This window comes from Gorilla gorilla, chromosome 19 (genome assembly GCF_029281585.2).
Source record: "Gorilla gorilla gorilla isolate KB3781 chromosome 19, NHGRI_mGorGor1-v2.1_pri, whole genome shotgun sequence".
In the NCBI taxonomy this organism is placed as follows: Eukaryota; Metazoa; Chordata; class Mammalia; order Primates; family Hominidae; genus Gorilla; species Gorilla gorilla.
This window is the reverse complement of record NC_073243.2, coordinates 21,692,856-21,819,852: the sequence shown is the minus strand read 5'-3', so window position 1 is coordinate 21,819,852 and position 126,997 is coordinate 21,692,856. Positions and strand designations below refer to the sequence as shown.

At 45.8% G+C, this 126,997-nt stretch overlaps 7 protein-coding genes and 1 non-coding gene across 16 annotated transcripts in view; 4 read left to right on the top strand and 4 right to left on the bottom strand.

Annotated features, from left to right (window-relative positions):
• Positions 1-16,287: 16,287 nt before the first annotated feature.
• LOC101135170 (polyunsaturated fatty acid lipoxygenase ALOX15) lies at positions 16,288-24,368 on the bottom strand. The gene is made up of 6 exons (XM_063700565.1): positions 24,228-24,368; positions 23,849-23,930; positions 23,648-23,770; positions 22,721-22,881; positions 21,572-21,715; positions 16,288-20,384 (listed from the first exon to the last, which is right to left on the bottom strand). Exons 3-6 carry the CDS (start codon positions 23,736-23,738, stop codon positions 20,301-20,303), a joined length of 480 nt encoding a protein of 159 aa, XP_063556635.1. The 5' UTR covers positions 23,739-23,770; positions 23,849-23,930; positions 24,228-24,368; the 3' UTR covers positions 16,288-20,300.
• A 1,742-nt stretch (positions 24,369-26,110) lies between these two features.
• On the bottom strand, positions 26,111-26,221 carry MIR4520B (microRNA mir-4520b). Its single transcript, NR_106459.1, has one exon. It is a non-coding gene; the product is annotated as a microRNA mir-4520b (primary transcript).
• A 2,133-nt stretch (positions 26,222-28,354) lies between these two features.
• Positions 28,355-29,747, bottom strand: C19H17orf100 (chromosome 19 C17orf100 homolog). The gene has a single exon (XM_063700566.1). It carries the CDS (start codon positions 29,745-29,747, stop codon positions 29,391-29,393), a length of 357 nt encoding a protein of 118 aa, XP_063556636.1. The 3' UTR covers positions 28,355-29,390.
• A 130-nt stretch (positions 29,748-29,877) lies between these two features.
• MED31 (mediator complex subunit 31) lies at positions 29,878-37,348 on the top strand. The gene is made up of 4 exons (XM_004058424.5): positions 29,878-30,160; positions 30,975-31,052; positions 31,332-31,428; positions 36,977-37,348. The coding sequence occupies exons 1-4, from the start codon at positions 29,878-29,880 to the stop codon at positions 37,167-37,169; spliced, it is 651 nt and encodes a 216-aa protein (XP_004058472.5). The 3' UTR covers positions 37,170-37,348.
• Positions 37,349-38,515: 1,167 nt separating this feature from the next.
• On the bottom strand, positions 38,516-40,640 carry TXNDC17 (thioredoxin domain containing 17). Its single transcript, XM_004058423.5, has 4 exons — positions 40,408-40,640; positions 39,801-39,882; positions 39,318-39,393; positions 38,516-38,691 (listed from the first exon to the last, which is right to left on the bottom strand). Exons 1-4 carry the CDS (start codon positions 40,550-40,552, stop codon positions 38,623-38,625), a joined length of 372 nt encoding a protein of 123 aa, XP_004058471.2. The 5' UTR covers positions 40,553-40,640; the 3' UTR covers positions 38,516-38,622.
• A 226-nt stretch (positions 40,641-40,866) lies between these two features.
• KIAA0753 (KIAA0753 ortholog) lies at positions 40,867-113,430 on the top strand. 8 transcript variants are annotated; one of them, XM_063700560.1, is made up of 19 exons: positions 40,867-40,998; positions 46,472-46,632; positions 52,925-53,549; positions 56,801-56,907; positions 58,093-58,155; positions 58,564-58,779; positions 60,665-60,875; positions 69,447-69,679; positions 71,432-71,598; positions 73,125-73,241; positions 74,319-74,408; positions 74,629-74,718; positions 81,154-81,232; positions 82,294-82,377; positions 85,267-85,452; positions 86,559-86,640; positions 91,062-91,182; positions 91,689-91,913; positions 112,856-113,430. In XM_063700560.1, exons 2-19 carry the CDS (start codon positions 46,540-46,542, stop codon positions 113,076-113,078), a joined length of 3,012 nt encoding a protein of 1,003 aa, XP_063556630.1. In that variant the 5' UTR covers positions 40,867-40,998; positions 46,472-46,539; the 3' UTR covers positions 113,079-113,430. The 8 variants fall into 8 exon arrangements, with proteins under 8 accessions (XP_063556630.1, XP_055223276.2, XP_030859064.3 ...); XM_055367301.2 differs by lacking the exon at positions 112,856-113,430 and adding an exon at positions 103,410-103,544; XM_031003204.3 differs by lacking the exon at positions 112,856-113,430 and adding an exon at positions 101,826-103,366.
• Positions 41,319-44,858, top strand: LOC129528011 (collagen alpha-2(I) chain). The gene has a single exon (XM_055367296.2). The coding sequence runs from the start codon at positions 41,319-41,321 to the stop codon at positions 44,856-44,858; it is 3,540 nt and encodes a 1,179-aa protein (XP_055223271.2).
• An 11,334-nt stretch (positions 113,431-124,764) lies between the features above and the next one.
• The window catches only part of PITPNM3 (PITPNM family member 3), a 105,961-nt gene continuing 103,728 nt past the window's right edge, over positions 124,765-126,997 (top strand). For both annotated transcript variants that reach the window (XM_055367294.2, XM_055367293.2), the window contains exon 1: positions 124,765-124,954. In XM_055367294.2, coding sequence (XP_055223269.1) covers positions 124,933-124,954 — 22 coding nt within the window. In that variant the 5' untranslated portion in view covers positions 124,765-124,932. The remainder of the gene's footprint in view (positions 124,955-126,997) is intronic.

Here is a 126,997-nt window from a genome sequence, read left to right as displayed (position 1 = left end):
CAGCCTGGCCAAGATGATGAAACCCCGTCTCTACTAAAAATACAAAAATATTAGCCGGGCACGGGGGTGGGTGCCTGTAATCCCAGCTACTCAGGAGGCTGAGGCAGAGAATTGCTTGAACCTGGGAGGCAGAGGTTGCAGTGAGCCGAGATCACACCACTGCACCCCAGCCTGGGTGACAGAGTGAGACTCTGTCTGAAAACAAACAAACTACAGCTGGCTGTCCTATTCTTAGCCCACAATCCCTTCCTCCAGGTACTTTCTCCCCCTAGTCACACAGCCTCTGAAAAGGGTTTGTGTCTCAACTTACCAGAAACCTTTTTAAAAAATCTATTCACACACACACACACACACACACACACACACAAGTTTTATCAAGATAAATCCTCCATACCACGGGATGGGCTTTTACATTTCTCAACCGGAAGTTTGCCATTTCAGGCTGAATCTCTGCAATCAAGATTCCGTTTATCTCACTTGGCTTCCTGAGCCAGGACTCAGGTGTACTCTCTTCCCTACCCCAGGAGCATCTTCCAGCAGCTTCCCTGACCTGCTTGTACAAATGCCCCCTTCCAGCTGCAGAGCCACAGGCCACCCATGGCCGGCAGTGGTGTCCCTGCTTCCTGCTATCAAGGGCAGAGAAATATTAAAGTTCAATCTCAGAACACCCTGTTATCTGGTCAAGAAATTTTTAAACTACTTTTTATAGTAAAAAATTAATATGAACACAGTAAAAGAAATTCCAGTGGCACAAAAGGTATTGAGATGTTTGCCTCTCACTTCAGACCTTTAGTCCCCAAACCATCCCCACCAAAAGGGAACCGCTGTCAACAGTTTCTTACACATCCTTCTAGAAATATTATATAATCTAGAAAGATTATGTAATAGATATCCATTAACTGTATTACATATGGGAGCATACTATACACATTTTCTGTGCTTGATTCTACCTCCCCCTCCACCAATTAAGAATTTATTTGGAGATCATTCTATTTCAGGACATACTAAGTTGGCTAATTGTTTTTATTCAATAGTTAATGTTAGTTTTAAACGGAGGTGAGATTAGGCCAAGCACGGTGGCTCATGCCTGTAATCCCAGCACTTTGGGAGGCCAAGGCAGGCAGATCACGAGGTCAGGAGATTGAGACCATCTTGGCCAACATGGTGAAACCCCGACTCTACTAAAATACAAAAAATTAGCCGGGCATTGTGGCGGGGGCCTGTAGTCCCAGCTACTCGGGAGGCTGCGGCAGGAGAATAGCGTGAACCCTGGAGGTGGAGCTTGCAGTGAGCCGAGATTGCGCCACTGCACAGACTCCATTTCTCAATAAATAGAGGTGAGATTAAATTTAGAAAACTGCACAGATCTTAAGTGTTCCACCAATGATTTTGACAAATGCTTACATCTTGTAAACCACATCCAAATTCCACAAGCCTCCTGCCCAGAGTTCTCCCTGCCCTTTCAAGTAACACTTCCTGCGGCAACTACGTTCCGATTTCTGTCACCATGGATGAGTTGTGTCCGTTGAACTTCATAGAAATGGAATCATACAGGAGTACGCTTGGGTCTGATTTATTTTGTTTAATGAAATACTTCTGAAATTCATTCCTGTTGTTATATATCTGTTCATTTTATTGTTGTTGCTAAATAGTGTTCCTTTGTACGAATATACCACAGTTTGTGTAGTCTCCCATCGGACACGTGGGCTGTTCCAATTTGGGGCTATTATAAATAAAGCCATTATAAACATCTCTGTACAAGTTTCTTTTGTGACCATATGTTTTCACTTCTCCTGAGGCATACCTAAGAGTGAGCCCCAGTCTTTTTAAAAGCTGCAAGGTTTTCTTTTTTGAGATGGAGTCTCGCTCTGTCACCCATGCTGGAGTGCAGTGGCGCGATCTCGGCTCACTGCAAGCTCTGCCTCCCGGATTCACGCCATTCTCCTGCCTCAGCCTCCCAAGTAGCTGGGACTACAGGCGCCCGCCACCATGCGCAGCTAATTTTTTTGTATTTTTTAGTAGAGACGGGGTTTCACCGTGTTAGCCAGGATGGTCTCGATCTCTTGACCTCGTGATCCGCCCACCTCGGCCTCCCAAAGTGCTGGGATTACAGGTGTGAAAAGCTGCAAAGTTTTCTATTGTAAGTATGCGTCACAGAATAATCAAATTCCCTATTGATGGGCATTGGGTTGTTTCCAGTGGATTGCTAATGCTGTAATAAGCATATCTGTACATACATCTTTGTGCACCTATGTAAGAATAGTTTCTGGCCAGATGCGGTGCCTCACGCTCTGTCGCCCAGGCTACAGTGCAGTGGTGCAATCTCGGCTCACTGCAACCTCCACCTCCCTGGTTTAAGCGAGGTTTACGCGCTGGGTTTAAGTGCTGGGATTACAGGCATGAGCCACTGTGCCCAGCCCCAAGAGTTCTTTTTTTATTAATTTGTAAGAATTCTTTATGTATTTAAGAAATTAGTCATTCAGCTGTCATAGGGATTTTTATAATATATGTGAAGATCTGCTGAGGCTACTTTGTTTATTCTTCTTTTTCATTATTTTTGCCTCGATATTTTCACATATTTTTCCATAAGAATTTCTAAGTCAGCTTCTTCAGTTCCAAAAAAAAAAAAAAAAAATGGGTTGGCATTTATCTCCCTGGCTATCTCTCCTATTCCTCTTCCCCTCACTCACTCCAGGATTTCCTGACTTCAGCAATATTGACATTTTGGACCGAATACTTCTTTGTTGTAAGAGGCTGTTGTGTGCACTGTGGGATACCGAGCAGAATCTTAGCTTCTATTAATATTTAGTAGAGGCCAATAGCAACCCTCTCCCCTTGCAGGTGTGACAATGAAAAATGTCTGTAGACATTGCCAAATGTCCCCTGGAAGGCAAAATTGCCTGTAGTTGAGAGCCACTGACTCACTCTGACCTAGAACCCTGGCCCCTGCTGTCTGGAGCATGCGGGGTCTCCTCCTGCTCCCTCGCTGCTCCAATCTTTGCTCAGTGGTCCCTTCTCAGCCTAGTTCAGATGACAACTCCCTCATCTGCTCCACACTCTCTCTCTACAGCCTCCTTGACTTTTCTCTATTGTACTTTTCATCTTCTGACATACTATGCAATTTACTTTTTATTTGGTCTGTCTCTCCCACCTCTGTAAGAATGTAAGCCCTATGAGGACAGGGATTTTTGTCTGTTTTGTTCACTCCTGTTGCCAACCCCAGAGGGTCAGGCTCTGGGAAGGGGCTCCTTGGAACAGCTCTAGGCTCTTTCCTTTAAGAAGAGGGCTGATGCTCGTCTTTGAGTTCTCCCGTGGGGGCTGGCGACACACAGGCTGAGGTGACCTTACCTTACCTGGCCAGCTCCCCAGCCTAACGGGAAGGGCCATACCAGATGGCCCCTCACTCTGCGATGTTTTCCCTACATGGTCCAGTGGAGGATGTTGGAGGAGAGACCGTTCCTTGGCAGGCTCTGAGAGGACAGAGGGGGAAAAGGGTCTCCTTCCCTTCCTCTGTTTCCTGACTCTTCCACATGGGCCACCCCCGTCCACAGTGCAGGAGTGTCTGGGAGACCGGGAGGCACAGCTGAGCTCCGGGCTCTCCTCACTGGGTGTAGTTCCTTGCCTGTGAAATGGGCACAATGACCCTTCTGAGCTTCTAGGGGCTCATTTCAGCCATTGCGGCTCCTCCCCAGGCTGTCCTTTTCTGCAGTGCTTCTGAGGATGCCCACCAGGACCACATGAGTCCCAGGTCCACCCCAAGGCACCCTCCAGATGAGGCTGTAGCTGTGACCTGGTGCCACCCAGGGAAGGAGTAAGACTTTTAGAAGCACCAAGCACCAAAATGATTATGTGGCCCCCTCCCTCTTCTTGCATAAGTCAACAGAAAACAAGACTATGCTTGTGAGGAGACCAGCGCCATTAACTGTGGAGAAAATGCTATGTAGGGTCCTGCCTGCCCCTCTCCCTGCACTGTCTCGGGCACCCTCTCCATGCGGCCCCATGGGAGAATACCGGGTGGGGTGTAGAAAACAGCTCTGCTGAAAGCCCAGAGACCTCGTGGACAGGGCAGGTCTGAGGCTTGGTGGGCTGGCCCTGCAGGGAGGCTGGGAGCAGGCTCCCGCCCGCTGCTGGGTTGCGGCAGTGTCCCGCGGTTCGCCACTTCACATTTATAGCTACAGCGCCTCTCAGCTTACTGTCCCTGCGGTGGGAGGCCTGGCTCTCTGGAAACCACAGCTGTGGTTTGCTGGGTGCCTGCCTGAGTGCTGAGCTGTGAGGGAGGCTCAGAATTTTCCCAGGATGGTGGGGCCCAGCCCGCAGCTTCAGGCTTGCCCTGGTCTCTTCCTGGAACCTGACTGATGCTGGAGGGAGCTGCCAGCATATTGAGGGGCCCCTGGCACCCCTGCTCTAATCTGGTGTTCCAGCAGAAGCAGAACCTTGCCAGAGAGCAGGATGCTTCTCAGGCCATAGTGGGACTCCTGAAGGCAAGGGAATGGACGGAGGAGGTGAGGGAGTCCTGAGGCTGGAGAAAGAGCAGGAGCCAGGTGACAAAGTCCTCTTGGCCCCTGTGGTGCCATAGCCAGTGCTATTTTCAGAGCCACCAGCTCCTCCCCTGCTGCCAAGAGCCCGGGTGGGCCTATCTGGCTGCTTAGAGAACCAGGGCTGGGCTACCTGGAGCTTGAGGTTTAATGTGTGCACAGGAAGCCTCCAGATGATTTCTAAGCTGCCAAAGCTGCTGCTCTCAAACTCGAATTTCTTTCCCTGCTGGGTTCCACAAACAGTTCCTCTGCTGGAGTGGCTGGTCCTGTGCCATCCCTGCCCCACAGTGTGACGTGGTGGGCCCTCTCTGCAGGTGATGCCCCCTTTGGCTGCTGAGGACTCTGAGGCTTGCAGGGGTTTGTCTAAATGGAGGAGCAGGACCAGGACTGGAACCCTGATTCCAAAGCCTCTGCTCTTTGCATTGCGCCATGGGGCACCCGTGCATGATCCGAGCTAAGGAGTGGGACCCTGCTGGCTTGACAGAGGCCTGGGAGAAGCAGGGCTTAGCTCCTTCTGTGCACCAGCCATCCATCTTCTGTGCTTTGGATCAGGTAAGGGACAGATCCTGCGACAGACTGACTCCCTGTCTGCCCCCTCTCCTCTCACAGAGCCCCGGCTCTGGCCTCCTTCTCACTAACTCCAGCATCAGGGAGGGAGGGAAGGGGCCAGTCTGAGACAGGCCCCTGTGATGTCTGGAAGCTCAAACCCTGCAATCGAGGGAAACCCCAGAGAGCAAACAGGGGAGAGGAGGTGGGGCAGGTAGGGCTGTGATTACCGGGTGGGGTGTAGAAGGAACTGGTGCAAGGACAGGACCCACCTTGGGGAGGTGAGATGGGAGGGCTGTTACCTAAAAACAGACCTGATTTTCATATAAATAGAACACCTATTCACTGTGTTTCTTTTTTTAAAGTTAGGATTTCAGTGTTTTCTTCCTTAGCAAACATCCCTGGCATGCCAGCCTGGGGTGGTTTCAGCCCAATAACATGGGCATTTGGCTGGTTCAGGTCATGGTGCCCTTAATCTGGGGCTGAAGCAGTCTGTGGTGTGTGTGTGCATGCACGTGTATGTGTGTGTTTGCAACTGCAAAGAGCAATTCAGTTCTACATTTACTGACCCTTGGTAGATGCTTCTTCTGTGTTGAGAGATGGAGTCACAGAGAAGAATCAGGCTCTGTCCCTGTCCTCGAGGATACAGCCTAGTAAATGGGGTTAGCTTGGTCTGTGTGAATCAGCAAAGTCTTCATTGGATCTATTCTAGGCAGAGTTTTAAAGACAAATGGGAGTTTTCTAGATTCTTCTTTTCTTGCACAAACAGTTACTGAGCACCTACTACACGCTATGCATAAAACTAGCAACAAAGGGACAGGACACAGGTCCTCCCTTGAGAAGTCTAGCCGGAGACAGTGATAAGAATAGTAACAGTACAATGTCTTGAGGGTTAAAACAGAAGCATGTGTAAGATGCACCATTGGCTGGAAGAGGGAACCATCCACGTGGGGACGTGAGAACAAGGGCCTGTGCAGGGAGTGGGCTTGTCCTCTGGTGTGGCTGAGGCAAGGGAGCAGTGCAGTGTGCACCAGGAGAAGAGGGGGGCTGGGAGACAGGCACTGGGCCTAAGCTTCCTTAGGCCTAAGGGCTCAGGAAGTTGCCCAAGGACATGGGACCACCAAGGCATTGCTGAGGCACAGCCAGGAGCAGGCCTGGCGGTCTCGGGCCAGTTGCCTGTGGATGCGCTGTGTGGTCCAGGGATGTTAGGACAACTCAGTCCCAGCTCTGACCTCCTCACTTATGACCTGAGTGGCCTCGGTCATGCCACCTCTCTGAGCTCCATCTGTTCATGTCTCAACTGGAAATTGTGATAACACTAACCACACCCCCTTGGCAGAGTGACGGGAGGAGTAAATGAGATGGTGCATGAAGGGCCTGGATAGAGCAGGTCCTGCAGCGCCTGGATGAAAGGATGCTGTTCTGCCTCCCCCGCAAGGCTATGGGGAGGCGGGACTGGGCCTGGGAGGGCCATGTGGAGAAAGGGTAGTTGGCCCTCCTGACTCCTGCTGGTAACCCAGGTCCACGAGCAGGGAGCCAGTCCCACTCTGGCTCTGTCTAGGGTGCCATTGTGGGGCTGAGGGGTGGTGCTCACACTGGAAGAAAACCTCAGTTGGCCTAGGCCTGGTTAGCCAGGCTGTCCATGGAAGCCTGGCCCCTTCACACTCCTTGGATGTTTTTCTTCTTCTCTGAATTTAGGCCCCTTTGGGCAATAGCAGCCTGTCTGTGACAAGTGTGCCAGACAACCAGGGCTTGGCCCATCTGACCCTGGGACCCTGGTCAGGGCCAGAGGAGAGCAGCATTTGGGAATCTTCGAGGGTGCAGATGCTCTGGGATAGACCTGCCCAAGGTCTGGTCCGAGGACGGTGCTCACCTCTGCTTCCAGGCCCCTGGCTCAGCCCCGAGGCCCAGGGTTCAGGTCGGGCAAAGCGGTAGCATCTCAACTGCTCCCACGCCATCCGTGGTCTTCCCGAAACCCTGGTGCTGACTTGGCCTTCATGGAGGCTGCCCTGGGAGGGGCTCCAACAAGACGGGCCTTGAGAAAGGCCCGTTACCTGCCAGTGCTCGGCCTCCAAAATAGAATTTGAAGGGAGCAAAGCCTTTAATTCCATGTGTCCCAACAGCAGGTCGGTGTGGGGATAACTATGATCTGACTGGTCTTGAGCTATAATTACGGAGTCAGAATGAAAAATTACAGGCATTGTGTGGGCTTGTTTTAAATATAACGTAATCCATACCGTCCTCTCTCTTATTTGCTAGATTTGAGGTGGAGGCTTTGGCAGTTGGTGCAGGTTTTGCCTGACGTGTAGCAGATAAAAATGGCCTTTGCTCAGTGAAGAGGGCATGGTGGGGGGCCTCTGAGACCCTTAGCATTCCCAACTGCCCACTTCCCACAACCACAGGCACGTGTGCTTCCGTGCGAGCCCTGTTTGTCAATCGCATTATCTGTATGTTGCGTTTCCCAGCTGGCCTCCCTATTTCCTGTCTACCTCAAGCCAGTCCACCAGAAACATCTCTGTAAAACCCAGCTTTGATGCTTAAGGACCCATCGAGGGCCTCTCTCTGTCTATAGGGTAAATCGAAACTCCAAGTTTCTTTATGACTTGGCTCCGATCCACATTCCAGCATCATAGCCGGGAACAGGAGCTGTGGCATGGAGGTGACATGAAGTACAAGGGCCTTGGGGCCCAACGGCACAGGCTCCAACTCGGGCTCCAACTTTTAGTAACTGAATGGGAGTCCAGGCAGGTTCCTTTTTTTTTTCTTTTTGAGACAGAGTTTCGCTCTTCTTGCCCAGGCTGGAGTGCAATGGCGCAATCTCATCTCACTGCAACCTCCACCTCCTGGGTTCAAGCAATTCTCCTGCAATTCTCCTGCCTCAGCCTCCTGAGTAGCTAGAATTACAGGTGCACACCACCATGCCTGGCTAATTTTTCTATTTTTAGTACAGACGGGGTTTCGCCATGTTGGCCAGGCTGGTCTCGAACTCCTGACCTCAGGTGATCCACCTGCCTCGGCCTCCCAAATTGCTGGGATTACAGGCGCGAGCCACCATGCCCGGCCAGGCAAGTTCCTTAACCTTAATCTGCGTGCTTTAGCTCCTCCACTTCTTGCTATTTATATGGGGTTGCTGTGAAGACAGAGTGAAATAACACACTCCTAGAACCACCCTTGTCATGTCCCTTTTCCTCTCCAAGCCTTAGCTGACCGATCACTGAAAGGAGGCAACAGAAATACTGTCTTTCGAGTTAGTCGATGTTTCTTCGAATGATATTTCTTGGTGTCGTTGATGGTGTGTGGCGAGATGGGCACGTGTTAGTTCAACCTTTCTCAAAAGTAAAATAAAAATACACATGCGAAATCTTAAAACATGCCTATACCCTATGAGTAGGAATCTAAGCTAAGGGAAAAATCAAACTGTGGACAAAAATTTATGCATAAAGATGCTTACTTTAGTATTTTTTGTTTTGTTTTTGAGACAGAGTCTCACTCTGTCTCCCAGGCTGGAGTGCAGTGGCGCGATCTTGGCTCACTGCAACCTCTGCCTCCTGGGCTCAAGTGATCCTCCCATCTCAGCCTCCCCCACTCCAGTCCCCAAGTAGCTGGGACTACAGGCGTGAGCCACCACACCCAGTATTTTTTTTTTTTTTGAGATGGAGTCTCACTCTGTCCCCCAGGCTGTGGTGTGCAGTGGTGTGATCTCAGCCCACTGCAACCCCTCCACCCCTCCCAGTTCAAGCAATTCTCCTGCCTCAGCCTCCTGAGTTGCTGGGATTACAGGCACCTGCCACCATGCCCAGCTAATTTTTGTATTTTTAGTAGAGACGGGGTTTCACCATGTTGGCCAGGCTGATCTGAAACTCCTGACCTCAAGTGATCTGCCCACCTTGGCCTCCCAAAATGCTGGGATTACAGGCATAAGCCATGACGCCTGTCCCAAGATGTTTACTTTGGTATATTTTTATATCCTTGAAAAACTGAAAACATACATGCCTGACATTTAGGTAATATTAGTTAAGGTGTGTCAGCTCAAAAGACTATTATGCAGTCATTAACAGTGTTTTTAAAGAATATTTCGTTATATTGAAAATGCATATAATCTGAGGTAAATAAATCACGTATAATGTATGATCTTAGTGATAATAAAAGTATACGAGCACAGAAAAGGTTGATATTGAAATAGAATAGCAGTTATCTTTGATGAACTGATAGAAGGATTAATATTTTCTCCTTTATAGTTTTCTGTATTTTCCAAATATCCTACAAACAGACATTCATTACTTATATAATTTTTTAAAAGCTTAACTTTTAACATTTTAATTTTTTAAAATGTTAAATAAAATGAGAGGGTAGGGCTGGGCGTGGTGGCTCACGCCTGTAATTGCAGCACTTTGGGAGGCTGAGGCAGGTGGATCACGAGGTCAGGAGTTCGAGATCAGCCTGGCCAATATGGTGAAACCCCCTCTCTGTTAAAACATACAAAAATTAGCCGGGCATGGTGGTGCACGCCTGTAGTCCCAGCTACTCGGGCAGCTGAGGCAGGAGAATCGCTGGAACCCCGGAGGTGGAGGTTGCAGTGAGCCGAGATCATGCCACTGCACTCTAGCCTGGGCGACACAGAGAGACTCCGTCTCAAAAAAAAAAAAAAAAAAAGAGAGAGAGAGAACTTGATGTCAGAGTTCCCTTCTGGCTGGTATCAATCTACGATTCTAATGGGCTGGGACCACCCACAGGGCCTGAGAGATGACCGTAGACAGCCCTCAAGACCTGCCTGCCTCAAAGACAAGCAGCCACAGGGCAGGTCCAGAGCCTGAAGTCAGCAACTCACTGGCCATGAGAATTCACCAAGTACATCCACACAGACTTCCCTTGAAGCCAGCTGCCTCTCTAAAGTCTTCCTGAAACTTTCCTAAGTGTTGAAGACTCTTCCATGCCATCGAAAGTGGGCAGGGTGACAGCCCCACTCTGACCCTGCTAAACCATGGGGCCTCGGTGGCCCCCCGTCCACCTGGTGCCAAGTGGGGTTTGGCCTGAGAGGTGAGCTCTTTCTGCCACTTCAGGTAAGGGGCTCGTTGGAGAAGGTAGGCAGGCGGCGCCATTGTCACCTCTGTGGACCTGTCTACTGTCCACACATCTGGACTTTGGGGACACCACTTTCTGGCTCTTTCAGATCACACACCCCCAACGGCCAGGACACACAACACTGTCTGGTGAGTTGTCCTGAGGGTGGGGCATCTGGAACACTTCCTAAGAGGGAGTCACTGAGGGACAGCCTGCTCACTCCCAGCTACTTCTGGGATCTCAGAATCACTGGATCCAATGGAGCAGGTCAGCCCAGCTGAGGCTACCTGGAGAAATGAAAGGGGCCTTTGGTGAGGCCCTGGTGGAAGGAAGGGCACCATGTGAGTTCACAAAGGGAGCTCTCCAGGGAGGGAGCCCTTGGAGGCGGGAGCCTGGAGCCCTGTGCCCAGAACCCTGCGCCCCGCCTCTAGACTGCAGCTTGTCAGGGCTTGGCTAGGACCTCCATGAACCAGCTCTACACCTGGCCAGTTAGAAACCAGAGAAACTCAGAGGAATCAGTGGCTAAGACACTGAGACAGACAGGCTTAGAGGGACAGTAAGAACAACAGTCGGCAGGAGGCAGGCAGAGGTGTGGGGAGACACAGGCTGAGAAACAGACAGTGCCTGAGACAGGGCGGAGAGGCCCCCACTAGGCAGACTGTGCACATCAGCACCTCCAAACAGGCTCACCCTCACGATCACCAGGGAACACAAATTAAAGTCCCCCTGATGTGCCATTCATTTCACACCTACGAAATTAGCAAACATTAACAAAATTATAATGTCTCATGCTGTTGAAGCTGTGCTGAAACCAGCTTACACACACTGCCAGTGGCAGTGTAAATTAACACCACCTTTTTAGGGGAGAAATTGGGCAATACGCTTCCAGAGCTATGAAAATGTTCATACCTTTAATGTGGTAATTCTGCTCCTGGGAATGTGTTGTAAGGAAGTCACTCAACAGAACCATGAAAGATGTGTATCTAAAGACCATGAGGGCAGTGCTCTCCGCTATATCCCGTGGGCTCCAGTATGGCCGCCATGAATATTTTTTAAAATAGGGAATATTAAGACTATAGGCTGGGCGCGGTGGCTTGAGCCTGTAATCCCAGCTACTCAGGAGGCTGAGGCAGGAGAATTGCTTGAACCCAGGAGGTGGAGATTGCAGTGAGCTGAGATTGCATCACTGCACTCCAGCCTGGGTGACAGAGAAAGACTCTGTCTCAAAAAAAAAAAGACTATATAGTGGAACATTTAAGGGTTCTTAGAATATGTGAAAATGAGCAGAAAATAAAACCATCTGTACATTAAAATTAATAATTCCATAAAACAGCTGCCTGAAAGCTCAGGGCAGCCCCACCCTTGCTGGTGGAGGGTGAACGGTTCTTGATTCCTGGCTGGCCATACAGACACTCCTGTCTTCCCACTGAGGGGCCTGCCCTGCCGCTCCCTGTCTGGAAGCCTAATCCGCAGACCTCAGACCGGTGGGGAGACAGGCTCAGCAAAGCCTGCCCACCTGGCCAGCTCATGGGAGTGGCCCTGGGGAGTCTGAATGGTGCTCACTGAGTCACATCCGCTGAGGTGTGTCTCTGATGTCACACCTACAGAGGCCAAACCAGAAAGGAAAAGAAAGAGATGGTGGGGTTGGCTCTTGGTTTAAGAAAGGGATGCAGTGATTCTGCAAGTTCTGCAGTGTCTTGCTTGTTGCAAGCACAGCGGTCTGTTTAAGCTGACGTCTGGACGCCCAGCTGGTGCATCACCAGCTGAAGACAACTTAGAATAGATTGAAGGCAAAGGAAGAAGGGATCCTGGGGTCACCCCTCCTGGACTGCCCCGACAGTAGGCACGATCTCATTCTAAACTTGATCATCCAGTTCTGCATGTTTCCCACCGCTATTACCCATCACAGAAGCTGGCACTGAACGGGAACTCAGTGAATAGTGGGTGGATGAAAAGGTGAGAATTTGACATATTCTAAGACCACGTAGTATAATGACCATGTAGTATGAATGAGCACGTGTCACCAGACAATTCCAGCTCTATCCAAAGCCTCTCTAGCTTTTCAAAGGTGCCCTTCATCATGTTCTGGGGATGCTATGCCCCTTGTGCCTGCCCTGCTAACTGCCAAGGGGATGCCCTTCCTTACAGAGGCCAAGAACATTCAGTGACCGTGCCCAGGTCCAGACAAGCCCAACCTTGTTCATTCGCTCCACGCATAGCTACAGAACACAAAGAGGCTTTGTGACAGGCCTGCCCTTGATGTGCTTTCAATCTCACGGGAGAGACAGGAGGAAACAACAAAGAATCATTCACCGAGTGACCACATGGATGCTGTAAAAACAGACAGCAGCGGTGGGGAGTGAGAACACCCAGGAAGTGGGCTCAGAGTCAAGGACTAGGCAAGTCTCCTTGGGGAGGTGGAAATGGAGCAGGAATTTGAGGACAAACAGGAGTTTATCTGACAGAAGGAGCAACCGAGGTCAGGGGCACGTGTGAGTTCACCTCAGCCTTCCCCAGCTTCTCATCAGTGAACCACGGGCAAGAAATTCATCCCGACCATTCCTTCATTCCTTCATTTGTTCCTTCCACCAACACTTACTGCATGCTGGCTCTGTGCCAGACGCTGTTCTAGGTTTGGGGATATAGGAGTAAACAAGTCAAAGTCCTTGCCCTCCCGTGGGGAACATAGATCATAAACAATTAAGCAATGAATAAATAATATCAAGTCCCATTTTAGTAGGCGCTATAGAGAAATAGAAAAGGTTGACTGGGCGTGGTGGCTCATACCTGTAATCCCAGCACTTTGGGAGGCCGAGGTGGGTGGATCACGAGGTCAGAAGTTCGAGACCAGTGTGGCCAATATGGTGAAACCCTGTCTCTACTAAAAATACAAAAAATTAGCCTGATATGGTGGTGTGCACCTGTAATCCCAGCTACTCAGGAGGCTGAGGCAGGAGAATCGCGTGAACCCGGGAGGCGGAGGTTGCAGCGAGCGAGATCACGCCATTGCACTCCAGCCCAAGCAACCGTGCGATACTCCATCTCAAAACAACAACAACAACAACAAAAATGAAACTAATTAATCCACAACAAGATTCCCAGCCTGTGAGAGGTTGGTGCTCAGGACGGAGGCCTGGGCGAGAGAGACATCCGCAGTCAGGCAGCGGTTGCCATGTGAGCGCCAGGGCAGTGTGCAAAGTGAGAAGCTAAGGCGGAGGAAAGAATTCTGGGGACCACTGACATTTGCCGGGTGTGGGGGAGGGGGAGAGAGAGTTCAGGCTTATGGAGAACAACAGAGAAAAAAGTTTTGATGAGGAGGGAATTGTCCCCAGAGCCAAATGCTACGGAAGTTCAGAGAAATTGGGGGTCGAGAAGAAGCCATTGGATTGGGAAGGGGAAACAGCATGAAGTTACATTGGGAAGGACAGATTTGGTGAGGTTGCAGTGCAAGGGCAGGGAAAAACGATCAGGACGGGGACGTGTGAGCAGCGAGGGCAGAGAGCTCTTTGAAGAGCCTGGGAAATAAAACGAACTATGGCTTAGGGTGTGCAGGGGTGGGCAAGAGGCAGAGAAATGGGAGTCCAGTTAGGGCAGGGGGAGATGAGACATTTTTGTTGACCCAGGCAAGGGACCAGGAGGAGAGGGAAAAGCTAAAGACTCCAAGGAGGAAGATGTAACCCAGGGACTTCCCACTGCTTCCTTCCCACCCCCTCAAACTCAGGCTACCTGGGACCCCCCCAGGCTTCCTGTCCAAAGCCAAGCTAAATGCCCTCTCTGGCACCTGCCCCACAGTGGTTGCCCAGCGTTTGTCTGCTCTTGCTTAAGAAGACAGAGTGCTCACCGCCACAGGGCTGGCTCAACTGTGAGAAATGTTTTCCCTGGAGATCTGACACAGACGTGGCACAGTGTTGGGGTTTCAATGGGGCTTCCTATGTTTGTCTGCAGAATAAAGTTTTTTGTTTTTTTTTTAAACAAAGTCTCACTCTGTTGCCCAGGCTGGAGTGCAGTGGTGCCATCTCGGCTCGCTACAACCTCCATCCCCTGGGTTCAAGCGATTCTCCTGCCTCAGCCTCCCGAGCAGCTGGGATTACAGGCGGCTGCCACTGTACCCGGCTAATTTTTGTATTTTTAGTAGACACGGGGTGTCACCATCTTGTCCAGGCTGGTCTTGAACTCCTGACCTCGTGATTCACCCGCCTCGGCCTCCGAAAGTGCTGGGATTACAGGTGTGAGCCACCATGCCCGGCCAGATTTTTAAAGTCTTTTTTTTTCTGAGCCCAAATCCTCCTAGCTTTTCACCGTTTGATTCTAGTTCTGCTCTTGAGGCTGCCTCTGACAAAGACAGCCCTTCAGATAGCAGAATGAAGTGGTGTCTACCCATTCTTCCCGTCTTAGGCTTGAATATCCCCTGCTCTTCTGATAGCCTCCAGGGTTTCTCCTAACCACATCACACCCTCAGTATCCTTAGGAGTAGATACAGAAGGTAGAAGACTAGGCATTTATTCCTCTTGTACCAACAGCAGCTGGTGGTTAAGAGCATAAGCTCCGGAGCCAGCTAGCCTGGGTTTGGATCCTGGCTCTGCTTCTTCCTAGACAGGAAAGCTGGGTAAGTCACCTAACCTTCTCAATCCCCAGTGTCCTGACCTACCTCATCTAGGTGTGAGGAGTGCATGAGTTAGTACATGTAGAGTGCTGCAAACAGTGCCTGGGGGAGACTGAGAGCTCAGTGTGTGTTCTCTGCTCTACGATATTAAAGTGCCAGGCCAGGTGCAGTGACTCACATCTGTAATCCCTTTGCACTTTGGGAGGCTGAGGCAGGAGAATCACCTGAGGTCAGGAGTTGGAGACAACATGGCGAAACCCTGTCTCTACTAAAAATACAAAAATTAGCCCGGCGTGGTGGCTCGCACCTGTAGTCCCAGCTTCTCGAGGAGGCTGAGGCAGGAGAATCGCTTGAATCTGGGAGGTGGAAGTTTCAGTGAGCTGAGATCGCACCATTGCACTCCAGCCTGGGTGACAGAACAAAGATGGTTTACAGGACCTTGGTTTAAAAGTAACTAGACACCTGGAAGTACTCCCAGGAAGGTGAAAAATATCCAAAGACAAGGATCCAGCCTGTGGATGGAGACTGGAAAGTGGCTGCAGTTATATCACACAGAGAGTGCTGCGATGCCTAGGAGGACCAGGTACTTGTGCCCTGTCTCTTTCAGAAGCTTCAGGCCTGGCTTCAGGCTTCTGTCCTGCTTGGCATTCGCCTGTGGTTTCCAACTCCTCCGAAGTCCAGCCTTTGCTGCTGTGAGGGGATTGTCTGCCCTCTACTGTCCATCGTCTGTCATGGCACACGCTTAACAGATGGCCAGGAACTCAAGAGGCGGCGCTAATTGGGAGAGACCTTAGAGACGCACTTTTCTCCAACTCTTTTGACCATGACTCCCAGAAATATATTTTACACTGTGATTCCAAACAAAAAAGTTTCACGAAATAATGTTTACCAGCCAGGCACCGTGGCTCACGCCTGTAATCCCAACACTTTGGGGCCAGGGGCGGTGGCTTATGCCTGTAATCCCGGCACTTTGGGAGGCAGAGGCAGGCGGATCACCCGAGGTGAGGAGTTTGAGACCAGCCTGGCCAACACTATGAAAACCCGTTTCTACTAAAAATACCAAAACAAAAAGAAAAATTAGCTGGGTGTAATGGTGCGTGCCTGTAATCCCAGCTACTCAGGAGGCTGAGGCAAGAGAATCTCTTGAACCCAGGAGGAGGAGGTTGCAGTGAGCCGAGATGGTGCCATTGCACTCCAGCCTGGGCGACAAAGCAAGACTCCATCTCAAAAAAAATAAAATTAAAAGAAAGAAATGTATTGTCTCAGGCCACTCCGGGCCAAATACTGTGCTGAATCTATCAGTCTTAGGACTTTTAGAGAGAAGGCTCCACACTATCATCTCCTTGGAGCCTGGATATCAGTGTATAGACACCTTGACAGAGCCATTTTGAGACCTTCCTAGATCATACACATTCTTATTTTTGGAGATCCTGACCCATATCATACGATACATACTAAAATTTATGCACATTGGGACTTACTGTTTTAGTCCATTTTGCATTGCTATAAAGGAACATACAAGGCTGGGTTATTTGTAAAGAAAACAGATTTATTTGGTTCGCAATTCTACAGGCTATACAAGAAGCATGGTACCAGCCTCTGCTTCTGGCGAGGGCTTCAGGGGACTTCTACTCATGATGGAAGGTGAAGGAGAGCAGGCATCACAGGGAGAGAGCAAAGGAGCAAGAGAGAGGGGAGCTGCCCGACTGTTTTTAGCAGCGATATCCCCCGCTGGAACCAGGAGTGAGAACTCAATTCTGCGGGAATGGCACTAAGCCATTCATGAGGGATCCGCCCCCATGGTCCAAATACCTCCCACTAGGTCCCATCCTGAACACCAGGGATCAAATTTCAACAGGAGATTGAAGGAACAAGTATCCAAACTATATCACTTATTAATTTCAATTTTGTTTTCTTTTTGTATTTTGAAGGCAATGAGTTTTTTGGGCCTCAGCCATTTTTGTAGGCCCTTGAACAATTCACAGGCCTTAGGACTATACCCTATCATGACTAATGGGTGAAGTAGCCTTGGTAAAAAAAATCTGATCAATGAATATACACTAAGGAGAAATTTAATTACTTAGCCCTTATCTCCTGGTCTTTTCTTTTTTTTTTTTTTTTTTTTTTGAGATGGAGTCTTGCTCTGTCACCAGGCTGGAGTGCAGTGGTGCGATCTTGGCCTACTGCAACCTCTGCCTCCCGGGTTCAAGTGATTCTCCTGCCTCAGCCTCCCAAGTAGCTGGGACTACAGGCATGTGCCACCATGCCCAGCTAATTTTTGTATTTTTAGTAGAGACGGGGCTTCACCATGTTGGCCAGGATGGTCTCGATCTCTTGACCTTGTGATCCACCTGCCTCGGCCTCCCAAAGTGCTGGGATTACAGGCATAAGCCACCATGTCCAGCCTCTCCTGGTCTTTTTAAAGGGAAATGTGGACAGGCCATTAACACTAAATACATGAGTTCCTACTGGTGAAATCTTTGCTACTCTGGTAGACTGGTGGGGGCAGTACCACTGCAGGTGGGCCAAATGCCATGCGACTGGCAAGGTGTTCTCACTCCGAGCCTCAGTTTCCTCAGAGTAAAACAATGGGATTAGATTAGCTTGATGATGTTCAAAGATTTTGTTTTAGCATTGGGACCCTTTTGAAAATGAAATCTTATATGGCAAAAAGCAGACGTGGGATGGATAGACTTCTGAGTTTAACAGCTATGCAGGATGTCTGTGAAGACATCCAGGAGAACCTCCCCTAGGTGCCTGCAGAGATAGAGAGGTTTCCTACAGGCAAGGACAGGTTTAGGGACCCCAGGAATTCCTGAGGCCTTGATTGGATCTCAGCTCTTAAGAACAGCAGTGTTTTTCAAACCTCATTGACAGTGACACACAGTCAAAAATAAAGTTTGCTTCAAGATATGGTACATATGTAGTGAAATACAAGTTTTCATAAAATATGTACACTGTAAAATAAAAGATTGTCCCACACGCTGGCTGGGACAAGGATGTTTTGGGAATATAAGCCACAAAACTCTTCTTGGAAATCAATTGTATGCCTGATTAAATGCTTAAGCCGTTTTCTGATGAATTTTAATGAGATTATGACCTCTTGTTAGAAACCAGTTACCTATGCACTCAGCTAATATCAACCCTGGAGGGAAGGAATCCAAGGGCCTTTAACTGTCTTTTAATAAATCTAATAATCCTTAACTAGAACTTTTCTTTCTTTTCTTGTATCCAGTCTAACAATGATTATCTGGTCATTCTCTTTTCCTGTAAAGTGTCCTTACCTATAGATACTTGTTGAATTGACTTAGCAAAAGCCTCATTTCTTGCCGCAACGTTGTAATAAAAACTTTGACAGTGGGTCATAACTAAATTGTCCAAACCTGGCCAGGCGCGGTGGCTCATGCCTGCAATCCTAGCACTTTGGGAGGCCGTGGAGGGCGGATCACCTGAGGTCGGGAGTTCAAGACCAGCCTGGTCAACGTGGTGAAACCCTGTCTCTACTAAAAATATAAAAATTAGCCGGGCGTGTTGGGCACCTGTAATCCCAGCTACTCAGGAGGCTGAGGCAAGAGAATCGCTTGAACCCGGGAGGCAGACGCTGGGCACCGCACTCCAGCCTGGGTGATAGACCGAGTCTTTGTCTCAAAAATAAATAAATAAAAAATAAAATAAATTGTCCAACCCACCTCCTTTCTTACCCTTTCCTCTTTCCTTCCTTCCTTCCTTCCTATTAAACAGTGTGATGTATTCTGATATTGCTCTACTGATATGTTTTATTCTACTCTATTTCATTTTTTAAAATGCTGACTGGGACCCCCTAAATTGATTTCACCAGTCTTTAATGTTTTGACTGCAGTTTAAAAACCACTGGGATAGCAATCCTGGTGGACCACTTTATTAAGACAGAAACACATTGTTGCCATTATAAAATAAAATCAGAGATGGAAACCAGGAAAGATAAAGGCACATGGTGAAAGCTGAGAAACTGTCTTCTGAAATTTAAAAAAAAATTAAAGGATGGGGGCAAGCCAAAAACTTTGAGAATATGTTTGCAATGCAAATAAGTGAGAATTTGTCTTCAGAATATTTAAAGGACTCAAGTAAGAAAAAGACATGAAAGAAGCAAAACGAGCAAAGATATGAATAGAGAAATCACAGAAAAAGAAACCCACAGGGGTAATAAGCATATGAAATGATGCTCTACCCTACTAGTAGACAGGAAAGAACAGAACCTGGAATTATTAAAACTTCAGAAACTTGGAGGAAGGACCCTGGAGATCTGAAACTCAGACTTTTGATAAGGGGTGCCAGTTGGCTGGTGCTGGTATTCTGAACAGGGATGCAATAAAGCTGCTTCTTCAAACATTAGAAAGTTGCAACGTGGATTCAGCTGCCACTAAGGGAAGGAACATCTGCTACCAGGGTGAATTAGTTACTGGTATGAGCTCGACATGGAGCCAGGTAAGAAGGCAGGAATATGGTTTGCAGAGACCTAGCCTTGGACAGGAAGCTGACTTTAGAAGGTAGAGGGTTGGAGCCAAGGGCGAAGCCTAACTCCCACAGTCAGTTCTATTGGTTAATCAGCATTTATATTTAAACTTCCATACTAAAAAGAAAAAATGGGCCAGGCGTGGTGGCTCACACCTGTAATCCCAGCACTTTGGGAGGCTGAGGCAGGCAGATTACCTGAGGTCAGGAGTTCAAGACATGGTGGCACACGCCTGTAATCCCAGCTACTTGGGAGGCTGAGGCAGGACAATTGCTTGAGCCTGGGAGACAGAGGTTGCAGTGAGCCAAGGTTGTGCCACTGCACTCCAGCCTGGCTGACAGAGTGAGACTGTCTCAAAAATAAAATAAAATAAATAAAATAAAATAAAATAAAATAAAATATTCTTTTCTATCTAACACAGTGCAACTATTCTTCATAGAAATAAAGATGCTATTAGTCTCTCCTTGAGAAAAGAGACACACAAAGTCCCAAAAGTCACTGCATCCATCTCTGGGAGAGAGTAATAATATTCATCTCTGAGCTATGATAATTACTCCATGAATGGAGTCGCAGCCCTGTCTGAATATTCTGTTATCTAAAAACTAAATTGTAAAGTTAATCTTCCACAAAACGTATATAAAACAATGAGGAGGAGACCTCCAGCTGGAGTGAAGTAAGGAACTGGATTTACCCTCTTGCCTGAAATAACTGAAGAAACAGACAAAAGTGGGCCCCACAATTGCCCCAGCTTACTGCCTGGAGAAAGCTTTCCAGCTGCAGAGTAGGGAGGAGCAACCCTGGCAGAGTCCTATCATCTTCCTGAGTTAAGGGGACAGACAGAGCTGGCAGTACTGGGAGGCCAATGCAGCCAGAATTCACAGGGCAGCATGCTGAAATTGAGGGTGTTGTACAGAAAGAGAACTCTAGAGAAACAAAGGTCCCCATCAAGTATTCAGCTGAATACAGGAGAGAAGGGGATAAGGTGTTACCTTGAAGATAGGATGTATCGACAGCAGGCACCTCATGGTGGCCACAACAATGACCTCAGCCATCAAGTGTCCCCTCAGAAGATGAGACTGCAGCTCATGGAGCTGGAAGTCAGAGCTGCGCACCCAGCATTGGGCCAGAAGCCAGACCACTGGGGAATCTGTGGGCAAGAAAAGGGGAGGTAGTGGGGATCCTGTGCTGGGCAGCTGGAGCTGGAGCAGGGACAAGTGTGGGGAGAGAAGGCATGAGTGCCGGGCACTCAGCGATTCCCGCCCCCCTTGCACGTTAACCTCGTCCTCCAAACCTGTTCTGCTTTCCCCATCCCACTCCTGCCTCTCCCTACAGCTCCCACTTCCTCCCCTCCCCTTCCTGCCCGCTCAGTGCATTAGCACCCTGCAAGCTGCTTTGCCTCCAGCATTCTGCAGAAACTGCTCTTCTGGTGCCTCCTCCAGCCTCCACTTCCTCTTTCAGTCCCCGCATTGTGGACAAGATTCAAACCGCCTGCTTCCTTCATCCCACACTGTTTTTCAAAATCTCATCTTTTGGCCCCACCTCTACACAAATGACTGAATCTCTTGTTCTCAGCTGCCTGCTGGACAATTTAAATGTCTTCCCGTTACCTCAACATTGGCCAGACAAAAGTCTACCTGGGCACCCTGTTCTCTTTATGGGTGCTATTTCTGCAGGCACCTGGCCTGGCTCCCCTTTTCCCTCTCCTTGATCTCCCTCTGCACTCGCATCCACCTGTCCTCTCCATCCTGATGGTCACTACCCACATCCGAGCTCCCCTCCTCCTGGGGTCAGTGCTGGGGCATGTTGCCCCAGTCCCTGTTTCTAGCATCTCCCCTCTCCAACCCACCCTAAACACCACTGCCCACACCACGTGCCTACAGCACGTTTCATCACAGCCTTCTCCAGCTTCCCACTTCATGCTCCTTAGCCTGGCTTAGTCTGGCCCCGGTCCAACTGTCCCCTAGTAATCTCCTGACTCCTCTACCTCAGCCTCTGCCCAGTCTGTCTTGCCCCTGAGGACCGGTCCTTCCTCTCCCTCCTGCTTGTCTGAGACCTGGCCCTCCTCCAAGGCTTGTGACACCCCACCTCTCCAATCCCTCCTGGGCTGTCTCTGTCCTCAGGGACTTCCTCAGTTCTGGAGCTTCTGCAGACTGGCCCTGTGTGTCTCTCCAGCTACATTGCAAGGCCTTCGAATAGAGACTTGGCGCATTTCCTCCTTTCGCGTCTCGCCGGTGCCTTAGCCCAGCGCCTTTGAAGATGGTGCTTAGTGCATTTTGATAAGGGGCTGAGCTGAGAAGGCTGGAGACTGGGAGCAGAAATCCTGAGTCCTCTCACCTGGATGACCATGGGCAAGAGTTTCCCATCAGGCTGCAGTTTCAACATGATCAGAGGGGCAGCCAGGTGCTGCTGGCTACAGAGACTGACGTTGGCCTTGATCCCATCCAGCAGGGAGAAGTCAGCTTCGAACAATGTGCCTCCCTGGGTGCAGGAAGAGGTCAAAGGCTGCTATCAACATAAAGCATCTTCTTCCCACTCGGATTCCTCCAAGGGGGAAGAGAGAGAGAGAGAGAGAGAGAGAGAGAGAGAGAGAGAGAGAGAGAAAGCTAACTTGTCTCCATCACCTACTTTGTACCAGGTAATGGATCATGTGCTTATTGCCTCATATCATTGTTTATTTTTTGAGCCGGGGTATTACTCTGTTGCCCAGGCTGGAGTGCCATGGCGGGACTACCATGGCTCACTGCAGCCTTGACTTCCTTGGGCCCAGGTGATCCTCCCACCTCAGCCTCCCAAATAGCTGGGACTACAGGTGCATGCCACTACACCAAAAATTACAGGTGCTAATTTTTGTATTTTTGTAGAGACAGGGTTTCACCACGTTGCCTAGGCTGGTCTCCAACTATTGGGCTCAGGTGATCCTCCTGCCTCGACCTCCCAAAGTGCTGGAATTACAGGTGCAAGCCACTGTGCCCAGACTTATAATTTTTATACCTAGTTGAACGAGCCTCAATTGCACAGAAGAGGAAACAGATAATCAGAGAGGTTGGGTATTTTGCCTGAGGTCACACAGCTTACAAATAGCAGAACCAGGATTCACATCCAAGCCTATCTGCCCTTAATCCCATGAATTTTCCTTTCTGTTGTTCCATATCGCCTCCTGATGAACAGCCACAGCACTCTGATCCTGACTTTCCTACTCTGCACACTCCCCGAATCCCTAGCACCATGGGCCAGTTACATTTCTTCATTTGACCCTGTTTCTATCAACCATTCCATCTTGCACGCCCTCCCTCCACAGCTACTGTCGTGTGGGAAGGAGGCCGAGCAGCTGAGCTTCTCCAGGGTCCCTCAGGACCTCTCCTGCAGAATCCGTCCTTGCTGGCTGGCAGCAAGCCAGGCCCACAGTGGGTCCTGCAGCAGCATCATTGGCACTAGGCCACCCCACTTCACTGCTGAGCTTCCTCAGGGCTCTGATGTCCATACCTCCAGCTCCTTCTCCAGCTGGGCCTGCAGTTCCTCCATGCCTGGAGGGAACACTAGGCGAGCAGGAAGGTGAACCGAGCGCCTCAGCACCACGGGGTTGGCGCCATTAAGAAACTGGTACCCAAATAAGGCATATTCCTTCCAGGAGTCCCGCACGCGCTCTGGGGAAGGCAGTTGTTGAGCAAGTTGTGGGATCTGAGGTTTTGGTCCTTCCAACCCCACCAACCATGCCCCCTTGACTCCAGCCCACCAGAGGGACCCAAGTCTCTGGTCTCCCACCCTGCTTCTTTCAATTCCCCTGGGTTGGGTGGGATCTGGGGGTAAGCGTCCTGGGAGACATATTGGGGTGGGGGGACTGACCAGCCAGCTTGCTCTGGCCACAGCAGAAAATCCGGTTGAAGTCATTCAGATCATTCCAGCCAAGTCGGAACATTATTTTATTTTTGAGGTGGAGTCTCACTCCAGTCACCAGGCTGGAGTGCAGTGGCGCAATCTTGGCTCATTGCAACCTCCACCTCCTGGGTTCAAGCAATTCTTGTGCCTTAGCCACCCGAGTAACTGGGACTACAGGCGCGTGCCACCACGCCCAGCTAATTTTTGTATTTTTAGTAGAGACAGGGTTTCACAATATTGGCCAGGATGGTCTCGATCTCTTGACCTCGTGATCTGCCCACCTCAGTCTCCCAAAGTGCTGGGATTATAGGTGTGAGCCACCATGCCCAGCGTCAGAACATTTAGTTTTTGATAGTAAGGTCGGCCAGCCTTCAGGACAGAATGGGGCAAAGGGTTTGAGCATCATTCTGAGACTCCAACATGACAACCACAGGCACCGACCTTGGGCCGGTCCAGTGCAGTGCAGCCCATAAGCCCCTTGGCTTCCACTAGACCAGGACACCTCCCTCTCACCCAGCCTCCCCTTGCTCTCACCCTTTGGCCAGCGAAACCTTAAAATCAACACTCTTGTCTTCCAGAAATTGCTCATCCACAGGGAGGTCACATAGTTTTGCCCCAGCCACATTCAGAATTAACCCATCCTTCCAGTTTCCCCACCTGTGGGGCAGGAAGGAAATCAGGCGTGGGTGCTGGAAGCATCAGCAGCTCACGTGGGGTCAGGGGAGGAGGGCTCACCGGTACAGCTTCCTTCTCTCTTCCAGCTCCTCTTCCTGGTGTTTCTGGAACAGGCCTCGAGGGTCGTCGCCCACAGTACGGCCTAGAAGGCCAGAGGAGGGCTTGGCCAGTGACTTTTGGTGAGCGCCTCTTTTCGCCCCTGCCAGGAGAGCCTCATCACTCCGTCCTTCTGTGTGGCCCCTGCCTCTTCAGCATCACGCCCCTCCCCCAGGCTCCAGCCACTTTGTGCCAGCTGCAGCCACCGCCCCTTCGACACTCCCAAAGAGCCCTGCGCTCCAGGTTCCAGCACCCCCATCCTGCTCCCTCTTCTCCACACGCGCATCCCCCCAGCTTCTCTCGCACCCCAGAGGCCTCCTGACACCCCCAGCCCCGCGCTTACCGGTGCCTTCAGGCAGGCTCAGGACGCCGTCGCCCTCCACCCAGCGGTAACAAGGGAACCTGACCTCGTCCCCGGCTCCGGGGCCCTACACGGAGATCCAGCTGCAGAGCCTGAAGGAAGTGACGTTTGCGCAGTTTCACAAACAGCAGCGGCCCCAGGTACTCCGCTACTTCCACCTTGAGTTCTGTCTCCTGCGGGCGACAGAAGAGGCTCAGCCCCAGTGCGGCCTGGCGGGAGGGGCACCCGGCTGAGCCCTGCTCCCTCCAGCCCATGCCCTTCCTCCGAGCCTCTGAGAGGAGGAGACGTATCGGGGGTGGGGGGACTGAGCCAGAGAGAGAGGGACCGCGCCGAGCAGGTGGCCCCAGGACTCGGTTCTGAGGGGACGGGGACGGCAGGTGGGAAGGTGCGCTCCTGCTTTCACTTTCTCCTCGCTGTGGTCATTGACTATGCCAAGCGCTGGGCTGAGCGCTGCCGCGCCCTGGACGAGCGCGCTGTGGAGCCCGGACGCGCTGGTGGGAATTCCCGCTGTGCGACCCCCCAACCCCACCCCGCCCGAGGCTGAGGACCTGCAGGGGCCCCACCGGCCTGGGGACAACCTTCCCGGAGACCTGGAGGCGGAGAGGGCTCAGCCAGGGAGAGTGACAGAAAGGGAAGGCAGGGGAAAGGCGCGCCGGGCAGAGAGAGCGGCGGGGAAGGGAGGGCGAGCAGCATCTTGGAGCTGGAACTCAGAGCCCAGGTGTGGGGGGTCAGCAGGTCCGGAGGCTCTCGAAGGTGGCGCCAGGGGCTTTGGATTTGGTCCCGAGAACAAGCGGGAGCCGTTCGAATGTGTTAAGCAGGGGGAGTGAATTAGGGAGAAATCATTCCGGCTTCAGAAGGGCTTGGAAGGTCTGCAGCAGAGGTGGCGAGGCCGCTGGAGGTTTGAAATGGCTTTTAAAATAGAGAAAGCGGGAGGACCGACGACCGCTCCGGCGACAGCAGTTTCCAGACACCAGAGCTGTTTGGAATGAGGGGCGCTCAGGAGCATCCTCTTAATTCCAAGGAGATCGAGTAGCGGAAACATTTATTGAGCGTTTACTGTGTGTCACCAACTGCCCACCACAGGGAGGAAAAAAGGGAGGAGTGAGCGCGCCTTTCCACCTTCCGTGCCCCGTCCCCTCACCATGGAGTAGCGGGGCCACCTGCTCCGTGCGCATTTTCTCTCTTTCTGGCTCCCTTTGCCCCGCTTTCTCGGAAGCTCGGAGCAAGGGCGTGGGGTGCGGGGAGCAGGGCTCCGCAGGTTCAAGAGGACGCGGGCGGTCGGGGGCGGGACGGATATTGGGCAGGGACGCGGGAGATGCTCAGGGTCTAGAACTGACTGCGCCGGATTCTTGTTTAGAGGGAGGTGAAGAGAGGAAGGAGGCGCGGGTGACACCGGGGGAGGCAGGAGGAGAGGGCTGGGAGGTGGGGAGAGGAGAGGACCTCATCCGGGCATGTTCCTTTGACGTTCCCTGAGACAGACATCCGGATTTGGGGATCTGGGAGAGAGCTAGAGCAGTGATGGGAATTTGGGCTTTCGCGGAAGAAAAAAAGTAACAGGACCGGGTAGAACACCCGGTAGATATGACATGAGATATGACGGGAGGTGGGTCGGGAAATCGAGAGCGTTCTCCTGTCTTGACTCCCCATCCCTTCCCTCTCACCACCCACTCAACCCCAGGTGATAAAGCCTGAAAGGTCAGAGATCCAACAGCGCTAGCGGTTGAAACGTTTTTTAAAATAGAGAAAGCGAGAGGACCGACGGCGGCTCCGGTGACTGCTGAGTTTCCAGACAAGGGAGCTCTGTGCAATGAGGGGCGCACAGGAGCATGCCCTCAATTCCAAGATCAGGTAGCCGGAAAATTTATTAAGCGCTTACTGTGTGCCACCTGCGTGTTTTCTGTCCAAATCAGAAAAGGATTTGGACAGAAAACACGCAGGAAGAAGGAATCAACCCCTGGTACAGCAGGCAGGCGACGTAGGGGTAGGAGTTACGCACGTGTATGCAAGCCTGGATGGCTGGGAAGCCAACCTCCATCTAAAGGCAAGCGCGGACATGCACATACACACACACGCCTCACAAGTTGGATTGCAAGAGAGGGTGAAGTGGGCGAGGAGACCCAGTCAGCCGTGGCATTTGAGGAAGGTACATTTAGGCCACTGAATTCATTCCACCAACTTTGCACACTTGTCTTCCTTGTGCCAGGCTCTGGGACTCATTCCTTTTGAGAGTAAAAGTCTGCCTCCCTGGACTCCTGCCCCTCAGGCGCTCCCACAGCCCGGCACCGCCCCCTCGCCATTCCGGAGCCAGCGCGGGCTAAGCGGGCCTGGCCGGGGATGAGCGGAGCCACCGTCCCCATATTCCTCGGTGCCCCGGGACCGCAAGAGGGAGCCGTGGTTTCCGGAACTCCTCCCGCCCCTCCGGGCTTTTCCTCTGTTAGGCAGGTGGCGATTCGGTGTCTTTGCTTGTTATGGCCGCTGCCGTCGCCCTGGAGACAGGTGAGTAGCGCTCTGAGCCTGGAGTCTTCGCAGATAGAACTCTCCTTGGCCCAGACCTCTTCTCCCGCCTCCCCGGGGCCTCCTTCCAGGCCTCACTCCCGGCAGGATTAGTATTTGGACAGGGAGGAGAGAAGGCTCTTGCAGCGTCTAGAAAGGCTAAGGTACTCTGCAGTTTTCCTAATTTGGTTTGTTCGCACATCTTTGCTATTCAAACACGACCCCACCAGCTTCCCAGCGTGGGCGAGACTAAGGGAGAGGACTTGTGTCTTAAAGCGTGTCCTCCTTGTGTCTTAAAGCGTGTCCTTGATTGGTTTTCTGCTTCTCACATGAGCTTGCATACTTCTCACATGAGCTTGCTTGTTTGAAATATCGTCGCCAGACCTGTGTATCATTGTGTTACTTGTGATTCTTATATATGCATATGTTCCATCATCTTTTAGGCTCTCTGGAGTCTCTTGTTCAGCTTGCATCCTAAGTTTTTCTTAACTGATTCAGCACGTAGCTTTTGCGAAACTTAATCACTGTTAACAATTGTTACAATGCATTACTAAAATAGGGGAAGCCACAGTTATTACAGCCTACCTTAGAGATCACTGTTAAAATTCCTACATAGTGGCCCATGAGTGGTAGGTATTGTGTCTCATTTGTGTTGCTGCTTTCTTTGATGATTTCTCTTTACTTTTAACGGTAACCCTCTTCCATGACTGTTCCTTAAAGTGGTGCGCTGTCCCAATGGACCATGCTCTAGCTTTCCAAGCTGCTAGAACTGTCAGTGTTTCTCAGCCTTGGCACTATTGACATTTTGGGACCAGTGATTCTTCATTGTTGGCAGAGGGGAGGGTGTTGACCTGTGCACTGTAGGATGTCAGGTGGCATCCCCGGACTCTACCCACTAGGTGCCAGTAGCACCTAATGTGCCACCCACCCCCTCCCAACAACTTTTCAACCAAACTAAAATGTCTCTAGAGGTTGCCATATATCCTCTGGGGGACAAAATCACACTTAGTTGAGAACCACTGTCCCACATTCTACACACAGAAGCCAAAAGGATATTTTTTAAATGTAAATGGCATCATGTCGTTCCCCTGTTGGAAACCCTTCAATGTTTTCCTGTTGACCTTAGAATAATCTCAAATTCCTTACTGTGGCTTAGAAGACCTTCTGTGGACTGGCCCCTGCTTGCTTTTAACTCCTCTCTTCCGTTCTGCTTCCATGTCTATATAATTGCTTCTCTCTCACTCCAGCCACACTGGCCTTCTTTTTGTTCCTTGAACATTCAAAGCTGGTTCCCATCCACCCTTTGTATTTGCTGTTCTTCTGCCTAGAATGCACCTGTTCCAGATCACTGTTCATTCACACATATCTCAGATTACATGTTAACTAATCAGCAAGGCCTTCCCTGACCATTTTATCAAAAGAAGCCACTTACTTCCATTCTCTATCACATTACCCATTTATTTCCTTCATAGTGCTAATCACAATAGAAAATTGTCTTGTTTCATCATTGCTTGTCTGCCTTTTCACCAGAGTGTAAGCTCCACTAGAGCTGGGACTTTGCCTTTTTTACTGCTATAGCCCAAGTTCCCAGAATACAGACAGTTCCCAACTTAAGATGGTTTGACTTATGATTTTTCGACTTTACAATGGTACAAAAGTGACATTCAGTAGAAATAGTACTTTAAGTACTCATACAACCATTCTTTTTCACTTTTAGTACAGTATGCAATAAATTACATGAAATATTCAACATTTTATTATAAAACAGGCTTTCTGTTGGATGATTTTGCTCAACTTTAGGTGTTCTGAGCATGTTTAAGGTAGGCTAGGCTAAGCCATGATGTTTAGTAGGTTAGGGGTATTAAGTGCATTTTCAAATTACCATATTTTCAACTTACAATCGTTTTAACGGGAGGTAACTCCATCATAAGTGGAGGAACATCTAGTGCCTGGCACAGAGCCGGTTCTCAATAAATATAACTCTTCTCCATCTTCTTCAAACCTCAGGCCAGGTTTCAATGACCTCCTCTCACTTTCTCTTCTAAGATTATTTTTGCTTGCTGGTGGGTTTACTGTCATTTTTAACCACATCTAACCTACCTTAAAAAAGAGTATGGGTGGGGGTGCCAGGTACAAAGACTTAGCATAAAGAAAACAACCATTTACTTTGAAACATAAACAAAGGCCAATTAATAATTTATGAGTCTGTTCCTTGCCCCTCAAGTTGTTAGCAGGCATGGAATCATTCCACAGGTCATTATTTCAGTTTGGTCTCTGTTCCTAAAGGGTGAAGGTTTTCTGAGGGCTGTGGATCCCAAACTCACCTGGCTCAGAGGCTCAAACAGCCTCTCTTTGTCCATCAACCCGATTTAGACAGCATCCTCGGCCTGAAAACCTTCTGTGCTGGCTTCAAGTGAAAATAGTTCACTGGGTCAAAAGTAGGCTGGTCCAAGACGCAGGACGGTCAGTAAACGTTGGCTGTGTTCAGAAACTGCGGCTTGGCTGTTTCTTACATTGATTTATGGTTTGTTTCCATGAAATCGAAAATGCTTGGTCCACCTGGCAGCTGGCTGGCTGGCTGGCTGGCAACTGGAGGCCTTTCTGTCCTGGCTGAGGGCCCTGGCCCCTTGGTGGCCTTTGGGAAGCAGCATCTCATCGGGCCGTTTTTTCGTTCTGGCGGGCGGCCGACTTGGCCCGCGGGGTCGGGCTCTCCGCGCAGTGCAGAGACGTCTCCACCCTCAGGGACGAGGCTCTGACGTGGCGGGAGGTCGTTTCCGTGCGCTGCGAGGAGGATTCCACGTGCCGGGAGGACGCCTCGAGGATGCGAGGGAGCCGCTTCCCCGAGGGGGAGAGGGAGGGCCCCTCGCTGCGGCGCTGGGAGGTCTCCACCCGCCGGGACGACGTCTCCACGCGGTGGGACGAGGTCTCCACGCGGACCGTGGACGTCTCTGTGTAGCGGGTGGTCCCCACCCGGGGCGAAGACTGCTTGGCCCCTCGGGCTGAGGCCATTCTGCCGGCGTGAGGGGGCCAGGGAGGCCTCGGGGCACCCTACAGCCCAACGGTCACCGCAGGCAGAAGAGAGGAAAACTACGGTACTGCCATAGCCGGGAGCGCCACAACACGATGACGTGGAAGCACCATGGTCCTTCTAAGGCTAAAACACTGGACTCCTGCCCCTCAGGCGCTCCCACGGCCCGGGCCCCGCCCCCTCGCTATTTTTGAGCCAGCGCGGGTGGAGCCATCCCAGGGCTGGTCGGGGATGGGCGGAGCTGCCCCGCCCCATATCCCACAGTGCCCCGGGACCGGAAGAGGGAGCCGTGGTTTCCGGAACTTCGCCCGCCTCTCTGGGCTTTTGCTCGGTCAGGCTGGTGGCGTCTTGGTGTCTTCGTTTGTTATGGCCGCTGCCGTCGCTATGGAGACAGGTGAGTAGCTCTCTGATCTTGGAGTCTTCGCAGATGGAACTCTCCTTGACCCAGACCTCTTCCCCGTGGCCTCCTTCCAGGCCTTACTCTTGGCAGGGTTAATATTTGGACAGAGAGGAGAGAAGGCTCTTGTAGCGTCTGGAAAGACTAAGGTACTCTTTGCAGTTTTCCTAATTTGGTTTGTTCGCACATCTTTGCTATTCAGACACCACCCCACCAGCTCCCCGGCGTGGGTGAGACTAAGGGAGAGGACTTGTGTGTTAAACCGTGTCCTCCTTGATTGGTTTTCTGCTTCTCACATGAGCTTGCCTAAGTTTGAAATATCGTCGCCAGACTTGTGTATCATTCTGCTACTGGTGCTTCTTATATGCATGCGCTCCATGATCTTTTAGGCTCTCCGCAGTCTCTTGCATCCTAAGTTTTTCTTTACTGATTCAGCCCCTAGCGTTTGCGAAACTTAATCACTGTTAACAACGCATTATTAAAATAGGGGAAGCCACAGTTATTACAGCCTACCTTAGTGATCACTGTTAAAATTCCTACATAGTGGCCCACGAGTGGTAGGAATTCTCCGTTTGTGTTGCTGTTTTCTTTGATGATTCCTCTTTAACTTTAGAGAAACTTCTAACTTACTCCTTTTAATCAGGGCTCCGCTTTTCTTAGATTTCGAAGGAAGGTTTATCTCCTCCCACTCCTAGTTTAGGAAGACCATCTCAACATTAGTCAGGTTTCTTTATTGCTCTTTCCTTACTACAAATCAGTATTATATACAGTGACCTTTGTTTTCCATGATTTTTGCTGTCTTGTCTCCTAGATGATGCTGGAAATCGACTTCGGTTTCAGTTGGAGTTGGAATTTGTGCAATGTTTAGCCAACCCAAATTACCTTAATTGTAAGTTGTTAAGCACCTCATTAAATTGAGTAGCTATTAATGATTTCTGACAGAAGAGTTGCAGTTCAAAATAGTATCTACTTTTACACATTCTCAGTTGAATGACATTACACTTATGCTGGTATATAGATATAATTGCGCACTGGGACTTGTGTTCTGAATCCAATGTGTGTTGGTGGTGGGGGTGTTATGTAAATAGATCCTTTATATTAGGGGTAACAAATCACAGTTTAAGGATTGGTTTGACCTACAGATTTTTTTTTTTTTAATGCTTTTCAGTTCTTGCCCAAAGAGGTTACTTCAAAGACAAAGCTTTTGTTAATTATCTTAAATACTTGCTTTACTGGAAAGACCCAGAATATGCCAAGTATCTAAAGTAAGTTTAATTTTTATAATCCTAAGCATGTGTATACTTTATTATATAATAGATTTCTTAGTTTCACATTGGCAAAAATGTATTTGGAATCTCTCCACTTCTTTTTGTTATCACCATCTTAATACAAGACACCCTCATCTCTAACTTGTAACACTGCAGTAATCTACTCCCTGGTTATCTCTGCTTCCACTTTTACCTTCCTGCCCCCATCTCCACCCCAACCCAAACCAAGCAAAACAGCTTTCTACACAGAAACCAACTTAATCTTTTAAAAATATAAATCAGAACACTTTACTTTCTTGCTTAGAACCTTTCAATGGCTTTCCATTCCATGCAGAATAAAATCCAGTCTTTTTTCTTGGGCTAAAGCCCTATACGATCTGGCCCTGCCTTTTCTGACCTTGTCTTTTACCACCCCTTCCCATCTCACCAGGTTTCTGGTCCCTAAGAACTCACAATCTGTAAATGTAGTAGCATAAGCCATGGGCTGAAATTAAAAGAGGGTATCTGTAAGGAAGGTGTTTTTGGGGTTATTTGAAGGAGGTGATCTTACCTGAGTCTTAGAGTTGCTGTCTTTTATTTAAGCCCCCTTATTTGCCAGGAACAGTGCTAAATGCTTCATATGCATTAACTCATTTATATATATATATATTTACCACTCAGGTCGTTCAGCAGACACTTTCATGTTAAGGCTTACTAAGTTGCAAGAAATATATTATAACCACAAAGCAATTCCCTTTTAATGGTTAAAAAAAAAAAACAAAAAAAAACAAGCCACCTTGAACTCACACCCCTGCTTTGTCTTAAGCAGGTAGAAAGCAATAGTGAACCTTTTTAAAAAAAAAAAAAAAAAAAAAGTTTGAGAGGAAAATGTTTCAAACTTCTCTCAGTCACTTTTCTGTGTCCAATAACAATTGACTCATGAAGCATGTACATCTTATGTTGCCTGCAGAACTGTTTGCACCTTTTCTGGCTTTTTATCCATTTAATAATCCAAAGAAAAGACTTTTAAGAAAAGTAGACTTCAACGAATATTGTATGTATGTAGATTTACAGACTCAGTGTTGGAAGCTTTAGCCACCAACAAGTTTAATCTTACCCACAATGTTGCCGAGAGATGGTCATCTACACTCTGGAGGTTTCCCTTGAGCCCGTGTGACTCTGTCAGGGACAGCTGATTCGATTGTTAGCCAGATATTAGAAAGTTCTTCCTTATATTGTGATATAATGTACCTCCTTGTAGCCCCAGTCTGTTTGTCCCTGGATTAAGCTAGAACCATTCTATACCCTCTTGACAACAGCCTTCCAGATATTTACATTCAAGAGAGACTGCAAATTAGCCCCTTTTGGGTGTTTTATTCAGTCTGCAGAAGATTTTAGTTTTTTTAATACTTGCCAACATTTAAAGATCAGAAAGTTGTATATAACAAAAGTTGTATATAACAAAGTTGTGTATCACAAATCCAGGACAAACTTGTCCCTGGATTAAGCCAGAACCATTCTATACCCTGTTGAGGACCGCAGCCTTCCAGATATTTACATTCAAGAGAGACTGCAAATTAGCCCCTTTTGGGTGTTTTATTCAGTCTGCAGAAGATTTTAGTTTTTTTAATACTTGCCAACATTTAAAGATCAGAAAGTTGTATATAACAAATGCAGATTTCCAGCTACTCTTTCAAATCTGGAAGATGTAGTAACCATAGATCTTAATTCTCCCAAGTCAACAACTGGGCTGAAGCTGAGAGCAGCTGTCACTACTAGCTGCTTTCCACCTGGTGGAAGAGACACTTTCTACCACTTGGCCTGCCTCATTGATAGCCAGTAGGTGCCACTATAACATCTCTCTTCCATCTATTTTTCTCAACTACCCTCTGCCATTGTGCCATGGTGTCCAGAGTTCTCATGAGTTGAGGTTCCCTCCTTTGGATATTTGGCAGTTGTACTTTATGCAGTTCAGCCAAGAACTAAACACAGGCCTTCAGGTGTGGTCAGAGTACAGTGGGCCAGAGGTCCTTTCTTTTCTTCATGTGGTCATACACCTCTATTAATTCAACTTAAGTTTATATTACTTTTGGGGGTGGGAGTGGGGAAGAGGATCACATTGTTGACTTGCTGGAAGCATTATGTCAACTAAAATCCTTCAGTTCTTATTTTCATCAATGCTGTTGGGTTCTCCCTATGTTGTTTTTAAAAACACCAAATGCAGAACTTCCCTTTTATACTGCTTCTATTTCATCTCGTTGACTTGTAGCCTATCAGAGTATGATTCTTTATTGTCATCTAAGGTATTCTGATATAATCACTGCATGTCTAAATTCTAGTTATTGACTAAATGCTACTTGAGACCATTCTCTTGGTTGTCACATTATTTTACAGTTGAAGAAACTGAACCTTAGAGAGGTTAAGTACCTTGTTAAAGGCCACCTGGCTGGAACATAACATCCTGGTCATTTTAACTACTAATGCTGTCATGAAAGGGAGTTAGCCAGGGCAGGTGTGAATAGAGCATTCTAGCATAAGCAGCCAACAATTAGAGCAACTGTGTATTTTTAGTGTGTGGATAGCAAATCTTTGCTGTCTTGGAAGTTACTATCTTAGAAGCATGGTATTAAGCCCTCTATTCAATGTGGTGTTCACATCAGTAGCATTGGTTTCATTTGGGAGCTTTTTAGAAATGCAGAGCTCAGGCCCCACTCCAGGCCTAAGGATTCAATCTGCATTTTAAGAAGTGACCCATATACACATTAAAGTTTTAGAAGCATTGCTGTAGTATCCTATTTTCCACACTTTAGTCATTTGCATATCACTTGTGCAACTTTGGCTTTATCTGCATACTTCCTGAAGGGGGCCTGCCCCTCCACACCTGTGGGTATTTCTCATCAGGTGGAGATGAAAGAATGAGAAAAGAAATAAGACACAGAGACAAAGTATAAAGAACAGTGGGCCCAGGGGACCGGCACACTCAGCATGCGAGGACCTGCACCAGCGCCGGTCTCTGAGTTCCTTCAGTATTTATTGATCATTATTTTTACTATCTTGGCGAGGCGAGTGTAGCAGGGCAACAGGTGGTGAGAAGGTCAGCAGGGAAACGTGAGCAAAGGAAGCTGTATCATGAATAAGTTCAAGGAAAGGTACTGTGCCTGGATGTGCACATAGGCTAGATTTATGTTTCACTTTACACAAACATCTAACTAGCAGAGAGCAACAGAGCAGTATTGCTGCCAGCATATCTCGCCTCCAGCCACAGGGCGGTTTTCTCCTATCTCAGAATAGAACGAATGGGAATGGTCGACTTTACACCGAGACATTCCATTCCCAGGGACGAGCAGGAGACAGAAGCCTTCATCTTATCTCAACTGCAAAGAGGCCTCCCTCTTTCACTACTCCTCCTCAGCACAGACCCTTTACAGGTGTCGGGCTGGGGGATGTAAGGTCTTTCCTTTCCCACGAGGCCATATCTCAGGCTGTCTCAGTTGGGGGAAACCTGGACAACACCCAGGCTTTTCTGGGCAGGGGTCCCTCCGGCCTTCCGCAGTGCATTGTGTCTCTGGTTAATCGAGAATGGAGAATGGCGATGGCTTTTACCAAGCATACTGCCTGCAAACATATTGTTAGCAAGGCACATCCTGCACAGCCCTAAATCCATTAAACCTTGATTCAATATAGCACATGTTTCTGGGAGCACAGAGTTGGGGCTAAATTTACAGATTAACAGCATCTCAAAGCAGAACAATTTTTCTTAGTACAGATCAAAAGGGAGTTTCTTATGTCTTCCTTTTCTACGTAGACACAGGAACAATCTGATCTCTCTTTTCCCCACACTTCCTATATGTTAATGTATTTTAATTGTCTGTTAGCTTTTATGTCTTTTCAACTTGAAATAATTTCACTTACAAAATAGCTGGAAAAATAGTAAAGATAATTCCTGTATTTTCTTCACCCACGTATTCCAAATGTGTAACACTACAATCAGCAAAAAATCAGCACATTAATATTATTACCTAATCTACAGACCTCATTCACATTTTGCCAGTTGTTCTGCTGGTGTGCTGTATGTAGTGCAGGATCCAGTCTAGGCCCGTATGTTGCATTTTGCTGTCATGTCTTCTTAGTCTCCTTTCATCTCAGTGGTCTTTTCTTTTCCATGACTATGACAGAAATGATTTGTATCCTTCATATATCTGCAGTCACATGAAGTCTATTTGTCCCACTACTGGTGACATAAATTTTGGTAACTTGGTTGAGGATGGTACCGTCTAGGTTTCTCCATATTAAGTTGCTATTTTTCCTTGTGTATTTAATAAGTATCTTATAGGGAAATCCTTTGAGACTATGTAAATATCATATTACATGTATTTTGCCTATTTTAGCATCTTTTGAAGATAATTGCTTGAAACATTTTTTACTGTGATGATTTTCTAATTCTATCATTCTGCATTTATTAGTTTGGAATTCGATTGTAAGGAAGTATATTCCCTTGTTTTCTATTATTTTATTAAAGAAATTTACATCCATTTAGTGTGGACTTTTGGATTCTTATTTTTAGTAGAATTATGAATTAGAATTATGTATTTTCTTGCGCTAAGTATTCCAGATTTGGCCATTGGGAGGCCCTTCAAGTTGGCTCCTGAATACTTTTGATCCTCCCAAGAATTTTTAGCACTTTTTCTTCTGGCACTACGTAATGTTCCAGGCTCATCTTGTACTTTTCCTGTCTTATCCCTGAATCACCCTTTTCTCCAAGGAAACCTGCTCCTTGGAAACCACAATCTGGTCATTGTGTGTTCATTAGTACCACAGTGTCATTGCTTCTAGGCCCTGTCAGTACACAAAGCTCAAGAACTATATATATATGTATGTATGTGTATACATGCACACACATATACATCTGTTTATTCTATGTCTATCTATATTAAAAGCCTAAGTACATACTGATGTTTTCAATACCAGCTCAGTAACACAGGGTTCATTCTAGCCTTTTTCCTTTCCATGTCTGTAACTCCTTTTCTGATAGCCAGAAATTTGGCTGTCCTTATCCACAGTATATTTACTTGTCCAATCCTAGAGTATATCTAATTTCAGAATTGGTATATCCTTGTGGACAACAAGAGTACAATGTATGTGCATAGTCCTCTTTCACACTCACTTTTAAATGAAAGTTGTCTTTTTATCCCTATTGAAGGAAAGATGAGTAACTATCAATTAAACACATAATTACTAAAATATGTTCATGTTCTTCATGTTGGAAACCACTAGAAGGGAATAGCATGATTTGTCCCTAAATTTTCACTCTGCTTACCAGTTACTGTGTTGTGTGGTCTTGAGCAAGTTAATTTAATCTTTCTGAACTTAAATCTTCTCATTTTTGAAAATATTGAACACTGACCTTTGATGACTAATCGGGGAAAAAACCCTATGCTACCAGTGTACTAAGTTACTGTTATAGAAATGGTAGGCTACAAGATCGTTTTTAAGAGAATAACTGAATTGTACCTTGGCATTATTTACCTAAATTATGTTGTTCATTCACTTACAAACTTAAACCCAGGTACCCTCAGTGTTTACACATGTTAGAGCTGCTCCAATATGAACACTTCCGAAAGGAGCTGGTGAATGCTCAGTGTGCGAAATTTATTGATGAACAGCAGATTCTACATTGGCAGCACTATTCCCGGAAGCGGATGCGCCTTCAGCAAGCCTTGGCAGAGCAGCAACAGCAAAATAACACATCGGGAAAATGAAAAAGCTGGATACAAACGAGGCACTTAATACATGTATATAATGTATTTCTTTTGTACAGTGAAGACAAAAAAAATGAAAACTCTTCCTATCTACCTTTATTATGGTAGCCCCTAGAACCTTTAGTGTGCTTTTTAATCCAACTTTTTATTGTTAATAGACTATTTCTGTTAAACCTGAATTGTTCTTTGATTTCCCTGTGGATTTGTAAGGTGTTTTTCTTTTTTACGCATTTAGCATAATCAGCTGATTAAGAATGGAAAAGTTAGGTGCTTTAGACCAAATAAGGCACTGGGGCATGGGGTAGGGGTGGGCCACCAAGTATACTGAATTCTAAGGCTAGCTGTTCCTGACATATAGTAGGGCAAGACCATCTCCTGGAACCTTACTGTCTCTCAGATCAACTACTCTACCACTCTTATCTAAAATGTAGTGAGAGTAGTGGAGTCACTGACCTCTTTAAATCATAGGACAGGAACTGCATAAAGGTTCTTGAATTCTGCAGGACAGGAAATAACTGTATTACCTGCTTTGCAAGGTGGCTTTAAGAATCACTGAATCACTGTGGCCTCACTTGACCTAGTTAGTCATGGCAGGACAACTAGTGGTTAGTTACTAACTGGACTCTTGACTTTAGAACAAACATGAGGAGCCTCAAATACTTGTGTTCATTTGGGAAAGCTACCATTGATTTGGGAGGTACCACAAACCAGGTGCTATGTTAAGTGCTTCCTTGAATTCTCATTTTATTCTAAGAACCTTGTTTATAGAAGAGAAAACTGAGGTTTGGACGGGGTGAGTAACTTGCCTGTGGTTACACAGCTAGTAAGTGGTAGAATCAGTGTGACTGACTCCCAGCTTGGAGTTCTTCCCACAACTGGGTTATATAGTCTTTCCAGCCGCTCTCCGCCACCTGCCTCATCCCAAGTAAAGCACGCTGAGACAGCTGCAAAACAAACTGCCTCTAGTGCTCAGGAGTCTGTTTTTTATTAAACAAAACAAAACTGCCTGAATTAAGCAGAGGCTGGATTAGAGGTAATGTGCTTTCCTTCAGTGGTGAGGTTAGGTTCTACATTCCAAAATCAAAGAAGGGGTTTCAGGAATATCATCAGTTGCTTTGCAGATGGAGAGAACTTAAAATAAAAGATACTGATCTTTTGAGAGATTTGGAAGGTGTGCTCTGCACCTTTAGGAGTTTTTAGGTATTTCCGTCACCTTCAAGAATACGTTCCTTTGAGCCTTTACTGCTATTTCTGAAGACTTCTTTATATCTTAAAAATATCCATGTATTACAGGCAAACTAAAGGTTCATGGGCATTTTAATAGCACTCTATTGTTTAGACACATGCCAGTTTTTTAACATCATTTATTGCTAACATGAATTCAAAGCAAGTATACAGTTTATTGATACTAGAACAAATCAGGAAATCAAGACATGACTGCCATCCTAAAATCTTAATCTTCAGAGAACAACATTTCCACCAGGTTGGCCTGAAGACACTCAGATTCTACCAGTTTTTGAGGCTGTAAGAGAAGAACAGTCAAATCTTCACTACTTCTATAAAACGTTATTAGGAGTGGAATGAGTTCTGCCTTGAATGACACTAATCTTTGAACACAGAAATTACGCAATTCAGAAACTATCATCTAGTTATAACAAGTTTTATGAAAGAGTCAATATATTTGCTGTAAGATGAATCACTAACATACTTGGCTCAAGAGACTTAAACCCCAAATACCAGGAAGCTCCACAGACCAAAACAGGAGACAGCAAGCCCAGTGCCCTCTTCTTCCCCTCAACTCTTTAATTTAGGATCCCAGGGGCATGACTGAACTAGAAGAGATGCCCTTACTTTTTAACCAGAATTATGAATTAAACAGAAAACAACTGTTGATGCAAATGTTTTAAGGAATTATGAGTCAACCTACTTTCTGGTTTTTTAAGAGTGACTTAACATGAAAAAGACCTAATAGCTAGATATTTACATTATCAGTTTATTGGGATTGGCCATAGGAATGGACTTTCAGCAGCACTCTGAACAACAATGGAATTGAGATGAAATGTCAAGATCTTTTCAAATCTGGATCCACAGCAAGTTAAAAGAGTTCTGACAGTGAATTACAGGCCCAGCATATTTAAAGATACTTACTGTTCCATACTTAAGTAGTGTAGGCACTGCTGTTACTTTCAAGTTTTTTCTGAAGTCATTATTTGGATCTTTCCAACTATTCCAAAAGAAAAAGTGATCATGAAAAAAATTTACTTGGTTTATTACAGTTTGCTTAATATTTGACATAGTCCTACATTTAATTTTTTAGTAATCACTGTTCTTGCAAACACTTAAAAAACCTTGCGGACTATGGCTTAATCTACTAATTACCCTGTGCAAAGTTTCAAAGTGTGACTAAGATATAAAAGTAAAGCCAGCTAAGTTCTGGGCTTACACCAGACCAAATTCGTTGAATTACCCTTACTTAATTCAGGTGGGCATTTTAAATTTGTATTTAATAGCTTCTAATTGTTTAACTTGTCAGACATTACCTTGTAAGACAAACTGGGTAAGTCCCTGAGGCCCTTCCCGCCTAAGTATGCAATTTGTGCACGTCTGGGTAGATTATACATTGCCACTTACTAAGGCTTTTCTCCTACTTGGCAGTAGATGAACACACATCCTTCACTAATGTGCTTCAGCCCCTCTCGTACGACTGGTTCAGCTTTAAAAAAAGTTGAGATAAAATAATCGCACGTCAACTCTACAATCAGGCACGTATAAACTGTGTTCTTTTCCCCTTCCCCCAGTCTTGGTAAGCACTCAGACTTTAACCTGCAGCTAACTGAAGAGGTCAACAGAAGTCAGGTGTTCCCTTCTGGTCTTAGAGCCACGTTAAGGGTAAGGACCAAATCCCAGTCCCGATTTGCCCCTGCGCCACCGCGCCCATAACAATGGAAAGCACATGTATTTGCTGACCAACTCACATATCCTGTAAGACACTAATGGTACTGGGGGGGTGAGAAGTTTTAAGGAACTAGATTCCAAGATCATCCGGGTAAGATGGTAAAAGGAAGAGCGCTCTTGGCAGGGCGGGGTAGGATTTAATCGAAGGAGACTTGGGGACAGCTCAGATTGCTCCGCGGATGTCTGGAACCAAGACTCTGCCTCCGCTAAGCCCCCCTTCTGGCCGTAGGCTCGACCTTCCTGCCATTTCCATTGGACAGCAGCCCCCGAATCCCGGCCTCACCCTGCACGCAGTCGGGGCACCAGCTTTTCCCCCCGGCGTCCTTAGAACCCGTAAAGTAGGCGAAAATGGTCTTGCCATTGTGCTGTTCCACGGCCCGGTGGAACTCCTCGAAGCCGGACACGCTCACCTCCTTATAGCGGGCCATTGGCACGACGTGCAGCCGCTACTGGAGGAGTGCACGTCTGGTCGCCGCGGTTGGGTCCCACGTAGGCGGGGCGAGGCTGTTTCCGGGTGGGCAAGAGAGGGCGGAGCCTGCGGAAGCCAGCGCCGCTGAAGAGTACGGGAGCCTCTGACGACCACAATCCATCCGCATGGCTTTTTGCTCTAGTTCCTCAGATCTTTCTGCGCTAGCTGCACTCCCAAGCCCAGGCTTAGATCTACCCTAATCTAGTCCCAGCCCCGACCTCATGGACACTGGCTGCAAAACTTACCGCCTTGTAACACCTGGATCCTTAAATAGTTCGGGGCCTCAAAGGCTCCCAAGCCGCCCTGCGCCTATTGCTATGGCGACTGGGCAGGCGGCCGGAAGCGCGGCCTTGTTGGGGGCCCCCGTTGCCCGCCTCCCAGTAGCCGCGCCTCACCCCAGGCCAGGTGGGCTCGGGCCGGGGCTGGGGGGGATTCTGGGAAGCCGCATAGAGTCATGGACTTGGGGGAGAGGAGATCTGACTCGGAAAGCCTTTGTTGCTTTGTCCCCCCAGTTACCTTTTCTGCCGTCTAGGCTTTAGGGGGGCCTGGGACTGGGGGCGGGTTCCCGAGACTGGGCGGGGGTGGGATGGGTGAGGGGCTGGGAGGGAGAAAGGCTGCAAGGCCGGAGCGGAGTGTGTGAGTGCGTGTGTGGAGCAGCTTAGGGAGCGAGGTGCTAAGACAACCCCCAGGGCCGCGGTAGGGAGGAAGGGAACTGCCCTGGAGCTATGAGCCGGGCGACTCGCCGTGGGGCCTTGCCCAGGCTGCGCCGGGGCGAGCAGGCGGCTAAGATGCCGGGTCGCTGCGTGGGGCCCAGCAGGTCGGGGCGGGGAGTTCGGCGGCCGTGGGGGAAGAGACGGGGCGCGGGGACGTCTCGAGGCCGTGGAGCAAGGCGCCGGGCGAAGTCCTCGGAGTGGGAGACGCGCTGTGTGAGTGCAGACAGGCCACAGGGCTGTCAGCGGCCATGGGGGACGAGACAAGCGGCGGAGACAGCCGACGCCGCCGGGGCGAATGAGGCTTTGGGAGCTCCTGGGACCCCAGGCTCCATCGAGGCTGCAAGGGACCCTGGGGCTGTGTGGGTGAACGGGGCTGTGGGGGAGCCCGAGGTAGTGGGGCCTGCCGGGGCTGTGTGGGTGACCGGGTCTGGGGAGGAGGAGACCGAAGATAGAAGTCCCCGGGGCTGCGAGAGAAAAGGTCGCCCGGGATCTCTGGGCCATGAGAGCATTCTGCACCTGTGGCTGAAGGTGCAGGCTATGAGGGCCGCCTCGGGATGTGGGGAAGGAAGTAGAGTCGAGCTCCATCCCGTGCCTGCAGGAGAGGGACCTGTCGAAAGGGGTGTTCCTGGCCGAGCTTCCTGGGTAGAGACAAGCCGCGGCGGTCTTACAGGACCCTGGGTGAAGGGACAGGCAAGGGGGATCCCTCGGGCCCCCTCAGGGCCCACAGCTCTGGGCTTAGGGGCAGCTTATGAGAGAGCCTTAGGCTTCTGTGGACAGGGACAGGCTGGGAGGGTGCCTCCTTCTGTAAGTGTGCCTGGGGCTTTGGCGTCAAGTTCTGAAATGGCCCCGCACCTGTGGAGGGGAGAAGCTGTGGGGGTTCCTGGGACTGGGGAGGAGATAGGCTATGGGCTTGTCTCAGGCCCTTGTGAAAAAGAACAGACTGTGGGCGAGCCTGGGACCGTGGGGTGGCCTGGGGCTGTGGGAGCGCCCAGAGCCGTGGAGGGAGAGCTCGGCTGTGGGGGTGCTGCAGGTCTGTGGGGGAGAGGACAGTCCCCGCAGATTCCTGGGGCTCTGACACATGAAGCAGTCTGTGGGGCCACCCCTGGCGTATGGGGGAGGGGACAGGCTGTGGGGGTGTCCGATGCTGTGGAGGAGGAGCCTACTTCTGTGGGTGCCGCAGGTGTGTGTTACAGGAGACAGGCTGTGGAGGAGACAGACTCTGTGGGCATGCCCGGCCCGTGGGGCACAGGATACTCTGTTGGGGTGCCGTGTGCTACTGAAGAGGAAACTAGATGTGGAGGTGACCCAGGGTTCAGGGAAAGGGGACAGCCTGTGTGGGTGGAGACAGGCTCTGGGGGTGCTCCAGGGTCACGGGGAGCGGCACAGACTGCAGAGTCATCATGTCCTGGGGAGCAGGCAGCAGGTTCTGGGGGTGCCCCAGGCCTGTGGGGGATAGAACAGGCTACAGGGGTACCCAGGGCCTTGGGGAAGGACACGGGCTGTGTGAGTGTCCCAGGGCTGTGGGGAGCGGGACAGATGGTAGGGGTGCCCCAGGCTGTGGTGGTACCTGGAGCCCTGGGAGAAGAGCTGAGCCACAGCGGGGCCCTGGGCCTGTGGGACGGACAGCAAGCTCTTGGGGGGCCCCCAGCCGAGGCAGTGCCTGGGCTTGGAGAGGAGACCTGTAGTGGGAATGTTCTGAGCCCGTGGGAAAGGAGGCAGGCTGTGGGGGAGCCAGAGAGTCTGGGGCCTCCAGCTGTAGGGGTCCCTGGGTCAGTGGATCAGGAGGCTGGCTGTGGAGATGTTGCATGTCAGTGTGGGAGGAGGCAGGCTGTGGGGGTGTCTGAGACGGTGGGCATACCCAGGGCAGCAGATGTGCCCCGGCAGGGGTGTGCCACAGCAGGGGTCCTCATGGCAATGGGTGTGCCCGGCTCTGGAAAGGTGCCTGCCAGAGTGCCTGCTGCTGTGTGGGCGTCTGGCCCTGTGTGTCAGGAAGGCAGCTCTAGAGACATTTTGAACCTGTGGGAAAGGACTCGGGCTGCCAGAATATCTGTGGCTTCGAGGGGACCCGTGGCTCGGGAGGAGCTGTGGTCTGGCGGGGAGGAATCCGTGGCTTCAGGGGGACCCGTGGCTCAGGAGGAGCTGTGGTCAGGCGGGGAGGAATCCGTGGCTTCAGGGGGACACGTGGCTCGGGAGAAGCTGTGGTCTGGCGGGGAGGATTGTGGTTCTGGGGCCTTCCCGGGCCCATGGGGGAGGAGACAGACTATTGGGGTTCCTATGGTGCCTGAGGGGCCTGGGCCTGTGGGGGAGACTGACTCTGGGGGTATTCCAAGACCCTGGGGACAGAGACAGAGGGTCAGGGCTCCTGTGGCCACCGAAGTCCTTCTGGCTCCTAGGGTGCCTGGTTCTGTGGAGCTGGAGCCTGGTGCTGGAGGCTTTTCAGGCTTGTCAGGGAGGCAGCAAACTGCAGGAATGCCTGGCACTGTGGGGCTGTCTGCAGCTAGTGGGGTGCCCGTGGCTCCCAGGGTGCCTAGGCCTGTGCAAGAGGAAACTGGCTCAGAATTGTGGGGTGAAAGAGAGACAGTGGGCGAACCTGCAGATGCCAAGGGTCCCACAAGGATGGAGGTGCCCACCTCGACCAGGATGCCTGGGCCCATGGTGGAGAAGACTGGCTCTGGGGGTGTCTCAGGCTTGTTGGGAGGCAGACAGACTACAGGAGTGTCCATGGCTGTGGGGCTGCCGGGGTCTGTGGGGGAGGGGACCATCTTTGAGCATGTCTCTGGCCTGTCTGGAAGAAGGCAGACTGCTGGGAGGCCTGTGGCTGCTAGAGGTTCCATGGCCGTGGGAGTGCCCACAGCTCCCGGGCTTCCTGGGCCAATGGTAGGGGATACTGGCTCTGGGGATGACGGCTCAGGCATATGGGGAAGGAGACTGGCCACTGAGGGGCCCACAGCTGCCAGGGTTCCTGGACCTGTGGAGGGGGAGACGGGCTCTGAAGGTGTCTCAGGCCTGTGGAGAAGGAGACACGGTGGAGCCATTCCCGAGGCCGGGAGGGTGCCTCTGCCTCTGGGGGTGCTTGCAGCTGTAGGAGCTCCCATGGCAGGGCGTGCGCCTGCTGCGGTGTGGGTGACTGGGTCCTCAGGAGCAGAAGCGGACATGGGTGTCTCAGGTCTGACCGTGCTGAGGAGACGGTCCACAGGGGGAGTGGGGGCTTCAGAGGATGAGACAGGAGGTGGGAATATTTTGGGACTGGCCGGGGGCAGCCAGGCTGTGGGGACATCTCACACCTGTGTGCCTGGGGCCAGGTTATGGAGCTATCCAAGGTCTGTGGGGGAAGAAACAGCCTATGAGAATGCTCTAGGCATGTCAGGGACAAGAACAGCTGTGGGGGTACCCCCAGTTTCAAGGGAGGAAATAGGCCTTGGCCATTTCAGAGACCACCTACAGCCAAGTGGGAGGAGGCTGGCTGGAGGAGTGTCTGCAGTCAGAGTGAGAGGGAGCAATTTGGGAGAGAGTTATGTGGGGGAGGCTAGATTGAGGGGGCCGTTCCAGTAGTGTGTGTAGGGAAGAAGTTGGGGCTGTGTGGGAGGGAACAGGTTCGGGGTAGGTTTGTCATGGGTTGCGGATGAAGGCACAGGCTGTAAGGGCATCTCAGCATGGGGGAGAGAGGGTTTTCGTGGAGATGCCCCAGGGTATGTAGAGGGACAAATTGGGACGTTTCCTGGAGCAGTGGGAAAGGGCCAGATTGCAAGGAGAGTCCCAGAACTTTGTACAGGGGGACAGTTTAGGGGTGGGTGTCCCTGGACTTTGTGCGTGTGTGTGTATGTGTGTGTGTAGCATCACTTGAGGCATGCTGGAACTGTGGGGATCACCTAGTTTTTTTCTAGTGGAGAATGGACTATTTGGCCCTTGGCACCTAGAAGCAGCCAGGAGGGAAGTACTGACCATTTAAAAGTTGCAGATCTCCGGGCCCCATTTCTGCAGCCTTCATTCTGCAACTCCAGCCACCCACCTGTGCCAACGTCAAGCCAGTTGGGATTGCCTTGCTCGTGTGCCTCCTCCCATCTGCTTTTTTCACCGTGTGTCTACAGCCTTAGAAATAAGGACTCTTAGACAGCTGTCTTTATATTCCCAAGAAGTATCTGTCTTTAAGCAAATCTAGTCTGCAAATTTTGGATTTATTCAAAAGCTTAAATTAGGGTTTTTTTTAAAAAAACCTTGAATTTCCCAATTGATTTACTGTAGGATTTTTTGAGAGAACAAATTCCCCAGAGATTTAAAACTAGTCAGTTCACAGAAAATCAGCTTAACTCAACAAATGCTAAATTGTGTACTATGCTCAGAGCACTTTGTAATGGGAAATAGAAGAGCAAGACAAGGCCCTTCCCCTCAAGTCGCCTTGTCTGGCTGGGAAGATGAGACATATACATGTGAAATAGGTAAATAACAATATGAGACAATACTATACGTGATCAGTACGTGAGTGGCAGGGATAGTAAAGTCTATAATGAGGCCTTCAGAATAGGGCAAGGCAATGATAAGGGTGTAGCCCTTGATAGCTTACCGAGTGCTTTCATATCTATTATCTTGTGTACATATGTGTAGGGTGGGGGAAAGATCGGGGGAAATGAAGATTGAGAGAAATCATTCAGCTCTCCAAATGGCAGATCCTGGCTTGAATCGAGGAATTCTGATGCTACAGGTTTACTTAGAGTCATTGAGAGTTATGTGCCTTCGGGCCACCTGACAGAGTGAAGCATACTGCTTTCTGACTAGTATTAAGACTTGTTAATGTAGACTGCGTGTCCAAAAACCACCCTGCTGGAACATGCTAGTTTACCATGGCAAAGCTCTGTTTTGGGAATAACGCCTTGCTGGAGACCTTTGAGATATGAAATTTGGAATGGAAAGGGCTCAAGAGATTATTATTAAAATAGTAAGTGTTCCCCTATTTTTTTTTTTTGTTTTTGAAATTGGGAACTTCCAAAGTGTGGTTGCTTTTATAAATGGAAGAAACTATCATTTACCTGTCTTTAAGCAGTCACTCTCAGTATGAGGTTACTATTGGCTACTTCTAGTATATTGCTACATGCACATGGCACTGTGTTTTATCTGTTCTTTTCCCTTGTTCAACGCTGTTGGTCTGAAGTAGCTTTGTTTCGTTTTAGGAATGGTTTTAGGGAAGACTGTTGCCGGATGACAAGGCTGTCACTATTGTTCTGTACTACCTGACATTATGGGACCAGGCCAACCAGCTTCAACCTGTGTTCATCTAGCACCTAGGACCCAACTTGATGGGAGGAGCGACCCCAAAGTACTTCAGACCCAGGTAGTTCTATTTTTGCTTGAGATTTTTATTATTAAATATTTCAAACATAAAGAAAATTTGAAAGAAAAGGACAGTGAACACTTTTGAAATCACCTCCTAGATTCAGCAATTGCTAACAATTTTTTCTGTTTTTCTACCTACTCAACCATCTGTCTTTAAAATTTTTGCAGAATCACCTCAAAGCAAATTGCAGTCAACATGATACTTCTAAATATTTGAGAATACTTCTCCTAAAAATGAACTCTCGTACTTAATCATAATACTATTCTTATACCATTTCTTATAAGAAATGGACCCAAAAAATTGCCTGTTATCCAATAACCAGTCTTTATTCAGCTTTACTCAGTTGTCTCAAAAATGTCTTTTCCCCTAGCATTATATTATGAAAATCTTTAAAAATACAGCAAAGTTGAATTTTACAATGAACACCTCACCTAGATTCCATTATATTTCACTTACTTGTTTCGTTGCATGTCTGTCACTCAGTCATCCCTCTAGAGATCCATCCATCAATCCATCTTATTTTTTGACACATTTCAAAGTCAGTTGCAGGCATGAGTATCCAAACTACTTCCATATGCATGTTGTACATTAGAATTCACTCTGTTTAGGGCCAGATGCGGTGGCTCACGCCTGTAATCCCAGCACTTTGGGAGGTCCAGGCGGGCGGATCACCTGAGGTCAGGAGTTCGAGACCAGCCTGACTAACATAGTGAAACCCCCATCTCTACTAAAAATACAAAAATTAGCTGGGCGTGGTGGTGCACACCTATAATCCCAGCTACTTGGGAGGCTGGGGCAGGAGAATCGCTTGAACCTGGGAGGCAGAGGTTGCAGTGAGCAGAGATTGTGCCACTGCACTCCACCCTGGGTGACAGAGTGAGACTCCATCTCAAAAAAGAAAAAAAAAAAAAAAGAAGAATTCACCCTGTTTACTGATTTTTTTCTTTCAATATACATTTTACGTCAGAAATGGTGAAAGATGTACACATTGCAATGTGTACATCTTTTCACATTTGCTGAGTTTTGACAAATGCATACATATATGTAACCCATACCTCTATCAAGATACAGATCATTTCTGTTATCCTAGAAAGTTCTCTTGATGCCCCTTGCTAGATAACCCCCACTCCTCCCCTCCAGAGGCAGCCACTATTCTTATTTTTTCCACCACAGATTAGTTTTCCCTGATCTAGAACCTTATATAAATGGGATTTTATATTTTTTTGGTGTTAAGACATTTCACTAGCTGTAAAGTTTTTGAGATCCATCCTTGTCATTGCATGTATCAGTAGTTTATTCCTTTTTAATCCTTTTTTCTCATTCCATACTATGAGTATACCACAGTTTGTTTATCCGTTCTCCAATTAATGGACACCTGGGCTGCTTCCAATTTGGGATTATTATAAATAAAGCTGCTATGAACATTCTTATACAGATCTTTTTATGAACATGTTTTCATTTCTTTTGGGTAAATATCCAACAGTGAAATTGCTGAGTCATGGGCTAGGTGTATATTTAGTTTTATAACAAACCATTGGACCTTTTTACATAGTGGTGGTACCGTTTTACATTCCTGCTGACAATGTATGAGAGCTCCAGTCGCTCCACATCTTTGTCAACACTTGTTGTTGTCTTTTTAGCCATTCTGATGGGTGTTTAATAATATCTTATTGTGGTGTACAAAGAAATTTAAAAAAATTTTTTGACATAATTTCAGACTGACAGAAAAGTTGCAAGAATAGTCCACAGAATTCCTGGATACTCTTCTCCCAGATTCCTCAAATGCTAACATTTTGCTACGTATTCCCTCCTTCTCTCTCTCACTATCTCTATACACACACAAATTATTTTCTAAACCATTTACGAGTAAATTGCAGACACAGTGCCCTTTTACCTCTAAGTATTTTTTTCCTAAAAATAAAGAATTCTATTATATAACCATAGTACAATGATCAGAATCGGAAATTAACATTAAATTAATACTATCATGTAATCTGCAGACCTTACTGAGATTTTGTTAGTTGTCCTAATAGTGTCCTTTATAGGAAAAGAAAATCCAAGATCATACGGTGCCTTACATTGTCATGCCTCGGTAGTCTCCTTTAATCTGATTTCTGAGTCTGTTTTTAGGTTTTGTGACATTGATTTTTTTTAAGAATATAGGCCAGTTATTTGTGGATTTTCTCTCCATTTAGATTTGCCTGATGTCTTCTCACAATTACATTCAGGTAATGCACTTTTGGCAGGAGAACCACTGAATGATACTGAGTGCTTCTCAGGACACCCTATCAGCAAGTACATGCTGCCAATTTAGTCCCAGCACTAGCAGTGTTGACTTTCATCATTTGATTAAGGTGGTATCTGCCTGGTTTTTTCATTGTAAAGTTACTCCTTTGCTTTTTGTAATTATTTGTCTTGGAGACTATGTTAATGTCTTTTTAACACCTCAAACTTTCACCGACTACTTTTAGCATTTTTGCCTGAATCAGTTTTTTATTATGGTGGTTGGCAAATGGGGATTTCTAATTTTACCCTTCCTTCTACATTTACTTGTTGCCTTACTCCTTGCAATCTGGCTCTTTCCCACTGCTCCAGGAAACCCCTTCTTTTCCTAGTACTTACTTATTTATTTCAGCACAGACTCATTATTATTTTTATTCTCATTATTTATTTTGATGTGCAGATATTTATTTTGATGTTCAAATGGTCTTTGATTTAGCCAGTGAGAGCCACTTCTAGTTGGCCCCAGTGTCTCTTTGACATGATCTCATCAGTCTTTGACCACTTTATGGTGTAAAAAGACACTCCAAGGCTGGGCGTGGTGGCTCATGCCTGTAATCCCAGCACTTTGGGAGGCCAAAGCAGGAGGATCACTTGAGGTCAGGAGTTCAAGACCAGCCTGGCCAACATGGTGAAACCCCATGTTGCTAAAACCCCATCTCTGCTAAAAAATACAAAAAAATTAGCTGAGCATGATGGTGCACACCTATAATCTCAGCTACTTGGGAGGCCGAGGCAGTAGAATCACTTGAACCCAGGAGGCAGAGGTTGCAGTGAGCCAAGATCGTGCCACTGCACTCCAGCCTGGGTGACTCCGTCTCATAAATAAATAAATAAATAAATAAATAAATAAATAAATAAAAGATACTCCAGGCTCAACTTGTCTTTTCTTTGTCCTGGCCCTGGAATTAACCATTTATCCAAGGAGACTTTGATTCTTCAGTGGAGAATGAAATTTAAAAAGTGACTATCTGGGGCTGGATGTGCTCCTTGATACTATCATGTCATTGTTTTAGGCCCTCTCAGAGGACAGAACTAGGAAATAGATGTATACTTGTGTGCGTATACATACATGTACACACATTCATAAATGCACACCCGTACTCACATGTCTGTAGCTACACTTTCTCATCTCCTTCCTCTTTCTTTCTTTCTCTTTCCTTCCTCCTTCTCTTGCTGTCTATGTATCTTTCTGTGTCTGTCTGCCTATATGTCTGTATTAAAACTCACAAGTTCACACAGGTATCTCCAATTCAAATCCAACACTACATATTTCCAACTCCCTTGTCCCAGAGCATGAAAGCTGGCTATCATTATCCACAATATATTTACGTTTTTGCTCAGTTCTGGAATGTACAAAAGGTAGTTTCCGAATTGTAATCCGTGTCTCTGCTCAAGAAGAAGCCTGCAAAATTAGAGTTCAGTATTTGTTTAGAATACATCTGTCTTTAGCCTGACAGCATATAGTCCAAATGCTATATTCAAAAGTTACTGGGGTTAATTTTTTTCATCTTCACTTTTTAGCGTGGTTATGTTACTTATCTGAGATTCAGTTTGGTTCATTGGTTTCTGTTGGTATTTATTTGGGGGTTTTCCACTATCCTTATGGATTTTTTTTTTCCTTCCTTTCCCTCTTCCTCCCTTCATTCATTCATTTCTTTCTTCCTGTCTCTCGTGTATATGTGAAACATTAACATGGTTCCAAATATACAAAAAGGTATATTCAGAAAAGTTATCTGCTACCCCATTCCCTCTGTCCTTTCCTTCCTATTCCTACCGGTTCCCTGTAGATAACTAATCTCATTAGTCTCTGATTTTTGTTTTCTGTTTCTTTTTGCACAAGTGATTCAGATGTATATATATTTTCTCATGTCTTCTTTTCTTATATGAAGGGTAGTGTATTATAAATATACTTTTTGCACATAGTGCTTTCTGCTGAACAATATATTCCAGTCTCTCCACATTAATTCATAGAAGTGTCACAGAGATCTTCCTCATTTTTCTTTTTATATCTTCATTTTACTCCAGTTTGTGGATAGATCATTGTTTATTCAGCTACTCTGCTTCATGGGGACTCAGATTGATTCTAATAATTTACAGTTACAAACAATACAGCAGTGAGTAACCCTATACATGTTTATTGTCGGAGGTGTGTCTACAGGGTAAATTCCTAGAAGTGAGACTCCTGGGTCAAAAGTTAAATGTGATACTTGTCCTTCAAGTTGCCTGCTTGGGTCTCTTTCAAGTGTCCTTTCTTTCTTTCCTGTGCTAAATCTTTTTAATTAAAAAAAAAAAAGTGATGAATGCATGTGTTTTTGTTAGCGATTGCCAAATTCCCCTCCATAAGAATTATGCCAATTTGCATGACCACCAGCACCTCTTCTATGAGGGCGCCTGCTTCCCACAGCCTCACCAACAGCATATATTGCTATACTTTTAAATTTTTGCTAATCGGTTGGGTAAGAGATGATATTTCCATGTATTTTTAATTTGTGTTATGAGATTGAACATCTTTTTATGTACTTAAGGACCTCTTTTTTGGTAAATTGGTCATATGTTTTTCCCTGTTTTTATTCAGTTTTGATCTTTTTATACTTCAATAATTATTATTATAATAATTATTATTATTTAGACAGAGTCTTCCTCTGTCACCCAGGCTTGAGTGCAGTGGCTCAGTCTCGGCTCACTGCAACCTCCACCTCCCAGGCTCAAGCGATTCTTGTGTCTCAGCCTCCTGAGTAGCTGGGATTACAGGCATGTGCCATCACACCTAGCTAATTTTTATATATTTTTTAGTAGAGATGGGGTTTTGCCATGTTAGCCAAGCTGGTCTCAAACTCCTGACCTCAAATGACAAACACTGTTCATCAGTCTGTGTATCTTTCAGATGGTACCTATTTGTTTTTTCTTTAGTGAGCTTTTTAACTACTTTTTAAAAATCCGAAATACTTCCCTGAAGTTTTGTCACAATTGATTATTTTTAAGTGACTCTTGATGCCTGTAATTATATAAACACATTGATTGTGAGAGCAGGGGAGGCCATCTCCAAGGTCACGGCATCACAGGACTGGGTTCATTGAATTTGTAGGCACGGATTCTTCTCAGGCTATTGACCGGTCTTTGACAGGTTCATTCTGGTAGGCCTAAGGAGGGTACATATTTAAAGCCATAAAATCGTTTCTTTCCTTTAACCTGATAATCCCAGAACAGATCATTTATCCTAAGGAAATAATTTTAAAAGGTTAAAAAACTAAATGCATGGAGATATTAATTGAGGTAATATTTCTATTAGTGGAAAAACTGGAACAATCTAAATGTTTAATATTAACATTATAGTTAGGCATGAAAAGACCATTCATTGGATTTTGGAAAATGCAACAATGATAAATAAAAGCTGTAGGGATATAGAAACATGTTTATGTTTAAGTGCAAAACGAAACAAAACTTGTATTTATTATGAGGAAAACTGACAAAAACTTGAGCCTGTGTAAGAAAGCATAAGCGGACTGTTTCAAGTGAGATACACTTAGGGGCAGGGTAAAAGATGGATCCAGCCACCAAATGAAGTCTCAGGAAGACCTGAAGAAGTACTATCAGATGGCTTGGATCTGTCCGTGGAGCAAATTTTAAGAAAGCTTCAATGGGTTATATTGGTCACTTGCTGGGGCCTGACATTTTGAAATAGGACGGAAGTCCATAACTGGGAAATTGAAGGACTTAGTGGTTGCTGCTTGAAGCTTTCTGGGTTGACTTTTAGAGATGGTTCCCAGTATGACATTAGTAAACAGAAGGATAATAGTATGGGACTGGATGATTGTAGGATAGAACCAGGGGTATGTGATGAACCCAAGGGTGTAGGCGCGTGGCTGTGTCTATCAGTAAAACAGAAAAATGCCTCTTAGCACTAATGATATGGTGGCAAAATTTTAGAAATTTGATTATAGACATATACCAACTGTGCAATATGAAATTTTTCTGATGTCTGCTTACTTTTATTTGCTTTTTAAAGAACCAGCTGCAGTTTAATAGGAATGTTCCTACACATTCAAGCAACTTGGCGATCCGATATTCTTGCCCACATGCCATTAGAATTGAAAAACTGAAGCACTCATACAATGAATCATACCATTGTAAAGATGCAGATTGTAGAGTTGGTCCTGACCTAGGCAGTTCTGTTTCATTTTCCGTCATATCCCAAGAGAGACTTAGCTATGCTGTCCACCTAGCCAGAAGAGATGTGAAACGAAGACAATTTGAAAAACATATAAAAGAACATCATCTCAGAAGTCAGCCTCAAAGCTCTCAGAAGTGTGGACATACTAAGTATAAAATACCCGACCACAGGGTGGAAAGGAAGGAATCAAAGAGTCAAGCAGCCTGTCAGTGCAGCCACCAGCCATCCAAAGTAGAAATCTCCAGCTCCGGTGCCAAAGTATACCTTTACTCATCTCATCCAGGCCGGTCAGATCTTACTGTGCCAAATTCGCCACCCACCCATGATCCAGGACTTCAGCCTCATCCCAGGATAGGTGACCACAAAAACATAAGTGAACAGAAAAGCCTGCTAGAAGTCCAGCGACTCCAGAAAGAACTGAGCAGTTGTATCCACAAAATTGAAGAGGTAACTAAAAAAGGTGAGAAAAATTAGATTCTTTACTTCGACCTAAGGCTGTGAGTATGGGGTAGTTTAAATGCATTCCTTGAGGACCCTCAACCCCTATAGCAATTTCATTCCTTCCTTCTGTGAGTTGGTTCACTGGAGTGTGAGTACTCAGGACAAGACAGTTAGGCTTGGAGTTTGAACAGTGTCTTGCCCCAGCTCCTCTTTCCAGCAGAGGGACATGAAAGAACTTCTTCACTGTGGCTGCCCTTCAAATGTCCACTGACTGAGGGCCCAGCCTACGAGGTGGCATTAATGTTGGCTGAACCTTAGGTCTTCTGGGACCTGAGTGCAAATTATCCTATAATGTTTTCCCTCTTCTGGGAAAATTATTTTTCAATTTGCTTGAAAAGAGAGCATAATGTATTTATATTATAGGTAAAACCAGTTCTCACTTGGGCAGTATTTAGGTGAGTACACACCAGTGACAAGGGAAGTTGTGGGTATATGTGTAAAGTGAGCACAGGGTAGGAAGGAAGGAGTTTAATCATCATATATGGTTTTCTACAGTTCTGCAGTGTTCTCAGGGCCCTTGTATTTCCCTGCTGAGTAGAAGACTGGTTCCACGTGGAGAATTTGGGGTTACCGTAACTAACAAGTAGGGAACCAAGCCCAGCTTTCAGATTGCAAGGGGTATGGAGTTGAGCATCAAAAGAAACTGTTGCACTAGGGTAGTACATAGTCTAGAATTATTGTTTGCATTTTCAATTTAATTAATATATGCATATGTACATATATGCATCTTATGTAAAGAATTTAAGGTACCTTAAGAAATACCTGTGATTGAATAAGATAAAACAAAAATGCACATGAGGATATTGTGGCAAAGGAAACAATAAGGAAAGGAAAAACATTTACTAGGGATGAGTCACAGATTTGCTTCCGAGCTTCCTAGGAGCCAGCTAAAGAGGGAACGTCAATCACTTGGAGAATTTACAAAGTCTAAGACAGAAAAAAACAATTGTGTAAGGAAAACAATTATTCCACATATTAAGGCCAGAAAGAAATTTCTCCTGCAGGTCTTCTTAAAGAGTGTGTTGTATAATATCATGAATAATTCAAAAACATTCCAGCATAAAAATAACAGAAATGTTGTGGCTTGTTTCTCTTGATATTCATTAGTGTCAGCCTGTGGCATGGACCCCTACCTACTTTGATTGGAAGCCCTGCAACCAGGGGAACAAAGCCACAAGGCCCACTGCTCTGGTGATCTGGCCTAATACCAGGGAACTGTTAGAACAGAGCTTTCAAAGTCTCTGTGGGGAAGGACTGGGTTGGTTTATTTTATTTACATGAATTTTCAATGTGTCATAAGTCAATACTTTGTGAACTATAATAAAAATGTCACAGTAGCGGCAAACTGCTATGGAAACACGTAAACATATACTTTAAATTTCTGTACTTACCTTTCATGGGTTAATAATATTTTGCGATGGCCCCTGGCTGCAGACCCCCTTTGAAGTAGCCCCGAAGGCCCATTTGTGCTTCCCAATGCTGCTCTGTAGACAGCTGCAAGTGCTGCATGGGAATCATCTGCAGTGAGCCTTCAAATCCCCCACCTAAGCCCGTTCCATTTATGTTCATAGAAGTATGTGAATCCGGATTTTCCCCTACCGTGCAGCCCAAACGAGATGAAAGTAATTGGACATATAGGGTCTCTTGAGACTGCATCTGTATCTACAACTCCTGACTTCAGATTTTTGCTTTCTTCAAAACAGCCTTATACTCTTTGCATTGTTTGATGTTTTAAAGAGTAAATATTAAAAATTTGAACTTATACACTTTTACTAATTGAAGACTCTCTTTTCTTTGATAATTGGAGTATATTGGAGTTTCGTATAAGAATTTGTTTGTATAAGTGTATTTGAAAACCACAGCCTGGAAGGAATAGATAGATTGCATCTTCTTCAAACAGTTTTCCAGAAACAATTTCTTTGAACCAATCTTTTCAAGATATAGAGTACCAGTGTGTACAAGGGTATGCTTCCTGAGAAATACATGAAGACTCTAGACACTCAAATAATTTTGAGACTTGCTATCTTAATATGTTAGAGAAAAGACTTGTCTTTTGAAATCAAGATTAAGGCTGGGCATGGTGGCTCACACCTGTAATCCTAGCACTTTTGGAGGCTGAGGCAGGTGCATCACTTGAGGCCAGGAGTTTGAGACCAGCCTGGCCAACAGGCCAAAACCTTGTCTCTACCAAAGATACAAAAATTAGTTGAGTGTGGTGGTGTGGACCTGTAATCCCAGCTACTCAGGAGGCTGAGGCAGGAGAATCACTTGACCCGGGAGGTGGAGGTTGCTGTGTGAGACTGGTGACAGTGTGAGACTCTGCCTCAGAAAGAAAAAGAAAAAAAATGTTTATAATAAGATGCTATCTTAATGTTTCTCTCTCTTTTTTTTTATTCTTCTCTTTTTTAAGACAGTCTCATTTTGTCACCCAGACTGAAGTGTAGTGGTGCGATCTCAGCTCACTGCAACCTCCGCCTCCTGGGTTCAAGCAGTTCTCCTGCCTCAGCCTCCCGAGTAGCTGGGATTACAGGTGCACACCACCACGCCTGGCTAATTTTTGTATTTTTAGTAGAGACAGGGTTTTGCCATGTTGGCCGGGCTGGCCTTGAAATTCTGACCTCAGGTGATCCGCCCGTCTCAGCCTCCCAAAGTGCTGGGATTATAGGGGTGAGCCACCACGCCTGGCCAGGATTTCTCTTTCAAATTCAACATTTGATTATTCTCTATTAAACAGCACAGACTAAAGACCATGTTAAGTGTCTTTCAGGACATATTTAGTGGCTGATCAATAGGCATTTATTAATACCTTCTTTACATTGTAAAACTAATCTTGCTAAACATAAAAACAGGCCAATAAAAAGTTTTTGAAAAAATAGCAAGAATAACAGATTTTGGCTCAATATAAGGAATTCTAAAATAGTAAGAGTTGCCTCATAGTGAAATCGCTGTCCAGTGGGAATTCTGGCTGGAGGGGAGCTTGATGGAGTAAATGTCTTCTTGTCCCTTCCATCTCTCAGTCAGTACACAGCTCCACTTACTGCTGGTTTCTTGGCTGATGAAAAATGAAATTTTCTGTTACGATAGCCTCATTTTTTTCTTAATAAAACCAGAGATCTTCAACTTTATTATTTCTGCAAGTAATTGAAGTCTTTGTAAGTTTTAATATATGGTTTATAATCCACTTTTGGGGAAAACTATTAATATTTTCAGATAGACTAGAAGAAGCTTTGGATCCAGATGAAGAACGTCGAATCCGTATCAGGAGACAGGAGCAAGCTGCTCGCTCTGCCCGAATGCTCTACGTCCTCCAGCAGCAGGTGTGAAAAGTTCAGGGAGAAGTAGGGCAGTCAGCCTTGTGTACCGCTTCCTTAGAGAGTTTCTGTTTTCCTTTTGTCTCAGAAAGATTAGCACTAGAGTATTCCATACAAGTTCTGACAGATTTGTGAGGCTCAATTACCTGAACACATGGGCAAATAATTCTCTTTCTTTTTGTAATCTGCGTGTATGTGTGTGTGTGTGTGTGTGTGTGTGTGTGTGTCGCCAAACTCCTTAAACTGGTTCTTGACTTTTTGAGGTCATAGACCTTTGAGAATCTATTAAAAGCCACTCCTCCCCACCCCCAAGATGCTTATACATTATATAGCACATATTTTTGCATGGGAAGTCAGGTGGATCAGTTACCCTGAACCCTTGGTCCTAGCTATGGACCCCAGTCTTAGAGGAAAGGTACCTTGTTAGTTTCCCATCTATTTCATGTTTATAATGTATAGAAGCTTGTAATAGTAAATAATTTGGTAAACAGCAAAGAGTAAAGACCATGTTAAGTGTCTTTGAGGACATCTTTAGTAGCTGATACACAGGCATTTACGTTCTTTACATTGTGATGGATTTTTAAAAAGTGTTTGTTGTGACTTTCATGCCTTATACATTAGTAAGCCTTTTACTCATTTCTGGTCACTGAAGTCACACGTTAGCCTTTATTGCTTGAACCAAAAGCTGTACTTTTTCATTTAAAAGAAAATGCCTGAGTTAGGTTTTGCAGTGTATTCTTTTGGGTTCTATTTCAGTTCTTATTCTACACTGCTGCCGTAGAGATTGCTCTAAAACATGAATCTTACCATGTCAGACCTCTGCTTAAAAGACTTTAGTGGCTCTCTGTAACTTAGAGGATGAAAGCTAAACTCTTCAGCGTGGCATGTAAGACTTCACGATCCGGCCCGCCTACATTTCCAGAGTCACCTCCACCTTCACTCCTTCATGCTACATTCCTATTACACTGGGGACCAAGGGATGGAAGGTGAACACTGCCTATTCACCATCTTGAACTGGAAACCAGTAACTGTTTTTTGGGTGCATGAATGAAGAGCCTTTTTTTCATTTTCAAGTGACTTGAATTAATAATGGTTATATTTGGACAAGAGGAGATATATCGATGTATCCTTTTCTACAAAAAAGATCAATGGAAAGGTATGAAGTTTTCTTTTTTCCCCTTTACAAAACAGGTAAAAGAAATCCAGGAAGAATTGGATAAATTGAGTCCACATAAAATTAAACACACTAAGAAGGTATGCTGCAATTAAATTATGATCAATACTTGCTTATAAATGACATTTCCCAGTGTTTTGTTAGTATTGTGTAGGACCCTCTGCACTAATGTTATTTTCAGTACTTGCAGAAACCTGTTAGTGAGAGAGTGAGCACCTTACATATTCTGAATATGGTTGCCTTCCAAGGAACAGGTTCTAAAAAATAGATTTTTGTTGTTGCTGCTGGTATAAAAAATTGGAAGTAGTAAGGAAAAGACTGCCACTAGAAAACTTTAAACTTTACAACTCCCTTTACTATGAAAAAGTTTTCACGATAGAAAGCACTTTATACAGAAAGAAGACAGGCTATAAATATTCTTAGAAGTTGGGTGAATGTTAGCAAGTTCTGAGTATGGAAATAACTTCTCTCATCTTGTTTATTACCAGTCATGGGCAATGTCTAAGCTGGCGGCTGCCCATAGAGGAGCCATTCGGGCCTTACAGATGTTTGTCACTCAGTTTACTGACCGAGGGGAGCATCCACTTCCTGCTCGGTGTAAGGAACTGGGCAGCCTTATTCGCCAGCTTTCACTTTGTTCTGTCAAGCTGGATGCAGACTCTTCTGTTCCTGATGTGGTTATAGATATTCTGCAACAAATTGAGGTAAGGAATTAATTCCAATTTTTGTTAGAGGTGCATTGGAAGTAATGCTTACTATTACCTAGTTTCGTTAGGATTTATGGAGAATACAAGACAAAGCCATTGCCTAGTGAGTTAAAGCTTTGCAGAGGGCAGAAGAAACACTTCTTTTTGTTTTGCTATTTTTACAGTCTAGTCTGTATTATCGTATTTCACTGCTTCGAAAATTGGTCACTTGAATATAAAACATGTAACAACTTTAAACCAGGTTCATTAACTAAACAGAATGTCCCATTCCCTGGCCCATGCCATTTGAGAAAAAAATTTGTTAGCATAGAAAAGGAAACCAGTAAAGCATTCTTAGATTAGAATATCAGTGTTTAATTTAGATGGATTTTAGAAAAGAAGAAACACTTAAAGGTACAGTATATGGAATCAGAGCCTCAAATCTTGTGATATAGCTAGAGACGTCTAGAAATCACAGCTGGCATGTATTAGACAGGAATTGATAGTGTTCTTAGTTTTCATTGGTGACAAAGACACATTAATTTTATAGCTCTCTGAAGTTTGCATGGTGTTTCCATGTAATTATGCCATTTGACCCTTTCTATGGCAGTATGCTTTGCAATGGGTTTTACTGCTGTTGTACAGGTTAAGTTTTTTTAGAAAAGCAAACGTCGGAGAGATGACAGTTATTTTTCTTGAGAGCTAGGCATCAAATTCTATTTTCTGACTCCCATGCTAGTATTAGTTCCCCTATGCCATACATTTTCATCCACAAATAGAAAGGTGATCTTTATGTTAGCGTGGCATAGTAAGCTGTTAGCTGTAGAAGAAAGGTGGATAGTGGAGAGAGTTCTAGACTAAATGACACTCCAGTTCTACCACCATTAACCAGCTCTTGGTGGTCTTTAAGGCCACTTCTGCCTTCACAGTTTCATTATCAAGCAAATGTGTTTGTGATTTTCATTGGTTACATTCGTGTATATAGAACTCACTGTGAGGAATGCTGTTGTCAAATGCAGACCTCAGAATTTTAGGCAGCATCTCAAGTCGTGATGCTTTTTTAACGTATCCATAAGAAACATTTATTGGCCAAAATAATTTAGAGTACACATCTTCATAATCCTATAAAGGATCTGAAGAGACTCTCTAGTCCCTCTCCTACATTTTGAGCTTGAGTAAGAGTACCTTTAACCTAATGTTTCTTAAACAGAATGTTTATCTCCCCTACTTTTCAAAATGCAAGAAATGTGTTATTTTTCCTCTTGCGGCCCTACATCATTTCACAGCATGTTTTCTTACTATATTACTGTTCTCTGAACTAAATCTTCCTGACCGTGTTCAGTTGTCCTTAATCTGTCCTGACCAGGTGGAGACTGGGCCCTGACTTCCCAGTAATGGATGGGTGGGAACTTATTAGAGGAAATGCCTTTTTTTAGGAAGGTGAGACACAGACCCTCCACTCTTGTTGACCTATTAAGTGGTCTTTAGTTCAGGAAAATGTATGTTAAATGCAGTATATGTGCCCACTTAAAAGACTGTTTGAGTTTATGAGATTTTTGTTGATGATTTAAATGCTTTTGAAGCAGATGGGATAATATTCTGAAGACTATAGTTAATTTCTAAAATGATGATCCTTTAAGATTTGAATGCCTTTAAAAGTAGTCATATTCATTATGTCTTTGCTATTGGCTTTAGTGAGCTACACATCTGAAAGTACTCACAGAAATTGTTACTGATTAATTCGATATCCTAAATAATAACATGTTTTAATTAAGATTGTGTTAACTGTTAGAGATAGCCATTTAATAACACATTTCCCTGGAGTCCTTATTTTCAGTTTTGTGATTAAAAGTCATACTTTTGTGAGATAAACTAAGAGAATAATTGATTGTTTTTGTGGCAGGCTTTGGAATCTCTCCTGGAAAAGAAACTGTCACCAAAAAAGGTGAAAAAATGTTTCAGTGAAATTCGGAGCAGATTTCCTATCGGTAGCCAAAAGGCCTTGGAGAGATGGCCAAGTACATCACCAAAGGGTGAGAGGAGGCCCCTCACAGCAAAGGACACATTCCCACAGGAAACAAGTCGACCTTCTGTAGCAAAGCAGCTTCTTGCCGGTATGTGTCTTAAAGTGTTTATTGTAAGATATTTTATTCATTACAATTATCTGGGCTATAACAGTTACTGCACTGAGGGGAAAGTCAGGATTTAGGACCTAGCCCACAACAGATGAACTTTAACTAGGATCAGTAAATAGCAACCAAGATGTTTCCTCGGGCTGGAGGCATTCTATAGAGGAAGGTTGAGAAAGTAACATTTCCTTTGCTACATCATAGTGTTTGGGCTACCCAAGGCAAATTCCCATAGAGCTGGAAGTTAGAACCCTACTTTAAAAAAAGTTTATTTTATTTTAATGACAGAGATATATGTACACACACAGAGACACACACATAGATTCTATATATATATGTGTATATATATATATATTTTTTTTTTCCTCAGATAAATTTTTGTTATTCTAAGAAGTGGAATTGTTAGGTGATAACAGTACGTACATTTAAACAGATACTGCCAACTTGCCCCTTAAAAGTGGGCACACATTTATGTCTTGACTAGAAGTGACATCAGTATCTATTTCCCCACATCTTCACCAAGTATGTTATATAATAAAATTTTAAAAGCTTTCCAGTATCAGTGGACAGTGGCATCTTCTTGTTTTCTGTTACATTTCCTGATTCCTGGTGAGGGTTGTCGTTTCTTCACATGCTCCTTAGCCATGTTATTTCCTCTTCTGTAATTTGCCTGTTCATATTCTTTATCCATCTCCCTGCTGGGTTCTAAGTATTTTGCTTATGGATGTATATGTTAGGATACTGCATTTTGTTGGTCTGAGGTACACATTTGAATGCTCCTGAAATCATTATTAATTGATGACAACTTGTAGTTAATTGTAACATTTTAAAATTGTAAACATTTTAAACATTTAAAAATTCCTGGTGATGTATAAAATACTGATGTGTCTTATAATTGATGTTTTAGATTTGATGAAATATGGGACTTTGTTAGTTAACTCTTTTATTTCTCTAGATAGATGAGATCACCTATAAATATGTATGGACAAGTCCAGTAAAGTTTGTTTTTTTTCTTTTTTCTTTTTTTAAATTAAAGTAGAACATACAAGTTGGGCGTGGTGGCTCACGCCTGTAAACCCAGAACTTTGGAAGGCCAAGGCAGGTGTATCGCTTGAGCCCAGGGGTTTGAGACCAGCCTGGGCAACATAAGTAGACTCTGTCTCTACAAAAAATGCAAAAATTAGCCAGGAATGGTGGCTCATGCCTGTGATCCCAGCTACTTGGAAGGCTGAGGCAGGAGGATCACTTGAGCCTGGGAGATGGAGGTTGCAGTGAGGTGAAATTGCACCACTGCACTCCAGCCTGGGTGACAGAGTGAACCCTTGATTTAAAAAAAAAAAAAAAGTAGAACTTACAGATAGAAAAGTACACAAAATAATATAGATTTATAGCTGAATTAATTACCAGAAAACAAAAACATCTGTATAACTACTATCCAGGTCAAGGAATAGAACATTACCGGCATCTAAGAAATTCCCCCCTTGAGTTACCCCTTCCAATGTTTATCTTCTTCATCTTCCCCAGATTATTCTGACTTTTTTTTTTTCTTGAAGTGGAATCTCGCTCCATTGTCCAGGCTGGAGTGCAGTGATGTGATCTCGGCTCACTGCAACCTCTGCCTCCCGGGTTTAAGCAATTCTCCTGCCTCAGCCTCTTGAGTAGCTGGGATTACAGGTGCGTGCCACCACACCCAGCTAATTTTTGTATTTTTAGTAGAGGCGGGGTTTCACCATGTTGGCCAGGCTGGTCTTGAACTCCTGACCTCAAGTGATCCACCTGCCTCAGCCTTCCGAAGTGCTGGGATTACAGGCATGAGCCACAGCGCCTGGCCTATTATTGGAGTTTTTAATTGTTTTAAGAGTTCTATATTCAATCTACTTACATTTAATGAGATTAATGACATATTTGAACTTTTTTCTACCTGATTTTGTTTTTCATTTGCCAAAGTTTTTTTCTTTGTTGTAATTTACTACATTAATCAATATTTTATTTCATTTTTTTCTCATTGATTTCAAAGTTATATATATCAGTCCAGAATTCAGTTGATTTATTTCTCAATCTGCCGCTATTCTGTGGAACCTTAATAGTTTAGTGTTCCACTTCTACTACAAGTGTTAACTGTAAGAGACAGAAAAACCAAACTGTTTTTCCTACTTAAGACTCTCAATACTTCACCTCTGACACCAAATGTGTTGGTTTTTGCCACACCAAACAATTCTCCAGGGGACACCAACTGGTTATCCTGTAATTCAACTCAATTCTGACACTATCTCCCTGGAATTAGAGTCAGATACCACGGGTTAAGTTTCAGTTCCATAAGAGACCCCAACTTCAGACACTAGTCACAAGTCCCAGGTTGTGACCTATGCTTCTGAGCGACAGGCTATAAAATTGGGGTTCCCTTGACCCCCTCCTGGGGTTTGCTAGGATGGCTCACAGAACTTTGAGAAACACTTTACTTATGTTTACCCATTTATCATAAAGGGTGTTATAGAAGATACAGATGAACAACCAGATGGAAGAGATGCGTAGGACAAATTATAATATGTGGAAGGGCACAGAGCTTCCGTGCCCTCTCCAGGGGAGCCACCTTCCAGGAACCTCCACATGTTCACCATCCTGGGAGCTCCCCAAACCCTGTAGTTGTGGGATTTTTTTTTCTTTTTTTCTTTTTTTCTTTTTTTGAGACCGAGTCTCGCTCTTGTTGCCCAGGCTGGAGTTCAGTGGCGTGATCTTGGCTCACTGCAACATCCGCCTCCCGGGTTCAAGTGATTCTCCTGCCTCAGCCTCCTGAGTAGCTGGATTACAGGCATGCACCACCTTGCCCAGCTAATTCTGTATTTTTAGTAGAGACGGGGTTTCTCCATGTTGGTCAGGCTGGTCTTGAACTCCCAACCTCAGGTGATCTGCCCGCCTCGGCCTCCCAGAGTGTTGGGATTACAGGCGTGAGCCACCGTGCCCAGCTAGTTCCAGAATTTTTACGGAGGCTTCATCGCATAGGCATGATCGATGACGAACTCAGTCTCCAGCCCCTCTCCCCTTCCTGGAGGATGGAGGATGGGAGTGGGAGTTCCAAGCTTCTAATCATGGCATGGTCTTTCTGGTGACCAGCTCCCATCCAGGAGTCCTCCAAGAGTCACCTTATTAGAGAAAAAACAAAACAAAATGCTTCCTTAGCCAGGAAATTCCAAGGGATAAGAGCTCTGTGTCAGGAACTGGGGTTAAAGACCAAATATTAGGAAAAAAGATGAACCTAGCACCCCTAGTGCTTGGGAAATTAGAAGGGTTTTAGGAGCTCTGGGCCAGAAACTGGGCTAGAGACCAGATGTATATTTTTTATCATATTACAATAAAAACCTAATTTATTCATTTACTGTTAGATATTTATTCACTTTAATGGGATGTTCGCTCTCCTTCATTGGTAGGCAGGTAGAAGTAATATAGTATCTTCCTTCTAATTAGAAGTCTGCCTTTGCCAGCCTTTCCCTTGAGGGTGGGTGTCAGATTTATTTGTCCTTATATCCTCTGTGATGAGCCCAGCATCTGCCACACAGTTAGGCACTTAAGTGCTTGTTGAAAGACTCTGTGAAGAAGTGTAATTGAATAAGAAAAGATCTCTGAGCAGCAAATCACAGTAACTTGAGTTCTGGGTGCTAGGGAGCTCATTTTGATAGACTGGAGGAAATGGAGAGAGCATTCCAGGCCTGCACACAGAGAAGTGTTTGCTAAATGAGGTAGAAGATTTGAGGTGCCCATCAGCTGACTAGTGAAAAATGGACACCAGTTTCAGAGAGAAGCTGGAAAACCTGCTAACCTAAAACTCATTACAGGAACAAATGTAGGAAAGCTGGGAGGCAAAGGGGGGAAACTTGGACCAAGGAGACCTAGATATTAGTCCCACCTCTGCCAGTTTGTGAATCTGGGTTGACTTAATCTGTCTGAATCTTATTTATTTATTTATTTTGAGACGTAGTCTTGCTTTGTCACCCAGGCTGGAGTGCAGTGGCACGATCTCAGCTCACTGCAACCCCCGCCTCCTGAGTTCAAGCGATTCTCCTGCCTCAGCCTCCCAAGTAGCTGGGATTACAGGCATGTGCCACCCTGCCCAGCTAATTTTTTGTACTTTTAGTAGAGATAGGATTTTACCATGTTGGTTGGTCTGGTCTCGAACTCCTGACCTCAGGTGAATCTTAATTTTTTTATCTGTAAAATGGGAAGGATAGTCTTTGTGTTTTGTGACTGACTTAGTTGTTGTAAGTGGCAAATTATCTAATTGCTAACTGCTGTAAAAATGTAAGGTGGCATTTTTAGTTCTTAATAATAGCACCAAGTTATTAAGAAAAGGCTAGATTGTGTTAGGCATATTCTAACTAAGAAAACAAATCTTTGGTGGCTATTTTAAAAGTAGTTTTACATGGCCATAGAGAAGTAAACTTAAGTTCTCTGGAAAATGTATTTATGGGGAACAGCTCCATGGGCCCTGACAAGGCAGAATGAATGGGACTCGCCTGGGACCGAAAGCCAGAAGACTTGGCTCTGCCACTCCTTGGGAACCTTGAGTAAAACACTTAAGATTATGGTAGCCCTCTTAGTTTTATTTTATATTTGTTGTTTTTTCTTGTCCTTATCTGGATTTCAGAAGGTTACATTTTCCTGTTTCTGTTTTAGGTATCACTCTACCCTATTCTTCCATTCTGATTTCCTAAGGTCTCCTCTTCCCCACCCACCCCTGAAAAAATACTCTAGGGAGCCACTTGGATGGAAAACCCTCCCTGTGTACTCTTCATTTGGAATATACTCCTGAGCCTGATTTGATCAGCTGTCTTGTGATTTACATAATAGTTGGCTGGTGCAGTTTTTTTTGCAGCTTCTGAACTGTTCTTAAATTGGTTGATTGCATTAGTGTAACTTGTCAGCAATGAGGGTGGTGGCTCCCTTCCCACCACCAGCAGTGTCCTCAAACTCACTCCTGAAACATGCTGTTTTATGCAAATCATTACTAGAAAGGTAACAGGACTTACAGTCAGAGTTGCTTTGATGTATATAAGCTTGGGAGTTAAATAAATTACAGACTGAGGATTTAGGTTTTTTTTTTTTTTGAGACGGAGTCTCGCTCTGTTGCCCAGGCTGGAGTGTAATGGCATGATCTCAGCTCACTGCCAGCTGCGCCTCGCGGGTTCACACCATTCTCCTGCCTCAGCCTCCCGAGTAGCTGGGACTACAGGCACCTGCCAACATGCCTTATTAAGTGGAGCACTTTTACCTTTTCACTTAAAGGGGACATTTTCCAGCTTCTTCAGCATATCTGAATTGCCAGCATCACTGTAGTTGCTCTTTGAGGCCATTACGAAGTCAAGTTCAAGGTTACTTGAACACAAGCAGTTTGATACGAGACAGTTGCTGTGATCACCAAGACAGCTACTAGGTGACTAACAGGCAGGGAGCGTCTACAGCATGGATACACATTTTAAAACTTATGGGCCAGGCACAGTGGCTCACGCCTGTAATCCCAGCATTTTGGGAGGCTGAGGTGGGTGGATCACCTGAGGTCAGGAGTTGGAGACCAGACTGACCAATATGGTGAAACCTCATCTCTACTGAAAAATACAAAAATTAGCCAGGCGTGGTGGCACACACCTGTAATTCCAGCACTTTGGGAGGCCGAGGCTGGTGGATCACTTGAGGTCAGGAGTTTGAGACCAGCCTGGCCAACATGGTGAAACCCCGTCTCTACTAAAAATACAAAAATTAGCTGGGCGTGGTGGCACATGCCTGTAATCCCAGCTGCTGAGGAGGCTGAGGCAGGAGAATCTCTTGAACCCGGGAAGCGGAGGTTGCAGTGAGCCGAGATCACACCACTGCACTCCAGGCTGGACAACAGAGCAAGACTCCGTCTCAAAAATAAAATAAAACTTATGAATTGTTTATTTCTGGAATTTCCCGTTGAATATTTTTGGACCCAGGGCTGATGAGGAGTAACTGAAACTGAGGAAAGTGAAACCAGATGACAGTACAGTTGAGGCCCCTTTTGTATTTTTCTCCTCATTCCATTCTCTTTTCTCCCTCACTAGAAGTTACTATTGTTATTCTATTATAGACGAGTTCTGTTTTTACATTTGTACTGCTTGTGTATCTGTCATTCATAGTATTGTTTTATGTAAATATCTTACAGTATGCATCATTTTGCAGTTTGCTTACCCCCCCCACTTATGTTTGTAAGGTTTTTTCATATTGATACATTGATACATGAATTCTCATTTATTAATTTTACTGCTGTATAGGTTTCCCTTATATGAATATACCATAGTTTATTTTTCAGCTTTTATTGATGGACATTTTGGTTGTTCCCAGTTTTTTGCTTTTATAAACAATGATGAAGTGAAGTGAATATCTGTGTTCCTGGCTTCCTCTGTGCACGTGTGAGAGTTCCTCTAGCCTGAATATATAGCTAGGAGTGAGATTGCTGGGTTGCAGTGTATATGAATCTTAAACTTTACTAGAACAATCAAGTTGCTAATAGTCTGTGAGAGTACTTGTTTTTCCACATCTTTTGATGGATTTAAAATGATATCTCATTGTTTGAATATTTTTGATTCTAGTGAAGTCAATCATCTTTTCATATTTTTATTGACAATTCAGATTTTCTGTCTAAATTGCCAGTTTCTTTGTCTGTTTCTCTATTGGATTGTTTATTTGTCTTATAGTTTTGTAGAAGTTCTTTATATAGTCTGGATATTAGTCCTATGTTAATTATACAGAGATCTACTTCTGGACTTCGGCTTGTCTATTGACTTTAAGGATATCTTTTTGTCAAATGGAAGTTGTAGTTTAGTCCAATTAAGTTCAAATATGTCAGTATTATATTTGAGCTTTAAGAAAGTCTCTTCTGCCCTGGTGTTATACTGATAGTCTGCTATATTTTCTAATTAAAGTTTTAAAGTTTTCTTTCCACATTTAGGCCTTCGTTCCATTTAAACTTTAAGTGTTCAATGTGAGGCAAGGATTCTGTTTTATTTTTTTCTCTGTGGATGCTAGTGGTCTTAGCACTGTTTTTTGAACAATTCAGTTCATACTCACTGAGTTATCATGCTGCGTTTGTCACATCCATGATGTCTCATTGATTTCTGCCTGTGTTTGCATCACTCCCACACTGCCTTTAATGTTTTATCACTAAGACTTTATCTTTGGTTGAGTTAGACTGCTGCCTCCATCCACTCCCCACATTGTTGGTTGTTCTTCAAAATTATTTGGGCTACTGGGATTTTACTCAGTATGAATTTTGGATCAACTTATTTAGATCCTTGAAAAAAAATCTGTTAGGGCTTTAATTGAATATGCACTTGAAATTATGGATTATTTTGGGGGAGAACTGACATCTTTATGGTCTTTTCATTCATGAAAACAATTTATTTAGATTTTCTTTCGTGTCCTTTACCTTATAAATTTTTCTGTGAAAGCCTTGTACTTCTTTCATTAGATTTCTTCCAATGTGCCTTGTAGTTTTTGTTGTCATGTTAATGAGATTTTTTTCTTATATTTTCTATTAGTTATTTTGATATATGGAGATAATACTGATTTTATGTTTTCGTCTTCTTATATCCAGAAACCTTGCTGACCCCTCTTCTCAGCTGTAATAGTTTGTCTGTAAAGTCTCTTTGATTTTCTATATTGTCTCATTTTCAAATAGACAGCTTTATTTCCTTTCCCATTGCAGGTTGAATGTCTTATATGGAGTTCAGACTTTATTCTCTATCAAATTAGGACCCATTGAAGGGTTTGAGTATAGAAGTGACATTTATTTATGTATGTATGTATGTATTTATTTTTATTATTTTTGAGATGAAGCCTCGCTCTTGTCCCTCAGGCTGGAGTGCGATGGCATGATCTTGGCTCACTGCAACCTCTGTCTCCTGAGTTCAAACGATTCTCCTGCCTCAGCCTCCTTAGTAGCTGGGATTATAGGTGGCTGCCACCATGTCTGGCTAATTTTTGTAGTTTTAGTAGAGATGGGGTTTCACCATTTTGGCCAGGCTGGTCTCGAACTCCTGACCTCAGGTGATCCGCCTGCCTCAGCCTTCCAAAGTGCTGGGATTTCAGGCGTGAGCCACCGCCCCTGGCCAGAAGTGACATTTAAATATTACATTTGAGAAGCACAATTTTGGTAGCCAGAAGACAGTGTGAAGATAAACAAGAGATCAGTTAGGAGACACTGATATTCCAGTCACAGGATACTGCAAGCCTGACCTTGGGTAATAGCAAAAGGGAAGGAAGGGCAGAGATAAATGTAAGAGCTATTTTAAAATTAGGATCAAAGGGACCAGGTAAATGAGTAAATATGATAGCGAAGATTCAGGGAGTCAACCGTGACACCTAGGTTTCTGCTTATAAACCTGCAGTAATATTCATAGGAGGAGGAACAATGTTGACAACAAAACATCTGCTTCTCAGCAGGGCTAGGATAGGTATTTGGAGCCTATCTGTGTATAGATAATCATTCTCAGCAATTTGATTTGAATAGCATTTTCCTCAGTTTGTTTTTCAAAAATTTCCATGTAGATAAGTATCAGCCCGATATGGAGCTTCCAGAGACCCAGAGGTTGCAGAGTGAGCTTGATGTATTAGATGCGGATATACTTCCGGAAGAAGGACCATTTATTCTAGACCAAAGTGCAAGCTTCAAAGACGAGGTGTTAGCCGTGGCAAAAACAAAAGCAGTGAAAAAGAAGCCTGTGACTGAGAATGTGCCATTTAGGAAGAAGAAAGATACTCTGGCGTCAGCAAGACAGCAAGTATGAAATCATTCCTCTCTTTTGGCCCATTTGTGTTAATCTGACATTGTCAAGGTCACGTAAACTGGTATACGGTGGAGCCAGTTCTCAGGCAATTGGATGCTGCAGTCCTTGAGTCTGGCTATTTAAGTTGTTTATATATTTTAACAAAAAAATAACAATTTTTAATATTGTTACTAGAATAGAGAATTCTTTCTATTCCTGGTTTGGTAAGATCCTAACTAATATGATACCAATATCCTAATTGGGCAGGAGATTTTAAAATTCAGTTTTTTTTCTGCTTGTGATTTGGAAGTGTGAGATTTGAGGGGATTAAGATTTGGTTCCTGCCGGGTGTGGTGTCTCAGGCCTATAATCCCAGCACTTTGGGAAGCGAGAGGATTGCTTGAGGCCAGGAGTTTAAGACCTGCCTGGGCAACATAGTGAGACCCCATCTGTACTAAAAATTAGCCAGATGTGGTAACTCATGCTTGTAGTCCCAGCTATTTGGGAGCCTGAGGCAGGAAGATCACTTGATCCCAGGAGTTTGAAGCTGCAGTGAGCTGTGATCGAGCCACTGTACTCCAGCCTGGGCAACAGAGTAAGACCCTGTCTTAAAGAAAAAAAAAAAAATTAGTTCCTGCTAAAGATAAATATCGATCAATAATAATTACTGCATATTAAAAGGGCATCCTAGGGTGAGTGCTTTCTAATATGGCTTTGGGAGCCAGCAGGGTACAACTTGATTTGAAACTACATTATATTTTAAGCTTCTGTTTAAAACTTACTTGTGGCCCTATCAGTGGAAAACTGGCCAAAAGACCACCTCCTGGTCGAATGCCCTTATTGTATTAGTGACATTTGGTGGTCTTGCCCAAAGGCTTCTTTAGCAAATCTGTTTATTTTCAGGTGGCCTCCAGAAAAGGAGAGTTAGCAATTATCCCAAGTTATTGACAGATAATGGATTAGGATCAAGTCTGTTTCTTCCCAAACTTCGCAGGGGGCGACCATGAATCATTGAGATGTCAAGATTGAACCTGTAGGAATTCAGATGGGTGCGCCTCTCCACAGACAGCCCGCATTCTCGATAACATTTTTTAAATCGCTAGATTCATTCTATTTAGACCTAAGGCCCAGAGAGGTTAAGTATTTTTATGAAGAATGTTTTACTCATTACTTGAGCCCAGGAGTTCAAGACCAGCCTGGACAACACAGTGAGACCCTGGCTCTACAAAAAATAAAAAATTAGCCAGGCATGGTATCTAACACTTGTGATCCCAGCTATTCAGGAGGCTAAGGCAGGAAAATCGCTTGAGCCCAGGAGTTTGAGGCTGCAGTGAGCTATGATCATACCTCTGCACTCCAGCCTAGGCAACAGAGCAAGACCCTGTCTCTTAAAAAAAAAAAAAAAAAAAAGAGAAAGAAAAGAAAAAAGAAAAATAATTTAACAATATGGTATGAAATTTTTTTTGTTTAATTAGGAAACAAATTGTGAATAAATAAAAATATATTTTATATATTGTTTATATGTTTAAAGGTGTCAGGCAGAGCCAGGGATTTCAATTCTACACCCTCCACCCCCCGCCCCCTACCATGGTTGTTTCAATGAAATTTACACCCTCCCCCAAATTTCTGCCACAGTGCTTTCTATTCAGGTTTTACCGAATGGATGCATGAATAACATGGAGAACTTGGAGCTTCAGTGAGTCAGAGGTTAAACCATAGTTTCTTTGGTATTTGTGTGGCCTTATAATTCTTACTTATCTCTCACAGGGACTCTGCAAAGCTGAAAGAGGTAGACAAAGCCAACCTCACAGTAAAAGCAGAGTGCAGCAGACAACAGTTTCATCCAGATTAAAAATGAACGGGCAGCCTGTGAAAGACCGCAAGGCACCATGGATACCCCCAAACCCCACATCCCCACCAGCGTCTCGTAAATGGTATGTGAAAACTCAAGGGACCGTTTGTGTATGTGATTCTCTTTTTCCTCCATATATCAAAGGCGACCTGTAGCTTATAAGGAGCAAATTAAGTAGTAGCCTTAATTTTTTCCATTAAGCAGAAATGCTTTTTTGGGTGAGTCATACATGAGAAGTCTTTGTCTGGAAGCTTGTTGGTTCCTTCTGCCTGACTGTGGTTGGAACACCCTTCCATGGGCCACCCCAACACCGGGACATGTGTGATTGAATGGAAGATGGGGGGGCTTCCCTTCACTTGTCTCTTCTGCCAATAGATTCTATTAACTGGAGGCCAGGGACTGTGTCTTTTTTATGTTCTTTTTTATATTTGAATGTCCAGTGCTAGTCACATAGTAGGCATTCAGTAAATCTTTGCTGAGTAAATAAATATTTTAAAATAATTCTAACTCTAAGTCAAGATAATTATGAACTATAAAAATATATAGATCTCACCAACACTGTCTTAGCTGCAGGGAGCAATTAGGATAATGTTGATGTTACTGTCTTGTCATCCTCACTCATAGCACATTAGAATGAGAAGCTGCCATTTCACAGGGCTAGAGAGAAGAGGAGCAGGGTCCAGTTAGGTGGAAATAATCTTTAGGGGAATCGGTTGAAGATAAAGGGGAGCTCGTTTGCCGTGAGGCAGTAGTTTTTGAAAACACGATGGAAAGGACCAGGAGGTGGAACAGAAAAAGGAAAGAAGTAAAAAGCAGTCATGTCAGGGGAGAAGGGAGAAGATAGGTGACTACAGGGTTCTGTCTTTGGAGCCATCAGAAGTCAGGGTGAGCAGCCCGGTGGAAGAGAAGCCCCCTAAGATTCCGAATGAATGTGAAGGAATGGCCGTGCTCATCCATCCACTCTCATTTTCAAGTTAAGGAAACAATGTTTAGAGAATTTAATGTCTTATTCATGTAACAGCCAGACCTAAAATCAGGTCTTCTGACTTCATAATGTGCTTTTTTTGTTTTTATTACTCTATTCTGTTTTCTGTATTTTTGTATACAAGTATTAATATGGAGATTTACATTCAGTTGGTAAGCTCAATGGTTGAAGTTTGTATTACAAACCAAATATACAATGGACTGTCTTTTAGAGTGCATGTGTGGTGGGTAGAGGAGGGTGGGTGAGGCTTCTAGGCTCACAGTGCTGTTAGGCCTTATAAGGATACGGAGTTGCCTTATAATATGGAATGTAATTAGTGATCCACATCTATATATTGTAACAGAGTTTTGTTGACACTCACCCAATATTCTGTAATTGATCACTGTTTCTCATTTAAAACGGTGATGGCTTCTTTGAAGCAAAGGAGAATTTCTGCCCTTTGACACTGTGCCTGAGTGCGGGAGGATCTCACTTTTCTTCACATTCAGCTTCTACTGTAGGGCCCCGTGCTACAGATCACCATTAATTTAATGCTGTTGTCATCTCTGAGCTGGCACCTACTTGGATGAGTCATTGGATACGGAGTGAATGATGACAAAGGTATGCTTTTCCATTTATTTCAGTGCCGCATGGCTAAAGGTGAAAACTAGCCCCAGAGATGCCACAAAAGAGCCTCTCCAGCAAGAAGATCCTCAAGAGGAAAGTCACCTGACAGGTGCTGTTGAGCATGAAGCAGCCAGGTTTGTGCTGGTATTTTTCAGATCTTTGAGAATTAAAGAGCTCCTTTTACATAGACTTGGAAGTGAACCCTTTCTTCTCTTTCCTACATTTAAAGTTGGTTATTTAAAATGTAGATTATTTTAAAAAATAGAATAAATACATAAAATGTAGTTTATTAAACTTTTCGGTCAAACTATATAGCTTATAGTGAGCTCTTCTATTTTTTCTTATTCATTCATAAATTATATATGTGTCAATTATATATCACTTGCTAGTTTTGTATGTGACAGTGTTATGAGCTCTATGGAGACTTTAAGAAGGGCAAATAGGCCATAATCCCAGCCCTTTCTTATTTATAGTCAATAGAGAAGTTATGTAATTAACTATAATTTAAGATAGAACACGGTATGTAACCTAGGAACTGAGAGAGTTTAGAAACGGGGGAGGGTTACTTCTGGCTGCAGAGGTCTAGGCTTCATGGATGGAAATTAAACTAGGACCTGAAGAACAGGCAGGATTTCAATATGGGAGATGAGGTGAGAACATTCCATAAGAAGAGAACAGTGAGAACAGGTTTCTCTGTATTCATTTGGCTGAAATTATTCTTACAGTTATCGGAAAACAAAAATGAAAGCGGTCCATTAACTAATTTGACAATATTCATATATCCTAAACCAAAAGAATCAAAGCACTTTTACATACAGCAGAGTTGTTCACAGTTAACTTTTCCCTTTTGTTTTTATTTGACTTCACCATGCCTATATGGCTCCTGGGGGCTCATTGTTTGTCTCAACTTGAAGATATAGCAAGGGTTTTGTTTGAGTCTAATAAGAAACCCCAAGTCCAAGTGATAGCTGGTTTTCTTGAGAACGTTTGAGACAGGTTCTCATTGCGTTGTGCATTAATGTTTTTTGACATGGAACACGTTCTAGAGAGCTTTAGGGGTACGGAGAGATTATGTTACCTATTGAGTAGCTTAATAGAGCCTGGATTGGTGCTCTGCTCTGCAGTGGTCCTGATTTCTGGTCTGTTTCTGTGATGATGACACCCTGCAGTGTCGAGGCAGAATTGGTTTGACTCTTTTGACTGTCTGCTAGGCTCGCTTGGCTTGATGCTGAAACTTCCAAAAGATTGAAGGAACTAGAAGAGTTAAAAGCCAAGGAAATTGACAACATGCAAAAACAGAGGTAAATATTTGCTCCTGAGTTAGGAAAAGGTAAGCAGGCCTATTCTACATCTCTATACATTAATGATAAATAGAGATTATTTAGGTCTAGCTACACTTCTGCCTCCTTAAAAGACTGTGAAGTCACTTAAGAAGCCAAGGGGGGAGCCAAGACTGGAGCTCAAGGGAGCCCCGACTCTGCCTTGAGGAGAGTTGGGGTGACTCTTGATACTGTTCTCTAGGCTTGATTGGCTTGACGCTGAAACTTCTAGAAGAACAAAGGAACTGAATGAGCTCAAAGCTGAAGAAATGTATAGACTCCAACAACTGAGGTATGTGTTTGCTTCTTAGGAAGAATAGTGGATGTTTGCCTGTTCTAATTGATCTAGATAGTTCTAGCAACCAACCTGGACTGTTAAGGCCTAACTTCATTACATGAATGAATGAATAGCTGCATGTCTACCTGTATATTATACCATATTTTTTTGCTAGGAAATGCTTCTTTTGTGTGGAGTTTGAAGGAGAACTGAAAAAAATCTGTAATTGTAGAGAAGTTCTGTCTGAAAGATCAGAGTCTTATGTGTATTTGTTTGGACTACCCTCAAAGGTACTTTTCTCTAGCCAGATGTCAGTCCTTCTAAGGGCAGAAGATGAGTATGATGCACATACATGTTCTGCTCATGTGAATCAACATATAGCTACTTTAGTTTCACATGTTAGCTTGAGTGCAGGCTATGGTTTTCAAATGCGGTTCTTTTTCTATTCACTCCATAAGTGTTTTTTAAACTATAGGCACTATAGACATAAAGAAGCTTGTTAAAAGATTTAGTTCAGCTGCTGCTGCAATTACCTCATTTTTCGAACTCTGATAATAATTCATCCTATAGTCACATTAACAGAACACTCATTGAAACATCTGTGCATTCTGTCACCATTCATGATGGAGTGTTCAGTCTCAGGTTAGAAGGGCTGTGGGTTTATCATTAGAAGGCCAAGACTTTTTGTCTGTAGTAAAGATTTCAAGTCATACAATCCCAGAATCTTGGGGTTTGAAGGATCTTTTCCCCCCAACTGAGGCTTTTGGCTCCTCTCTACTATCTCCACCAAGGAACTGTCCAGTATATTTACACACACCCTCTGTGATGGGATAGTCACTACTGTCAGAGGGAATACATTTCATGGTCATTTATAGCTAAGAAGGTGTGACCTCAGGCTGTGTTGAAGTTTGATTCTCTGTGACTCTTACCCACTTGTCCTTTGGGCCATATAGCAAAAGCTTCATCCTCTGTGTCCCGTTTATTCCTTTGTGTGTTTTTACTTCAGAAATTAAACATGTCACACATATAGAAGAACATACTGGATGCACATGTGCAATCCAAAATATTACGGAATGAACATCCACGCACCACCATCGTAAGTCAAGGAATCGACCGTTGCCACTGCTGCAGAAGTTTCCAGTGTATCCCTCCTCAGTTGCATCCCGTTTCCCCCGAGAGGCAGCCACTGTCCTGATTCTTGTGTTGATCTTTTCATTACTCTTCTTCACAAATCTGTCAACTATGTGTGTATCCCTAACAATATCTTGTTTAATTTTGAAAACTGAGAAACAGGCACAAATCTAGCTGAACATGGAAAGGGCAGTGTTGCTGGTAGTATCAGATGAAGACTCCTAGGGGGAGACAGGTTGAACAGAGCCTGGATCCTAATCTGATTTGTGCTTTCATGAGAGTTGTAGGTGCCCCTCTCAGGAGGTCACTGAGCAGGGTCGGGAGTGAGTCCTGCACACACAGGGCGTCCTCCATCTGGAGGGCCTGTCGGTGAGCCAGGTCCACTGGACTTCGGGAGGAAGCCTTGTCAGGAGAGGGGCTGTGCTGTAATGCATGGCTTCTCAGCTCTTTCTGGTCAGCTACTGCGGGGATGGGATGACTATCCTTAGCAGACAGCAGGTCTGCAGTGAGCAGGAGGAACTTCATCAGCAAAGGGGCAAGACAAGCCAGGAATCTAGGCTTAGACCTCCCATTTCCCATGTTGTGTTGTAATCTTCTTCAGTTTACTTGCTTGTTTTGATGGAGCACATGCTAATGTAGCTGCTGCTTTTTTTTTTTTTTTTTTTTTTTTTTTTTTTAAATTAGAGACAAGGTCTCACTATGTTGCCCAGGCTGGTCTTGGACTCCTGGGCTCAAGTGATCCTTCTGCCTTGGCCTCCTGGAGGGCTGGGATTAGGCATAGGTTAATTTAGCTTCTTGAGAAAGGATGAATGGGAAGTAAATCCTTTCAGACCTTTCAAGTCTGAAAATGTCTTTATTAGCTGATAAACTGTCTCATATTTGCTGGTAGCCTTACTGGGTATAGAAGATTATTTTTATTGGAAATTTTTAATTAAACTTCTTATTGTGAGGTAATCGTAGAGTCACACGAAGACCCAATTTCCCCAAATGTTAGCCTCTTGGGAAACTACAGCACAGTACTACAACCAGGATATTAACATTGGTATAGTCGAGATACAGAACCTTCCCACCCCCAAGGAGCCCTCATGTTGCCACACCCACTTCTCTCCTGCCCCCATTCACTGCTTGGCTAAATATCTCCTGGCAACCACTCATCTGCTCTCCCTGTCTATGATTTTGTTATTTCAAGAGTGTTATTATAAGTGGAATTATATAGTATGTAACTTTTGGGGACTTCTTTTCTTTACATCATTCTCTGGAAATTCATGGAGCTCATCACATGTATCAGTAGTTCATCCCTTTTTGTTGCTGAGTAGTATTCATGGTGTGGATACAAACAAACCATAGTTTAACCATGTACCTCTTCAAGAACATCTGAACCTGTGGTCCCAGCTATTTGGGAGGCTGAAGTAGGAGAATCACTTGAGCCTGGGAAGTCGAGGCTGCAGTGAGCCATGATCATGTCACTGCACTCCAGCCTGGACAACAGAGCAAGACCCTGTCTCAAAAAAAAAAAAAGAACATCTGAGTTCTTTCCAGTTTGGGGCTATTATGAATACAGTTTCTATAAACAGTTGTGTACAAGTATTTGTGTGAACATAAGTTTTCCTTTTTTCCTGGGATAAATGCCCAGAGGGCAGTTGCTGGGTTGTATGCTAGTGGTATGTTTTGTTTCGCTTTGTTCCAAACTGCCATACTGTTTTCCAGAGTGGCTCTGTCTGTTCCCACCAGCAGTGTTTGAGGGATCCAGTTGTGCTGCATCTTTGTCAGCACTTGGTGGTGTCACTCTGCTTTTTTGTAGGCGTTCTGATGGGTGTATAGTGGCCTCTGAACATCTTTTCATGTACTTGTTTGCTCTCCAGTCAGTCTTTGCTGGCATGTGGCCATGGGTTTTTTTGCAGTGTTTGGCTGCAGTAGAGCAATTATTTTCTAAGTTTTCCATCTTTCTAGGCTGCCCCTTTCTTGGTCCTTTTGATAGAGAGAGCAGACTTTATTTGCACTGGAGACTTATTTTTTGTCTGTGCCTATTGGTGTTTCTGGGTTGTCGGCTTCTCCAGTACCTACTCTGGGAAATATAAGGCAAAGAGAAATCCCAAAGAACTCACTGCTCTGTCATTCTTTTGGTCCCAGTGTCCCTAGGTGATGTGCCTTCTCTACTTCTCTCCGAGTCCTCTTATGTTTGCATATATTTAATGTCCAGGATTCTTAGTTGTAATTAATAGGAAGAAGAGGGGAAAGTACATTTTTCAACCTCTTCAGAAGCAAAAATCTGAGCATTTCTGCTCATTGTCTTGTTTCCAATGAGAAATCAGAATTGCTTTTTATCCTTCTCTAGAGGCTCACAGACTCTGCTTTCTCCCCAGGGTATCTCAGATTCATAATGATAGGACTTATTATGGGTGTGTTTTCATTCATCAGTAGACCTTTTCAGCCTGGCAATTTATTTCCTTTAATTCTGAGAAGTTTTCGTGCTTTATTTTGTACTTTTTTTTTCTTGTCTCTGTTTTCTCTATTCTCTGTTTCTGAAACTCCTGTTCTTTGATGTTGGACTTCCTTGATTGGTCCTCTGATTTTCTTATCTGTTTTTTCCTATTTTCTTTCTCTTTTCCCCTCTTCTACCTCCACCCCTACCCTCCCCCAGTAGGAGATTTCCTCCAACTTTAACATTTAACCTATTGAGTTTGTCATTTCTGCCAGTGTTTAAATTTTAAAATTTAAAAATGTTGAGAGCTCTATTATATTCTCCGAATATCTCCAAATATCTCTTACTTAGTGGTCGCCTGTCCTTCTTTCATGGATACAGTGCTGTTTTCTTTCTGAATATATTAACACATTTCCTCTGCCTTTTGACCTACATAATCTTTTTTTCCTTCCTCAGATACCTAGTAATCTTGGCTATCTTCTCATGTTTAAACGTAGGGGGAGTGATTGCTGATCAAAAACTCAGAGTATGTGGGTTGGAATTAGTATTTTAGTTTTCTAAATAATTGTTTCTATCGTGGTATAATTTACATATAGTAAAATGCAAAGAACTTAAAGGTACAGTTCAATGAATTTTGACAAATGCATATCCCTGGGTAACCAAAACGCTAATCAAGATAGATAATTTGTCCTTCAACCTAGAAAGTTCCCACATGTCTTTTTTGGTCATTCTCTACTCCACACCCCCATCCCTCACGGAGGCAGTTGCTTTGATTTCTTTTTACTGTAAGTAGCTTTGCCTGTTCAGACTTTATATGAATAGAATCATCAAGATCTACCCCATTGTGTCCGGCTTCTTTTGCTCAAGAAAACGTTTACGATTCATCCACATTGTGTGTGTATCAGCATAGTTCATCCATTTTAGTGCAGAGTAGTATTCCACTGTGGGAATATACCACGTTCTGTTTGTTCATTCTCTTGTGAATTGACATTTGGGCTTTCCCATTTATAGTTAGTATGAATCAAGCTGTTACATACATTCTTGCACAAGGCTTTTTGTAGAAATATGCTTTCATTTCTCTTGGGTAAATGCCTAGGAGTATAATTTCTGGGTAATAGGATAGGCAGTTGTTTGATTTTATTAAATGAGCCATATACATTATCCAGAGTAGTAGCGTTTTATACTCCCATCAGCAGTGCATGTGAGTTCGTTTCTATTGGTTTCACATCCTTGCTAACAATTGAGCTTGTCAGTCTTTTAGTGATTCTGGTGAGAATGTGGCGGTATCTCTTTGTGGTTTTAATTTGTGTTTCCTTGAAGGCGAATGATGTTGGGCACCTTTTCTAGTGCTTATTATGAAGTGTCTGTTCAAGTCTTTTGCCTATTAGAATTTTTTTTAAGTGTTGATTTGAGTTCTTTGTATTTTCTGGATATGAGCCCCTTGCCAGATATGTGTGCAGCAGATATTTTCTCGCAATACTATGGCTCGCCCATAGATCTTTGTAATGGTGTCTTTTGATGACTAAAAGTGTTAAATTCTGATTAAGACCAGTTTATCAATTTTTCTTTTCTGATTAGTCATTTTTGGTGAACTAGCTAAGAAATCATTGCCTATGTTAGGGTCTCAAGGATTTTCTCTTATGTTTTCCTTTAAGTATTTTATAGTTTTACCATTTATTCTTGTGTCTGTTATCCATTTAGAATTAATTTTTGTGTATGAGATGAAATACTGGTCGAAATTCATTTTCTTTAATGGATATCTGGCTATTCCAACACCATCTGATGAAAGTAACACCTGGACTGTTTGTTAAGGACACTTATGTTGGTCTTTAGGTCTTTCCTTTGGCCTGGGTCAGACTGCCCAGAGAAGTTTTCTGATCTTTGGCCCAGAGAGTAAGATCAGGATGTTGCTTCCTAGGAGCTGAGTTGGGGAAGAGGGCTGTGAGTCTAATAACACAGCATTTAGCCTGCATACGTGACCCCTGCCTCTTTTCAGTATGGTACCTACAGCCTCAACTGTGATTGGGTGCCCCTAGTCAGGAGACCCTCACACAGAGAATGAGCCATCAGACTTCTCCTAGAGTTGGAAAGAGGCGGCTGTATAGTTGTGTGAAGTAGGGAAAGGGATCTAGGAGTCTTAATTTCTCAAACATCATTTGGCTGTTGTCGTCAGTTTTTAAACCACCCCCTCCCAGCTTAGCCCAGGCCTAGATGTACCTGGTACTACCAGTCATGTGCCTAAGTCAGCAGTACAAATTGTGTGGGTTCTAGTTTTTCCCACTACTGGCCCTAGAAGTCAACTTCCTGTCTACGGCCATACCACCCTGAATGTGCCCGATCTCGTCTGATCTCCGAAGCTAAGCAGGGTTGGGCCTGGTTAGTACTTGGATGGGAGAAGTCAGCTTTCTCAGATCAGCTAAGTTAGTTATCACTTTTGTCCTTTGTTTTCCAGCACCATTTTTTTCTTCCTTATCCTTGTGGGTGTAAAGCTAACTCTATAGTTGTTTTAGTGGGATTTGGAGAGGGAACAAAATTAATTTCTTTTGTTTAGTTTATTATCCTCTTTAGCTGTTAATGCAACCATTATTTTTTTAAAGTGTACTCAGTGCCTTACACACTTCAGATGTTACCTAAATCCCTGTGCATAAAGTAAGGCCTAGGAACAGCACTGTCACATCACCTAGGAGCTTGTTGGAAATGCAGACTCTCAGGCCTTACTCAGACCAACTGAATTGGAATCTACATTTTCACAAGATCCCCAGGAGATTGGTATGGCCATGAACGGTTAGAGAAGCTCATGGTCATTTTATTTCCCTTCTCCTGGAGTGGCAAATAAATATGCAAAATAGGATATTTTATTGCCTTTGATTTTAATTTTCAATTTTATTTCTAAATAGTGTTTCTGCCACCCACTTAGCAGACAAGGTAGAGGAGGCAGTTCTGGATCGTTTGAAGCCTCTCTTGGTCAAGGCCCAGGTAATCTACCTAGTTCATTTCATTTGCTTGCTTTTTGGAAGTTCTGGATTTAAAATGAGTTGCTGCAGAGGTCTCATTGATCCTTTATAGGGCTAAGTGTCTCTGTGGCATCTGGAAGATACCCCCAGACCACCACACACTACTGATATGCCCTCCATTGTGGAAAAGGGATAGAGATAAAGGGACAAGGGGAAAGTCCTCCTTTTGAGAAAGTTGAGGTTTTAGTTTGGGAAACAAGTTGGGATTGTAATCCCTGTTCCGAATGAAATCGATCTGTTGGTGAAGTTAGTGTTCCATTAGCAGCTTTCACTCGAATGCTGTGTTTTTTCACCTCAGTGGTTTGGAATGATGAGCTCTATTTTTCCAAAGGAGAGAGATGTTAGGACAGCTTCTGTGCACAATCCAGTACTTTCTTGAGGATGAAATTATAGATGGTACCACCAAGAGGTTGTGCCATCCTCCCATAAGCAGTAAGCTCAATTCTACAGCCAGACCCTGTAGCTCCACCCTGTAAATAGAAGCAATCTTGTGTGTATGACTAGATGAGGCCACAGAAGAATATTATAAATTTAAATGGAATGAATGACATTCGGGGTCCCTAAACAGGCCACTGAACTTCTCTATTTTTAGTTAGAGAAATGTTAAATTTGTATTAGAGTCCATGGAAATCTCAGTAGCATAGAACTAGGAAGACTCTTAGAAGTCAAGTAGTCTTGAGCTGTAGAGTGGCTGGAAAAAAAAAAAAAAGAAATCAAGTAGTTCAACTTCCTCATTTTATCATTGAGGAAGCTGTGGAACAGAGAAGTTGAATGACTTGCATAAAGCGTGCCGCTATTCTGACAATGTTTACAGAGTTGAGGGAAGAAAAAGGCTGGAAAGCCAAGATCAACACGTGGCATTTGTTTCCATGAAGACAAAGTGCTTTGAATTGCTGCAAAAAGCCTAATGTAGCTAAAGCTGATGAATAGTTCCACACAAGTCATTCTGGTAATAGAATTCATTTGTACTAATAGGAGCTATAAGTCTTTATACTCCATGAATGTATTTGTCTGTTTTAATAGAGAGTCAATTCTACTACAGAAGCAAATATTCATTTGAAAGATGGCTCGTCAGTAAACACAGCGAAAGCCCAGCCTGCACAGGAGGTATGCGTTGTGTGATATTGGCATTCTGGTATTATTGTTTGATAACGTCTTTAGTTGTAATGAAAATGAAATACAGATTACTTTGCAAACACTAGATTATCCTACTCAAGAAGTATGAATATTATTTTTCACATTTGGCATGTTAAGTCTTCCAGTGTATATTTAGTATTATGACTTAGGTCAGCCCTGCAAACAGAGCACAAAAATCTTAGAGCCACAGGTTTTTGTTAGTGGCTCTATCCTTCCTCTGGATAACAGAGTGTGGGTGCCCTGTGTGGCCCTGAATGTTGATGGCCTGCAGCAGAAGAATGGCTGCCTGCCCTCATTTCCTTTCATTCAGCCTAGTTTCACTCATTATTGTCCTAATTTTCTTTATACTTGGGGCCTAATATTTATTGTTAGGCAAGCATGTTTTGAGTGCCTAATATGTGACCAGTATCTGGTCTAGCAGAGAGAAAAAGGTGACCCAGGAAAAAATGAGAACATTTGAGAAAAATAAAAACACATTTTCTTGTTGTCCACTCTGTACTCTTCCTCTGGAGGACCTGTTTTTAATATTTGTAGAAATGTTTCTGCCTTGCCTAGGCTTAGAGCTGCAGAGCAGAAGGTGCAAGTTGCATCCATTTAATCTTTGTGGAGTTTGGAAAGATATTTATAGCTTTAATTGCCCAGAGCAAGGAAAAGAAGCTTCATTCCAACTTCCTTCTTAGGTTTCAGAGCAGAAGGAAATTGAAACAAAGCTCCATTGGCCCAGTGACCTTAGGGGCAGGAAGAAGGTAGATTTCAAGAATGTGTCCCTATTCTGATTAAGCAGTATTTCATCTGTAACATATTTTCATAATCTCTGTGATTATAACTTTATCGTACCAAGGTTTTATGACATAATCTGATGTGAGGTGAGGCTTCTAAGACTGAAAGCTAAAAGCCTACATTTGGCCATTACAAATTCAGCTGTTATGGCTTGGTGTTTTATGCAGCTTGGCCACTAAATGATATATTTTTTTTTCTAGAGGAATAGTAAGGCTAACATTTAACCCAGAGAGGCCACTCCATACTGCACTTTAATATGAAAGGAAAATGAAGTGATTATGAATGCTGGCAGTGAAATAGACATGTTTGAGTATACTAGGAATGATCAGCCTTGTATATTAGAATTATTTTGTAGGCATTACATGATGTTTAATACAATTTATTGAAACAGAAAAGTAACTCTGTGTAGTATTTAGAATTCTGGGCTGTTGTTAAATAGCAGCTTCACTGCAGAGTATTCCAGGCAGCACCGTCAAGAGTCAGTGTTTACAAAGAACTGAATGAAAACAAACAAAAGCAAACAAACTCATCAAAGTTGGCATGGTGAAGAAGAAAACTGTTTTTACTATGTTAACTTATAAAAGAGCTGGGAGACCTTGAACACAAATTCTCAGTGTTCTCATCTTTAAAATGGAGGAGACATTTGCAAGTAAAATACAGCTCTCTGTAGATTTACTTATAGGCAAGCTTATCTCTCATATCAGGAAAAAGCTCTTGTAAAGGTACCATTATAACGTATCTGTCTATTGCTGCTACTGTTGTCATTAACTGAACTTGCACATGAAATATATATTTTTCCAAAATGTATGAGTTCTTTTAGAATTAAAAGTTATACATACACATGGCCAAAATTTTAAATAATTCAGAAGAAGTATATGAAAAGTTCCCCACAAGCAGGTGCCGTATGCTGTTCTATACTCTGCTTCTTTATTTATAATATATTTTTGTGCTCTTTCTGTATCATTGCATTGAGACCTTCCTTATCCTTTTTAATGGGACATAGTATTTTTGGTGTTCCATTCTTTATAGATTGAAAATATACACATGCAAGCATTATTGGTTGTCTCTTGATTTTTTTGTAATTTTATTATATTGGTTATTCAGTTTGATTTTTATTTCTTTAACTTTTGATGAAAGTTGGACATTTTTTCATATCTTTATTGGCCATTAACATATTTTCTTCTGTGAATCATTAAAGGTTTCTTAAATTGCCGTAGCTGTAACCATTCATTGAGTGTCTTATTTCATGCCGAGCACTATGCTAAGTGTCTCAGCGTGCAAGCTCTTATGAAATCCCTACAGCTCTGAAATACAAGATTATTTCCATATTACACATGAGAGGATTGAGGCCCGGAGAGGTCAAGTAAACTTGCCCAAATTTGCAGGCTTATGAATGGGCAGAACCAGAATTTAATTCTAGAAATATTTCATCCTATTGCCTGATATAATTAATTCCCCCAGCAAACATTCTTTGCAAAAGCCTCTTTCAGGGCAGATTATAAACATGCATTCAAATCAAGAGAAATACAGAGCATGTAAAATTGCTTTGGAAACTGGAAAGTGCTTTTTGAATGTACAACATACCAGGTCAAGAAAGGCTGGTAGAGCTCTCCCAGATGATAGGTACAGAGTTTCAAAGACAAAGGATCCTGAACTTTGTGATGTCATATGAGCAGACGTTTTCACAGAAGCACTGCACCAAAAGAGAGTAGTTACATCCTCTGGAATGTGTGACGTGTAAAATATTGGACATTCTCCTGAATGTAGCAAAAGGAAGATATTTGTTCTACCAACTGGAAAAACAGATGATAATGATAATTTGCATGGACAATAATGGTATTACTTGGTTAATGCTATCATTTAAATGACTGTGATAAAAATCATTCTGATGTTATTGCTTTTGATACTTACTGACTTAAGAGAATCTTGTTTTACCATAGAAACTCTGCCATTTGGATCTGTATGCTGTTGGTTTATTATGATTAACAATAATTTTTATGTTTTTCTGTTTTCATTATATCACCTTCCCACCCCTAATCCACCCCATGCCTCTCCTCCCCACCCCACCCCATCTTGTAGGTTGCAGCTGTTGATTTTGAATCCAACAACATTCGTCAGCTTGATGATTTTTTGGAAGATTCTGCCAGTGAGCTCTGGGCTGTGACTCATGCTAAGATCTTGGGGTCTGAAACCTTAGCCACCGTTGAGGACAGCAAGGATAGCCCAGATCTGGAGATCATGATGCGCCGAATGGAAGAGATGGAAGTAAGGTCTGGGGCTCCGGGTCTGGTTCGCTGCTAGGGGCTGGCCTCTGCCGAGTGCAGTTTCTGCTCATGCCTCTGCAGCCTCATCTGTTAGAGTCACACAGTCCCAGTTTTAAATCCCTGCTCTATTGCCAACTAACTGTATGACCTTGGTATCGTCAACCCCTCTGATAAGTAGGGAGTTTTAAGGATAAAAAGAGGCATAGAGTATTCAGCGCACTGCTTGCCATGTAATCCAGAAAGTGACCATTATTATTATCCTCCGATATCACTGATGTGTAATTCCAAAGACCCTGAGACCAGGGCCTGGGCCCACAAATGGAATCGTAGGCTTTTGCATCTGTCAGCTTGTACGTACTGTTCAGTTGCCTCCTCTTCCCAGCTGGAGTGTGATCCTATCAAATCACAGATACTTTTATCTTCTTCAATTTCTGTGATACTGCTTCACCCAGCCTAACCCCTGGATTATTCAGTGCAGGAAAATGAGGTACAATAAGGAAGTAAGTGACATGGCCAAGGTCACAAAAAAATCCTGGCAGAGCCAGAACGAGAATCCAGGTCTCCTGACTCTCAATTCAGCGTTTTCTTTTTCATCGCACCATGATTAAATCTAATTTCTGCTTTGCTGCTAGATAGAAACATTAGAAGGAAAACAGTTTTTTTTTTTTTGGATTTGAAAGTTTAAAGATCTGCAGTTTACCCCAGTCTTGAAATCTCCCCTTGGTGATAGTTGTCTAGGCCTGGGGTGCTCAAAACGGTAGCCACTAGCCGCAGGTGCTTATTAAACTGTAAATTAATGAAAATTAAATACACTCTAAGGAGTCAGTAGTTAGTGGCTACTGTATTGGACAGGGCACATATAGAACATTTCCTCATTGCAGCAGCTTCTAGTGGCCAGTGCTGGGCTAGATTGCCTTTATGCTAATTGCTTCATTTTATTTTAGACTTCGTCTCATGAACTAATTACTTCCTGGCCTGATAGATGCCCATGTCTGGCAGTGCGTCCATATCAGTTGTGTCTGCTGAACTTTTACATCTTTACCAGTTCTGGTTTGTAATTAAACTCATTTTTTCTCATAAATTAAACTTTTTTCTTTTTTTTTAAAGAAATACCAGGAGTCCGTTCGTCAAAGATATAATAAAATCGCATATGCTGATCCTCGACTTTGGATGCAGGAAGAAAACAATGGTGAGTGTTTCCCCATGTTTTTCCCCTAACATTTTATTCTGAAGAATTTCAAACATACAGAAAATTGAAAAAATTGTATAATAAACACTGCTATACTCACCTTCTAGATTCTACAATTAACATTTCACTCTCTTTGCTTTGTCACCTATCTATCTATCCCTCTATCCATCCATCAGTTCACCTTATCTTTGCATTTCAAAGTTGCACGTATCAGCACACTTTACCCCTAAATATTCAGCATGCTTATTATCAGCTAGAGTTTAATATTTACTTATGGCTCTTTTTTTCAAGATAAAATTTACAGATAATAAAATGCACAGATCCTAACTGTGCTATTTGGTGGTTTTTGACAACTGGATACATGTCTGTTATGCAAACCCCTATCAAGACATAGAACATATCACCTCAGAAAGTTCCCTCATGCCCCGCCACGTAGGCAAGCACTGTGCTTTCTGAGTTAGCTTTGATTGTCTAGAGTTTCATATAAATGCAGTCATACGGTGTGTACTCTTTTGCCTAGACTTCTTTCATTCACCATAGTGTTTTATAAATACTATATTTATGTCATAAATACATTAAATCTGTGTTGCCTATTTCCTCTTGCTGTTATTAACAAATTTAAGTTTGTAACAAGTTTAAGCCACATATTTGGTGGCTTAAAGCACAAGTTTATTCTCCTATAGTTCTGGGGGGGTCAGAATCTGAAGTGAGTGGTAAAGGACTGAAATCAGGGTGTTGGCAAGTTCATTCTGGAGGCTCCAGGGAAGGATCTATTCCTTGTTTCTTTCAGCTCCTAAATTTTGGGCTATTAGGAATAAATCTGCTATGAATATATTCATGTGTATAATCTGTGTGTATATCTTAAGTTTTTCTCTTGGATAAATACCTAATAGCAAACTTGCCAGATCATTAGATTAGTTTGTGTTTAACTTCATAAAAAATTGACAAATCTTTATCAAAGCGGCCTTGCTCCTATTTCCTACATCCTTGCCAACATTTGGTGTCATCAGTCTTTTTTGTGGTAACCATCCTGGTGAAGGTGAATAATGATATTTAGAACCTTTTCAAGTGATTTTTTTTATTTTTTGAGTCACAGTTTCACTCTGTTCCCCAGGCTGGAGTGCAGTGGTGCAGTCTCGGCTCACCACAACCTCTACCTCCCGAGTTCAAGCGATTCTTGTTGCCTCAGCCTCCCAAGTAGCTGGGACTACAGGTGTGTGCCACCACGCCCAGCTAATTTTTTAATTGTAGTAGAGACAGGGTTTCGCCGTGTTGGCCAGGGTTTCGCCATGTTGCCTTCAGGTGACCCACCCACCTCGGCCTCCCACAGTGCTGGGATTCCAGGTGTGAGCCATTGCGCCCTGCCTCCGGAAGTGCTGGGATTCCAGGTGTGAGCCATTGCGCCCGGCCTCCCGAAGTGCTGGGATTCCAGGTGTGAGCCATTGCGCCCGGCCTCCCGAAGTGCTGGGATTCCAGGTGTGAGCCATTGCGCCCGGCCTCCCGAAGTGCTGGGATTCCAGGCGTGAGCCACTGTGCCCGGCCTCCCGAGGTGCTGGGATTACAGGCGTGAACCACTGCTCCCGGCCTCCCGAGGTGCTGGGATTACAGGCGTGAACCACTGCTCCCGGCCTCCCGAGGTGCTGGGATTACAGGCGTGAACCACTGCTCCCGGCCTCCCGAGGTGCTGGGATTACAGGCGTGAACCACTGCTCCCGGCCTCCCGAAGTGCTGGGATTACAGGCGTGAGCCCTGTCACCTGGCCCCTTTTCAGGTGATTATTAGGCATTTGTATATCTTCCCTTGTGAAGCGTCCAAAATCTTTTGTCAGTTTTTTTTTTGGGTTGCTTGTCTTTTTGAGTCATAGAACTTCTTTATGTATTCTGAGTACAAGTTTTTTTCCAGATACATGTTTTTGTTTGTTTTGTTGTTTTTCTAAAATAATTTTAAGGAGATAATTTACATACTTAAATTTCACCTTTTTAAACTGTTCAATTCTTTCGTTTTTAGCATATTCACATAGTTGTGCAACTAATTCTGGAACATTTTCATCACTCCCCATTCTTCTTTCTTCCACCCTGGCAGCCACCAGTCTACTTAGATAGAGGTTTTACAAATTTTTTTTTTCCCATGGAAAAAAAATGGGCTCAGCTGCTTATTTCCAAAAATGTTTTATTATGAACAGACATTTTTAATTTTGATAAAGTCTAACATCAATTCTTTCTTGAGTGGTTTTTGCTTTCTATGACCTAAGAAACCTTTACCTACTCCTAAGTGGGAAGAGATTCTCTTGTTTTCTTCTAGAGGCTTTATGGTTTTAGTTTTATGTGTAGGTCTATGATCTATCTTGCATAAAAGTTTGCCTGTGATTTGAGGTAGAGGTTGGGGTTCATTTTGTTTTTTCCTAATGGATGTCCATGTGATCTAGTTCCATTTACTGAAAAGACTTTTGATTTTCTCCTCCGCTTTTCAAAATGTATATATATGTATTTGGGCTGCAATGGCTAGGTTACTGTCACCACTTTGGCTGGGAAACGTTACTCAAATTCTGTTTGACTCATGCTTATCGGTTACTGCCTTACTCAAGAAAAGGAGGAGAGTAAAGTGTGGTTAAACATTACCTCTAAGGAATGTGAGCGCCGTGAGTACTACCCTCATGAAGACAAAAGGAAATGGGGGATGGAAGGTTTACCACAGCAGCCTGTGTTGCATGTCATCATGTAAAATAGGACTTGGAGGTATCGTGTTAGAAAAAGTACTCTCCCTCTCAAATTTTGACCAAAAGATGGGCCATCTAAACAAAACACTAATGTGTTACCTTTTGTGTGCTCTCTGTTTTCAAGTGCTCTGTGCTTTGCTCCTGTTGTTCTCTCTTCCCCTCAATCCTCCTCCAGCCTCTATTTTCATTCTCACATAACAGTCAAGCTGTTCTTCAAGGCCAGGCTCAATGATCCTACTCGGCCTGTGCTTTCCCTGGCATCTCTGCACTGGAATTTAGTTCCCTTCCTGGCCTGTGAACACCCATAGCACTTTCTGGCATGTCCTACCATGTGTTTGAGGTATTTGTGAAGGTGTCTCATCTCTCTCAACTAAGCCACAGATTCTTTGAAAGCAGAGAGTTTGTCATTGTGTGTTCCTCACTGTGCCTAGAATGGGACTGGCCCGGCAAGGGCCCTTTTCATCATTGTTTAGTCAGCCCTTGGGCATTTTAGCATCTTCCTGTGTGGAAGCAGAGGAAAGGTAAAGGTTGGAGGGCAATTCGTTTCCCTGATGGTTTGGCCCCTGGCCACAAAGTTAGGTTGCATCATGGAGAAGACAGTCGTACAGAGGACTTAGTGTTCTCTTTTTTCAAGGATGATTTAAATTATTAGTCACTATCTGTGACTCTGCCGAGAGTCTAGGTATGCGTTTAAAAGGAGCTCTCTAGGACACTAAGAACTGAAATGAGGTTTTGGACACATTCTGGAATCATGGAATCGTAGTAAGAGTTCCGTTTCTGGTGGTTCTGTTTGTTTAATTTCATCACAAAACCCAGTTTAAAGTGATCTTTTCATTGTGCAATATCTGTGTCTGTTGTCCCCTCTGAGAACAATTGAAAATTTGATTGCACTCTCAGTAATAGTTTTACAAAAGCTGACTTACATCGCACTTCTGTCTGACAGCAAGAAATCGTAAGCATATAAATGTGAGCCAAGTCGCTTGACATATAGATGCTCCCTACTTAAGAAAAGGACAAATTTTCTTCCTACACTTGAAATACATTTAAAATTATAAATAATCTGACACTCAGAAGAGCTGTCAAGCCTGCAAGTTATAGTTAATAAATTAATGTTTTGACAATCATCATGCAGATTTTTTCAGCATTGCCCAGAGACAAATTAAATCAACTAATTAAGTGTTCAGGTGTGAGTGTTTTTTTTTCTTCTTCTTCTTCTTCAGTAATCAAAGCATTTAAAGGTTAAAAAACCCAATTGCTTAAGACTCCTTGAGTGGGTGTCTGGGTCCTAATGGAAGCCATGTAGCCTGGGGCTTTTCATAGACCTCCTTAAGAAACCTTCCTCAGAGCGAGTTCATTATTTCTCATTGGTTTCTTTGTAACATATAAATTCACCTTTGCATTTAAAATGAGCATTTTCCCATTGGAAACGTATTCCTCATTGGTTTCTTTGTAACATATAAATTCACCTTTGCATTTAAAATGAGCATTTTCCCATTGGAAACGTATTCCTCATTGGTTTCTTTGTAACATATAAATTCACCTTTGCATTTAAAATGAGCATTTTCCCATTGCACTGCTAGCCAACCCTGTCGTGCTTAAGAGATGTCCATGTAACTTGCTCTCAGGTTCTTGGCCACTAGAACAGCTCTAAAATGGACACCAACTGTTCTTTATATGCAGTCATTTTATGACCCTCCTTTTCTAGACCAAAAAATCTCAGCAATAAGTGAAAAGCCTCTGTCTCCTCATCCAATCAGAATCACGAAGACAGTGGATCGCAAGGATCCAGCCGTGAACATCATGTTAGAAAGGCCCTGTAATGGCAAGTAAGTGGCAAAGACACTTCCTGATTTCATTGTAGTCAGTCACCTTTGATGTTATTAGATTTTGAATTCTTTCAGTTCCCATAAGACAGACAGAAATTCTTCCTTTGAGCAAGATCTTGCCAAACTCCAAGATGGCTGAGTAAATAGCATGTTTACAAGATGGGCATTGAGTGTGTTGCATTTTAAGGAGCTTTTCCGTATTCAATAACATTTAGCTGTTTTTTTAATGTGGAAAGCATCACATCAGTACATGTGGGTTGTAGTGATATTTACTGCACGATTTGCTTTAAGAATGCTGTTGTCTAAGGGACAGATAGTCCCACATGTTGAGGGTTGGTTCTGTGAAAAGGGGAAGCAATGCATGGTGTTAGGTTGTTCAGTTTTGTTCATTGTGAGAAAGAGAAATCAAGATGAGCCTTTGGCTATCAAACCATGAGGGTAAATTAACAGTTTAGTCTTGCTTACAGATGATCTTGAATGCTTTCATCCTTTTTATTTGTTCTCAGTTCCCTGGATGAAAGTGTGGGAACAGAGGAAGGATCAGAGAAAAGAGAGGCCCCTCTTCTCTCCCTAGCCGAAGATTCTCAACAGAAAGAAGGCCGAGCTCCCCTCTTTGTCCCACCGGCTATGCGGCACAGCATCGGTGACTACTGTAGTCGTTTTGAGCAGTACCTTCGGATCATATCTCATGAGGCTGTAGGCTCCTTCAACCCGTGGCTGATAGCTGAAAGGTCAGTAAAATGTTACGGTCCTCTGTTTAGGAACCAAATTGCGAAATTTTAGACTTAGAAAAAGCTGGAGAAAGCATTAGCCAAGGTCTTATCCCGTATGCTTTTGGGCCCTGGAGTTTCAGTGGTTGTTCTTGGGCTAGGAGACAGGCTCTCTATTTTCAGACACAGGGAACCATAAAACAGCACAGCCGGTGCCATCCACAGGGGTGCTCTGCAGCCTTCTTTTTCTAGGCAGAGGGGTCCCAGTCAGCTCAGGCTGTCATCACAGAATACCATCGGGTTCTAGTCAGCTCAGGCTGTCATCACAGAATACCATCGACTGCGTGACTTAAACAAGAATGTATTTCTCACAGTTCTGGAGGCTGGGGAGTCTAAGATCAAGGTGATGGCAGATTGAGTGTCTATCGAGGGCCTTCTTCCTGGCTTGCAGATGGCCACCTTCTTGCTGTGTCCTCAAGTGACAGAGAAAGGGAACTGTGGTCTCTTCCTCTTCTCAGAAGGGCACTGATCCCATTGAGGGACCTCCACCCTCATGACCTCATCTAAACCTAATTATCTCCCAAAGGCCCCACCACAGATACTACCACATTGGGGGTTAGGGCTTCAACATATGAATATGGGGGAAACACAGACATTCAGCCCCTAACAATAGAAGTACAATACTCAGGAGTCAGTTAGAGCTGATTTCCTCTTGCTGTTAATGCTAATGTTGTCCCATCAGAGAACACAAAATATTCCTGGGCAGGAAACAGCCATGACCATGGCATGTTCTTGGTGGGGACAAATTTGCTTTTATCAGTAGCAGGCCTCTGATTTTGCAACATTTTCTTTAACCCTTCTCCTTCTTTCTTTATGTGGGTAAGGTAGTTTTGTGGAATCACAAAACAAGATCCTGTAGCTACTAAATTTTGAAGAATGGGTAGCCCTTTTTTTATGTACAAATACTTAATTAAAAGATAGGTGTAAATCTGTTCTTTTTAAACAGAGCCCACATTTAAATTCCTCGCAAGTTATCACCTTGTTACAAACATGCAAGATATTTTTCATCATTGAGCTAAGTGGTATACTATAATTACATTTATATAGTAGCATAGTAGTGTACTGTGATTGCATTTCTTTTTATTTGCTAGTTATTTTATGTATTTGTTAACTTTACCTACGCAGTAGCCAGCCTCTCAATAATATAATTTTTGTCTGGATCAAAAGTATCAGTTAATCTCTGTGATCGGCCCCACCCTTACTTTTTCTCCTGAGACCCCTTTTCCTCCTACCTGAGTCCAGGTGGCTGCTCTCCAGATCTACTGGATGGTTTTCATCCTGGGGCTTCCCTTCCTCATCACCCTTCCTGTTAGGTTACATCTCCCTGTAATAGATTCCCTGTTTTCTGATGCCCTTGTCTTCCGCTTTCTTGGTTTACACTCTTATTTTGATGGCGCATATCCTGTTTTGTGTATTGGAGGAAATTTCTTGAAACTTACAAGTGTGAAAGTGTCTCCCTTCATACTTGATTGATTACTTGGCTGAATTTAAAATTACTGGTGTATTTTTTCCAAAGAATATACCTTCCTTCTTTTGTGGGGGTGAGGAAGGGATTGTCACTTAGCTGCGAATAGGGGTGGAGTGTGTCAGTCCAACAGCTTGTTCTGCAAATTTTCAGCCTGTCTCCTCATTTTCTACCCCATACTGCACTCTGCCTTCATGATTCTCAGCACTCTTAACTTCCTGAGCCTTCACGATGTTTTATAGGACAAATCAGCTTGTTTTTGCCTGGCATCCCTCCCACCCCCACTTACAGACTCTTAGGTTTCAGCTCCCTCTGTGCTGCTAAATCAGTTATGATTCTTCTGTGTGCGTTTATCTTCTGAAAATCTTGGGCATTTCTCACCCACGTGTGTCTCTTTTTGTAGATTTATATATTTGTTTATTTATTTCCTTGTATTTAAGTGGGATTTTGGGTGGGATCAGGGATAATCACTTGTGTTTAAGCCCTCAGGTTGACCCTGAAGTCCTGAGACTTTTCTTTGGTATATATGATAGTACCCTTCAAAGTATATAAGATGCTTTGTTCTGGTAGAGACACAAATTTGTCTTCACATGTATTCTGAAGGATTATCTGGGAGAAGAGAAGAAGTAAACGCGACTTGCTTCCTTTTGTTAACACGCGCTCCTGTAGCATATGTACTCGTTTTCTTGTAACCTGTCTGTCTTGCTTAGGCTAACTGGGATATTGGGAAACCCAAAAGCAAGCCAAGGAAGATAGACTGTTCCTTGTGTGTTCTTACCACCTGATCAAATGACACATTTTGTTCACAGTTGTTAGGTGGATGTAGGGAAAATCTCTCAGCCTATAAAGAATAACAGGTTAAAATGTAGAGGACAGAGCTATTAAAATATGCCTGGATTTTTACAATATTTTCCTCTGCTGTTCTTTGACCCCAAGTGACAGTGCATATGAACAGTCTAGCTCTGTTTCATTTTTATCTCTTCTTTTTTTATTATTTTATTTTATTTTATTTTAGATGGAGTCTCACTCTGTCACCCAGGCTGGAGTGCAGTGGTACAATCTCGGCTCACTGCAACCTCCGCCTCCTGGGTTCAAGTGATTGTCCTGCCTCAGCCTCCTGAGTAGCTAGGATTACAGGTACTGGCTACTACACCTGGCTAATTTTTGTGTTTTTAGTAAAGACAGGGTTTCACCATGTTGGCCAGGCTGGTCTCGAACTCATGACCTCAGGTGATCCACCCGCCTCAGCCTCTCAAAGTGCTGGGATTACAGGCATGAGCCACTATCTCTTCTTTTTTAGTTTATGATTTGAATATTCCAAAGATGAGAGTTATATTGATCAGATCTTTAAAAAGCATCCAAAGACAGTTGACTTCATCTAAAGCCTCTTGGGTAAGGAGAAAGCTGAGTTTTTTCCTTTCTTTTAATGTCTTTATTCCTCTTTATACCTGAAGAAAAGCACTGTTCCAGCAATTAGCTTGAGCAGGTGATATAAACTGAATACAAATAAAAGAGTGATATGAAAGGAAAGGCTTAAGGTGACAGTGCTCTTATTGAAAGCAAACTCTTAAGAATTCCTGGCTTGAAAAACAATGAAGTGAATTCTGGTTGAAAAGGACAGATGAATGTATATGTTTCTCTTTACTTCCTATATCTCTATCCCACTATATGTCACTACAAGAATGAATAAAACACATGAAACCATCAATGACAGCAAACAAGAAATATCAATAAAAATTTGGAAGCCATAAAGCAGTTAGACAATGGTGACTGACTTAGCAGGCTAGAGAAAGCTAAGTGCCTAATGAGGATGAAGGCAAGAACCAAGTTTATCTGTAAAGAACATTGGTTGAGACTCAGGAATTAGAAGCATCAGATGCTTGTGAATGCATGGATGTAGGTGTATTGGGCCATTCTTGCATTGCTATAAATACCCGAGACTGGGTAATTTATAACGAAAAGAGGTTTCATTAGCTCACAGTTCTGCAGGCTTTACAGGAAGCATGGTGCTGGCATATGCTTGGCTTCTTGGGACACCTCAGGAAACATACTGTCATGGCAGAAGACAAAGTGGGGAACAGTCACATCACATAGCAAAAGAAGGAGCAAACAAGAGGGGGGGGAGAATGCCACACACTTTTAAATGACCAGATCTCATGAGAACTCACTATCATGAAGACAGCACCAAAGCATGAGGGATCCTCTCCCGTGATCCAAACACTTCCCACCAGGCCCCACCTCCAGCAGTGGGGATTACAGTTCATCATGAGATTTGAGCGGGAACAAATATACAAACTGTATCAATAGATGAGTCAGGAAATAGGAGGCTTGGTTGACATTCTTATTTTTGAAAATGAGCGGACAGCTGAGATGACCAGATATTTGATAAAAGATACATAGGCTATTATATCAGATAAGCACTCTGAGGAAGCAAAGCAGACAATACAGTGAGAAGAATAAAACATTAAAAACAGACTAGAATTAATATTCTCAGAGAGCTAAGTGAAACTGTTATATCATGAAACAAGAACAGGATACTATAAAAAAGGAACTTCCAGGGAATGAAAAGAAAGTTCTTAGAAATTAAAAACATGATGGCTCAAGTAAACTCACTGGAAGGATCCAAAGAAAATGTCAAATGTCTCAGGCAGTAGAATAAAAAGACAAGAAGCTAGATAATAGAGAAGAAAATATTTTTAAAATTAGAAGCCATTCTAGGAGATTCAACATCTGAATCACCGGAGTTCCAGAATGTGGGAAAAAGGAAAAAGGAGCAATGGGAAATTATCAGAGAAATGCTATAAGAAAATTTCCCAGAAGACTGTTAGTCTTTAGATTGAAAGGGTTCATCAGTTGTCTACTTGTGAGTGAGTGAGTGAGTGAGTGAAGGAATAAATGAATAGAACAGAACACACCATGGCACATCATTATGAAAAGGAAATTTGAGCATCTCAATATAAGGAAAAGAAAGATGACAAAAGATTCCAGAGGGTAAAAACTGTACACATTCAAATAATCAGAAATGAGAATGGCATATTGTTTTTAATAACAACACCAGAAGCTAGAAGATATTAGAGCCTACTTCCAAAATTTAACCTAGAATTATGTGCTCAGATAAATTATCAATTAAAGATAAGGGCAGATAGAATAGAAACATTTTTAGGGCCGGGTATGGTGGCTCACATCTAATCCCAGCACTTTGAGAGGCTGAGGCGGGAGGATTGCTTGAGCCCAGGAGTTTGATACCAGCCCAAGGTGAGACTTCTTCTCTACAAAAAACAAAAAATTAGCTGGGCATGGTGGTACATGCCTGTAGTCCCAGTTACTCAGGAGGCTGAGGTGGGAGGATTGCTTGAGCCCAGGAAATCAAGGCTGCAGTGAGCTGAGATGGCACCACTGTACTCCAAACAAAAACACATTTTCAGGTGGGCAAAGTGTTTAAAAATTTAGTTCACATGCTACTGGAAGATCTATTACGAACGCAAGATGTACATAAAGAGGAAGACTTGAGTTTTAGTAAACTTAGACTCTACCGTGGAACTTCCAGAAGAATGGCAAAAACCTTTCCAGGACAAGATTTTTCAGTAAGCATAGAAAAGAACTAATCCAGATTAGAGTAGTGGGAAAGAGCACTCCAGCGGGGATGGTTCCACAAGGGGAAATGCAGAACGGGGAAGATTAAAGAAGGAAGAAGAAGAAGAAAAACAGATACAGTACCTAATGTGTTGGAATGTAGCAGAAATACCCTTGTATTTCTCTCACAGTTTGGGTATAAATTAGTGATAGGAATATAGAAAGTGAAGCAAATATAAAAACGAGGTAATCACTTCTGCTTCTAGTGATGACGCACTTGGTAATCTGGACCACCTCTCCCACTGAGGATAACTGTTAATAGAAAAGCTGTATTAAAAATAAAACCTATATTCTTGAAGGCATCAAGAAGTTAACTAGGTAATGAAGAATAACTGGGCCAGGGTCCTGGAGAAGACAGAGCCCTGGGGAGGTTAGCCCTTTGTTGAGCACTGGGTAGTCAGTTTGTAGGGAGATGAGCAGCACTTCTGACAGCCTTTTCAGAACAGAGGACAGAGGCTGGAATCAGAGGACAGAGGTTGGAATTCACGGGTTGCTAAAGTGGGGGAATTGTCCTGGTGAACTTTCCTCACTTTTAACTGAGCTCCTAAAAGATTGCACTCTGGAAGTACAGGTGACCTGGATGTAAATAGGCCTTCTCAGGGACTCCACTCAGCTCCAAATTATCTCAGATTGGATTGAGGTGATTCTAGATTGTTACTGCGCCACAGGCACCATGCATTAGAAAACATAAATTTTCTCTGGAGGAAAATAACATCATCTTAGGAATCAATTTATTTCTATGACTGTTGAATACATTGTCTAGTATATGGTGAAAAATAACCAGGCAACAGAGAGACAAGACAATACCAAGAACAGACCTACAGCAGATACAAACATTAGAGCTATCAGACACAGACATTAAAATAACTGCCTAGTGCATTCATAGAAATAAAAGACATGAATTAGAACTTTGGCATAGGACTGGGAACTAAACAAAATCCAAATGGACATTCTAGAATGAAAGATAAAGTTTCTGAAATGAAGAATTCATTGGTTGGGCTCAATAGCAAATTAGACACAACAGAAGAAAAAATTAGAGACTTGGAACGTAGGACAGAAGAAAATATCCAGAGTGATTCCCGGAGACACACAAAAAAAGATGAAAAGTGAAGAAGAGAGGGAAAGGGACATAGAGGAGGTAAGAAGGTCTAACGCGTTGTTGGAATCTCAGGTCAGGAGAGAGAGAAAACGAGTCACAAACAACATCCCAAGAGATAATGGCCATCACTTCCCCAGAGTAGCAAAAGACATCAAGCCATAGATTCAAGAAGCTCCAAAAACCCCAAGCAAGGAAGATAAAAAGAAATCCATACTTAATATTGCTGAAAAATCACAGATAGAGAAAATCTTAAAATCGGCTGGAGGAAGAAAAATCAAGATAAACAAAAACAGTGGAAACTGGAAGACCTGGCATCTTTTAAAATTCCAAACGAAAAGAACTACCAGTCTGGAGTTCTAAGCCCAGTGAAAGATACATCAAAAGGCAAGGTGAGAAAAGAGTTTCCTAACAAAGCTGAATTAGCAGTAGACCTTCACTGTAGGAAATATTAAAAAGGGTATTTTGGGGGAAGAAAGAAAACAGTCACAGATGGAAGGTCAGAAATATAGGGAGGCATGAATTTTAAAAATAGGTAGGTATGTTAAAGTGAATATTGGCTGTATGAAACAATACTGATGTTTTATGGATGCGTGTGTATGTGTACTCACGTTTAAAATATACAGTAACAATAGCATGTAAGAATATAAGTCAGGAAGGGAATAGAGTTCGTATTCTAAGATTCTTGCATTGTGTGGGAAAAAAGGTAAGAATATCAATTAATGTTAGACGTCAAGTCATGGATACTTGTTGTAATCTAGGGTGGCCACTTAATCATAAAAGTGTGTGTAATGTCCAAGTCAATAGAGAAGAGCAAATGTAGTTTAAAAATTATAAAATCTAAAGGAAACCAAGAAAGAAGAGAGAACAAAGAGACAAATATAGAAAATACCTATTATTTTAGAAGCATAAACTCAAATGTATCAGAATAACATTAAATGAAAAAGAACCTTACATGCCAATTAAAAGACAAAAGATTGTCAGATTAGCGAAAAAACAAAAACTGGGTGGGAATGGGGTAGAAGGAATAGGAGAGGGGGAGTGAAACTTATCTGCATTTACCATTTTTGTGTAACTCTGACTTTTGAAACCATGTTAATGTTTCTTATACATCCCCTTAGTCAACAGGGATGGGGCGGGGGCCTTAAGTCAAATACAAACAGAAACATGAACCTAACTGTATTTCAAATAAATAATATAATCACATTAACGGCATGAAGCCTAAATAACTTTTGAACACAATATGTTGACTCTTTACCTCTGGCTAAAGACAAAAAGAACTGTAAACACATAACTGGATTCTAGTTTGTAGGTTTCTTTTATACAGTGGCATGGGTTAACAGTTGAAAACTATTTTCTCTATATTTTAGGATTGGTCAAATAAGTAAGTACATTGTGAATAACGGGAGCAAGGTTTCTAGGGGAAGGCTGGGATGAATATATGGTTTTTTATAGACGTAGAAATAGATAACAGGGTGTTTCTTAGTTTGTCTGCTGAGAAGGCCCAGAAGCAGAGGTGCCAGTAGCAGTGAGCACACCCGGTACCCACATCTTGGTTTCTAAATACCGTTCTCCATGAAGAGGCACCAGGTGAAGAGGCACGAGGGCTTCTTGGAAGAATGGCTGACTATAAGCCTGGGGCTGGAAAAATGTAAGATAAGCCTCAGACATACTGTGCTAGAAAGGAAGTGCTCAAAGAAAGATGGGGACATGTCGAGAGTTCACAGGAGTTCCCAAGAGGCGCCTACGGGCCAAATCCAGGACATTTTCAAGCATCAAAATATGTAATAATAGTATTGGATTATAAACTATACAATAAAATAAGAATCTATAAGGCCAAACTGATAGGAATGAATACATAAGTAAAGGACAAGGGAAAGCTTTCATTACAGTAGAATGCCAACTATTAAATGGAGAAGAAGTGACGGAAGTAGAAAATCCATGTTTGGCAACCCTGTAATAATTGATTTAGGCAAATTTCATGAGAAACGGGAGTTTACATAGTCTCAAAATATCTCCCTCCACTATACCTATTAATTACAAAGGGGAAAACAGTAACTTTACAAGGGAGAAACCTGGCAGACATCACCGTAACCCAGTGATGCAAAATTAACTGACATCATTAACGGATATCAAATAGATATCATGGTGCACTGAAGGGACACACTACCCTTCTGTGGCATCTCTTTCAAAAACGTATGTCCTGAATCTGATCTCAAGGAAAAAACCCAAATTGAGGGATATTCTCCCCACCCCCCCAAAAAAAGGCTTTTACTCTTTAAAAAATGTTAAGGTCATGAGAGGCAAAGAAAGACTGAAGAACTATTAGATTACAGTAGACTAAAGAGCTGTGACAGCAAAATGCGACATGGAATCCCAGACTGGAACCTTGGACTAGCAAAAAATTTCTTTTGAAGGAAATTATTTGGATGGTTGGCAAAATTTGAATAAGGCCTGTAGATACATAGGCCTGTAGAATAGATAATAGTTTTGTATCAATGTTAATTTTATAATTGTTATAATTGTACCATAGTTATTTAAGAGAACGTCCTTGTTTGTAGGGCTACTTGGGAGATATGAAGCTTGCGCCGTTCAGAAAATGAAGGGGTGTGTGTGTGTGTGTGTGTGTGTGTGTCTGTGTGTGTACAGAGGAGCACCCGTGCAGAGTCCCCTAGTGTCCTCCCCCGTCTCCTACAGAGAAGGCACTCCCCTTCCTCCGTCGGCCAGTCAGGCAGCTGTTAGAGGTGGGGCTAGGTTGCAGCTGGTTAGTTTCTGGTCGCCTCTGGTTTCAAACACATTGAGGATGAAGTCCATCCTGTGTGTGTTTTAGGCCTGTCCCTCTAGCAGGACTTTGGGAACTAAGCACCACCATCCTTCTGTCTAGGAGAGCAGGGCCTCTCACCTTGTTTTTCTTCTTCAAAAGTATCTTGGCCGGGCACAGTGGCTCATGCGTGTAATCCCAGCACTTTGGGAGGCCAAGGCAGGCGGATCACAAGGTCAGGAGATTGAGACCATCCTGGCTAACGTGGTGAAACCCCATCTCTACTAAAAAAATACAAAAAATTAGCCGGGCGTGGTGGCAGGCTCCTGTAGTCCCAGCTACTCAGGAGGCTGAGGCAGGAGAATGGTGTGAACCTGGGAGGCGGAGCTTGCAGTGAGCCAAGATGGTGCCACTGCACTCCAGCCTGGGCAACAGAGCGAGACTCCATCTCAAAAAAAAAAAAAAAGTATCTTGGCTGTTCTTGGCCTTCTGAATTTCCATTTAGATTTCAGAATTGACTTGTTAATTTCCACAGCTGAGTAAAAGAATGGCTCCCATATATGGCTGTACATACCTTTATTTTATTTTATTTATTTTGAGACGGAATCTCGCTCTGTTGCCCAGGCTGGAGTGCAGTGGTGTGATCTCTGCTCACTGCAATCTCCACCTCCCAGGTTCAAGCGATTCTCCTGCCTCAGCCTCCTGAGTAACAGGGTTTACAGGTGTGCATGCCACCACGCCTGGCTAATTTTATGTATTTTTAGTAGAGACGGGGTTTCACCATGTTGGCCAGGCTGGTCTCAAACTCCTGACCTCAGGTGATCTGCCTGTCTTGGCCTCCCAAAGTGCTGGGATGACAGGTGTGAGCCACCGCGCCTGGCCTTGTACATACCTTTAGTTGTGTTGTTTGTCTTCCAGCTTTTCAGAAGAGCTGGTAGATGAAGCTCTGGGTGCTGTGGCTGCTGAACTTCAGGATATGTGCGAAGATTATGCAGAAGCTGTGTTCACCTCAGAATTCTTAGAGGCTGCTACATAAAGGCTCTCTGAGGCGAGGCCCTTTGTGTCACACTGGAGAAGGGATGGCATCACCCTTTGTTTTGGCCCACAGGAAATTTTCATCCTCAGCTGTCCATCCAGGCCCAGAAGGTGCTGCCCACTGAAAGGAAGGCAGTGCCGGGGAGGTCATCCTCACTTTGCATTTTCTTTTGTCATGGCAATGGTTCTGGAAATGTATGATGCAATGTATCACACTTATCAGTGCCCAGGCAACACAACTTGATTATGGCAATATTTTCAGAATGTGTACTTTTCCTATTGAAATACCATGTTCATTCCTCTGGCTCAGTTTGGTGATGAAAATGTTTTGAAAGATAATCGATACGTATATTTCACACAAGGATTCTGGTTGCTGTTGAACCCTTGCTGGCATTGATACCAACACAAGTGCGGCTACTAGCTGGTCCCATCGCGGGGCCCCTGTTTTGCATCTTTGGCGATTTCCTGTCAGGACCTCTGGCCCTACTAGGCTGTAGACTCAGGGAGAGCACAGTCTGGCTGTGCTGCCAAACCTCTCCTCTGCTGCAGTTTATTCCAAACAGGAGCCCCCTGGCTGTCAGTGCACAATAATAGACACACATTTCTTCAATGTTCCATTCCTAGGTGATTTTCACATTTTTAGTTCCTCAGCATATTTTATTGCTGTGTGTTGACACAATCTGGTATAAAAAACTTTCTCTGGATTCAGAGGAAGTTTGAGGAATCAGGAGAGGACCAGACCTTCTCCTGTGCCTGGGTGAAGGTACAGACCTCGCTGTGTCTCCAATGAGGTCAGAAGTGTCTCTGTTTCATACCACAAAGGAACCCCGAGTGGGAGTAGAGAACAGATGGATGGCGCGAAGACCTCTGTGTCTCCCCAGAGAAAGGAAGAAACTTAAGAACCATCATAGCCTGGTCCTCCAACATCTTAGAGATCATGTTTTCTAAGAGAAAAGCCTGTGTTTTCAGAAACTCTGAATTCAGAAAAAGAAACGGAATGTGCGTAAGAATCAGGCCACTGCCTGGAAAGACTTTCTCTCAATTCGTAGCCTGAGGTTCAGTGAAGGAAACATGCAGAAAGAATGCCTGAGACGCCCCCAGGGAATAAGGGAACTCTTTATAACCTGTCCAGTGCTGTCATCTGGGATTTTTCTCTGAAGTACAAGAATTTCAGGTGATTTAAGCTGCTTGATCACACTTATTTGTGCAAAATTAATTTTCATTTAATGTTAATGTTTTCCTGCTTAATTTTATATAACTTCAGAATGTAAAGAGCTTCAAGGTAAATTACAAGGTGTTTAACCTGGGGAGTTAAATGTGTACACTTGAATTAATAGGAGCACCTGTTGTTGCTAGTATAAAGTAATTTGTGTGGCAGTTTGTACTGTGCTGATTTTTTAAAATAAACCCAATATTTTAAAGTATGTGCCTATTTGAAATAATTTACATCTCCTTTTTTTCCCACAGGCAAAGTGAAATGTGATTTACAGAAACCACTGAGAATACTTTTATATGTGATATGACTATAGTGGATTATTTGCCACCCCTTCCCCCCGAGAAAAAAATTAATGACAATAAAAGCTAACATTTATTGAGCACCTACTAGAGCATTGCTCTCCGTGCTTGCCATGTAGTAACTTATTTAATCCTCACCTCATCTCTGTGAGGTGGAGAGCATCATTGTTCCCATTGTATAGATGAGTAAAACGAGGCACAGGAGGAGATAATTTGACCAAACAAACTTGGAGTTTACCTGAGCGCATCTTCCTGCCTTTCCCTATCCCCACTCAGCGTGTGCTGGAGCAGTCCCTTTCCTCACACTTCCTGCTGCAGCCTGTGTCCTGAAAGGCCGAGCCCAGGCTTTGCCTTGTTTCAGGATCTTCCCACTCTCTCCTGCTCCTCCCACCAGGTGGATCTGCCTTTCTCTGACTCATGTGGGTGGAGCTTCAACCAGCCCCAGTGTCCAAGTGTCAAAATTATATCCCTGGCCCATCGCAAACATCCACAGCCAGAGCATTCTCCAAAGACACAAAAATATACTGCAAGAAATAAACATTTTTCTTTGCAAATGGAAGCTAAATCCTTAGAATATAAAAGTTCCCGTTTATCGCCTCGCAGCCAGCCCAGACATCTAGAATTTTTTGTTCTTCATGAACAAGGGCTGACCGTACATCATTCTGTAATTCCCTTCAGCTTTCTCACGAACTATTCGTGTACTATTTCAGAAGCAGAAACACAAGAGTTCAGTGTTTTTGTGTTGCATAGGCCGTCCCCCGTGTACAGAGACATGAAAACGCACTCCGAGCGCTCCACCGGCACAGCTTGGTCACACGGGATTTCTGTCTGTTTCTGTGCTTACCTCTAGTCTGTTTAGCTCCTTGAGGGCAGGGACCCTGCCTAGCTTATAGTTGGTGCTCAGTAAATTCTTCTGAATTAATGAAAGGTGAAGGGCAGACTGATTGATTTTATACGAGGGGGTCTGTCACATCTCATATAGTCCACAGAAATCTATGATGTCCTTTTGTGACCCCGAGATAGAATGCCATTTGAGAACTATAATTCCGTCTTGGAGGTACTGCTGCCATTGCAATTCCAGCTCAGATGGCAAGAACTTGCTTCCTCCTCCTAGAGCAGGGGATGGGCCTCAGCCTCATGCTGCTCCTGACCTTGAGCGAGCCTTGGCCAGGGTGCTCCTGGGGACTAAGCTGGGGCGGCCCAGGGACTGGAGAAGAAGACAGAAGGATGTGCATGGGAGCTCCTTGCCTCTTGTGTTCTGTCACTATTTCAGCACTGTGGTCCCTTCTCCCTCTGCCCGCCGGTGCTGGGGTTTGGAGGAGAGATGGTGAGGAGAGAAGCGCTTTCCTCACTCCACTTCCTCCCTGGGCTCACGGTTCCTGCTTTCCTGAAGGTGGTCCGAGTGTGTGTGTGTGTGTGTTGGGGGAGTGGGGGAGGTGGAGGCATGAACTGCACTGTGGCCAGTGGGTCTGAAAGGCAGAAGGAAGGGCCTGAGGGAAGCCCCAGGGCCAACAGCAAGGGGAAGGGTCCAAGTCAGAAAGTCCCCTGTGCTCTCTGTGACAGTGTAGGTTTCCATCACGCTTCTGTGTTTCTGAGAGGAGCTCTCTTTATTTTGGCAACGTGAGACAATAGTGAGAATTCCCTGCAGAGCCTGTAAATTCAGGGGTGTCCACATCATCATGGGCTTATTATCACCACAGAAGTGCCCTTTGGGAGGGGCCAGCCTGTGAAAGGGCTCCTGGTTCTCTGGGCTCTTGAAGAGCAGCAGAAGGGCAGTGGCCTTGCCCCACTGAGCTCCATTAGTTCAGGAGCCGAGATCTCAGATCTGTTTCCACACTGGCATGTTGACTGAGTCCAATAACGTGGGCCTGGATTGGAGGGGCTTCCACCTGACGTCCTGTGTACTTCCTATCAGTCCTCAGTAAGGGCCCCAGGAAATCCCAGATAGGGACCCTGGGCTGGTTGTCAGGCCCAAGTGAACTCAGGCAACAGACCCAGCAGGATCATTCCCCGACGTGGAGTGCACAGCTGGCTTCCGGAGTCAAGGCTCCCCTCCCGGTTCAGCTCCAGTGCTGGGTTCTCCCTTGCCAGCCTGCCCAGGACCTTGCTCCACCTTCCCCAGTCTTCTCCCCAAGCCTGCACCTGCCTTCCCAGTTGACCCCTTTATCCTTTATTTGCTGCTTTCCCTAGAGTCCCCTTGGCTGTTCTTGACCTCATATACCTGGAAATCCTTTCCTTGAACCGGACCTGCAGGCTTTTACTATTTTCCCTGGCTCGCTTTCCATCCATCCAACTGGACTTCTGCCTGTGGCCTGGAGTTAGGTCCATCCGTTCCCACCACCAACGCTGCCTTCCAGCCCCCCACCTTGTCACAGCTGGCTACTCCCCTTGGGGAGTCCAAGCCACTCGCATGTGCTGTCCTCTCTCTCCCTGGTGGTGTCATTCCCCATGACACTCTGGGTCTCATAGTTTTATCTCTCCCTCCACTCATTCCAACACCTCAAAATCCTTTCTGGAGAACCTTCAAAGGTCTTACCCAGTCGTTTCCGGGGCACCTTTACCCCAAAGAGCACCCTTAAATACTATCTCAGCTGCGACCGCGTCCACCTCCATGTCCTCTAAAACCCCTTCTGGTCACTGCTGGCCCTTTGCTTTCACTGCAGCCCTCCACCCGTCCCCTTTTACCCTCCCGACTGGGGATCTCTCCCCTTGTGTTGCTCTGCGGCCTCCTCCACCCCCACACTTCCTCTCTGCCTGCCCCGCTGAACTTAGTCATGCGTTTCCCTTCTGGTCGGCTTGGCTCCCCAGAATCTCCCACCCCACACATCGTTCCTCTGTCTTCACTGTGGGTCTTGGTGAGGTCAGCGTAAGGCCTCTCACTCCTGGCCTGCAGAGCCCTGCAGAAGGTCACCGTGCCTGTGTCCCGGAAGCCCACAGCACATTCCTGCCACCTGCCACAAGGAGGCCCTCAGTGCTCCGAGATAGCTCTATCCATGCCTGGCAAGTCTTGTGGACTGGAGAGACTTCTAAGGAGACTTCCGGCTCTGAATTGCTGCGATCACGAGGGGCAGGAGCATTCAGATCCCAGACATGTCGGCTCTGCCATCTGCCCTGCAGCCCCAGTGGTCCCTAAGCCTGAGCTGAATTTGACCGAGGAAGCCCTCAGCAGACACTGATTTCTCGAGTGCATACAGGAAGCAGGGAGTCCAGGGAGCCGTGGAGATCAAACTGGCCACCAAACTTGTGCAGCCACCGTCCTGTGTGGCCCTAAAGACCTCCCGGGGGAGAGTGGCATCTCCAGGGCCAGGCTCAATAAGAGATTTGGCTTTTCTTAACCATAATTAGCCAACGCACTGCTTCTGGAGAGTTACTAGAGGTCAAAAAAGTTCCCTGAATGCTTTGAACAACAGCTCACGTATTAGCTGGCACTTTACAATTTATAAAATGCATTTACATATATTCTTTCCTTACATCACTATAACCACTCCTGTTTTGTATACCAACAGTAGTTCGGCTCATTAAGAATTCGAGCCACAAGTTAAATTCCTGTGTGATTTTCATGCCTTGGTTTCCTAATAGGTGAAATGGGGATGAAAAAATAGCACCCACCCAAGGTTTTTGTGAGGATAAGGGAAATGCCCGTGAAACCACTTAGAATAGCGCTGGGCAGACAGTAAGTGCTCAATAAATGTTACCTATTAGACTCCCCACTGAGAACCTCATAAGAGGGAACCTTTCAGCTTGTCGCGCAGGCTTGGTTCCGAAGTGTGTCCCTGGCCTCCTTCCACCCATTGCACTCTCTCTCCTGCTCACAATCCTGTGTCTTTCCTTGCCTCATCTGTCACACTAGACACTCGGCAACACTTTTCCTGGCCTGGCCTTTGGCTGCTCTGAGTCACATACACATCTGGCTTCCCCCTCCAGCTGGTCCGCCTGGGCTGCCTCAGTGGACGCCCTTGCTCTAGGGCTTCCAGTGCCACCAGAACTTTCTAAACTGGACTGCGTCCTTATGGAGTAGTTGAAGTATTAGCCCCATTTTACAGACGAAGAAACTGAGGTTTGTAGAAATTAAGGGGCTTGCTCCGTGTCATGCAGACATGGGGACAGGGCCAGAACTCAACCTGGGTCCTCTGACTTCAAGTCTAGTAGCCTTTCCATTCTGCCACACAGTTTGATCTTTCTCCCAAGTAGATGATTCTTAGATGGCTTAGGAAATCTTAGCAGATGTCAAACATAAGGGCAGTCTCCATTTTTTAAAAAATCAGCAAATATTTTCTATGGTCCCGCTCTTCGTCAGGCACAGTGGTGCTTAGTTCTGGGCATATAAAGAGGACTGAGATGTCTTGCTTCATTTTCTTTTTCTTTTCTTTTCTTTTTTTTTTTTTTTTTTTTTGAGACAGTCTCGCTCTGTCCTCCAGGCTGGAGTGCAATGGCACAATCTCAGCTCACTGCAACCTCTGCCTCCTGGTTTCAAGTGATTCTCCTGCCTCTGCCTCCCACGTAGCTGGGATTACAGGCGCCTACTACGCCCTTGCTTCACTTTCTAACATGGCCCAGCACGGTGACCAGGTCAGAGTTGAGGTGCAGCCTCAGTTTCTAGCCACTCCATCAGGGTCTGCTTTCCTGAGCCCCTACACTCCTGCTGGGGCTGGAAACCCCGCCCACAGAGTAGCGATCACCCCACTGCTCGGGTGCTATGTCCTAGGTGCTTTATTTATATCACCTCATCTGAATCTCACACTAGCATTGAAATACAGAGTATCATCCCATTTTACAGATGAAACAGAAACCAAGCAAAGTGCAGATTTTCCCATCTGGAAAGTGGTTGTCACCGGGTCTCGTTATGGATTTGATATTCTTCCCAGCATACTGCAGTGCTGCTCCCTGGACCCTGGCATCCAGCCTGCCGCTGGCCAGGCCCCCGTCTCAGAGTCTTCTGCCAGGAACTGGGGCTCTGCTCTGAAGGCACAAGTCAGGCAGCGGCCGCATGCTGTGCTGTGGTCTCACCTGTGGCCTTGCCCGCCTGTGCCAGCTGACTGTGAATTGGATCTGCCAGTACCAGCCCTAGCCTGGGCTAGGCTGTGCCCATGCAGTGCTGTTCCCCAGGTGACTTTCTGCTGCACCCAGGCCAGCCTCCACAAAGCCAGCATCCCCAGCGCTCCTGTCTAGTTTCCTCACCTGCCTCCCAAAGGCAGCATTCTCAGGCAGCCTCTCCCCACATGGTGGCAAAATGGGCCCAGCAGCCTCAGCCTGATGTTCTCTCTATTTAGCAATCACAGCAGAAAAGAAGAGCCTGTGATCCCCGAGAGAGCCAGCCAATGCCCCTGGGTTACTGGTCTCTGCCTCTGGTTGGCCCACCTTGAGTAACAAGCCCATCTCCCGTCGAATCCCTATGCTCTGATTGGTCAAATGGGAGTCATATGTCCACCCCTGGAAAAGGGGATGGATCAGCATCATCTCAGCTACAGGGACTGAACGTGGGGCAGGCAGCTCCTCCGAGGAAGATGGGGGCCCTGTTACCTGAAGCGGAGGGAGTTGACACTGGACAGGCACAAACTGCCACTGCATATATAAAAAGCAGCGCGCCTGGTCATAGACAGTTTTCAATTCACATTACCATTCATTGAAGGTTCACTACATACTACAGAAATGCAAAGAGAGGCCGGGCGTGGTGGCTCATGCCTGTCATCTCTGCACTTTGGGAGGCCGAGGCGGATGGATTACTTGAGGTCAGGAGTTCGAGACCAGCCTGGCCAACATGGTGAAACCCCGTCTCTACTAAAAATACAAAAATTAGCCTGGCATGGTGGTACACGCCTGTAGTCCCAGCTACTCAGGAGGCTGAGGCAGGAGAATCACTTGAATCTGGGAGGTGGAGGTTGCAGTGAGTCTAGATCATGCCACTGCACTCCAGCCTGCGCGACAGAGTGAGACTCTGTCTCAAAAAAAAAAAAAAAAAAGAAAGAAAGAAGAAAAGGAAAAAAAGAAAAAAGAAATGCAAAGAGAGTTTAGACACAGACCTCTTCAAAGCAGAATAAAAACAAAGCAGGAGGAGAGGGAAGCTAGCGTGCTGTGGTTGTACATTGAAAGGGGCGATTCACTGTTACTGAGTGAGGGTTGTGGTTTTGATGGTCTTCCTGGAGGAGGTGGCATTTGAATTAGGCCTTGAAAGATAGTTGACGCTTTTCCAAAGCGTGAAGTCTTGAAAGTGGGGGACATAGGTGTGAACACAGTGCGATTAGACAGCAAAGGTGCTGGCGGTATTTACCAGAGCCGAGAGGTCCACACTGCCATCTCAGCCCTACGCAGGTGAGCAGGAGAGCACCCTGTACCCCAGGAGGCTGAATGCATTGGAGGCACTGAGGAGTGGCCTCAACAGCTCATTACTCCACCAGGCAAAGAATTTTGTCCAGCTTCAAGAAGATGCTGTTGAGTAGGAATAGACAGCTTCCCCCATCCTGTCCTCCCTCCCTCCCTTTGAAAGCAAGACTTACCTCGGATTGCCCTTGCTCACGCTTTCTAATCTTTATTCTGTTTCTAAATGGGGGAGTCTACCGGGACCCCCAGGCCCTTGCCAAGTGCTCCATCTGTATTTAATCAATCCCTCCTCTGAAATCCAATCCGTCATAAATTCCAGCCGCACAATAAATGTGCAGAGAGGTCTGCAGGCATGGGCTTTTATAGTCAAAGGGAAACAGAATTGGTGCCCAAATGATTGAATCGAGAACAATGGGACTCCGAGAGAGGTGCGTGCAGGAGGGGCAAATATCCGACGGCAAGTGGCTGTGCCTGGAGAGCCTGCTGTTCTTGGCCTGAGTGTGTGCCCTCCCAGCAAGGCGGGCATGTCCTCTGCCGGCCTCCCCGCATTTATTAGCTCTTGGTAATGGATTTTATATCTGCTCAGTGTGATGAAGGAGTCTTGGCAGTCCTCAGAGACCTGCAGAGTCTCCTCCCAGCCCTCCAATGAGAAGCCGGCAGCCTTCGTCACCCTTGTAGGTGGCTCTCTGGCCAACATTTACTTTAATGTCAAAAAGAAATCCCAGGCATGGGATTTGAAACAGACGCGGGGCCGACAGGGCGACTGGGTCTTTGCGAGGACAATCCGGGCAGGGCCTGGGGGCCTGGGCTCTTTCTGTCCATGTTGATTGTGGTGTAGCCTCTGGAGGGGCACATAGTGGGCTCCCCATTCCGGGCTGGGGCCTCGGACTGGCATGCATCACTTGTGACCTGCAGCATGTGTGACAGAGGCCGCCTGGGCATGAGGGCGGGGGCTGCTGGCTTGGCCGCCAAAGCTTTTAATTAACTCAGATAATTGTTCACAGCTTTAGGCATGAAAGCCCCAGGCTCCTCACACTGACTTAGGGGGCCTGTTTCCCATCGGAACAAAGGAATTGACTAAAACTGGAGTTCTTGCTATTTTGAAGGGTCAGGACCCCTTTATAAACCTGGACAATGCTGTGGACCCTTTCTTCAGTAAAGACACACACATAGGGGCCGGGCGCGGTGGCTCATGCCTGTAATCCCAGCACTTTGGGAGGCCGAGACAGGTGGATCACGAGGTCAGGAGCTCGAGACCAGCCTGGCCAACATGGTGAAACCCCGTCTCTACCAAAAATACAAAAATTTGCCAGGGATGGTGGCGCATGCCTGTAGTCCCAGCTACTCGGGAGGCTGAGGCAGGAGAATGACTTGAACCCAGGAGGCAGAGGTTGAAGTGAGCCGAGATCGCGCCACTGCACTCCAGCCGGGGCGACAGAGCGAGACTCCATCTCAAAAAAACAAACAAACAACAACAACAAAAACAAAAACAACTATCTAGAACAGTTCATGTACCTAGCAGTGTCCTCGTCACAATACACTTTCCAATCTCCGAGGCAGGCAGAGGCTTTACTACCCCTTTTTCTGTGAATGAGAGCAAAAACCCAGAGTGGAAACAGGTCTCACAGGAAATCAGAAGCAAAACTGGGACTAGGCCTACGGTCCTCTGATTCCCAGTCTGGTGTTCTCTTTTGGTGCATGAAAAAACCCCAAACAAACCAAAACAGAAAACCTCATCCCCCCACCCCAGGAATGTCCAATAACTCTTCCCCTCTGTGTACGGAGGGGAGCAGAAATCCACTTCCCCAAGTGGAGCCTCACTGCATCTTAGGCTCAGAAGGCTTTTGTTAAGTATTACTTTCTACAGCTTGAAATAGAACGTCAAGAAATAGAACTCTGAAAATCATGGTTGTTCTTACTTCCCAAGTATGAAATATTGCAATGTCGAAACATTGGAAAGCACACAGCCTGCAGCAGCCCCAACAGGAAAGCACTACGGGAGGACCAGCAGCCTCTTCCTCCCTGGGAGGCGGGGAGGGATCAATCTGGGAGACCCCCCAGCCCCTTCTGTGCAGTTTCCTGCAAAGGATGCTCTCACGTCCTCATGCCGGGAGGAGTGCCCATCACAGGTGGCCGAAAAGTCCCTCGCTCACACACCCCTAAACAAAGGCAGCTGCACCCTTCTGAAGGTTTCTGGAACCCTTAACTTTGGCTAGGGTCTCGGGGTGAGCTCTGGGGGGATTGCTGGGTAGGTGTGATGACACAGCCCCTACTGTTGAAGTCATTTGGAATTCATGATGCAATCCCTCATGAGAATTGTCCAACCCTCAGAAGTCTATTGCACTCTCTATGCCCTTGGAATATGGTTATGTGGATACAGGGTCTTGCCTCCCAAGATAGGACCCTTCAATCTTTGTCTCCCACACCTGGAAGCTGGGGCATGCATGTCCCAGGTTTGGCTAATCATGCTTGGCTGGAATGAGTGATTCAAAACTGATGTTTCTTTATAACCCATTCATTCAGGGGCTGGTGTGTACAGCGAAGAGAGTGGCCATCAGACTAAAGTCCTTCTGCTAAAAGGTGACTGCTGTGCTTTCTAGAAAGTTCTTGGCCTTCTCCAGCAGCCTCAGTTCCCATCTGCTTTTCTTTTTTTTTCATTTTTGAGACAGAGTCTTGCTCTGTTGTCCAGGCTGGAGTGCAGTGGCGTGATCTCTGCTCACTGCAACCTCTGCCGCCCAGGTTCAAGCGATTGTCTGGCCTCAGTCTCCCGAGTAGCTGGGGCTAAAGGCATGCACCATCACACCCAGCTAATTTTTGTATTTTATTTTATTTTATTTTTTTAGTAAAGATGGGGTTTCACCATGTTGGCCAGGCTGGTCTCGAACTCCTGACCTTAAGTGATCTGCTCAGCTCGGGCTCCCAAAGTTCTGGGATTACAGGCGTGAGCCACTGTGTCCAGCCCCATCTGCTTTTCAAGCCTATCCCTGCAGGCTCCTCTGATTCTCTGAGACCCCGATAGCCTGCCAATAAACTCCCTTTCTGCTTCAGAGAGACTGAATCTGTGTCTGTTACTTACAAAGGGAAGCAACCGGTGTTGCATACACATCGCCCGGACCTTCTATGACATCTGCAAGCAACTGCGATCTGTGTACCTGCTACCTGCTGCTGCTTCTCTTGACAGCGATGCGTGGAAGGGAATGCTTCTCAGGGCGACACAGAGAGAGAGGAAAGACTTACCGACACAAGCGAGGGACAGCCGCCTACATCTCCATGGGAGAGTGGGAGGAGAGAGCCTTGAGTTAAGAGCCTGGACTGTCTTTCAGTCCCAGTTGTGCCACCAAATGCCCTGTTTTTGACTCCCCCCCACCCCCATTACCCAGTGCTGAGCTTCCCCATCAGTACAGTGAGGTGCCGGGGTTGGATCCCGTGGATTCGGGAGGGCCTTCCTCCGCCGCCAGGTTCCAAGTCCAGGAAATCCTTCCAGCTATTCTGCTTCCTCATCTGCACAAAGGAAGCCCCCATCCAGTTGAGACTCCCTCCCCAGGTGCTCTGAACCTGAAAACAAAGAGCAGTTGTGTGCCCCTCCCTGTCCATCACTTTCCCTACCCGTCACACCTCTCTCCCTCTCTCCCCCTTATAAGCTGCATGACTGAAGGTCAGGGCTTCCCAGGAATGCTTACCTTTTTGCCTTTGCCTTCCTGCCTTTAGAAATTGATTTACATAAAACAACCAGAAGGGATTTCTGGAACTGTGTCTTCATTCACCAGTGGCCCTTCTGGGCCAAGATGTTTCTCTGATGGACTGTGTCCTTCAGCCGGTAATTTAATCGGCATCTGCTTGGTGCAACATCTCCCACTGTGGTTTACCAGGAATGGCTCGAAAAGGGATGTCCGTCTTTGTGAAAGGCTGCGATGCCTGGAGTCCCCAGAGTGTCCTTTCACTCGGCGTGTAATCTAGTATATCTTTAATAAGTGGAGTCAATTCACTTTCAAAACCCTTGTAAAATTCAGCCTTTTAGTCATTCTGACCAGAAGCATTCAAATTGCAATATGAATAGATAGCCCCAGCAGCCCCGGGAGATCTGCCCGGGATACTAGGTTGGCAGCCACAGAGGAGGGAGGCATTGATAGCCTCGGGAGGCCCTGCCCAGGCAAAGGCAGCTGCCTCTGGGCCCTGGAGAATCCTGCCAACTCAGCTCCTCCCTCACCCCCTCTACTCGTCAGGGCACCTCCCACAGGGATTAGGAAAACCATAGGATCGCAGCCAAGCCCCAAAGGCTCAGGGACACCGGTGAGTCTAGCAGGCTCACTGTATAGACAAGGAGGGGCTTGCTTTGGTGAATTGCCTGAGGTTGCACCAGCACTTAGTGGCAGAGCCTCAGCCTCTTGGTTTTCTGTGTCTGGTTTTTGTCTTATTTTTTCCTGTCTTCTTCTTCTCTTGTGGCGAAGGCAGGAGTGTGGACATTAGAGGGACTGGGTTTGAATACCTGCTCTACCACTTATTAGCTGTGTGGCCTAAATACTTGCTCTTCTACTTATTAGCTGTGAGGCCTTTCTAAGCCTGTTTCCTTATCTGTAAAATGGGAATGGTTCTAAGATTCCCTCCCTCCTAATGTTGCTATAAGGATTCAAAGAGGAAACACGTGAAAAGCACTTAAAACACTTCCAGGCACATAATAGTCACTCAGCAAATATCTATTCCTGTTGTTCTTCTGGTTGTTATTTTTCTTTTCTTTTCTTTTCTTTTTTGAGATGGAGTCTTGCTCTGTCGACCAGGCTGGAGTGCAGTGGTGTGATCTTGGCTCACTGCAAGCTCCGCCTCCCGGGTTCACACCATTCTCCTGCCTCAGCCTCTGGAGTAGCTGGGACTACAGGTGCCTGCCACCGCGCCCGGCTAATTTTTTTGTATTTTTAATAGAGACGGGGTTTCACCATGTTAGCCAGGATGATCTCGATCTCCTGACCTCATGATCCGCCTGCCCCGCTCTCCCAAAGTGCTGGGATTACAGGTGTGAGCCACCACGCCCGGCCGGTTGTTATTTTTCTTAGCGTGCTGCTGCTGTACAGCAGGAGAGAAGTAGAGGCAACAGGAAGAGCTTCCCAGCTGGTAGAGTTAAAGAACTGGAATGGCCTCCTAATAAGTGAAGGGATTTCTCCCCTACAAGCTTTAAGCCAGCAGAGATCTGAAGGTTTTCACAAAGTCTGGAATTGGGGAGAAGGAGGGAAGAACAGAATGACTTTTTTTTTTTTTTTTTTTTTGAGACATAGTCTTGATCTGTCACCCAGGCTGGAGTGCAATGGCGCCATCTTGGCTTACTGCAACCTCCGCCTCCGGGGTTCAAGCGATTCTCCTGCCTCAGCCTCCCAAGTAGCTGGGATTACAAGCGCTCGCCACCATGCCCAGCTAATTTTTGTATTTTTAGTAGAGACGGGGTTTCACCATGTTGGCCATGATGGTCTCGATCTCCTGACCTCGTGATCCGCCCGCTTGACCTACCAAAGTGCTGGGATTACAGGCGTGAGCCACCATGCCTGGCCCAGAATGACCTTTTCTTAGAGGCTTGCTCCCCACAACGACTGTCTTAGCTTTTATTCAGCAGCTGCCTGGGCTCCCAGCAGTGTGGGGTCCTCACACTTTCAGGTCTGGGTCAATGGCACAGATTCCGTCTCTGCAGGGTGGGCTGTAGTAGGAGTTTTCATCATGTGAATGTGTGATAGTGGGGTGGAGGTTGGGGGGCACCAACACTTATTTCTGTTGTTGCACAGGATGCCTTTCCATGCCGACATCAGCTCACACAACCCACTCTTCTCCCCTGCCTTCTGGGAGGGTTGTGGTGGGCACCACTGCACTTAAACTGGAGGAGAGAGATGAAATTTCTTTTTTTTTTTTTTAATTTTTTTTGAGACAGAGTCTCGCTCTGTCGCCTAGGCTGGAGTGCAGTGGCGTGATCTCAGCTCACTGCAACCTCTGCCTCCCGGGTTCAAGTGATTCTCCTGCCTCAGCCTCCTGAGTAGCTGGGACTACAGGCGGGCACCACCACGCCCCGCTAATTTTTGTATTTTTAGTCACCATGTTGGGCAGGCTGGTCTCGAACTCCTGACCTTAGGTGTTTTCCATCTCAGCCTCCCAAAGTGCTGGGATTACAGGCGTGAGCTACTGCACCCGGCCGAGAGATGAAATTTCTACCCCAGGGCAGAGGTTCCTGCTCAGTGAGACTGCAGCCACCCTGCTGGCTCTGCAGGAGACTCTGAGGAGAGACAGTGGGCCCTGGAGTGTTCTGGCCAGGGGAGCCCTAGGTAGATTTCAAGACACTTGCCTTTTTTTTTTTTTTTTTTTTTTTTTGGAGGAGTTTCACTCTTGTCGCCCAGGCTGGAGTGCAATGGTGCAGTCTCGGTTCACTGCAACCTCTGCCTCCTGGGTTCAAGCAATTCTCCTGCCTCAACCTCCTCAGTAGCTTGGATTACAGGTGCCTGCCATCCATGCCCTGCTAATTTATTTTTTTTTATTTTTAGTAGAGGTGGAGTTTCACCATGTTGGCTAGGCTGGTCTTGAACTCCTGACCTCAGGTGATTCGCCCGCCGCCTCGGCCTCCCAAAGTGCTGGGATTACAGGCATGAGCCACCATGCTCGGCCTCAACACTCTTGGTTTCTAAAACTAGTGCTCACTTTCCTGCTCTGGGCTTGGGATTTACCATCCTTCAAATGGAGGGACCAGCAGAACAGCCTCTCGAGAGGGCAGTTCGGCGATGAGTTATTTAGGAAGGCGGAATGTGGAATTCCCTATGGCCCGACAATTCCAACGCTGTGTGAGAGCCCCAGAGAGGTTCTCACATGGGAACACAAGAAGTGCACGGGCTGTTTGCTGCAGCACCGTTTGTAACAGCGAGGAACTATGAGACCTAATTGGTTCTTTAGAGGAGATTAGAAAAATAAAATGAGGTATATCACACAACCAAATAGTATGCAGCAGTCAAAAGGAACAAGCCAAATCTACAAATACTAATGTGGATTCATCTCAAAAAACAATACTAAAGGGGAAAGTAAGAAGCAGAATATGCTGTCCCCATGGTGACATTCCGTAATGTTTGAAATCCATACACACAAGTATGTAACACTCATGCATACACACAGATGGGGAAAAGCTTTAGAAAGCAGATTGGGAGGCCAGGTGTGGTGGCTCACGCCTGTAATCCCAAAACTGTGGGAGGCCAAGGCGGGTAGATCACCTGAGGTCAGGAGTTCGAGACCAGCCTGGTCAACATGGTGAAACACATCTCTACTAAAAATAGAAAAATTAGCTGGGCGTGGTGGCCAGCGCCTATAATCCCAGGTACTCGGGAGGCTGAAGCAGGAGAATCACTTGAACCTGGGAGGCGGAAGTTACGGTGAGCCGAGATCTCGCTACTGTACTCCAGAATGAGACTCCATCTCAAAAAAAAAAAAAAAAAAAAAAAAAGAAAGAAAAGAAAAAAAATGAAAGTAGTTTGGGAAATGTGCAAATTCAAAGTAGACCCCTGGAGGAGAGGAATGGAATGGGGTTTGGGGACTAATGATGGACTGTGCCCAGACTGGGGGGAGATGCCATGTGGGGTAGCACTGTACCACCAGTCCTATGATAGCCTACCATGTGCACCTTAGGTTAAAACAAAGTCAAGATGGTTTGGATCCAGGTGATCCCACGGGATCTTCTGACACCGCCATGTTGGTTTCTGTGGGACCTGGATAGCACAGCCACAGCTGCAACCAAAACAATGGGCTCCAGAGTGAGGACCTTGGAGAGTAGCAGAGCCTGAAAGGAAACCTGTAGCCAAGGCAAAGGTGCAAGCACCATAAGACGTGGAGATAGTAAACCAGATGCAGAGAAAGTCACCATCTTTTTTTTTTTGAGACAGAGTCTCGCTCTGTTGCCCAGGCTGGAGTGCAGTGGCACGATCTTGGCTCACTGCAACCTCCTTCTCCCAGGTTCAAGCGATTCTCCTGCCTCAGCCTCCCAAGTAGGTGGGACTACAGGCACCCGCCACCACACCCAGCTAATTTTTGTATTTTTAGTAGAGGCGGGGTTTCACCATGTTGGCCAGGCTGGTCTTGAACTCCTGACCTCGTGATCCGCCCACCTCGGCCTCCCAAAGTTCTGGGATTACAGGCGTGAGCCACAGTGCCCGGCCACCTTCTATTAAAATCATCATTTTACATGATCTGATTGTGATTTTCTGCCCTTGTCCAACACTGTTTTGTTAGTAATCAGGCAGCTTTTCCCCCTTGATCTGTCTGCCTTATCATCTACCACTGTATTTGATTTTCTGAGTTTTGGGATCTGTCAGGAACAAACAATATTGTGTGTGAGGCTGGGGCAGGGGAGGGACATGGCTGAGGTCAGAGCCTCTGGATTTGCTTGTTCCTCGGCACCCAGTGCTGATGGGAATTTGCAGGAATGCAGACACAAAGAGCCCATCCTGCAGAGAGTTTTAGATTTTCACCCAGTTTCTAATTTTAATTTGGTCTAAGTGTAACTTGAAGACAACTGGGCTTGCTTGGGGCCAATCTCCAGTCTTGACAGCAAACAAGCGCAAAACGCAGATCCAACTGCCAAAGCTTTGTGAGCGAGATAAATTGTTGGTGACGTTTTTGGGGGCAGATAGGTGGGCTCCACAGCAGAACCTATTGGGCAGCCTGATTAAGCTCTTTCCGCATAATTCCTCTCCTTACGGCAGCTGCTAGATTTCTCCTTGCCTCTACCCAACCACCCCTCAGCCTCTCCAGATCCCCTCTCCAAAATCCCATCTACCAGCACACACCATTCAATAAGGCAAAAGCAAGCTAAACAGCAACTGAGAAAACGCAATCCAGGCTTGGGCCTCAACTTATTTCAGCATCTCAAATAAAAAGCTGGGCCAGGCGTGGTGGCTCACGCCTGTAATCCCAACACTTTGGGAGGCTGAGGCGGGTAGATCACTTGAGGTCAGGAGTTCGAGACCAGCCTGGCCAACATGGTGATACCCCATCTCTACTAAAAATACAAAAATTAGCTGGGTATGGTGGCTTGTGCCTGTAATCTCAGCTACTCAGGAGGCTGAGGCCGGAGAATTGCTTGAACCTGAGAGGCGGAGGTTGCAGTGAGCTGAGATGGGGCCACTGTACTCCAGCCTGGGTGACAGAGCGAGACTCTGTCTCAAATTAAAAAATAAAAAATAAATAAATAATCTGATGAGGTCCAGTTCAACAGATTCTGCAGATGTCTCCAGACATGTTTTGAAAACACAGCGGAAACACGCACATGTATGTTTTCTAGATTTTGCCGCCCACTGTGGTGAGAATAAAGGGGGAATGCAGTCTCATGTAAAGACAGAACATTTTGCTTGGTCTGCTCCGTGGGGGGTCTGTCTTGGGTAGGGGGGTCCTTACACATGGGGGTCTGGGGCTCACCTAAAAGGTCATGTGTTAACCTTAAGGGAATCTTCCTGCCCCTGCAGGAAATCACACATAAGACCGTAGTGACCAGTGCCTTCTTTACAGCATCTGCCTTGAGGGTGAAGCCACAGCTGTCAACGTAACTGCTGAGAATGGGACTCACCAGAGGGGATTAAGACAGGCAGGTCCTAGCCCTTCTTGGGGTCGAAGGTAGAAGCACACACTAGATTGGCTGGGCACGGTGGCTCACACCTGTAATCCCAGCACTTTGGGAGGCCAAGGCAGGCAGATCACTTGAGGTCAGGAGTTCGAGACCAACCTGGCCCAACATGGTGAAACCCTGTTTCTACTAAAAATACAAACATTAGCTGGGTGTCTAGTCCCAGCTCCTCGAGAGGCTGGGGCAGAAGAATCGCTTGAACCCCAGATGTGGAGGTTGCAGTGACCCGTGATTGTGCCCCTGCACTCCAGCCTGGGTGACAGAGTGGGACTCCATCTCAAAAAAAAAAAAAAAAAAAAAAAAAAAAAAAGAAGCACACACTAGATAAGCCACAGCCACCAGCAGGGAAAAGGAAAAGGTGGAGGAAGAGGAAGAGGATGGGAGGAGGAGGAGGAAGGGGAAGAGAAGGGGAGGAGGAGGAGGAAGAGGAAGAGGAGGAGGAGGGGAGGAGAAGGAGGAAGAGGAGGAGGAGGGGAGAAGGAAGAGGAGAAGGAGGAAGGGGAAGAGGAAGGGAGAGGAGGAGGAAGAGGAGGGGGAGGGGAGGAGGAAGAGGAAGAGGAGGAAGGGGGAGGAGGAGGAGAAGGAGGAAGAGGAGGGAAGGAGGGGGGGAGAAGGAGGAAGAGGAGGGAAGGAGGATGGGGAGAAGGAGGAAGAGGAGGGGAGGAGGATGAGGAGAAGGAGGAAGAGGAGGGGAGGAGGATGAGGAAGAGGAGGAGGGGAGAAGGAGGAAGAGGAGGAAGAGGAGGAGGAGGGGAGAAGGAAGAGGAGAAGGAGGAAGGGGAAGAGGAAGGGAGAGGAGGAGGAAGAGGAGGGGGAGGGGAGGAGGAAGAGGAAGAGGAGGAAGAGGGAGGAGGAGGAGAAGGAGGAAGAGGAGGGAAGGAGGGGGAGAAGGAGGAAGAGGGAAGGAGGATGAGGAGAAGGAGGAAGAGGAGGGGAGGAGGATGAGGAAGAGGAGGAGGAAGAGAAGGAGGAAGAGGAGGAGGGGAGAAAGAAGAGGAGGAGGAAGAGGGGAGGAGGATGAGGAGAAAGAGGAAGAGGAGGGGCGGAGGAGGAGGAAGAGGAGAAGAAAGAGGAGGAAAAGGAGGGGAGGAGGAAGAAGACAAGGAGGAGGAAGAGGAGGAGAAGGAGGAGAATGAGAAGGAGGAGGAGGAGAAGGAGGAGGAGGAGGAGGAGGAGAATGAGAAGGAGGAGAAGGAGGAGGAGGAGGAAGAGGAGGAGAAGGGAGAAAATGAGAAGGAGGATAATGAGAAGGAGGAGGAGGAAGAGGAGAAGGAGGAGGAAGAGGAGAGAGGAGAAGGAGGAGGAAGAGGACTAGGAAGAGAATGAGGAGGAGGAGGAAGAGGAGGAGGAAGAGGAGGAGGAAGAGGAGGAGGAGAAGGAAGAGGAGGGTGAGGAGGAGGAAGAAGAGGAGGAGGATGAGGAGAAGAGTAGTTCTGGATGGAAGGGCATGTTCCACTCAGTGTTCTGGATGCTGGGTGGAATTGGGGGCATCCTGGGGCAAGAAGGAGACGGTGAGAAGAAACCAGCTACTCTCAGAGCAATTCTGTAAGACTCCAAGGAAAAGCAACTGTGTCTGGGACTACTTTTATGATTAGGGGTGGTTCCCATGGCAGTGGACAGCAACCATGACACTTTAAAGCATAGGAACCAGAAAGGAGGGGGTGAAGAAGGGTACATAGTCAGGCTGGGAAACACATCAGGAAGAGGTGCTTCCAGTGGTCCGGGTGAGACATTAGTGATGTGATATTGGCCAGGGAGTGAGACTCAAGGATAAAAGGGGCTGTGGAAATTTACAAGTGGGAGTGAACACTCCTAGCTGGGTGTTTGTGTTTGGGCTGGGAGGATGGCCCCACTTGCTTGTCCACGTTCATCTTATCCTCTTGGCTTTGGCCCGTGGTTCCAGTTTGTCAAGGCTATGGTGAGTGGGTTTGGCCTGTGGTCACAGCTCGTCAAGGCCATGGTGAGTGGGTTTGGCCCGTGGTCCCAGCTCGTCAAGGCCATGGTGAATGGCCGTGCATCTGTCCAGTCTGCATGAGCAGCGTCCTTACGCAGCTTATTCTCTGTTGTGAGCACTTGTGCTGAGATGCTTGACATGGCTCAAGTCCTGGAGGGAGGTGGAGGCTCCCTCCAGTGGCGCCCATCAGGGAGTGGACCGGGGTAAGCCACTTGACCAGGCTATCTTCTTGCTCCTGACTCCCTTTGTTGTTTACAAAGTTACCATCAGAGAGCTGGGCAGCAGCCGTGCCCCAACCCAGGCCCAGAAGGCACGGCGATGCCCAACTCCACTAGTCGTTATAACCGTGTCCAAATAGGAAATGAGCTTTGCCTGGCATGACTAGCTTTCAGGGGGGCCATGTTGGCTCCTAGGAACTGTCACTTAGCTTTCCAAGTGCTGACACCAGCTGTCCAGGCTGGGTAGCCAGGCCTGGGGTCTGCCATGTCGAGGAGTTGTCTTGCAGCCAGCTCCCACTCCCTACCCACCTGGAGCTCTCCAACCTGTCCACATCTCTGCACATGTCCTTCATAGCCATTGACAGGATGGGCCCCTGCTCATTTTTACTGGTTCTCTGGGCTACATGCTTGCCTGGGCCTGGGAGCAGCTGGCCACTGTGAAGGCAGGAGCAGAACAAGCTGTGGTCAGAGGAAAGGGCCTGGGTGCCAGGTCTCAGAGAAGGGATTTGATCTGGACTCCTGGCACAGTAATTCTGGTAACTGGGAGCTGGGAGGCCCCGTAGGCCCTGGCTGGCTCCTGTCTCTCTTTCTCCAGGCAGCAGAGGTCAGCGTGGCTAAATTGCTAGTTATCCCTTTCTTCAATTAAGGACAATTCTTCTGACGCAGGAAGTTAACTCCCACCGGTTAATCTAATGGCCTTGAGTTCTGATGTGTTTGCTCTGTCAGAAGGCTGGGCTGGAACTTCCATGGCAGCTGGTAACAGTCAGTGCCTTCAGGGGCTGCCTTGGGGGCGGACAGAGGCTGGGGTGAAGGTTTAAAGAGGGGAACTATGGATCTGGGCCTCTGAGTCGTGGTTTTCAGGGGACAGATCTGGCTCACTGTCTTCCCATCTGAGAAATGGGGTGTGGAGTGGTCTGGAGAGATGAGTTCTGAAACTCCCATCAACTTGGCACCTCCCCTTAACCGCCCTCCTGGGTGACTAGTTTAGGGCTTGTGAGGACTAAGTGGTGGGAGGGGAAGGGGTCTGGGTGCCCACCCAGGGAGCATCTGTCAGCAGGTGTTTGCCTGTGTCTGTGTGTACGAGTGTGCCTACACACACCCATGCATGCATCCCTAAGCACACACAAGCACACACACATACACCCCATGCACACATACCCAGGCACACACATAAACACAACGTGAAGCTGTGCCCAGAAGCAGGAGGGCCCTTGATGCCCTCTGGTCACTGCTGCTGCTGTGAGCCAGGGCTAGGGAGGAGCTCAGGCCCAGGCGTGTCCCCTCTGTGGCAGGCGCATTGCTTCTTCTGCAGCCAGTGTTCTGTCTCCTGCGTGACCACTCACACCTACAGACCAGGTGGCCAAGCCTGGACATTGTCCAGGCTATCAGGCCTCTGAAACACCTCAGGGAAGGGTGAGGCCAGTGAGGCCCAGTAGACAAAGCACAGGGGCCTGAAATTGATCCTCCATGACCACAAGCACCGAACTTTCTTAGCCCCCACTTCCTTATGTGTATGCTGAGGATAATGCAATGTAGCTGAGAGAGTACATGAGGGTAAATACCACCTGTTCAATCAATAGTCCTTGCTATTCTCATCTCCAGTCCCATTCTCATAGTGGGGAAAGGCTGCAGGGTCCATTCCTGCTCTCCCAGCTGGTGACCAATGGCAGGTGCTGGTGAACAGCGTTGGATTCAGGAGCCCAGAGCTTCTGAAATTCTACATCTGTTGGAGTTGGTGCTGTCATCTGGCTCTGGGATCCAGAGCTCTTGGGACTCATGGGTTTCCTGGGAGGTGAGCTCTGGCAAACGTGGATGGTTGTTCTCCCTGGGTGAATCCATACTAGGGAGTTTGGGTAGAAGGCCTTGGGAAGCCCTGGTTTTGTTGGGTGAGGTGTCAGAAGGCAGAGCAGAACTCATGGATGGGACATGCGGGTTGTAGATTTCAGCTCAAACGAGTAAGAACATTCTTAAGGCCAGCACTAGCCAAAAAAAAAAAAAAAAAAAAAAAAAAATTAATAAAAGGAAGAACTCTCACTTAAGATACTGAGCTTCCTGTCCTTGGAGGTAACCAACCAGGAGCTGGAGGACTGCTTAGCAGGAATCTTGTGAATGGAGTCAAAGCCCCAGAGGAGGCACTGGACTGAGAGCCCCCATCTAACCCCATGTGTGCCCTGTTTCCATAGAGGAGCTTGCAGGACCCTGGAGCCTGGACCATGGATGGAATTCTCCAGTTGACCTTTTCCCTGTTAAGTGGAGTGGGACAGGGTGGGTTGGGTGCCTGGCTTTACAGATGGTAACTGGGCTTCAGCCTTACCAATTCCTGGGGGAGGCAGGGCACCCTCTCAGTGGAGGGTTGCTACCTCTCAGGCACCGCCAAATACAATTGGCCATCTCCTGCTCTCTTTTGGGGCTGGACTGTGGATCCCTGCTGCCCCTAAACAGAAGTCATAACCCATATATCCCCAGCCCACAAGGCCTGTCCACTAGAATCTCTGCATCCCGATTTAGGAAGTGGAAGGCGGGTACTGCTCACCACCAGGCCGCTGGGGTCCACAAAGCCTGCTCCAGCCTAGAACCCCAGGTGGATGTGCAAGTGTTTTACTTATCCCTCGAGGGTTAAAATCACGGGAATCCTTTCTCTTTTGAGGTTAGGTCAGACGCCATAAATGATCCAGAACCCCTGGAGCGGGGGCTGATGGAGGGGGTCCCTCTCTTGTCTCTGATCCCAGAGCGACTTTCCTCTTGACTTCGTGGGGGCCTCCCTGGATCCCTGTCCTCCTTCCTCTCCCCGCTCCCTCTGTCCCTCTCTCCCGGAGCCGGGCTCTGGGTCTCTGGTCTCCTCTGAATTTCTCTCTCTCTCCCTCCACCTCGGCGTTCTGGCCCTAGGAGCGTCTCTCTCCAGCGCTGTCTAATAGTCTGTGCGCCCCTCTCCCAGTCCAGGGCCCCGTCTCTGGCCCGCAGTGTCTCGGGCTGTCTCCGTGTCTCTGAGCCCCTGGGCTGCCGCCCCTCGAGCGCTGCGGTGGCCGCGCGGGCCGGAGCGGAGCGGGCTGGAGCAGGGCGGCCGCGGCCCGGGGCGGGGGTGCGGGCCCGCGGGGGCGGCGTTGGGCGCCTTCCTTCGTCAGTCCCTCCCCGGCGGCGCGGGGGGTGGGGGGGGGGGGGCGCGGCCGCCGCTCGGCGCCTTTAAGGGAGCGGGAGGGAGCGGCGAGGCGGCGGCGGCTGCGGTGGCGGCAGCCGAGGCGAGCGGGGCGGGGGCGCGGGCGCGGCGCTCGGAGTCCGTTCGGGGCCGGAGGCGGTCGGGGCCGGGCCCGGGAGGCGCGAGGAGCGCGGGTAGCGCCGCCGGAGCCCGCCGCCCGGGACATGGCCAAGGCGGGCCGTGCAGGTGAGGGCGGGCGCGGGGAGGGCAGGGCCGGGGCCCGGGGGAGGGACTCGCGCGTCTAGAGGAGGGGCCGCCGGCCCAGGTGAACCCCTCGCGCAGGTGGGCGGAGGTCCCGGGAGGGCGTAGGGGGCGGTAGCGGGGCTGGACCTCCCGCGCGTGGAGAGGGGGCTCCGCGCGCCCCCCGTCCTTCCTGCGCCCCCGGTCACCTCGCGGGACACCGCGTCCCCTTCTCCACGGCCCCGCCGGAAAGGGCCAGGTCTGCGGCGCCCCGGGCCAGTCCCGCCGTTGGGAGCCCTCTGCACCCCGCGGAGGCCCCGGGCAGACCCGGGCTTCGCCACCGAAGGGGATGTCCCGCGGCCGCCGCTTCGTCCCACACCCCAACGCAAACCGGGACGCGCCCCCTGGTCCTGCAGCTCTCTCCATCCAGGACGCCACAACCCCCCGCCCCAGCCACCGTCACCAGCTCAGTCCAGAGACCCAGATTCCTTCTCGGGAAGGAGGGGAGCCCCGTGCCGCGCCGGCTGCTGGCCGCCCCGCCCCCTCCCCCATCGACCCTGGGACGCAAAGCCTCAGCTGCGGAGGCCTCTTCTGGGGTCCTGTGGGCTCTGCCCTCCCCCAGGCTCAGACGGTGTAGCCTGTGGTTTGAGGGAGCGGGCATTAGTCATTCGTTCATTCATCCAGCCCGACGTTCATTCACTAGCATCTGCTCTGTGCCAGACCCTGAGCTGGGCACCGGGGCTCAGGCGGACTCAGCCCCCCTGCTGCGCCCATGCTGGGGAGACCCAGGCCCGTGACTCATCGGGCACATTCTGGGCCCGATGGTGCCTTGGGAGGCGGGTGGAGGACAGCTGTGCCCACAGGGCTGGCCATACAGTAGGCGGCAGCAAGCCTGGTCTCGGCAGTGCCTCTTGTGAGGCTGGCGTGTGAGAATCTACCATGAACTCACACCCAACCCGTGACGTTGGCTGGTGCCATGCCGTCCCCCAGGACCGGGCGCGACAGTGAAGGAATGGGTGTGAATTCACCAGTATGCACACTGGGCGTGAATACCATCGGGCTGTGTGTCAATCCACCCCCACACCCGAAAGCTGCCCAGGACCCTGGGCTGCGGACACGTCTCCCTGTGCAGGCACTGAGCCTGTAGGATTTAGGTGCCTGAGAATGCACTCCCGTTCTGTCCCCAAGGAGTCCTGTCGGGGTGGGGCCGGTTGTGTGAGGCACAGCCAGTATGGAACACAGCTAAACAGCCTTCTCACTCCCCTCCCTTTTCCCCTCCTGAGGGAGGCACTGTGAGATGACACCAAGGAGGCTGAAAAAGGCTTCTTGCCTCCCTCTTTCCTCCACCATGCCTGGGTCCTCACCCACCCCGACTCCTTAAAATGGCCCGTGGCAGGGCGTGTGTCCCATCTGCTGTCCTACCCTGTGTGTGTGTGAGTGTGTGTGTGCACTGGGACGCCTTGAGCACAGGTCAACTGCCAGGACACTGTCATTGCAACAGCAGTGAACATTCGCTGCTTGTTCTATGTATTAGGCAGAGTGCTAAGCTCTTTACTGTACCGTGATCCTGGGAGCGAGGAAATGTGACTCTCCCTCTTTTAAAACATCTAGAAACAGATACTCAGAGAAATAGCAGCCTCAAGGTGGCTCAGAGGGTCTGGGCAGAGCCTGGACTCACAGCTAGGTCTATTGGACTTGAAGGACTCTCTCTGTCACTGCCCTGATAGGTCACCCCCTTACCAAATGGGGGTGCCAGTCTCAGTCCCTCTGCCTTAGCCTGTGGGTCCTTTGGTCCCTGGGCTGAGAGTCTGTGGGAATTTGTTCCAGTGACAGGTGGAAAAACTGCCCTGCTCTGAGCATCAATGCCTTGTGCTGTTCTAACATTTTGGTTTTTTTCTGCTGCAATTTCACGCTTGGCCCTTTCCCTCAAGGCAACACAGATTCCCCGTGTCTGTGGATCCAGTGCCTGGGCTCCTGCCCCCTACACTCAGCAGTCACCCCAAGGAGTCTGGTTACCTCTCCCTTCTCAGCTCAGCTCTCCCAGGCTCC

Excerpts from the sequence above, each read along its gene's own strand:
- LOC101135170 (XM_063700565.1), bottom strand. The coding sequence starts at position 23,738 with ATGTGGCTGGGGCAAAACTATGTGACCTCCCTGTGGATGAGCAATTTC. Across the intron at positions 22,882-23,647 it reads AAGGTTTCGCTGGCCAAAGG|AGCGCGTGCGGGACTCCTGG; the intron begins GTGAGAGCAAGG and ends TGCCTTCCCCAG. Across the intron at positions 21,716-22,720 it reads AGCTGGAGAAGGAGCTGGAG|GGAGGCACATTGTTCGAAGC; the intron begins GTATGGACATCA and ends TCCTGCACCCAG.
- C19H17orf100 (XM_063700566.1), bottom strand. The coding sequence starts at position 29,747 with ATGGCCTCAGCCCGAGGGGCCAAGCAGTCTTCGCCCCGGGTGGGGACC.
- MED31 (XM_004058424.5), top strand. The coding sequence starts at position 29,878 with ATGGTCCTTCTAAGGCTAAAACACTGGACTCCTGCCCCTCAGGCGCTC. Across the intron at positions 31,053-31,331 it reads CAACCCAAATTACCTTAATT|TTCTTGCCCAAAGAGGTTAC; the intron begins GTAAGTTGTTAA and ends AATGCTTTTCAG. Across the intron at positions 31,429-36,976 it reads GAATATGCCAAGTATCTAAA|GTACCCTCAGTGTTTACACA; the intron begins GTAAGTTTAATT and ends ACTTAAACCCAG.
- TXNDC17 (XM_004058423.5), bottom strand. The coding sequence starts at position 40,552 with ATGGCCCGCTATAAGGAGGTGAGCGTGTCCGGCTTCGAGGAGTTCCAC. Across the intron at positions 39,883-40,407 it reads GTGCCCCGACTGCGTGCAGG|CTGAACCAGTCGTACGAGAG; the intron begins GTGAGGCCGGGA and ends CTTTTTTTAAAG. Across the intron at positions 38,692-39,317 it reads CACTACTTAAGTATGGAACA|CCTCAAAAACTGGTAGAATC; the intron begins GTAAGTATCTTT and ends CTTCTCTTACAG.
- LOC129528011 (XM_055367296.2), top strand. The coding sequence starts at position 41,319 with ATGAGCCGGGCGACTCGCCGTGGGGCCTTGCCCAGGCTGCGCCGGGGC.
- KIAA0753 (XM_063700560.1), top strand. The coding sequence starts at position 46,540 with ATGGGACCAGGCCAACCAGCTTCAACCTGTGTTCATCTAGCACCTAGG. Across the intron at positions 53,550-56,800 it reads TGAAGAGGTAACTAAAAAAG|ATAGACTAGAAGAAGCTTTG; the intron begins GTGAGAAAAATT and ends TAATATTTTCAG. Across the intron at positions 82,378-85,266 it reads AAGCCCAGCCTGCACAGGAG|GTTGCAGCTGTTGATTTTGA; the intron begins GTATGCGTTGTG and ends CCCATCTTGTAG.